Raw genomic sequence first — 144,179 nt, 5'->3', positions numbered from 1 at the left:
TTTGCTTTCGTGAGAGGCCTACATTAGTATCTGTTTTTGCTAACAGAAAGAAATGCCTAGAGGATTTCTGTTTTTTTCGAAAAGGTGAAAGGTGAAAATAGGCATTCAGGGTTTGTTTTGCAAGGCAGTTCACCCCAAGCAACGAGAGTGGTCCCAACAAGCCCCTTCCTAGGAGCTACACTCAGCATTTCATTCAAGCCTCATAGTTTTGAACTGTGTCTGTGAGCATCTGTGCTTTATATCCATTTGTGTGTGTGTGTGTGTGTGTGTGCACCCTCTAACAAAATGTGATCTAAGGTATTAGAAAAGGCCTAACAGAGGTTATTTTCTGGGTCTAAGAATGCTTAAAAATGCTCAAAAATGTTTCCACATAAATTAATGGTAATTGCTTCTTCACTTCACCCTATTTTGACTTACCAAAGTTTCCATAGGAAACTCCACTTTTGGATAGCAGAGAAAACTGTATGCCTTTAGGAACAGTTGGATGGGGACACAGGATTATAAAAATAACTTGAGAAAGGGACCCAGTTGGGTGTCTCAAAGGATCTGACAAGATCTTCATTGTTAGCGTGTTGAAGGCTGTGAATTATGCCTTGTGATTCAGGGCCAAAAAGGCTTGCTTATCTGAATGCGTGCTGTCCACATCCTGGTCTTTGGGAAAAAAGAGTTATTGTAGACTTTACTTGCATTTAGGGAAGTGGTTCCTTCTTGATGATGTCTTTCTGCCAGACTCTCTTGTGATAATTGCTAAGACACCAACACCGATGCTCTTTCCAATCAGTCTACTTCTCATTTAGGCCTGCTTGTGTGAGGGTATGCGAGTGTTAATTTACTTACTTAGGCACAAGCCAATTTCTACCTGACTTTCCCATTCTGAGATGACAGAATATATTGATTGAAGTAAATTGCCAACCAAAAGGTAGGTGTGTGCAATTCATAAATACTCTGAATGCAGGCAAATTATTCTTACCCTAATTATCATTAAATGATCATAATTATCAGCATCAACCACAGACATACACATTGAACTCTTTTTCTGAGTATGGCAGAGCAATTACATGTTCTTACTTTAAAATTAACATATAATCTCTGTTATGGGGGTCTACAATCAATTTGGGGAGATAGTACATACATAAAAATACATTAAACTCTAAAAATAATACTTGTAAGTCTAGCATAGACCCAAAGAAAGATCGGAGTTTAGGGGTGTATTATATTTTTCTAATATAAAGCATTGCCAATCATAAAGTCAGGTGGTCTGGATAGATTTCAGTTTTCTAAAAAAGTGTAAACCCGATGGTGTTTAATGAATTGTCAGAGATGTTAGCACAATTTCTCTCTTTAGCTCTAACATATGTGTTGAACAGTAGACAAAAGCAATTAATTTGGAAAAAATCAGTCTTATCCCTTTAAAATTTCAATTCTGACAGTTTTAAAGATAATAGTTCCCTTGGATCTAATGAATATTATCCCCATATGTTTTAGGCACTTATTTGCTAGCAAAATCTCATTAGGCAGTGTGAAAAAATTAGCCCCTTATAAAATTACACATCTAAGAGAATTGACAGCTCTTTTGATCCTGCCTGCATTTGCCAGAAACAAAGAAGCAGATCCTGAGTCACAAAACATTCTGTGTTTTGAATTACAACAGTGCCGATTTACTCAGGCAGTCTGTAAATTTGGAAAGTCCAGGACCTTAATATAACAGAATCTCCTCTTAGGGCTAACTAGATGAAAAAAACGGACATTCTTTTAAATTTGGGAATATTTTAGTCACCCAGTGGAACGCTCAGTAGCATGATTTCAGCTGAATGGGCTTGACAGGAATCTGACAAAATCTTGTTATTAAAGAAATGTTAATTTTAAGATTTTGACTCATAAAAAGTTCATAGTAAATTGACATGAAAATTATCAGCGCATCTTAGGTCTGTAGGTTAGGTCTAGTTTATTCCATATTATTTCATGATATATATTTTTGTGTATTTCTGTAGGCATGTTTACAATTTACATTCATCATGTATGTCCAATTAGACTTTAAAAACAGAGGAACTAGGGGGCACCTGAGGGGTTCAGTTGGTTAATCGTCTGACTCTGGATTTAGGCTCAGGTCATGATGTCACCATGCGTCATGAAATAGAACTCCTTGGGGGGGAATCTGTGCTGGGTGTGGAGCCTGCTTGAGACTCCCTCTCTCCCTCTCCTTCTGCCCCCTCCCTCCCCTGTGTGCACGCTCTCTCTCAAAACAAAACAGAAGAACTGGAACATGTTATATTTTTATCTCAAAAAAACACACAATGAAACTAACTAGTAATACACTCAGCAGTTAACCAGAAAAAAACTCATTGAACAAATGAGGATTAAATTTTCTCACCTAACCAGTAGTCTTAAGGGAGGTGTGGCACAACCAGCCACGCAGAGGCAAACAATGTCATCAGCAACCCAGTCCTCTGAAATTTCTCCTTCACTGACAGTTGTATTCCTTTATACTCATGCTTGTTTCCTCATGTATCAAAATTGTTCCTATAGCCCAGACATCATGTCCACGTTCAAAGCAGGACCAAGGGAAAGTTACGAAACTGCATCTGCCAAATACATACAGATTGTTTAAAAAAAAGGCAAGAAAAAAAAAAACCTATTTATTAAAGATGGAAAGTTCTTTCCATTCAAATCCAGAATAAAGCCTTATGGTTTTAATTTAAATAAAAAAATATTGTCAAGCTTCTTTTATATATTAAAATTACATATGTATTACATATTTTTTTAATTTTTTTTTTCAACGTTTATTTTATTTTTGGGACAGAGAGAGACAGAGCATGAATGGGGGAGGGGCAGAGAGAGAGGGAGACACAGAATCGGAAACAGGCTCCAGGCTCCGAGCCATCAGCCCAGAGCCCGACGCGGGGCTCGAACTCCCGGACCGCGAGATCGTGACCTGGCTGAAGTCAGACGCTTAACCGACTGCGCCACCAGGCGCCCCTACATATTTTTTTTAATGTTTATTTATTTTTGAGAGAGAGAGAGAGAGAGCTGGGGAGGGGTAGAGAGAGAGGGAGACACAGAATCTGAAGCAGGCTCCAGACTCTGAGCTGTCAGCACAGAGCCCAATGCGGGGCTCGAACCCATGAACTGTGAGATCATGACCTGAGCCGAAGTCAGACGCTTAACCGACTGAGCCACCCAGACACCCCATATATCTATCTATCTATCTATCTATCTATATATATATATTTTTTTTTTAAGAGAGAGAGAGAAAGAACAAGCATGAGTGGCCCAGAGCCTGACACAGGGCTTGATCCCATGACGTTGTGATCATGACCTGAACTGAAATCAAGAGTTGGACGCTCAATCAACTGAGTCAACCAGGTGCTTAATATTTTACATTTTTTTTTTATTTAAAAAAAAAAAATTTTTAACGTTTATTTATTTTTGAGACAGAGAGAGACACAGAGCGTGAACAGGGGAGGGGCAGAGAGAGAGGGAGACACAGAATCTGAAACAGGCTCCAGGCTCTGAGCTGTCAGCACAGAGCCTGACGCAGGGCTCGAACTCACAGACCGTGAGATCATCACCTGAGCCGAAGTCGGACGCTTAACCAACCGAGCCACCCAGGCGCCCCAATATTTTACATTTTTTATATATTTTTGCTCTTTGTTTTTTTGGTTGCTCTAGGGGCCACCACTACAATTTGTACTTGCTGGTTCTGAGCTTAGAGTTTCTCCAAGGCTCAGTAAGAGGAAGGACATATAGATGGGTACCAACTTTTTTCTATACCTGCTATTGGTTTGTGGTTTTTTTGGATACGTCTCCAACATCATTTTAAAACTGTTTTTTTAAATAGAAATGTCCCTTTTCCAAGATGACTTTGACTATTTGAGGTATTTTGTGGTTCCAAACAAATTTTAGGATAGTTCGTTCTAGTTCGGTGAAAAACGCTGTTGGTATTTTGATAGGGATTGCATTAAATCTATAGATTGCTTTAGGGAATATGGACGTTTTAACAATATTTGTTTTTCCAGTCCATAGGCCTGGACTATCTTTTCATTTGTTTGTGTCATCTTCAATTTTTTTCATCAGTGGCCTATAGTTTTCAGAGTACAAGTCTTTCATCTCTTTGGTTTAAGTTTATTCCTAAGTGTTTTGCTATTTTTGGCACACCCCATGTTTATTGCAGCATTTTTTACAATAGTCAACCTATAGAAGCAGCCTCAGTGTCCATCAATAAATGAATGGATAAAAGAGATGAGGTATATGTATACAATGAAATATTATTTGGCTATAAAAAAAGAATGAAATCTTGCCCTTCGCAACAACACGGATGGGGCTAAAGAGCATAACGCTATGCGATACGAGCCCCTCGGAGAAAGACAAATACCATATGATTTCACTCATATGTGGAATTTAAGAAACAAAACAAACAAAGGGAAAAAGAGATAAACCAAAAACCAGATTCTTAAGCAGAGGGGAGGGGGGCAGGCGATGCGGAAATAGGTGAAGGGGATTAAGAGTGCACTTACCTTGATGAGCCCTGAGTAACGTATGGAATTGTTGAATCACACTATTTTGTACACCTGACACTGATGTAACACTGTATGTTAACTGCACCGAATTAAAACTAAAAAAAGAAATATCCTCAGGTTTTTAATGTGCTAGAGGAATTCTTCCTTATTTTCCAGAGTTGCCATATATTAATTCTTTAACAAGTATCATTTTGTCACTTCACTGGTATGTGGGGAGGACAGGTGATAAATATATGCATTTATCATTGGAAATAGAAGTTCCTTCCATAATTTTCCACATCTCTTAATTCAGTTGAACTTCACAAGTTTATTGAGTACCTATCAAGACCAAAGCACCATATTGGCTTCTAAGGCAAACATACAGATGACTAAGACACGGTCTTTGACATAAGAGGAACTTTCAATCTAGAAAAGGTTAGAGGAAGGAATCAGTCTCATGCACTGTTTACAGTGTTATTAAGGCAACTATTTATGGAACACTAAGGTTGAGAGGAAAATCTTACGTGACCAAAAAGGTCACAATCAAAAAAAAGGGTACAATTTTGAGAGGCAGAATGCTCCAGAGGGACTGTGAGGCATATTTGCTGGGTATGAAAAGTAGGGCAGATGCCAAATACAAAAAACGATACTGGAGGATTAGACAGTAAAATGGCCTAATCTAATGGACTCTGGCAACAAAGTCAAATCTGTATAAAAATTTAGGGAGGTTTAACAAATTTTCTATGTGAGTGCAAAAGTCACTGACAAGGATACAGGAGGGAGGTGAAAATCAACATTTTAATCAGGAAGTAGAGGGGACTTCTGAGTTGCAGTAGGCTATAAAAAATAGTGGTTGAACAGAAATGAGCATTAGCTTCAAAACGTAAAGGCAGAAGACTGGGAGGAATAAAACTAGTCCAACGGGGCGGAGTCTGTTATCGAATCCACAGAAGGAAAGATGGTCCAGACTATTCTCCCAGGTAGCCAAGTGCCATTAACTGTGCACTAGGAAAACCCAAATCAATTTTCATCTATTTCAAGCATAAATCTCAATATGCAAATGTAGTTGAATAACTGAATCTGTAGCATTGATCTCAGGCAAAATATCTTAACTGCTTCCAAAATCTTCTAAAAGTCATGCATTAAAATTCTTTGCCTAAAGCTGTACATCATGTCAGCAACAGATCCAAGGTGAAAATTCACCAGTAGGTCTGCTATACAAGGTTATAAAGTATACATATGTGGTGGTGTTTGTGCATTTGTGTATATGTGCATGTAATTGGTATGTGTGTTTTTCTGCATTTGGTTTTACATATGTTACTTAATGTATATCATGCTGAAAAATATTATGCTAATGAATGGTAAATATGTGCAAACAAAATAGGAGCGATAGTAAAATGAGTCTGTCTCCATTGCTGAAAATGCATTTCATCACCTGAGACTCACTTTTAATTGATCCCTTAGGGAGAGTATAATAAGCAGTTATTTACCTGGCTGAAATGAATACTGTGGCAAATCATAGTTTCCACTATTTCCTCTACAGCTAACACTTCCTTTGTGTTCATTAATGTCTCCCAATTTCATTTACTTATTAGATTTGGTTGTTGACTCACTGCAAGCAATCATTTCTAAACAGATGAATACTGAATTGAAATTGCTCAATTACTAAAGTTTTATTTTTGCTATATTTATAAATGTTTGACTATGGCTGAAAGTAAAATGACTTGTGGATTTTGTACAGGTGAAGAGCTTTATTGGGTTATTGCTGCACAGAATATTTTGTGGTGTCGTGTGGAAAACACTGCAAGTCTATCTGCCAGCAGAGTAAAGACAGCGTAGAAAATAGCAATCTCGGGGAAGGCATACTGACCAGACCAACCTGTCGCCTGGTCATTTCTAGCTCACGGCTCTGGCTGGGAGATTTAGAGTGACAACGCTGTTAATTGTTTTGAATTCTGCAGAGAAAAATAAGCATAATTGCTAATGTTAGTCGTATATGATGCAAATTTATAGATATATCTAGTCACCTTGAATTTTGTATTTCTAGACATTCGTTTATCAATGCAATTTCAGAAGGTATGGGGCGCTCTCTATACAGAAGCTTCTTTGTCATTCTTTTGATGTTATACAAGGAGCTCAATCATCGCTACCATGTTTTCCCAACAGAGTGTGCATCTAAGCAAATAACTGACAAAGTCAGGAATTTCAGACACTTAGAGAAAGGAATTAAAAAAAATCCCCATTAATAAAAATAGTTCCTAATTTCTTAAATGATAGTTACTGTGAAAATTCAACTCAACACCTAAGTAGAAAAGGGGAAAAAAGCTGTTTACACGTCCAGAAAAAAAAAGTGTGGTTATTTTTCAATCAACATGTACAAAATGTCTGGAGAATACTGACATATACCTTATTGAGAACAACAGAAATATGTGCCAACTATAAAAAATACCAAGTACCTGCAAAAAATAGACTTCTTGGCAAATGTACTAGAAGTGCAAAGATGGACAGAATGAGGAGAAACGTGAAGTTCATAGATGTAAACTGCAAGCAAGTTGGGGAAAGAATACCTCATGAGAAAATCAAAAGCCAATAAAAAGTATTTCCGTGTTATCTAATGCAGAACTCCATGTAGGATACACCACTGGGATCTTTGGGTGACTTTGGATAAAAATGTGATACCTGATAGACTGAATTAGAGCTTTGCTTTAGACTTTAATTAGGAGGATATTAGGGAGATCCCCAAATCCAGATTGTTCCAGGAAATGAGCAGGTTGGATATACAAGATCAAATAGTGGTCAATACTCAGGATGTTTTCACAAAATTGACAAAGTAAATGTGGATTAATCACCAGGACCAGATGGTAATAACCAGAGGGTTTTAAGGAACTCTAGGGTAAAACTGAGGAAGAGCTGGCCACGCGCAGCCAATCATTTCAAAGAAACATTGTGCCAGAAGACTATTTGTTTGCAAATATAACTCTTTTAGGGGAAGGCTCAGGGAACTGTAGTTGGCGAGTTTATTTTAGGAAAAGGCAAACATAGTAGATCTATAACAAAGAACAATTGTCACATACTTTCAACCTGTTTATTCTTATTTTAAAAGATCCAAAGCTCACACATCTTTAAAATTACTGTCCCTGAACTTTACATTCCATTATGTAATATTTGTCTGTGTTTGAATATTGAATTACCATTATAAACACAGGTATGTATGCACACCTGTATTTATACTGTGCATAATCTGTTTAGGATCACCAGACATGCTATTGCAGTTGTTGTAACTCAACAAGACGGTCATTATTTCTCTGTGCTTTCACATCCATCAACCTGGGTAATTGGCATCAAGAATGAAACAGTGACTACGGGGACTAAATAAATAGAAAAATGTGTGAAAATTTAATCCATGGAGTCTAATACATTTTTATTGTCTTTTAATACTCTCATGCTCCTGTTCTCTCCTGTCTACTCCTTACCTGCAATGGAGCGGTTATAATGAGGGATGTACCAGAGAAACATACAATGTACGGAGGGTCCCACTTTCAATTTGTGATCACAAACCTCCAGCAGGGCCCTCAGCCATACCTGGAAACTCTACCTATTTCCTTTCTTAGCATATTTCCTAAATCTCCATAATCCCTTACACACCCTAACCCCAACTGATGGACTTGCCTCTTCTTTTTTTTTTTTTTTTAAAATTTTTTTTTTCAACATTTATTTATTTTTGGGACAGAGAGAGACAGAGCATGAACGGGGGAGGGGCAGAGAGAGAGGGAGACACAGTATCGGAAACAGGCTCCAGGCTCTGAGCCATCAGCCCAGAGCCCGACGCGGGGCTCGAACTCACGGACCGCGAGATCGTGACCTGGCTGAGGTCGGACGCTTAACCGACTGCGCCACCCAGGCGCCCCAACCCTCTTCTTTTACTGAACAAATAGAACAATGAAAAGAGAATGTATACATTTTTTTTCACTAAAAATCTACCAATTTATCTCTGTGTTTTTTATATACTCTTTCCCTCTGTTACAATGGATAAAATATCCCCGTTTCCATTTATGGTTATTCTCTCCACTGCTGTAGTGTACTCTCTCCTTTCTCTCCCATTCCTCGATTTTGCTCCCACAATTACACCTCCCTTGTCTTGCAGCATTCATATTTTCCTCTCTGTTGGATCAAATGCCTGTCTGGATAAAAATGTACTACAGTGCATCCCATAAAACAAAACAAAAAACTCTTGGGACCATAATGCCCCTTTCTGGAAAAATTCCTTAAAAGTATTGTTCTCTATCTGAACTCTCATTTTTCTTGAACTTACCTCAATTAGAATTCATCTTCCTTAGTCTCACTCAACTAAAAATTACTCTCGTCAAGAGATCCAGTGATCCCCATGTTGCTAAATCTACTTGTCATCTCCATTCTTTTCTAAAATTCAGTACCATTTTTAGAATACTGGATTACTCCCTCTGTCATGGAAACCTCTCTTCCTTGCATTTGGAGCACTTCATTATTCCGGTTGTCCTTTTGCCTCACTGGTCACTTCTCATCTTCTTTTTCCAAGACCTTCTTTTTCCCTATCTTTAAATAGTGGAGTGACCCAGGGCTCAGGACTCAGATTGATTTTATTTTCTATCTTTGGTTTTTTTCCTTCATGACACTCAGTTTTATCTTTTAATAAATGATGATTATGCTGGTATCTTCAAGATTTATAATTACAGCGTGAGATTTTCCTCTGAAGCCATACTCACTTGTCCAGTTGCCTATCTGACATTTCCAGATGGGACCACAACATGCATGTCCAGTGTGAAACTCAGGATTCGTCTCCACAAATCCACACTTCTTAGTCTCTCCTATCTCTGTAAAGGAGATGTCATTTGCTGACATGCTCAGAACTAAAATTCTGGAGGAAACTTTGGAGTCACCCTCAATTTTTCTTTTTCTCTCATATCCCATTTCTAACCCATCAGCAAGAGCTAGAAGCTCCATTTTCAGAATGCTAAACCCTATAGCCCTCACCAGCTACATCACTGCTAGTTGAGTCAAAGTCACTATGGGTTTTTTAGTCTTTTTTTTTTTTTTGCCTAAACTTCTCCTATAATTTAGTCTTCCTCTTCTATCTCTGCCCCCCACCTTTTCCAAACTATTCTTCACACAGCAGTCAGGGTGATCTTTAAAAATATATGAATTAAGTTGTGTATCTCTTCTGCTCAAAGCCCTCAAATAGCTTCCTACCACATTTAAAATGAAATCCAACATATAGCCTAACCCCCCCTCTATGACTACCTTTTTGGTTGACTTCTTATGCTTTTTCCCTTGCATATGCTGTTCCATTGGCACTGGATATCTTACTGTCTCTAACCTACATCAAGGATTTTGTCTTTGCTTTTCAATCTGTCATAATGTTCATCTCCCAATATCCACCTAGCAAACTGTTTCACTCCACTTCTATATCCGGCTTCCACTAATTCTGGTATTTCTGAGTTATCCAAGTGTCAAAATAAGTATCCCCTCTGTCCCCCCCCCCCAAAAAAAAACCCTTATAATCATTTTCATTTGTGATGGGGTGATTTTACTAAAGTATTGCTTCAAATCTAATTTGTAAAATTCCTTATAGAAGCAATAAATTTATGATAAATACATGCATATTAATAACAGCATTTGTGGGGGGGGATCCCTGGGTGGCTCAGGCGGTTGAGCATCTGACTCTTGATCTCAGGTCAAGTCATGATCTCATGGCTCATGAGATTGAGCCTTGCATCTGTGTTGTCAGCAGAAAGACAGCTTGGGATTCTGTCTGCATCTCTTTCTCTCTCTCTCAAAATAAATAAACTTTTAAAAAATTTAAAAAATGTTAAAAAAGTAAAACAGGATTTTTTTTAGTACCCAGAAGCTGGAAGCAACCATATGTTGGTCAGCAGATGGACAGATAAACAAAATGCATTATACATATAATGGAATATTATTTGGCCTTGAAAAAGAAGGAAATTCTGACACATGCAACAACATGGATGAATCTTTAGGACATTAAACTAAGTGAAATAAAATAGTCACCAAAAAGACAAATACTGTATGATTTCACTTAGATGAAGTACCTTGAGTAAGTTAGATGTCTATAAACAGAAAGTAGAATTGTGGTTGCTAGGGTTGGGCTTGGGGTGAGGAGTTATTTAAAAGATACAGAGTTCTGCCAGATAAAAAATGAATTAATGATGGGACAGTAACAAAACAACGAGTATATCTAATGCCACTGAATTGTACATTTAAACATGGTTAGATGGTAAATTTTATGTTAAGTGTATTTTGTCACAATTAAAACTAAAGAAAAGAAATTTCTGATAAAATAATGCATAATAATTTACATATAGGAGAACTTACAAGTAAACTGCAGCACATGTAAGAACAAACTAAGTAGAGGCTGGGAGTAATGGTGTAATATTTTTCAGCTACATACTATTAGAAAATAACATTACTCAGTCTCATGTGTCTTTCCAAAGATGCCATGAACTCCATATTGGTTAGTGGATGAAGGTGAGAAGGACAATTCCTTCAAGAAGTTCATCTGGCTGCTTCAAGTCTTTGATAAAGGATAGGTCTAAGGCAAACCTGAAGGCAGGAAACCTGGTTTCAGTGTGCTTCCTCCCAGTGCAATAATGCTGGGGAACATATATGTATTATTTTAATAAACTGATGCTTGAGATCACCCTTGCTTGATATTGATGTCTCTGAATCTGGAGGAAGGCTCATGTTCTGATGGTTACTGGGTCAGGAAATAAAACACAGGGTTCCAACAGTTAAAAAGAGACAGGCTGGACGAGATACATGGGAGACTCAAAGTTGATTCCAACTGCAGTAACTATTAACCAGGTAACAGTCATTTGTTCATAAGTCAATCATGGAGACAAAGAAATGTCAAAGGCAAAAGATGAAAGGTATGGAATCAGGACTCAGTTTTCAAAATGTGCAGAAGGTGAGTGAAATTTATATAATGAGTGTAAATGTAAAGGGAAACCTGGAAACTATTTTCTGTTGCAATTGTATTCTTTAGCAATATTTACCTTACATGAGGAGCACCTAAGACATGGTTTATACTTCAGGCTTTTCTTCCTGAGATCTAGAAATCAAAGTTGCAGGAACCTTCTCTATACATAGTTCCCTAACTGCAGAAATACTTAGTTTGCATACTTCTTGGCCCAGAAGGGGACACAATTAATTAGAAACATGATGAAGTTGTTAACAAAGGGTGATACATTAAGAAATGTTTCAGGGAACTTCAAAAAGAAAAATTGATAGCCCTAAGATAAGTTTGTTTATTCAGGTATTTAAATGCTGTTCATCATGACAGCATCTGGGTGTTTCACATCTCAGACAAACATCATTACTGGAAAAAAAAGGGTAGTTTCAACAACATAAAGCAAAATAATTGAACAGAATTGTTGCCTGCAGGACTGAATGACCCAAAAACAACAAAAACCTTGAATAATCACAGTGAGGAATAAAAGCAGAAGGTAAACATTTTAAGCAAAATAGAGAAACACTGGATTTAATGGACTTAACTGGTTCCCGATTTAGAGTTCTGACAGATGACTTCAAAATATGATTCCCAAATACTTGGTAAACTTGACTAAATAAGAAATACTACTGTCTCAGTTTATTTCAAATTTGCCATTATCCTGTTATTTATGAGTGCCTCATATCTGGATCACAGCATAAGATATTTAACATTTTTTTAATGTTCATTTACTTTTGAGAGACAGAGAGAGACAGAGTGTGAGTGGGTGAGGGGCAGAAAGAGAGGGAGACACAGAATCCGAAGCAGGCTCCAGGATCCAAGCTGTCAGCGCAGAGCCCGACGCGGGGCTCAAACTCACAAATTGTGAGATCATGACCTGAGCGAAGTCGGATACTTAACCAACTGAGCCACCCAGGTGCCCCCAGCACAAGATTATTTTAAAACAGAGTTTCTTTCCCCTTGAATCTGTCTTTTAAAACATTGCCATACTAATCTGCCAAGGAATACCTTTCCATTACTGGAATTAAATTTGGTCAACCTTCCTTAAAGAACCTGACCCAAATTTCCTTGTCCTATGTTTTAGAATTGTAATCCATGTTAACTAAGGCCCTCACTTTGTATAAAAACCATTCTGAGTCTAAAATTTTGTCCACTTTTGGAGCTCTAATCCATCTCTCTCTCTCTCTCTCTCTCTCTCTCTCCCCCCTTCTCTCACCCTCTCTCCCTCCCTTTCTCTCTCTCTCTCATCAATTTGTTTAAACTAAAAAAAACTTACAAAAAAAGTTCACCCCTTCTTTACCCTCTTCTCCAACCCATGTCTCTGGCAACCAGCAATCTGTTTTCTGAATTTGTGAGCTTGGTTTTTGTTTATCTATTTATTTTTAGATTCCACATATAATAGAGCTCAGGCAGTACTTATCTTATTTCTGTCTGACTTATTTCACTTCACATGATACCCTCAAGGCCCATCCATACTATTGCAAATGATAAGATTTTATTCTTTTTAAATGAATTTTTTAAATGTTTATTTATTTTTGAGAGAGAGAGAGAGAGCAATCAGGGGAGGGGCAGAGAGAGAGGGAGAGAGAGAGAGAGAGAGAGCAATCAGGGGAGGGGCAGAGAGAGAGGGAGACAACAGGATCTGAAGCAGGCTCCAGGATCTGAGGTGTCAGCACACATGCCTATGCTCAAATTCACAAACCGTGAGATCATGACCTGAGCTGAAGTTGGACACTTAAGCAATTGAGCCACCCAGGCGCCCCGATTTTATTCTTTTCTATGGTCAAACAATGTTCCACTGTACATATACCCCACAATTTCTTTATCCTTTCATCCAATGATGATACTTAGGTTGTTTTCATATCTTGACTACAATACATAATGTTACAATGAATATGAAATGCATATATCTTTTCAAGTTAGTGTTTTTATCATCTTCACATAAATACCCAGATGAGGAATTGCTAGATCGTATGGTGTTTCTGTTTTTAATTCTTTGAGGACCCTCCACACTGATTTCCAAAGTGGCTGTACCAATTTACATTCTCACATCAACAGGGTACAAGGATTTCCTTTTCCCTACATCCTTGCCAACAGTTATTATTTCTAGTCTTTTTGGTAATAACTATTCTAACAGGTGTGAGGTGATATCTCATTGTGATTTTGACTCATATTCCCTGATGATTAATGATACAGAGAATCTTTTCATATAATTGTTGGCCATCTGTATGTCTTATTTGAAAAAATGTCTATTCAGACCTTCTGCCCATTTTTTAGTAAGATTGTTTTGCTATTGAGCTGTTTGAATTTTTTAATATGTATTTTGGATTTAGCCCATTGTCAGGTATATTTGCAAATATTTTCTTCCAGTCAGTAGGTCACCATTTCATTTTGTTGATGGTTTCCTTTGCTGTGTAGAGCTTTTTGGTTTGATGCAGTCCCACTTGTTTATTTTTGCTTTTTTTTTTTTTTTTTTGCTTTTGGTGTCAGATTCAAAAGTCATGTCAAGGAGCTGACTGTTTATGTTTCCTTCTCAGAGCTTGATATCATGTTTGTGCTCAAGTCTTTAATCTATTTTGAGTTAATTTTTGTATATGGTGTAAGATGGTGGGCCAGTTCCATTCTTTTGTATGTCACTGTCCAATTTTCCCAACAGCATTTGTTGAAGAGACTGTCCTTTCCTTGTATGTTCTTGGCTCCTTTGTCATAAATTAGCTGTTGTATATGTGTGGGTTTATTTCTGGGCTCTCTATTCTGTTCCACTGATCTACATGTCTGTTTTTATGCCAACAGCATACTGTTTTAGTTACTACAGCTTTGTAACATAGTTTGAAATCTAGGTGCATGATGCCTCCAGCTTTGTTCTTCCTTCTCAAGAACAAAAGCCTAGATTATTCAGGGTTTTTTTAATGGTTCCATACAAATTTGAGGAGTGTTTGTTCTGTTTCTGTGAAAAATGTCATTGAGACTTTGATATGAATTGCACAGATTTTGTAGATTGTTTTGAGTAGTATGGACATTTTAACAATGTTGTTAACTTTTCCAATCCATGAGCATAGAATATCTGTCCATTGATTTGTGTCTTCTTCAATATCTTGCATTAATTTCTTGTGGTTTTCAATATACATCTTTTACATCCTTGGTTAAATTTATTCCTAGGTATTTTACTCTTTTTGATGCAATTGCAAATGGGATTATTTTCTTAATTTCTCTTTCTTATATTTCATAATTAGTGTATAGAAATGCCACAGATTTTTGTGTATTGATTTTGTATCCTGCAACTTTTTCGAGTTCATCTGTTAGTTCTAACATATTTTGATGGAGTCTTAAGATTTTTCTCTATATAACATGTCATCTGTAAATAGTTACAGTTTTACTTCTTCCTTTCCAATCAGAGGTCTTTTTTGTTTTCTTCTTGTCTAATTGCTCTGGCTAAGACTTCCAATACCTTGTTGAATAAAAGTGTTTAGAATGACCATTTTTTCCTGATCTTACAAAACAAAACAAAATAAAACAAAACAAACCTTCAGTTTTTCACCATTGAATATGATATTAGCTATGGGGTTGTCATAAATGGCCTTTATTATGTTGAGGTATACTCCCTCTGTACGTGTTTTGTTGAGAGTTTTTATCATGAATGGGATGTTGAATTTTGTCAATGCTTTTTCTGCATCTGTTGAGATGCTCATATGATTTTTATCCTTCATTTTGTTAATGGGGTTTATTAAATTGATTTGTAAATGTTGAAATATTCTTGAATCCTTGGAATAAATCCCACTTATTATAGTGTATGATCCCTTTAATGTATTGTTGAACTTGATTTCCTAATATTATTTTAGGTTTATTTTTTTATTTTAGGAGAGAGAGAAAGTGCCTGTGTGTGTGAGCAGAGTAGGGTCAGTGGGGACCGAGAGAGGGAGAATCCCAAGCAGGCTTGATGGGGCTCGAACTCACGAACCACAAGATCATGACCTGGGCTAAAATCAAGAGTCAATGCTTAACCAACAGCCACTTAGGTGCCCCTGATTTGCTATTATTTTGTAGAGAATTTTTGCATCTATTTTCATCAGGGATATTGGCCCGTAATTTCCTTTTCTCGTGGCATCCTTGTCTGGTGTTGGTGTCAGGGTAATGCTGGCCTCATGAATTGAGTTTGGAAGAGTCTCCTCATCTTCTATTTTTTGGAAGAAGAGTTTGAGAAGGAATGGTGTAAATGTTTGATAGAATTCACCAGTGAGGTTATCTGTTCATGGTCTTTTATGTGAGGTTTTTAGTTACTGATTCAAAGCCTTTAGTTTAAAAGCTGTTAGTTCACTACTTTGCAGAGACATTTTTCTCTTGATTGCTTTATAATAACACACTTCAATTGTTTAAATATTGTTGTCTCCACTTCTCCTTTTCTTGTCCTCCAATCCCTCCTTTGGCACACACACAAAGCTCTCTTGTAACTGTTCTGTTTAACACTTCTATAATTTTTTTCTTTTTCTTTTCTTAGTGTTTGTTTTGTTTTGTTTTGGTAATCACCTTAACCTGTGTTTCAGTTTTCCCGATACTGTTCTTATTTAAGACATACTTGGATGATAAACATTTTCCATAACATTTCCATGTCTTCATCTTTCTGAACACCTCCTCTTGGCTGATCCCAGCCTAACCTTTATTACAAAAACGAGTTTAAGGTGCAGTTGTTCATAATCCTCCAACAATTTTGACCCCCGCTAAATTTATGTTATATTTATTTGTGAAATGCTGCTTTTTTTATTATTATTATAAGTGTTTCCTTCTCATTGTCTACAGTGAAAAACTTCCATTTCAGGAAGGAAGGAAAAAAGAAAGAAAGAAGGAAAGAAAGAAAGAAAGAAAGAAAAGAAAAGAAAACATTTAGATCTTAAGGCCAAAATAGTATCTTTTATACTTTTTAACATGGCAAAGCACAACAAATGTGATGATATCATAGATTCTCAAATATTTGCTAAATTATGAATTAGTATAATCTCTGTATATAATATTAATTCTATTTTTTTATAAACAAATATGCTTATAATAAATTCCCTGGATCAGTGTTAGTATAAGACATTCTGTGAACTTCTCTCTACAGATACTATTTTCTTTTTTTTTTTTTTTTTTAATTTTTTTTTCAACGTTTATTTATTTTTGGGACAGAGAGAGACAGAGCATGAACGGGGGAGGAGCAGAGAGAGAGGGAGACACAGAATCGGAAACAGGCTCCAGGTTCCGAGCCATCAGCCCAGAGCCTGACGCGGGGCTCGAACTCACAGACCGCGAGATCGTGACCTGGCTGAAGTCGGACGCTTAACCGACTGCGCCACCCAGGCGCCCTACAGATACTATTTTCTATCTGTAATGTAAAACCTAAATGGAGTGAGGTGAAGTAGTGTTTGATTGTTACCTACTTATGTTTATGCTTATATTTTACTTCATATTTTTATTTATGCCTGCATAGACATGGAAATATCAAATAATATGGCACTAATATTAAGTAAACTGAAGAAGTAACTATTATCCAGCTATGAATATAAGAATATTCATTGAAAGTTCCTTAAAGACCAAAATACCTCAAAGTAGAAAAATCATTCAAATGACTTCCAAGAAGCAAGAATATGGTGTGTTTCAGAAAACAGCAACGAGGGCAACAACAAAAAATGTGTCTACACACACACACACACACACACACACACACACACGTGCACCTGCAACTTGTTTTTTGAGGCCAACAAAGTTTTACAGTTTACAGCATATGGATTACTATGTCATACCATTTCATTGTTTTTCCTCTACCATTGATCCAAAATACCAGTATTTCTCACAACACAGATGAGAAGATTCTGCCTTAAATATTTTTAGCATTTTGTTTTAAGAACTATATATATATATATATATACACTTATAGTATATATGTGTGTGTGTGTGTGTGTGTGCACGTATCACCATGAACTCAAGCAGCTGAAGTACCTTTATTTTCAGATGATTTTTTAATTTCAAAGAAGCATTAGGATCATATATAAAAGTATTTTCTTCACCAAGTTAATTGTAAGTGACTTATATCTGGAAAAGGGGTGGGGTGCACTCCCATTAGTTCAGTCTTAAAAAGCTGTTTTGTTGTTGTTGTTGTTTTTAATGTGGCAGATTAAAACCATTATGTGCCATCAAAGCAAATTGATCTCTTTTCCTTTTTATAGGATGTAATAGTAAGGCACATTTCTGAGTGTGAAAATAGAACAAACTTTCCTCACTCATGTTTCATAAACTCTGCTTGGAGCCATGTAATGCCTGCTGTTTTTTCATAACCATGGATTTGTAGATTCAAAAGTTCAAAATGGTTTATTCTTTTATCAGAAAAATCAATCATACAATTTATTTGCTGCCAGAAGTTTGCAATTAGATCTCATTCACTACCACATGGTTGAAGAAGTCGATAGATGGGTGTGTTAGAAACTGTGTTCAACAAACATTAAAAAGATATCAGTTCATCGCCAAGCAGTGAGACTTAAACTGAATTGAACAAATACTCTGAACAAAGAAGTTAAAAAAAATCTATTTCTCTTTTCGATTCTTAAAACAAACTGCTAAAAGTATTTAAGGTAGAATCCTCTCAGCTATGTGGTGAGAAATACTGATATTTTGGATCAGTGGTAGAGAAAAGAAAAAGTGGAATCATATGACACAGTACTCAATGTGCTATAGTCTTTAAAATTTTGTTGGCCTAGGAAAACAAGTTGCATATAAGACGGTGCATAATGAGATGATTTTGATTGCAAAGAGATTCAGAATCATAATAATAAGGTATATTTTACATATTTTCCCTGTAGGGTGTGCTTTACTTATAAACTCATCCAAACTATAACCTCAAGAGTTTTAAGTCCTTTTCCTTTTCTTTTCTGATTAGGAAAGTTACAGCAGCAACAACAACAAAACTCTGAAATGATGTTCACCAAGTTTCAACCATCTTAGTGGTACTTAGTATTCTTTTGGTGATGGAGTGTTGAATAATATTTATTTTTTTCCTTCTGCTCTTTTGTATTTGCCACATTGCCTCATATTTGTTTTAAGTCTATTTTAATGAAGTAAAACATTGTAGATAAAGCTAAAGTTACCAGTGTCCTTCCCTTGTACCCTGTTGTGCTAGAAACAATGCTGAACACACATTGTATAAATTTCCAGTACATCTCCTGGTTTTGTGTGTGTATATGTGTGTGTGCGTGTGTGCGTGTGTGCGTGTGCGTGTGTGTGAGAGAGTGCAATGTATAATATTACTTTATGTGAGTTTCATTCAAACATTGAGCATAATATTGCAATTTCCTTTTTTTATCATTTTGCCCTCTATGATAACAGTATATGCTATGTAGTTCATTCCTTTCCTTCTATATATAGTATTGCACCATAGAGTAGATAACACATCTTATCTATCTGTAAGTGTGTTGATGGACATATAAAATTATTTACAATTATTTCTTATTATAGAAAGAACTAAAACGGAAATCCTTGTACACATATTTTAGTGCACCTGTGCACCAATGTTTAAAATATTTTATATGTAGAATAGAATGGCTGGTTTGAAAGACATACAATTAATTCACAACTGGCTTTTGCCAAATTTTTCCCAAATTATTGTAACATTTTATACTCTCATAAATATGTATGACAATTTGCCCCAAACTCCTTCCAATATGTAATATCAAATTTAAAGGATTTGATCAATATAAGTAATATTATTTTTTTTGTAAACTGGCATTTCTCAGATTATTTAAAAAATGTTGGGGGGTTATTATAATATTTTTATTAGGCTCTTGGAATCCTCTTCAGTGAATTGCTTTACATTAAATCTTGTCATTTTTTTCCTATTGGGATTTATGCTTTTTTCTTATTGAACACAAAAATGCTAATGGATAAAAATCATTTATCTGTTACAGAGCAGCATTATTGTGTCTTAGTCTGCCTTAGCTTACTTTTTGACCTTTTTTTTTTCCAACGTTTATTTATTTTTGGGACAGAGAGAGACAGAGCATGAACGGGGGAGGGGCAGAGAGAGAGGGAGACACAGAATCAGAAACAGGCTCCAGGCTCTGAGCCATCAGCCCAGAGCCTGACGCGGGGCTCGAACTCGCAGAACGCGAGATCGTGACCTGGCTGAAGTCGGACGCTTAACCGACTGCGCCACCCAGGCGCCCCTTTTTCTTAAATTTTTTTTTCCACTTTTTGACTTTTTCTTATGGTGACTTTATTCATGCAGAAGTTCATAGTTTTGATATAATCAAATTAATCAAACTGTATTTTATAAGATTTATTTATGTATTGGATTTAAGAAATCTTTCACTACCATATATGGGGCATATTCTCCTACATTCTCTTGTAATATTAAAAAATTTTTCTATGTTTATTTATTTTTGAGAGAGAGAGACAGAGCGTGAGCGGGGAAGGGGCAGAGAGAGGAGACACAAAATCCAAAGCAGGCTCCCAGCTGTCAGCACAGAGCCTGACACGGGGTTTGAACTCACAAACTGCGAGATCATGACCGAGCTAAAGCCGGATGCTTAACCAACTGAGCCACCCAGGCACCTCATTCTCTTGTAATATTTTTAAGTTGTATTTTTCCCAAGTTATTTCCACCATCTGGAATTATTTTATATAATATAAGGACCAAATGTTTTGTGCATCTTTTATGACAAGACGATCATTCTAACATCATTTACTTAATAGTGTTACCTTAGCCACGGATTTGTAAAGTTCTCTCTACCAAAATCCTATATTTGCTTGGGCCTATTTCTAGGTTTCTATTCTATTCCACTTGTGTATTTTCTTTCTAATCCTGAATCACATTTATAACAAGCTGTGATATCTGACAAAAAGGAACCTTTTATTCTTCTGTTTTACTCTTTACTCCAGAATTATCTTGCTATTTTTGCTCATTCTCATAAAGTTGAAAATGTTTGTCCAAGTTCCACAAGTCACCCCTTTTGAGATTTTCATTGTAATTGCATTGCACTGATAAATTTGACTTCTGTGCCACATAAAGTCTGCCATTCGTGAACTTGTTATACACTTTCATCTATTCAGAGCATCTTTTGTTCTGCGACAGGTCATAATCTTTGATTCCATAAAGAACTTGTACATGTGTGCCAACTATCTCCCCTTAAATATTTTAGTTTATGTTGGAATTGCAAATAGATAATTTTTACTACCACATTTTTTTAGTTATTTGGTAATTGCTGATCTAATATACAACAAATTTGCTGAATATTCTAGTTAGCTCTAATAATTTATAGATTCTCTTTGGTTTTCCTGGAGACAGAGTCCACAAATAACTGTGTATTGTGTTCCTTTAAGATATTTTGCCTCGTGTTTCTGTCAAGTTCAATGTGAAACAATTGGGATTTAGAAGTCATCTTTGTCTTTGTTCAAATTTGTGACTCTTTTATGTGATTTTTTTTTAAGTTTGGTATATAACTTTCATCAGGTTAAGAGAACTCCCTGCTAGGGGCGCCTGGGTGGCTCAGTCGGTTAAGCGGCCGACTTCGGCTCAGGTCATGATCTCGCGGTCCGTGAGTTCGAGCCCCGCGTCGGGCTCTGTGCCGACTGCTCAGAGCCTGGAGCCTGTTTCAGATTCTGTGTCTCCCTCTCTCTCTGACCCTCCCCCGTTCATGCTCTGTCTCTCTCTGTCTCAAAAATAAATAAACTTTAAAAAAAAATTAAAAAAAAAAAAAAAAGAGAACTCCCTGCTATGTGTAATTTGATGAGAACTTAAAAGATGGATTAATTACTAATCCCATTAAACATTGTGATGGACCTCTCTGGTGGTCATCAGATCAACCAGAATTTGAAATTCAGTTTTTGATTAATATTCTGATTGGAACATCAACATTACATTATCATTAGAATTGTTTTAAAAATGCACTTCCCAGTTGAATAAAATATAAGTTTATTTTTACGAAGTTATGACAAATAGAAGAATTTAAATTCCTGTAGAGGAGCATAGTAAATATCTACTGGAGTCAGTTCCCCATGGTTGTGCATTATCTTGAATTTTCCCCAGAAATAGAAATTTTTTAAAAAAGCAGTTGCCAAATACATCAAAGAACACCAATCTTCTGCAACTAGCTGCATGACTTGAAGTCTTAATACTGTATTGGGCATAATTGATGCAATGGGGCTATTACTTTATTAGGATCTCTATAATTGTCTATCAATCACCAGTAGTCGTTAGCCTTTCTCACACATCAGACTACACTGTTAAAGAAGGAATTTGTGGGCCTAAATACCTCGATGTCTAACATATTCTTAATTAAACCTGAAATTTCTTGATGGCTCCAAGTATTCTACATTGTTTTAGATTAATTCTAATTAGTCTTTAATTCTAAAGTTTTCGATCTTAATGCCCATTTAAAACATGATGACAAATAGGTTTGTGTGAGGTTCTGTTCCCCAGCAGTTTGGCTTCTCATTCTTACGTAGTATCTCAATAAGCACCCTGGTAGGCTGAAGCAACAAATATTCGTAGCTTTTGAAAACAAATTCCTTGGGGCGCCTGGGGGTCTTAGTTGGTTAAGCGTCTGACTTTGGCTCCAGTCATGATCTCACAATTCGTGGGTTTGAGCCTCTCGTCAGGCTCTGTGCTGACAGCTCAGAGCCTGGAGCCTTCTTCAGATTCTGTGTGTCTCTCTCTGTCCCTCCCCCATTCATGCTGTCTGTCTCTTTCCCTCTCAAAAATAAATAAACATCAAAAATAATAATAAAAAATAAAATAAAATCCTTTTCTGAAACATACTTTCACTTGTAAACCTGAATAATCATGTCATAATCATAATCATATCTAATTTAGTTACAGTGACCTTTAACCTTTTTAAATTCTTTTGTGTTTTTATTTTATTTTTGGGAGAGAGCGACAGAGTACAAACAGGGAGGGGCAGAGAGAGGGAGACACAATCTGAAGCAGGTGCCAGGCTCTGAGCTGTCGGTGCAGAACCCGACTGGCTCGAACCCAGGGACTGTAAGGTCATGGCCTGAGCTGAAGTTGGACACTTAACCGACTGAGCCACCCAGGCTCCCGACCTTTAACTGTTTATCAGTATATTTAGATTATGACAACATGTTGTGCGCTGATGTCCAGCCATCCCTGTAGATGTATCTTCACCACCCTGGGCGACTTTTCTTAAACCTATACACATGACCATGATTTCCCTAGCGTTTGCACAGAAAACATAGCTATTGTATTTCTCCGAATCATAGTTCTCTCCTTAATCTCACGCATTTTTAATCAGCATGGGTCCCAGAGACTCTAGATTTCTCTTTGGGTCATTACTAGATTATTAATAGTCATAAAACCTAGGATAATTTGAAAGAATTTGATATGGTCCTTTTCTAGTTTGATTTGAGGGCTTGATGAAGTAGCCAGAAAATCTACTCACTTATATTGATCCATTAAAATGTTAGCGGATACCCCAGCTATCACCTTCTTTTTTGGGGTAATTTGTAAATGAATTATCTGAACATTTCCATCCAGTTTAATCATCCATAGGTTTTCTTCATCCTTCTTATTTTTTTTTTTAAACGTTTATTTATTTTTGAGACCGAGAGAGACAGAGCATGAATGGGGGAGGGGCAGAGAGAGAGGGAGACACAGAATCAGAAACAGGCTCCAGGCTCCGAGCCATCAGCCCAGAGCCCGACGCGGGGCTCGAACTCACGGACCTCGAGATCGTGACCTGGCTGAAGTCGGACGCTTAACCGACTGCGCCACCCAGGTGCCCCCATCCTTCTTATTTTTATTGTTTCTTTTTTTTTCGTGAATAATGCTAACCTTTTTTCCTTCACTTAACCTCATTTGTGGGAGCTGAGTTGGTAGATTCCCATAAACCTTCCTCATTTAATTGTGCTCACAGTACCAGCTGCTACGGTAACAGGGTGGGATCATTGACAGGACCTAGAAAACTTCAGTGAACATACTCACATAGGCTTTTATTAAAGGTACCATATAGCAGGTAAACAGAGAGAGGTCCAGAAACTCCAGGCACAGCTCCCAGCGTCCTTTCTCAGCTGTACAGGATGCTTTGTCTCCAGATTGTTAACCAACAAGATACACAGAAAGATACCTTAGCCTCAAGGAAGCTATGGTGCAAAGCCAAGGAGAGTCTTCTATACCTCCCTGGTCCTAAAACTAGACTGGGGAACTGGTTAAACTAGGTGCAAAGAATCAGTCATAGCCCTGTATCAGACACCAGCCACAAGTTCATCATGTCCTTATACAAGTTGTCTATGATTTATGTTATCTCTTCTTATTTCATTTGAAAAATAATTACAATAGAATAAAAGAACATGGTCTATACGATTGATTTTTCTTTCTTTTTTTTATATGATTGATTTTTTGAAAGATTTTCAGACTTGTTTTAAAGCCTGAAGATTGTTTTATTTTCTCATAAATGTGTGCTTGAGAAGGAAATGGATTCTATAATTGCTAGAAGTAGGTAGCATAGATATATGTCTTTTCAACCAATTTGTCAATTAAGTTTTTCAAGCCTTTTAAAACCCTATTAATTATTTTGTCCATGTCACCTATCAGTTAGTGAGGTAGGGATATTAGAGGGATTTTATCGTGTTGGATTTGTCGATACCTACATGCAATTATGTCAAATTTTCCTTATATATTTGGAGATGCATTATTATGTTCACCCATGTTATACAGTTTTTAATCACAATGGTGAATTTAGGTTTTTCTTAAAACTATACTGTTACTACTTTTCTCTAAAGTATATTTTATATGATATTAGCACCAGTACAATTTTTAAGTTGTTCTTATCTTGGTATATTTTTTCCAACATTTTATTTTCAATATTTCTGTGGTTTTTATATTTATTTTTTATAAAATTATATAACTATATTTTTAAAAAGTTAATATTAGAATATGTATTGTTGAACTGACAATATAGATTATTTATTTGAATTATTTCCTCTATCTTATCTTCTGCTTTTTATTTACCATGACTTTTTCTGTTTTCTTTAACTTTCTTTCACTGCATTCTTTCCCCCACCCCCTTACTGTTTTGAAAGTTACATACATAGAGCTTATTCTTTTTTCAAAAGCACAGTCCTGCAAAAAATAAAGCTAACCAAAGTTTCTACTTTCCTCAGATCACTTTAAATCTGACCACTTTCTCCTGTTATAAATGCTGTTTTGAGGAGCTACCTTCCAAAGGGATGTATGCGCCATTGTCTGGAAGGACCTTTTCTCTTAATGGTTATAGAATCCAATTCTATTCAGATTTAATTTTCAATGAATACTTCATGAGATCCCACCTGTGTAAACCTGAATATAAAATGGTCACATTAATGACCCGAGTGTTCGTTGTTATGTCAGTAGCTTTTGATGACGATTCACTGTGCCTCTATCTGCTCTGTACTCTAATATACACATCTCATATCACTCTATCTGTGTGTATATTTCTCATAAGAATGTCCCTTTCTTTTCTCCTCTATCAGCTCCTTTATAGTTTGTGAGACAGTGCAATAACTTCTTATGCAATATAAGTTTTTTTTTCAAATTTTTCACTTTTAAACATTGCTGTATATAGTAGGTAATAATACATTTAAAAAGTTGAAATAAAATTTGTATACCAAGATGCTAATATTACTTTCTAGTTAGTAGTCATATTGCCTTCATTTCATTGATTTGTTTATTCATGGTAACCTATCGAATTATGATACGTATAGTGATAAGCTCGCAACAGTGTTTTAACACTAAAATGTATTCAACATGAGCCATTTCAGGAAAAAATAAAAATGAAAACCTGTAAGCAGAAGTCTATGTTTTTAATAATTAAAATGTAAATGAAATATATTTGAAGGTATATTCTCATAAATCAATAAAAACACTATGCTAACAGCTATAGTTTTGAAATGAATATAGTTTTTCCCAGTTTTGAAACAAATGCTTTAAAAATGATATTTATCAGTAGTGTATCAAGAATCCTTTTTTTCAAAGATCAATTTTGTTTTGCACTATTTTGGTTTACTTGATAAACAATTAATATTCTTCACATGAATAGCATTCTTTCTCAAGAAAAGTCAGAATTGAATTTTTTAGCTCAAATGTAATTTGAAGTCTAAATTATTCTTTAAAAAACAAATGCATTAACTTATTGCTATACTTTATTTCAGGACTCATTAAACTTAATTTTGCCTTTGAGGATTACCTTGTTTTTGCTCAGGGGTCTGAAAATCTGAAATTTGGGGGGGCGCCTGGGTGGCACAGTCGGTTAAGCGTCCGACTTCAGCCAGGTCACGATCTCGTGGTCCGTGAGTTCGAGCCCCGTGTCAGGCTCTGGGCTGATGGCTCAGAGCCTGGAGCCTGCTTCCGATTCTGTCTCTCTCTGCCCCTCCCCCGTTCATGCTCTGTCTCTCTCTGTCCCAAAAATAAATAAAAAAGTTGAGAAAAAAAAAAGAAAAAAAGAAAATCTGAAATTTGGTAAAAACCCTCTCTAATTGTGGCTTTTAAATCAAAATTTATTTTTCACAATATTTGTGAAATTTTATGTCTTTTCCATTTCTAGATTTCTAGATTATAATATTGAGCCCTCAACTGTATTATTGAAGTACCTCACTGATAAGAACCATCCTATATTAACTTGAATTTTTGAAACAGGTTTACTCATAAGAGAGTCAAATGATTCTATCATTCCTAATTGGCAGTTTATGACCTAACTTATTGCCTCTATGGTCTAAAATCTGACTAATCATGTAGGATATGTTCTACTTAAGAAGTTGAAGATTGATACCTCAATTCATTATAAGTAAAAGCAAAATAAAGAATTTTCAAAAATATTAATTGTGTCATTGTGTACAATATTAAAATCAAGGAAATGTATATCTCTGCCTTTGCCTTCAATATATTTACAATTTTGCCAGCAAGGTAAGTACTAAGTATATAAAAAGTTAAATAATAATAGAAAGATAAAAAAAAAATAAAACACTTAACAGCAGTAAATGTCATTTGATTAGTCAACAAGGGAGTGATATAGACAAAACTGGCATTAGTTCAAAGGAAGAAAAAACTTAAAAACAAAATCCTTTGGGGCGCCTGGGTGGCGCAGTCGGTTAAGCGTCCGACTTCAGCCAGGTCACGATCTCGAGGTCCGTGAGTTCGAGCCCCGCGTCGGGCTCTGGGCTGATGGCTCAGAGCCTGGAGCCTGTTTCCGATTCTGTGTCTCCCTCTCTCTCTGCCCCTCCCCCATTCATGCTCTGTCTCTCTCTGTCCCAAAAATAAAATTTAAAAAAAAAAAAAAAAAAAAAAAAAAAAAAATCCTTTAAGGATGATTATGCCCTGAAACTAAAAGTTATTTGCATGTCTAGATACTTTGAGGATAATGAAAGGCAATTTAGTCTAGCTAAAAGATAATACTAGCCTTTGTCTGGTAACTGGTAATGAAACAACTTAGCTTGAAATGTACAACTCATCAATTATTGATGTATGAATATTCCCATCTTTCAACTTGTGAACTGAATTAGTTTTGGTTCATTAACACTACCCAAAAGTCGTCTATTTTAATATGCATTTGGGTGATCATATTTGAATTGTAAATACTTCCATTCATTTTTTTCCTTTCCTATCTTAGCTTTTGTGTAAATCAATTTACTAGCAAAATAAAGAGAAGTTTCTTCTGCACCACACAGCCATGAGAGAGGTAGGCTCAAATCATAACCACTTTATATGAGTGCTTTAAAAATATTACAACAGTTATATCTCCTGAAAAACATAAGGAATTAGTTAAACTCTTACACAGTTGTATATATGTAAACACAGTTAAAGAGGATGTTTTAATATACTTGAGCATAAGTGCAGTACTTGAGATTTAATCCAAAATATGAGATACTCCAGACAATCCTTTCTATACTACAATGCATAGATTAGATCTATTGTTTTGTTTTAGGAAAAGCTATATGAAAGAGAGGGGTACATGTAGAAATCAAGATCTACAAGGGTTAGGTAACTTGTCTACAGGTATGGAGCTATTGGATTACAAACTCAGCTCTCTATGACTCCAAATTGTATGGTCTGATTATTGTACAATACAACATTATTATAGTATGTTGGTCTCTCTTGGAAGTAAATTCCTAGGTGGAGTTAAGTTTTCAGGGAATATCTTTAAGATCAACATTTGTGAAAAGGAAGCAGGGTTGGATAGATAAAGAAATCAATCGGCAATGCAAACCCAACAATAATTTTTTTCCAAGATCCTGGGGAACTCTGGAGTTGAAATGCACTATCAGAATCATTCCATGTTGGGAAGAAACGGATGGGCCTTTATAACCACATCTATCAGCTCTGGGCCACTCAGCAAAGGTGTGATGTGACAGAAATTTGGGTACTTGCAGTGAGAGATGAAGTGGAGGAGAAAGCTGTTCTTTGCCACTGAGATGATGCCTGAAGTTATTGACAGCTGAAGACTCTCTGTCAGCACTTTATCCATCTGAAGCAATCTTTCCTGAAAGAGGATCCAGATTAAATATTTCTGTCTCCACTATAATCCCCGTCTTGCATGGCCCAGCTCCATATCTTTGTGGTCAGAATGCCCATCCTCTGCTGGTCTTGATGCCTTATCTAGTAGCATGACTTCAACACTTACTTCTGAGGAATCTGAGCCTCTGAGTATCTTTGCTGTTTTCAGGCACCTGCCAGCCAAAATTAAATGAGGAAGTACATCATTTAAGAGTCATTTAGGAGTCACCCAACTGGATTACCTGGCTCCATGTGTATTCTTTCCTGACCTCATTGTGGAAAAGTATCCTGATGATAAAGGTTTAGTGCTTCTGCCAAAATAGTGACTGCGTTCTTACTGGTCCATGGATTCAGGAAGCCTGAAGTACCCAGATGGTAGCATTAGCTTATAGTTCAAGGACTCATGCTGTGGGGTATGAGTGCCAAATTAGCTCCCCTCTTGCATAATAATATCTTTAACCCAGAGTTACAAGATTGGGAAACACAAATTCACCCAATTCACCCACTGAGAATAAATTGTTATTATTTTATTGTATTTTATTATTTTATTTTAATTTTTAAATTTTATTTAATAATCTTTATACCCAACGTGGGGATTAAACACATGACCCCAAGATCAAGAGTCGCATGCTCTTCTGACTGAGCCAGCCAGGTGTCTATGGATGATGGCGTTTTAAACTCGTGCTTCTCCTCTGAGCTAGGATTTTGATTATTTGTTTAACAGACTATTCCAAGCAGATTTTGGGTGGCATAGTGTGTGATATGACAGTAAACAGAAAGATCATCAGCCCACTCTCATGTCTCCTTTACTGCAAAATGAGGTCCTGCAGCCAGAAAAGGAAGGGGTTCCAATACAGGCAACCTTCCACCAAGTGAATAATTATTATCAAGGAATGGTACCTTATCAGGGTACAGCATTGATCTCAGTTGTTAGCAGGTTGAACCTTTGCCATCCTCGGGAGCTATGTCAGCTATGGGTAAGCAAGACCTTTTGCCTATGTGTCTGTACATAATCTCCATCTCTGCCAACATGGCCACTTTGTCCATAAACCCATTGTACCAGCAATAGAGTGGTCAATGAAAAAAGATGAATAATTTCAACTAATTGAGTGATTTTGTCTATATGGTTGATCAGTGCCTCTTCCATGAAAAATTATTTCTGATAGGCATTAACATATGGTACAAAGATCCCTATTCTCCCATTTTCACTTGTACCTCTATGATCCTCTACCCCAGAACTTTTTATCTCTTTTTATCTCAGGTTTCTGACCAAGCCATTCCCCACTGCCGATAAATCAGGCTACTTGTCATTCTACATAAAATGGCTAACAGTTGTACCTCCCAAAGATGTTTGGGAGCTTTAGGTAAGATTTTTCACAAGTTCGTTTTACAGCCACTAACGTGTGAGGTTATAGCACAGCTAGTGTTCATTTTCTGCTTGAACCCATATACCAGGTCAATCCCTCTACAAGCCAAGCTTGGATTTTTTTTTTCCTTTTTCATTATCTGTACCAAAAGATCATTGATATGGCTTTAAGATGAGCTGAGGTTGAAACACAGTCAAAGCAAGGACAGAAGGCATGGGCTTCCTGCTCGTGTTTGTGCCCTTTAAGAGGGAACAAACTGGCTTGTACCCTCTTAGAACCCTCTTGGAACCTACCTCATGAAAGGTAGTTCTATATCCATGGTCATGTGTCCTATCTCTATTAGGACACAATAGCATGTCAGGACTTGTATTAAACAATAAAGAATAAAATTCTCCACTGGAGGTGACATAGTTTTCATCCTAATACCAGAAGTTGACCTTTTGATTTTCCTACTGGGACTTGCCAGACTTGCCATAAACTCCACACAACAGTTTTTCTCAACACTGATATTTATTTTTTTAATTTTTTTAAAATTTATTTTTGAGAGAGAGACAGAGTCTGAGCAGGGGAAGGTTAGAGAGAGATGGAGATACAGAATCCAAAGCAGGCTCCAGGCTCTGAGCTGTCAGCACAGAACCCGACACAGGGCTTTAACTCAGGAACCATGAGATCATGACCTGAGTTGAAGTCGGATGCTCAACCGACTGAGTCGCCCAGGCGCCCCAACACTGATATTTCTAATTGCTCAGGATCTGTTGGGGTATATCACTTAAATGGCTGGACATGTTCTCTAATCCATTTCTGTTCTAAGACCTATCAAAGCTCGTAGCCTTTCATATCACACAGTGTATGGCAGGTGTGGTATTCTTAGGTATGGCAAACACCAGCTGTGGAACACAAAGAAACATAATGGGGGTTACGTTTCTTTTGTCATGGTGTGAGGTGCAAGATGAAATTATTTATATTTGGTTCTGAATGGGATATTCTGGCCTCCCCTTAACCACTAAAAACTTTGCTGTTATGGCAGACACATAAAAATTTGCAGTGGTTACACTCTACTTTTATTTTTCTTTTCTTTTCTTTCTTTTTTTTTTTTTGACAGGAAGCAGGATTTATTGGTAGGCATGAATGGGGAGACGCAGTGCTGAGGTTCTCATGAGGGCTGAGCCCACCATTTGTCCAAGGGGTCACTTATTAGGGATGTATTTGACCCCACAACCATCTGGGATGAGCTGTTTTTCAGCCACCATGCCTTCAAATTTGTCTGCATTAAACTTAGTAAAGCCCCATTTCATGGAAATGTGGATCTTCTGGCAGCCAGGGAACTTGAACTTGGCCTTCTGTAGGGCCTCAATCGCATGCTCCTTGTTCTGCAACTTGGTACAGATGGACATGATGACTTGGCCAGTGTGGACCCTGGCCATTGTGCACTGGGGCTTTCCAAAAGCACCCCACATATCTGTCTGGAGCCTGTCCGCTCCAGCACAGGACAATATCTTTTTGATACAGATGGCACGGAAGGGGTGGAGTTGCACTCGGATGTGAAACCATCTTTGCCACAGATTTTCACCATGTACTTTTTGGCGCAAATGTAGGCAGCATCCAGGGCTTCAGAGGAAAGCTACTCATTCATTTGACACCATGTGGCCACATAGTGGGAACTCATCCACTTTGGCCTTCTTCCACCCCAGGTCAAAAATGTGGGTCTTGGCATCAGGGAGGCCTCTGCCGAAGCAAGACGTTGGATAAAACTTGTTCTTACAATACCAGTAACACCGGGTAGGGCAGTGGCCCTTGGCAACACCAAAATCTTCAGTGGTGCATGGAAGGAAAAGAGCTTACTCTCCTTTCTAGGTATTTTTCCAAGGTCTCCAACATACTATATCTTTCTTGATCACTGACCTAGTTAACGTGATGTCATTATAATAGATACATATAATGTTCTGTGGAACATCCAAACTATATTATATTCTGACTATAGTATGACAAAGGTAAGGAGAATAAATGTATAATGTTGTTTGTTTATAAATGTAGTTTCTGATCCTTTATGAAAAAAATAACAAACAATACAATCACCAAACTCATAGCCACATACTAATTGAGCGATAGTGCTCCATGAATACTTTCATGTTTCAATACCTTTTGGGCTTCATAAAGCAGACATGTTTAGGAAGCTAGAGATTCTATTTTACTCCTGTGATTTAGAGACGTATCTCTCCCAAGCAGATTTATTTGTTTATATTCAAAGGGTTGTACAAATCTAGATATCTTTTACTTCTTTTTCCTCAATGTTCAATAATCTATATAATTGTCTATAGAACCCTTTTGGATAAGACTGGTGGTATCATTACCACATAGCTACTATTGTTTCAACCATTCCAATTCTTATCTGGGAATCCACTTATATAATCTCCTCTACCGTCAGCTGTGGCTTATAGAAAACAGCCAACACTGAATTTCTTAGTAAATGCCCCTTACAGTTCATTCTCTTTGACCTTAGGAAATGGTCCATTCCTTTATGTGGTGATTAATTATTTTTCTGGTTTTCTAGCCTTACATACTGAAAACCCTCTGTGAATCCATTAAAAAGACAACTTTCAAAAGAAACCAAACAGCTTTGGATCCCTTCTTCCACCCTTTGCCATGGTAATTATGGCATTTTTAAGTATTTTTAAAATTTATTTTATTTATTTTGGAAGAGACAGTAAGACTACAAGTGGGGGAGGGGCAGACAGAGAGGGAGAGAGAGCGAATCCCAAGCAGGCCCTACACTGTCAGCAGGGAGCCCAACGCAGGGCTTGAACCCACAAACCACGAGATCATGACCTGAGCTGAAACCTAAAGCTGGACGCTTAACTGACTGAGCCACCCAAGTGCCCCAATTATATATTTCTACCTTACTCTACATGGGTATTTTTTCTTCTGCTTCTAGCAGCCATCTTAATAGATCGTCCTCACCATCTCTTTGATTTCTTGCCAGGTAGTTAAATCCTGTATATCAGAAGAATGCTCCCAATAGTTTCACTTGTCCAATCTCTTGTTTTTGCCCCCTTAATCAATTAGAACATAATTACCTTCATGCTCCCTCATATCCTGCCAGGACCTGTTGGCTTGATCTTGCAGCTTCTTTGGAATAGTCCTTTTCCTGTGTTACAGAACCAACACATTTTGGATTGGGTCATGCTGCTCTGAATTAGTCTTAGTAAATACTAGATCTATATGTAGTAAACAGGAGGAGTGATGGCAGATCCCAAGGGAGGATTGTGTTACCTTTTGTTGTAGTGGTAGAGGTAGCAATCAGGGGAAGGAGAGAGAGTTCTGAATTAACTTCCCAGAAGTCTGGAGAGCAAACTGAAGGTTGATGGAGGGGAGGTGAGTGGGGGGGATGGGCTAAATGGGTGATGAGCATTAAAGAGGGTACTTGTTGGGATGAGCACTGGGCATTATATGTAAATGATGAACCACTAAATTCTCCTGAAACCAATACTACACTATATGTTAACTAAATTGAATCTAAATAAAAATAAACTAGTAAACAAACAAACAAAAAACTAAAGAAATTTAAAAAATAAGGAAGAGAGGACAGGTCACTTCCATAGGCTCAGAGAGTTAAAGAAAATCTAAGGATTCAACATTGTGGTAGAGATTGATCCAGATAATCCTATCCCACATATTTGCTGTCCATTCTTTCTCAACCAAGAGCATGGTTTTGGCATAACTCGTCTGCTTTACATTTCTTGGACCTTGGTAGTTCTTGCTGGTAAGCAGCTTTCTCTGCTTTTCTCTTGAAGATTATGCTACCAAGGAGACCCTCTGGATTCCATAGGTGGCTTTCAGTTGCCTACTAATCAGTTAGCTTTTTGTTATCTTTATTTAAATCTAGAATATCAATGGAATTTAATAAAAATCATGCAATTTCATTGTCTTTATAATTACTGTTTTATTCATACTTTCCAAACCTGATATATCACACCCATTATTTCAATCTTCCACTAGTATATGATGCCAATTCAGTGAAGAAAGTATTAAGCATTCTATTGCGATACCTAAGTCAATAAGGTAGCACACCTCCATCACCAACATAATAAAGAAATTCCCCTCTGTTGGCTTAAAATACATCAGTTTCCCCGTAAAGAGAAGGTTACAATAGAAACATTACTTTCCTAGTTGTGAAAAATCAAGTAATTGCTCTCTACTCCCACTTTAGTCTGTCATGGGCCTTTTGCTTTATAAGTGCCATGTGAAACTCTTAGCTAACAATTGTTAACATGGCCTATAATTCTTTTCTGAATTATCCAGATACTTGTCTTAATTCCCCTATCCCCTCCCAGAATGTGGAGATGCAAAGTAGAACATGGACAGTATCCCAGATATTTGCAAACAATATCCCATAGTTCATTTGCAAATTGGTTTGTATGGGAATTGCCTCAATAGTTTAAGCCTTTCTTTGTCCTACTTAGAAAGATTCCAAATAATAGGTTTATTGTATTTGCTTATTTGTTTTTAACTTGAATTATGCAAACAGTTGTTTCAATTTTTCTTCTCACCTATTGAAAAACCACAGGAGACCTTATTACAAATAATCATTTATTAACTATCTGTTTACTATGGGAATTGAAGTCTTGGGCTTTGAAAATATGTCATAAATTATAACTGCTAATATGAAAATGAACATAAAAGTACACTTAATTTTTTTTTTAATTTTGTTTTACATTTATTTCTTTTTGAGAGACAGAGAGACAGAATGTGAGTGGGGGAGGGGCAGAGAGAGAAGGAGACACAGAATCAGAAGCAGGTTCCAGGCTCTGAGCTGTCAGCACAGAGCCCGATGCAAGGCTAGAACCCATGAACTGTGAGATCATGACCTGAGCCGAAGTTGGATGCTTAACCAACTGAACCACCCAGGAACCCGTCACTTTTAAAAATATTTCAATAAAAATAAAAATGGTGCCCATATATTATTTCCATTAAGGTGTTTTGTTATAATAGCATGGATAAAAAATTGGCTAATTACAAAAAAGTCATCGTTTTCCATGGCACGGAGTCACTTTAAATACATGATACAGGGTCAATATAAGGAAAAGATTTATTTTGCTTTGTTCTTTTTTGAAGGATGACAAGTTAGGAAACAGAAAATTTCCTTAAATACAAAAATAAATTCCAAGAGCTTTTATTAAGTTTAAAACACAAAACAACATATGCACATGATATGTATAAGTTTTGCCTTCAATTGTATGTTTTTCAGATGACAATGCTACATCTTCTCAAATACATAGCTCAAATTGCCCTAATGTAAAAATTTTAAAGCGGCCTCACAAAGACTTCCAGTTCAATCCGAGATGGAGTAAGAGGAACCACATTGCATGAAACAACTAAAAATCATGGCACTTATGTATGTTACAATGACTTTCAAGATATTCTACGTCATACAAAATGGCTAGTGATCTCTAAAATGTGAGAAACGAGGTGAGCTCTGTGATTGTCACATCTTACTGCTGGAGGAATTTTTCAGGCTGTTGTTCTCGGAAGAGGAAGCCAGTCAGAGTCCAGGGTCTCCCTGGGTTGAGAGTCCAGGGAAATCAAGGTGGCTGCAGCTCAGGGTAACTGCCAACAAAGACCTACATAAAGAGGGAAAACCTAGAGACCTTCAGAGGATCCATCTGAAATATTGGGTTGAGAAGAGATCAACTAATGCATATGAGGAAAATACTAAAGACAAGAAAGAGAGAATTTAGTAAAAGGTACTTGGGACATCAAAATAACAGGGAATATTGCCTGTTCAAGCAGTCAGAGTAGAAAGATTTATAATTTGTGAAGCATTATTTAGCATACTAATAAGTGTTTAAATATTGGTTGATCTTACATAACAAAACTTATAGGAAAAACCTGAAGGGAACAAACTGATTTCAAATCACATGACTTTGTCAAAGAACACAGTTCAATAAAATTTTTAATAATATGAAAAGATTCAGCATCCAGCATACACAATGTTGAGCTGTCAAACAAAAAATTTCACATATGCAAAGAAATAAGTAAATGCTATCCATAATGAGAAAGGTTAATTAATCTCTCTAAACTGAATTAGACATGATGAAGATGATAAAATTAGTGAAAAAAGACATTAAAACAGTTATTATGCTTGTTTTCCATATGTTAAAGAAGATAGAGAAAAAATGGCACATGTAAAATCAATAAATAGAAGGTATAGAAAAAGGCGCAAACTGAACTTCTACAGATTCATATATGATATTTAAGATGAAAATGATCTGGATGTCATTAGTAGTAGATTAGACCATGCAGAAAAATGTTTAATGAACTTGAAGCAATGGCAATAAAGCCTATTCAAAATGAAGAGAGACAGAAAGAACAGAGTTTCAGTGAACTATGGGGCAAATCAAGAAGTTAAATTTATATTAAATTGAAATGCCTGAATCAGAAGTGGAAAAATTATTTGAAGAGGTAAAGACTGACATTTCCCCCCAAACTTGGTGACAACTATCAGCCCACAGATCCAAGAAATTAAATGAACCTAAGCACAAAGAATATACCAGTGCACATAATAAAATTATTTACCACCAGAGATAAAGAAATATTAAAATTCCAAGAGAAATGACACACATTACATACCAATGAACAAAGATAAAGATAAGAGTAGATTTTTTTTTTATTTTGTCAGAAACAATACAAGCTAGAAGAAAAATGGGAGAAAAAAAAAGCTTTAAAGTATTTAAAGAAAAGAATTTTCAATGTAGGTAACTTTACCAACCAAAAATATCTTTCAAAGTTAAAAGCTTTTTCAGATATACATAAGTGAAATTATTTGACATTTATAGACCTATACTATAAGAGATGTTAACAAAAGTTCTTCGGGGCACCTGGCTGGCTCAGTGTTAAGTATCTGACTCCTGGTTTCGGCTCAAGTCATGATCTCACAGCTTTGTGTGTTCAAGCCCCACACCAGGTTCTGTGCTGGCAGTAGGGAGCCTGCTTGGGGTTCTCTCTCTCTCCCCTTCTCACACTGCCCCTCCCCCCACTCATGCTGTCTCTGTCTCTCTCAAAACAAATAACTAAACTTGAAAAAAAAGTTCTTCAAGCAAAAGGGATGGATGGCAGATGAAAAGCTGGATGGACAAAACAGGATAAAGAGAACTAGAAATGGTAGGCATGAATTTTTCTTATTTTTTAAAATATCTAAAAACAGAATCATTTTTTTAAAGCAAACATAGCAACATATTGTGGTGTTTATAGGCTAGAGGGAAGTAAAATGTAAGAAAATAATAGCACAAATTTGAGGAGGATGAAATAGAAAAATACTATTATAAGACTCTATATACATTAAACAGTATAGTATAATGTAAAGGTGTATTGTGATATGGTAAAGATGTATACTATAAATCCTAAAGAAACCACTAATGTAACAAATAAAGATCAGTAGCTCACACATGAAAGAAAGAGATCAGATAAAAATAATAACTATATAATTAATTTGACAGAAAGCAGAAAAAGAAAAGAGAAACAAAGAAGACATAAGAGGAAAATAGCAAGATGGTAATTTTACACCAAGACATATCAACAATAACGTTAAAGATAAATGATCTAAACACATCAATTAAAAAGCAAAAATTCTCAGACTGTCCCCCCCCCCCCCCCCCCCCCCACTGTCCCTTCCTCTCTCCCTCTCTCTGGAGCCCGCTTCAGCTCCTCTGGCCTCCGTTCTGTCTGTCCCTCCCTCTCTCTTTCTCTCTCTCTTTCTCTCTCTCTTTGTCTCTCTCTCAAAGATAAAAAAAAAAAAAACATTTAAAAATCACTATCTCGTTGCAGCACAAAATCCACCAGTGTGTTTCACATTACGATTCTCAATCATCTACTAAAATTCTCATGTTTTAGAAATATTACTTAAGACCAAATGCTTAAAAGAACTCCCCCATTACTAAAAATATAAATAAGATTGATTACACGGCTATCCAAGCTCTGCATACACTTTGACCTATATTGCTAAAATCATAGAGGCCAAGAAGTGACAATGGTTTAACTTCTAACATTGGCCTCAGTGTTCCTCTTCAGTTCATTATAGAGTTGTCCAAGTATGGTCTGCTTAATTTCCTCCATACTTTGCCAGGCTGAATACATTTAATTAAAATCCTTTTACTTAATAAATGAAGACAGTATGGTGACTCATCTAAGAAATAAAGCCCTTGTACAAATTTGATCATTAGGAGCAAGCTCTGGGCTCTGAATTCATCTGGTTTCTGTCTCAACTTCATTTTGCCTGCCTTCCTTAAGTTTTAGTTTATTTTCACAGCAAGAATATGTCTACACAGAGAAATGTTAAGTATATTTCTGTGATGATTTTTCCTTTTCCCCCAATTCCAGTATCTATATGGGGGAAAAAATCACTAAATCAATAACAATCAAGTAAGACGATACATCTGAAAGTATACAAAGGCAGGCATTATCAATAGCATTAGTATTCGCTGCTACTGTTACTGTTACTATTATTTCTGAGAAATGGAGAATAGAAAAACAAGGGCAGAAGGGAAATAAGAAAAGAGAGAAAAGGAAGAAAAGGAAGAAAAAGTATCATTGGCTACCTTCACTATCCTAATTTTTGTGTCGAGGGATTTTAATCTTCTATTCTAGAAACCAAAGTAGCATTATGAGTACTCAAACAGCCTTCCCTCTTTCTGGAGTTGCCAGACTTAACAAAGAAAAATCCAGGACATCTAGGTAAATTTGAAATTAAGAGAAACAATAAGTGATTGTTTTCATAAAAGTGTTTCATGTCTCATGCAATATTTGAGACTTATAGTGAAAATTATTTGTTGTTTATCTAAAATTCAATTTAATTATGCATCCTGCATTTTATCTGGCAACTCTAGCCTTTACTCCTATATGTTTCACCTTCAAATGATATGTGCCCCTAGTAAAGCATGTAAGAGTAACTTTCGTGACACATATAATCCAGTTTCATAGGGGTGCAAACTTCCTCTCACCAGCTAAGTATGGAAGCAAAACTTCCTACATTTTTTTGTTTGGCAAATAGCCAACTTGAAGGGATAAAAGACTAAAGAGGAACAGAAGCTTAAGGAGCTGAGCAGGGGAGTGTCTTCGCAGAGATCATAAAAACAAAGTGAACTGGGTGAAAATTAAGAAAGTATATGGCTTGGGATATAAGAAGGCAGAACACGGAGCAAGGGGCTGTAGCAATGGCTCAAACTCGTCCCATTACACACAGGACTGTATGCGAGCAAGTGGGTGAAATCAATAAATTAATTGAAAAACTACCTCTGCTGAATCAAACATTCTATTGAGTCATAACATGTGTTTACTAACATCAGCATGGGTAAATGCACCCCTCTTTTAAAATAGCCAATTTGGACTCCAACATCTTTTTCAATCTTCTAATGTTACCAAATGTAAATATTTAAGAAATGAAAAGTGTACTGATAATTCTGCTTGTGCTACCAGATATAATTCATGCACCAAAGCCTGAATGGTTGAGAATTCTCTTTTCTTTGTTCTTTAAGTATAGCTTTTATCTCAGATCTGCACAAGTCCTACTCATTCAGCCAATTATTTCCAAATGTTATACGTGTTACTTGATCTTTAGTAGAAAGAGCAGCGAACTAAAAAATCAGGAATCAGGATATTCATCTTCTCTTCTACCTTAAACTTGGTCAACAGTGACTCATTTTCATACTCGGATAATGCAAATTAATAGGACCTCTGACTTACCGCATAAGATTCTTAAGGAACTTAATGATCTTTTAATGTGTTGGAGTATAGAATAAAAACTAGTATTCCAGACTCATCTCAGACAGCAAGAGGTTATAGGAAGTTAGTAGCCATTTTATGTCAGCTAGTGAAATAGTAGGTTTGCCAACAATTTAGTTGAAATGAAGACTAGGTAGGGTAACCCTGTAATTTATTGTTCAAACTGGAAGATTTGGGTAGTAAAAGGGCTATTCATAATAATCCTGGTCAGCAGAAATAAATGGGGATTATCACAAGCAATTGAGCTACATGGTCACTCTAGGTCTGGGGGGCTATTCTTACATTTACATTTACAAAGACTCTGCAGCATTTTTACTGAGATTGCATTTTTGTTTTGTGTGATGGAGAAGAGGTGGAGTGATAGAGATTTGGAGGTACACAGGGATTCCCAAAGAAAGGAAAACTGTTCAGGGATTGGCATGTAAATTTAATTACAGAAGAATGGATTTCAAAAACCTAGTAAAGATCTGAAGAATTACATACCTGTAACTCTAAAAGAGAAGAAATATTGTAAAAAACGTAATTATCATATTCCAGCAACATCTAAAACTAACGAAGAAGTAAAAAGAGTGAGTAATTTTGTAGTCATTTCAAAAATGATATTTAAGATGGAAATAAGTGATTTTATTTATTTATTTATTTATTTATTTGTTTATTTAATTTTTACTTCATTTTCAAGAGTGAGAGAGACAGAAGATGAGCAGGGGAGGGCAGAGAGGGAGACACAGAATATGAAGTAAGCTCCAGACTCTGAGCTTGTCCGCACAGAGCCTGATGCAGGGCTCGAACTGACAAACCACGAGATTGTGACCTGAGCTGAAGTCAGACATTCAACCCACTGAGTCACCTAGGCACCCCCTTGATGATTATATTCCAGACTGCCTTATGAACCAAACATCATAATATGGACATACATATTTTTAAAGTTAGATAAGGAGAAAAACTTGCAAAAATCTTCAAAAGATAATACACTTTGTAAGCTGGTAAAGGAAAATGCTACACTATAATAATGAAAAAGAAGATTATCTTACATTATGTTATCTTATTTAATCAGTCTGACTAATGAAATATATATTTTATGCAATAGCTTAGAAAAATCAAGTAACCAATTAAACTCAAAAAACTAGTAAGTGACGAAACTAAGAATCAGCTTAATTCTCCTTGACACAAAACAGATGCTATGAATAAACCCCCAAACCAAACCTCACATTGTGATATTTGAATGGATATATATATTGTGCAAAATCATACAATATAATCCTATATAGAATTGAGAATTAATGAAATACTGTGAAATACTCCAGCACCCAAAATATGGTTGAATCTCTCAAAACCAATATTGAACAAAAGAAGCCAGAGATAAACATAGTGTATGATCCTATTTATATAAAGTTCAAAAATAGGCATCACTAAGCTATAATGATGAACAATTCTTAATTAGGTGGTAAGAGTATATGGGGAAAAAATAAGTGATAATCACAAAATTTAGAGTAATAAACTTTTCGAGGAAGGAGGATTCATAGATGTAAGCCTCTGAGGTGCTGGAAATGTTCCTTATCTTCATGTAGGTTTTGAATATACAGTGTGTGCTTTGGTAAATTATTAAACTATATTTATGCTTTATGTCCTTTTCTGTATGTATAGTATATAATAATTCAAAGTTACATAGTTAAGAATTTATGGATATTTCTATGTCAATAAATTTCTTTAAGTTACTTGGAGAATTACATTTGTAGAAATATATAATGTCAGAGCTGACTCTAAAAGAAATAGAAAACCCAAAAAAATCATAACCATTTAAGCAAAATACATCTAAATTTTAGTTGTCCCTAAATGGCTATATAGGATGTTCGCCTAAGTATTTAACAGGCAGATAAATTAAATTTATACAAACTGCTTTAGAATAGAGAAAAATAGAAAATCACTTCCAAAGTACTTTATGAGAATAATAAAAACCTAATTTCAAAACCAAGTAAGGACCAATAAAGAGGGAGGGGATTACATGGTTACCCCACTCCTGAACATAGAATACCCCAAACAAAGAATTAGCAAATACAGATCTTTTTATATTATCTTTTAAAAAGATAATATACCATGATAAAGTTGTGTTTATTCCAGGAATGCAAGCTTAACCAAATATCAGAAAAAGACTGAATTAGCTTCATTTACATTTTTAAGAAGAAAAAACATATGATCATCTCCAGAGTTGCAGATATAAAATTTCACAAAATCCAACATTTTATAGCTGAAAGTATTTAACAAACTAGAAATAATATAGAACTTCTTAACAAAATTCAACAAGCAAGGCATACAAAATAATTTTAAAACTAAGAAATAGACAGGAATTCCTTATAGAAAGTCAACAATAACATTAGAAATAATAATAAAATGCCAAAACTATTAGTAAAAAAGCAATCAAGACGTGAATGCTTGCTATTATCAATTTTTTTAAACAATTTAACTGTATTGGTGCCTACACATTTTAGCTAGGTAGGAAAAAATAGAGAGGAATATAAAAATAGGAAAAGAATAAATAGTGTAAAAATTGGAAAGACAAAAAAACCTGTCAATATTTGCAGATGAACAGATTGTTTACACAGAAAATTCCCCCCCAATTATTTAAACATTATTTGAATTAGAAAATTTAGCAAGCTTGATTGATTAAACAATCAGTAGTCAAAATAAATTGCATTTATCTCTCTCTATATATAAGAAAATCAGATAAAATACTCAATTAAAGAAGAATGTTCACAAACCACAAAACACATGCAAGAATCAATTTTATATCTATATACTAACAATGAAAGTAAAAACACAGTACTACTTGCATTCACTTTAGAGAAAATGGAGAATTTATAATAGACAACAAAATGTGGAATCCAGATGCTGAAAATTACAAAATATTGATGACAGAAATCAAAGAAGACTTAAATAAATGGAGACAATTATCAAGTCCACAGAATGGAAGAGTCAGTATAGTAAAGATATTGAGTATCCTCAAATTGTTCTATAGATTGAATGCAATTCCATTACTATTTTTACAGAGGTATTTTGCAAATATAAACACTTACTCTAAAGTGCATGTGGCAAAGTATAAGTGCTAGAATAATTAAAATAATCTTGAAAAAGACGGGTAAAATGGAAGGATTACTCTACTTCACATGAAGCTCTACTATGTGCCTAAAGAGGAGAGGGGACTGTGACACTGGTGTCGAAATGAAAACATAAAGAAATGACACAAAATAGGAAATTCAATAATAAATCCGCACAGATGTGTCCAACTAGTTTTTGACTAAGATGCAAAAGTAGTAAAAGAATAGCCTTTTGAATAAATGGTGTGGGAGCAACGGAACACACATAGGTCAGAAAGTGAATCTCATGCTTAATACAAAATCTCATGCTTAATACAAAAATAACCCAAAATGAACCATAAGGCTAAATGTCAAGCTGTAAAATTTTGTTAAATTTCCTCATACGTAAACATAGGAACCTTTGTACCTTTGTAGTAGCCAGAGTTTTCCTGAGACATAGAACAAATAGAGGTGGGGACAGAGGAAGAGGAATGGAGAGAGAGAAAGACAGAGATGTATTTTAAGGAATTAGCTCACATGGTTGTGGAGGCTGGCCAAGTCCAAGATCTCTAGGACAAGTCCACAGGCTGCAGGCATGGGTTGTAGCTTGAGGTTGAAGGTAGTGTGCCATCTGAGTAGCCTCCTCCTTAGGGGAGATCAGTTTTTTACTGAAGTCCTTCAACTAATCGGTTGACGATGCCCACATGCACTGTGGATAGTAACCTTCTTTACTCAAAATCTATTGATTAAATTGGAATGTCATAGAAAAAAATAAACCACACATGCCTTCTCAGCAATATCCAGACACATTTGACCAAATATCTGGGTACTGTGACCTAGCCAGGTTGACACATAATATAAGCCACTACAATTTCCCTCCTTAAATGTAGTTTAGGGGCGCCTGGGTCGCTCAGTCGGTTAAGCGTCCGACTTCAGCTCAGGTCACGATCTCACTGTCCGTGAGTTCGAGCCCCGCGTCGGGCTCTGGGCTGATGATGGCCCAGAGCCTGGAGCCTGCTTCCGATTCTGTGTCTCCCTCTCTCTCTGACCCTCCCCCGTTCATGCTGTCTCTGTCTCAAAAATAAATAAACGTTAAAAAAAAAATTAAAAAAATGTAGTTTAGATGTCAAGACTAATGATGCTACCTACATGCATAAAGAAATTATAAAGTTTTATACTCACGTAATGAGGTTTTCTGTGCATTTCAGTCCTGCCTCCATGCAGGACTAAAATGGCTAGAAGTGGCAAGGAGGGACTACTCACTCGAGATGTATTATGTTAGCAAATTGTTCTGGGGTGCAGATTCTCACACATGGGCCAGGCAAGGTGATGTTTGATTTGAAATTTCAGTGCCAAAGGAGGGAACGTGTGGTCTTTTTAAATGGCTTATCCAGACGTGGGGCGTAGGGAGAAAGGGATGTTGTGGGCTCTCAAAATTGTCAGCATTCAAACATCAAAAATGGAGCCATCCTCTTTATTACAAATTTGTTAGGGGGAGAAAAAAAAACAGGAGAAACTCATCAAGATCAAGAGTTCAGACACAGAGTTCTTAGACTTGACACCAAAATCATGATCCATAACAAGAAAAATTGATAAATTGGGCTACATCAAAATTAAAAACTTTTGCTCTTCAAAGCCCTGTTATCAGAGTAAAAGGATAAGCTATAACTGGGAGAAAAAAATTGCAAACCACATATCTGACAGAGGACTAGTATTTAAAATATATACACTCTCTCAAAACTCAATAAAGACAAAAATCCAACTATAAAATAGATAGGAGATACGAAGAGACATTTCAGGGGAGAGACTGTGCAGATGATAATAAGTGCATGAAAAGATGTTCAACTCTTAGCCGTTCAGGGAATGAAAATTAAAACCACAACGAGACGTCACTATATTCCTATCAGAATGGCTAAAATAAAAAATGGTGCCAGCAGCAAATGTTGGTGAGGGTGTAGAGATACTGGAATCACTCATACTTTGCTACTGGGAATGTAAAATGGTACAGTAACTGGGCAAGTTTTGGCAGTTTCTTATAAAACTAAACATGCAACTATTATAACTCCAGAGATTTATATACTATATGATTCTATTTATATAATATTCTTGAAGTTACAAAATTATAAAAATGGAAGAACATGTTAGTGGTTGGCCAAAGTTATGAGTTAGATGTGGCTGCGAAATGCTGACATGGGGATCCTTTATGGTGAGGTATCTTGACTGCTCTGTATTTTGACTTTATCAATGTCAATATCCTGGTTATAATATCATATTATAGCTTTCTATAGGATGTTCCCATCAGGGATAATTTGGCAAAAACCACATGAAATCTTTATTATTTCATACAAGAGCATGTGAGTCCATAATCATCTCAATAGAAAATGTGTAATTAAAAACAAGTACATTTACAGTAGCTAAAAACAATAATAAGTCTTAGATGAAGTTCAAAATCTTGACAGGAAAAAAATAACATATTATTCAAAATTTCAAAGTAGAACAAGTGGACAGTTACGTCACATTTTAAACAGGAAGACTCAATATTATAAAGATTGGATACAAAATTACTTCCAAGATGACTTTAATAGACTTACTTTTATAAGATATGACAAGCTGATTCTCAAATATGTATGCAATGCAAAGGGTAAACCTTGTATTTCTCAAGATAATATATTTGGAAGGATTTAGCTCTGCCATTTACCAGTTAATAGATACAGATAATGTTTCTATTTTTAAGCTTAATGATAGGCATATAAGAATTTTTTCATTATTCTTCCTTAATCTATACTTACGTTATATCTTTTCATATATATGTACTACACAATAATTTTAAAGCATATAACAAAGTAAAAAATATATTGTACACAAATGTGTGTGCATACACGTAGCTGCATAGGTACACACATGAAAATAAATATCTCTGTATGTTAGGATTGCTTGTGAATTTATTTTTGTTTGGATTTTCAATTTTTCTGCAGAAAATGTGTATTAGTTGTGTCATAAATGAATACTTTGTATTGAAAGAAGAAGTTAAAATTAGAAATTTCTGTAATTGCTTCAAGAGAAAGAACCAAATTATTGGTTTGCCTAGGTCTTGAACTGCATTTGCATCTCTTTTTTAATGCGTTTATTTTTCTGCTAGTGAGCAGTTAGCCTACTCACAGTAGTGTCATTGAATGACAAGTTTGTTGAGGGACAAGATTGCTGGGGCTTGCCTTGCCTAAGGTCACATAGCAGATCGGTGTTCTAATGAGAATGAAACTCCAATTCTTTAGATCTGACATGCAGAACCCTCGCTTCAAGCATCTTTTAAGAATTTTCTGATGGTTATTACTAACATAGAGCAAAAATTTATTAGTGGAGTGAAGTCCTCATTGCCCTTCTGCATGTAACACTGGATTTATCCCCCATCTCCGCCTCCGGGAGTTGGTAACTCACCTCAACTCTTTTCCCTTTTCACCCATTCTGCCATTCCCCATACCCGTCTACCCAAGCAAATCGCTGAATTCATTGTTTCTTTTTAGTTGGGGGCAGGAGATAATTAAACTGCTTCTGTCTATTGACTTTAATTTGTTCTTCAGTCTATTCAGTTTGGTTTAAAATATAGTAAGACATAGTGTAGACTTACAATCTGAGTAATTATTGTGATATAGATGGTTATAATTTTCTATTGCAAATACTTAGCATTCTGTGAATACCTGGTTTTAAAGTATGCCAATTGATATTGATTTAAATAAAGTCATTTTTAAAAATTTCTCTATACATTTTCCCACACAACTATACATACATATTTTTAAATTTTTCATTATATAATACAGTAATTCATATTATTTTATTAGGAACACTGTTTTTAAGTACATTTTTTGTGTTATTATTTATTTTTTAATTTCCTTTATAAAAGTCATCAATATCTTTTCAGTTAGTGGTTATTTAGAAATGAATTTAGTTCTGAATTATGCTGAGAGATCTTCCATTGTTATTTCACTTTGTCTTTGAGTACGTTCCATCCTAGCTTGCTTGGGGGAAAATCAAACTGAGGCTCCAATCACCAGAGGCAGCCCTAAAATTATGAACAAACAATAAAATTGGCATTCCTGATTCCCATCAACATCATGCAGCTGTGTAGATAAATAAATCATATGGGGTAAATGTTTCCGTTCCATCTATTTGGAGTATACTCTTATAGACTAGCCTTACTATGCAAAAATAGTTATTGCTGTCTTATGTCTTCATTTTCATCAACATCATCATCATCATCATCACCATCATCATCATATCTTATTCAGATGAGTTGATTAGAAAAACTCTAATGAGTTACAGGATTTGATATCATGCAAATGTACTTTTTCACTAGTTGATGAGTTTATTCTCATCTTTCGCTTAAGAATACAAACTCATAACAAGGGTGAATCAAGCCAATGCATATGTAATGATGTAGAAATAGTTCCATTCTATGTATGTGTGTATGTGTGCCTGCAGTTGTCTTTTTTTTTCTATAACTCTCTTTTCAATAAAATATGCTGTGAGCTTTTTCTACTTATAGACCAAAAAACAAAAAACAAAAAACAAAAAAACCCCAAATCTGTAGCCTGATTATTGAAGAATCTTGACATTGTTTTAATTCTGGTTTAAAATGATACTTGGAATGGATTTTGGAGAAATAATTTAAGAAACATTTTATGCCTATGTAATCATCAAATTCGGTAAGAATTTCCATTTGGCAGGTTAAAGAACTAATATGACATCAATATAAACAGATTGTTGTATATCTCATACCTTGATGTCTTCAGAATAATCAAAATTCCTTTGAATACAAAAATCCTCTTATTAAAAGCATTAATATTACATATACTGCACACAGATAAAATTTACATCAAAGCACTTCACAATGGAGGTGGTAGAGAGTCTGAATTAAATATATGGAGGAAGTTATCTTAAATAATAATCATTTCAAAGTAATAACCTGTCTAAAAATGACAGCTTCGTGCTTTTGCATTTGGTATTCAGCAAGCAGTTTGCCTGTCAAAACTGCCAATGCTGACTGATAAATGTTCAAAATACTCTACTGGAATATTGACAAACCCTCAACTTGTGTGCATTATGGAGATAAGAAGACTGAATTTATATTTACTCTAACTCATAGCCCAGCCCTGAACTTCACAAAACAGAAAAGCTTTGTTAATAATTTCTCAGGATGATGAGCATTATGTTTGTGAATGAGGATACATGCACATACACACACGCGCATGCACACACCCAGACACCACTCCATCATTTTTATCACAAAAGCATGTGGCACTGTATGAGTCAGGGCTCTATCAGAGAAACAGAAGCTGTGAGATATTTACAGGAAGAGATTTATTGCGGGGGATAAATTTATGAGATTGTAGGGGCTGGAGAAGCAAGTCTGAAATCCATAGGGCAAGCCTCCAGGAAGGGCGGGCAGGAACACTTAGACCCAAGAATGGCTATCCACAGGTCAAATTTCTTAAGGAAAACTGCGGTTTTACTTGTAACTGATTGAATCAGGCCCATGCAGTTTATCTAGGATAATCTCCCTCACTTGAAGCCAACTAATTATTTAATCATGTCTACAAAATCTCTAGGTTAGCATTTGATTAAATAACTGGGTATTGAAACAAAAAACTAACCATTAGGTGCAGAGTTCAATGATACGGTATGTCTTACTGCCCTGAACGCTGTCAGAAATTCAAATATTTAAGGTAATTTCATTATAAATACATCCTCATGTTGGCTTCAAATGCTAAATGTGTGAGTGTGCTGGCCATTTAAAATTTGATTAGTGTCCAGTGAATACCACATTCTCTGCGTTAAAACCATTGCAGTCAAAACTCTTGAATTTTCTCAATTTCCTTGCTGAACGGTGAGAATCTGTAATGCTATTTACAATATTATTTGCATACTGTGTTCATAAAGCACTAAGTTTATACCATGATGTCGTTTCACTTTATCTCCCCTGGTCTGTATGCTTTACCATCATGCTTTCCATATTGCTCTACTCTGATGTGTTTAAAGCATTAAATATAATAATTAATTATTATCTAGCACATGAAGTAGCTTTTATCATTTTTAAAGTTTATTTATTTATTTTGGGAGAGTGTGAGCAGGGGAGGCAGGGGACAGGCAGAGAGAGAGGGAAAGGGAGAATCCCAAGCAGGCTCCATACTGTCAGTGAAGAGCCCAACACAGGACTTGGTCTCACGAACTGTGAGATCATGACCTGAGCCAAAATCAGGAGTCGGACGCTTAACCAACTGAGCCACCTAGGCTCTCCAGAACTAGTTTCTTTCTTATTTGTCTTAATATAATCAGATTATTGTGCATTCTTAGAGTGCCACATAGGTCTCCATATCTTCATTTCTTCATTTACTTTATAAAAACATTCATTAAACAAGGAAACATGAAGGATTTCAGTGAGAGAATGATTAAAGTAACGAGATCATGCTTAGATACAGAAGGAAATGTAGGTACAAGTGGATTTATTAAGTTTAGAAACAGAAGGTGGTAAGATGAGAGAAAAGTAATGTATCATAGTATTCAAGAGTGAAATATAGAATCAGAACTACTTTGCTTTGAATTACCAATTTGCCACCTACCAACTGGTTTTGAGCAAGTTATGTAACATATTTGTGCCTCTATTTCTTCATCTGTGAATGGGCTTAATAATACCTGCAACTCATTTATTCAAAAAATATTTAATAGAGCGTAATATGTGAGTAAGGTACTACCCTATTCATTGGATACACAATAGTGAATGAGTTGGATAATGGATACAAGGAGCTCATACTTTACTCCACAGGGTTAATACCTAAGGAAATAGTGTCTGTAAAGTATTTAGTATTATGCCTGACACACAGAAAATAACCAAAGAATGAAAATTTTTGTTATTGTAATTATATTTAATAGTGGTATCATGTATGCAATAGGGTACTCCAGAAAAACAGAACCAATAGGGGATTCTATATACTTATAATATACACAAAGAGATTTATTATTTATTATCACGTGGTTATGGAGACTGAGAAGTTCCATGATCCATCATCTGCAAGCTGGAGATCCAAGAGAGCTGATAGTATAGTTTGAAAGGCTGCAAGCCAGAGAGCCAATGGTACAGCCACTGGTCTGAATCTGAAGGCTGAAAACCAGAAGCTCCAAGGGCAGAAGATTGATGTTATAGCTCATGCAGTTAGGCAAAGAGTGAACTCAACCTTCCCTCACATTTTTGTTCTACTTCAATCCTGAATGGATTGTTTGATTCCCACCCACATGGGGGAGGACCTTCTGCTTTATTCAGTCCACTGATTCAAATGCTAATCTCTTCCAGAATCACTCTTAGAGACACATTAAGAAATATTGTTTAATCAACTACCTGGGCATCCCCTAGCTCAGGCAAGTTGATATATAAAATTAACCAACCCAATATATTTATGAAATTATCGCATGAGATAGCTGGAAAACGTGATCAGAGTGAAATACAGAAAATGGTAATACAGTCTTGAAATTTTATTGAGGTATCATTCAGTTAGAAGATTTCAAGGAATGTGAGACTACACTATTAGAAATGTACTATATTGGATCTTAATTTATCAACTAATCATGATAGACAATGGAGTCCATAGGAAGAGTTTAGGAAAGTGTCTAATTAAAAGAAATGGTAAATATACTCAGGAAATAAACACTAGAGACCTTCCAATCATAGGACCAATAAAAAAATTACTAATACTTGTAATAGTATGGAAATTCTAGGCTCTGGAAAAGAACAAGACAGAATCAATTTAAATATTGAAAAGTGGGAGACAACTTATCATTATGTATACGTCATTCACATATTCATTGAACAAGTATTTCCTAAGGACATGACATGTCTTTAGGAGCACCTAAAGAGTTTTCTGAGAAAGTGACATTCAGGAATAGAATTAAAAATGAATAAAAATTGTTTTGGGGAAGAGGAGGACAAAGTATGTTTCAACAAAGAGAAAAGGTAAAAGAAAGAGAGAAAATAAAATGTATAGGGTCATGAAAGTGTTTGTAATATAAGACTTTTTATGTTCATTATGTTTGGAAGATAATTCTCCCAGAGCACTTGTATTTTTGAACAGTTACTTATGTAAGTACTGAGAGCTTTTGTTTTGGACTATTTCTTCTAGGATGTTTGTATAGCAAAAAGTCTTGGAAGATGGAAATAGTATCCTCCTCCCGAACAGAAGACAGGTCTGTTTGCTATCATACATAATAAAGATAATATCTCCCTTTGGGACAAATTTTGGATGGGTTTACTTGCAGCTGACTACAAAATTAAAAAAAAAAAAAAGGGTTTCCTAAGATTCAGGTTCCTCAGCTGTTGTTTTAGCTTGTTCAGGCTGCCAAAACAAAATACCATAAACTAGGTGTATTAAACAACAAGGATTTATTTCTCACAGTTCTTTTAGTTGGGAATCCCAAGATCAAGGTGCCAGCAAAGAAGGTCATCCCCAAATCTCTTTTCTTTGCTTACAGGCACCTTCCACCTCTCTATGTGTTCGCATGACGTCTTTGTGTGCATGCAGGAGAGAGAGAGAGAGAAAGAGAGAGAGAGAGAGAGAGAGAGAGAGAGAGAATATGAACTTTGGTGTCTCTTATCATAAGAGCACTAAACCTTTTAGATTAGGGCCCCACCTTTAGAACTTCATTTAACCTTAATTACTTTCTTAGATGTCCTATATCCAATTATAGTAACACGGAGTGTTATGGCTTCAACATATGTATTGATAAGGGGTAGGGGGTACCCAAACATTCAGTGGATAACAGCTATGATGCAAACTGCGTGTTCAGCACCTACCTGGGCTGATTTGTGGGCTTGGGTTGGGCTGGGAGGGGAAACAACACACCCATTAAATTGATTCTACTTGCTGTGCTGTGAGTAATAAAAGTTCTGGTCTCTTACCCAAGAGTCTCATCTTCTGTCTACATCTGTTAAACTGTCACCAGCTAATTTACCTTGCAAGTAGGATGAAATCTCAGACCTTTCAGGGTTCTTGACTCCTGGCAGAAGCAACCTTCTCTGTAGCACTAAGACTCTAAACCAACAGAGCCCAGATTTATAAATACAGAGGCAACAAATTTACTAATACGTTTATTGAATTGTCCCTCCAAATTAATCCATTTTGTCATTCCCATGTAAACTGGCTATTAGGGTAGCAGCTGCACATGTTGTAGCTTTTTCAAAGCATGAACTACATCATTTTGAAAACATACTAACCTCACAAAATACTGGTGTCTGGATTCTACTGAATATAGGGCCAGCTGCATCTGAGTGATTGAGTCTATCCTAAGGCCAGTGAACATCACAAACATCAATCCATTGTCTTAGTTTTCTGCTCTGAAATATGTGCTTATTTGAATAAGAGATGTCAGGAAGGGAAGGCAAATCAAAACCTACAAAAAAGGAGGATTAATTCTTTCTCATAGTACCTGATAATAAGTACCTGATTATATACACACACACACACACAAATATAAAATATATCAGATGTCTATGGATATATCAGATGTCTATCTATTTATATATATATCTATGGATAAAGATATAGATATCAGATATATATTTAGATACATGTGTATCTGATACCTGTTTACATAGAGGCCCTCCAGAATATCAGGACTCAGAGTTAATCATGACTTTGGCATGTTGGGTAGTAGTTAAAAGCAGTCCAGCTTTGATGAGCACAGTCTAACCGAGGACCCATGAAAATGCTCCATCCCTGCAAATATGGCTACTTCATTCATGAACTAATTGAGCAAATAATGGCATGACGTAGAAAAAAACCTGATATCCGCAGGTGAGTTAATCTTTTTTATCTACTTATTGAAAACTTCCTTTCCAACAGGCTTGTGCTAAATAAATTACATGGGCTGAAAATTTATCACACTCCAGACCCATTCCAAGAAATCTGTCCATGTAACTCTTTCTTAGAACTCCTTGTTACCTATCCTCATGTATGTTTTTTTCCAAGCCCCTGAACATCTCCCAGTTAGTCACCACTCACAAATGAGATTATATCTCCTTCCAGGCATCTCCACCAGAAATCTCCTTTCTGGGAAGATATATGCTTCTTCCAGGAAAAATAAACCACAAAACCTACCTCCTGAAGTTCTCTCCCTTTGAAGAATTTCCTTCCCTGCTTTTCCTTCAAGGTCCCATGTGCCTGGAGCTATAATGCTACAGCAGTCTCCTAGCATATTATCTGTTAACCAGGCTTGTTCTTTTTCTCCTTATGAATTAGTCATAGGGAAATTCCTATGAGAATAAGATGGGGATTGTGAAAATGGGCAGAGGAGTGAGAGCAGGTGCAGTGAGAGTGTAGGCCACATTCGAGTACAATTTGCCAAGCCTTCGGTTCCTACAAGAAGCAAGTCCTCCAGATGCCACTTTTACCTGATGATAGTGGGCTGCTGGTCATTCTTGAGTTAACTAGGGCTAACAATTCCAATAACATCCAATTAATTATTGGCATCTTAGGTCACTTTGTCACCTGGTATTCAATCATGTGGTTTCTAGTAGAGACTAAAAGTAAACCAAAGCCTGTTTTCTGAAAGGATAGTGGTATTGACAAGTAAATTTCTCCAACTCTTAAAAGGATTCTCTATGATCTGTCTACCCTAGGTAAGATTTTTTTTTCCTTTTTCCTTAAAGGTCCATATGGTAGATATGTTAGGCATGTATTCCTTTTGGTCTTAGTCACAACAGCTCAATTTGGCCATTGTAGAACATGCAAAAGGAGTCAAAGACAATATGTAAGTAAATGGGCATAGTGATATTCCAATAAGACTTTATGAAATCGGACAGATGCCTCACAGGCTGTGGTTTATTGAGCCCTGCTCTTATCTGGGCTTGTCACTAATTCCATAGAGCATTCCACTCTTCCACGAAATCTTAAGCATCTTGGATCTTCTGGTTCATAGAGCCAAGTACACAGATGGTAGTATTGTGGCTTGGAGAAGATGGACAGCCTTCTCTTGCCTTAGATTTTATTCAAGGCTAGTAGCCACTGAGATTATTTAACGAATTGTTTAGAACCAAATGTTTTGTCCCAAAGCCAGAGGGATCTTGTAAAAGCGTTGTGTATCTTTCTTAGGTCTAATGAGTATATTTCACTTTAGAGTGGATTTTCCAAATGCCCTGGAACATCAGAAACACTGGAAGTTTACAGAGTTGCAGACCTATTTGCTCATGGGATTTATTTTTATATGCAATGGCATAAGATTGTATTGTAAGTCAACTGAAACTTCCTATTTATTAGATTCTATTAATATGGCATTATTGATATAGTAGACCATGGGTCGGCAATTTTTTTTCTATCTAAAGCACCGGAGAATAAATATCTTAGGGTTTGTGGGTCACATTTAGTTCCTGTCACATGGTAGTGTGTGTGTGTGTGTGTGTGTGTGTGTGTGTGTGTGTGTTTATAACTCTTTACAAATATGATTCTTAATTCACAGGCCCTACAAAAGCAGGTAGTAGCCTGAATTTGGCTAATAGACCAGAGCTTACCAATCCCTTCAGTAGCCCAATTTCATTTACTTTGAGATTTGGGGATGATCAGATCTCTGTAAAATTGAATTATTGCATGGATCACTACAGTTGATTTAGCTCTAAAGCATAAGAACAAAGATACAATGCTATCTCTGTTGACTGAATTCAAACCACTTTTGTGTTCTTTCCCTTGTGGTAATAGAAACAAATGTAACAGAGACAAAGGCCTTTGCTGATTTCCTACCATAAAGACACAACAGGAAGAATAGACAACACTATTGCATTTAGCTTTTGTTTACATTCTTAATAACCAACTGTCATTCTCCAGGATACATCTGTCTTCTGCACAAAAGGGAGTTAAGTGGGGAAAGTGATAGGAATCACGTCTTTGGCATCTTTCAAATCTTTGATGTCTGTGTTATACACTGCAACACCCCTCCCCCTCGCCAAGTATTAATTTTGATTTATTATTTTGGAAGGGAAGAAGAATTCCAGGGATTCCTAATTGACACTTCTTGTCCCAACATCTCTTAATTCTGTAGGGATTCTGATCACTGTTGACTCTATCCATTTATCCTCAGACATCTGTAAGACCACATTATCTTTGTCGTCCAGGATGATATTGTGGATCTTCCAAAGTTAGAGCATTAGTTCAGAATCAGTATTCAGTCATCTTCAAATAGTATGGCATTTTCCTTAGTACACAGTAAACCCAGATAATAGCCACAAAAGAAGGTTAGGAAAGAAATTTACAGTACCTTTTTATTATATTAACAGAGTTTCCTTACTCAAGTGTACCTAGAGTACTTCAACAGGCTTGGATTTTATGATCTAATACAAGTTTGGGAATTGGGTATCTGGGCATGGCTGTTGTGGTGGCTCACATCGGATCTCTGACGGGCACACATGAAATACTTCCAGGAACTTTCTGAGTAGCCATAAAATGTATTGCTAAGGGCACCATGATCATTAAGTAACCACCAAAGATTTATCTGTTTCAGACCATTCTGGTGCTGAGTAGGGTAAATAAATATATATTCATCCTATAAATTAGAGCTGCTGCTTGAATGCTTCCAGCATCACTATCAAAAATAAATATCCATTTCACTAGCAGTATCTCCCCTTACCCCCTTGGCCTACAGAAATTAGTCATACACTTCTCAACGACTCTCTTCTTATCCCATCTATATATTTCTGAAAATCATGGTGAAGCGTCTTTCTCATGGACTTTACCATAGGACCTAGACAGGGGGTGGGTGTGAAGGTAGATTGACCCACAGTATCTCTGAAGTTATTTTTCCCCTCCTTCATTCAGTATCATAAAAATAGCTCCCACACTTAGTCTCCAGATTTATGTTGATACAATTTAGCAAAATCTTGTAATACTTTTGATTAGTAACCCTGTCTTGTAGCTTTAACTCTGTAATTGATCTCTTGAAATATACTGACATCTAATTAACACTAGGTTGAAAGCTAATGAGCACCTAACTGGGAGGGACAAATGAGGTGAAATTACTTTGTTCTGCAAGGTAACTAACTGTCTCGTGGAAAGACATTATGGAATCTTTAAGCAAGGCAGGCATGGCCTCTGCAGGTTGAAGAGAAGGTTGCTGATTCTCATGGATGGAAGTGTCTGCAGGATTGCTACTTAGTATCCTGCTAGTCTGCAACTGAGCTGAGAATAACATTGCTGGAGTCATAATTATGTGAACACTGCATATTTATTTAGCCAAAATTATGGAATACATATTCCAGAAAGATGAGAGAAGAATGTACGAAAAGTCAATCTCCATCTTTTCTGGTATAAAGTTAATAATATCTACATCTGAAATGTGAAAAATAATATAATATTATATTTAGAAATGAGATTTAGAAATGAGAAAATACAAGAGGAAACCGCTAAAAGAGTTGAAATTGGTAGTCTCTGAGGAATAGAAATCCAGGGTAAGGCAGATGATCATGATCTGAGTTGTGAGGGATGTAATGCTATTTGACTATTTAAAACCAGGTATGTATGCTATGTTCACACAAATTAAAAATGTGTGTGTGTGCATGTGTGTGTGTGTAAATACATTAATTATCTAGGACTGCCTAACAAAATACCACTGATTAGGTTCTGCTAAACAACATAACTTTATTTCCCTACAGTTTTAAAGGTGGCAGTCCAAGATCAAGGTATTGGCAGATTTAAAGTCTCCTGATGTTTCTCTCCTTGGCTTGAATATGGCACCCTCTCCTTATATTCTCACATAGTCTTTTCTTTCCATGATGGTTTTTTGTATGTCCAATTTTCCTCCTCTTGTAAAGACAACAGTCAGATTGGATTAGGGATTACCCTAATGGGATCTTTTTAACTTAATTAACCTCTTTAAAGGTAAAGTATGATCTCTAAATACAGCCACATTCTGAAGTACTTGGAGGTCTGGGCTTCAGTATATGAATTTTGAGAGATGCTCCAGTCCATAATATAATATATATTATATTACCACATAATTATAATATATATATATTATGTATGAATATAAGTATATATATCTCCTCTCTCTACCTCTCTTTCTTCTTTTTCTGAGAGGGAGAAAGAGAGAGAGAGAGGCTTTAAACCACGGCAACCTTCAAGGCCAATCTATGGTTTTAAGAAAGTTATCTAATTTTCATATATATTTTCTTGTTTGGAAATACAGGTTTTGGTGGGTTGTATAATATGCCTTTTATGAAGCTGCTAGCCCCGATAACTGTGAGTAGTAAGTTCTCTGAGCATTCACTGAACTTTGCACAACCTGATAATATGCGTGTATTCATGCTGCCATGCATTCAACATTTATTGAATATTAGTTATATTTCAGGCACTTTTCCTAGAAAAAGCATATGAATATAAAGTATAGCTAAGGCTTCAGCAATTTATACTTAATGAAGGAAACACAAATGTAAACAAAAAGTGAGACAAATTTGTGATTGCTGTGAGGAAACCTCCACAGCACGCTAAGAAAGTGTAAAAGTGCAGAAGGTCGATTCTGCCTGTTGGGATGGGGAGGGGAGGCAGACTCAATGAAAGTTTTACGACAAGAATGATGTGTAACTTGGTGCTTCACTGTTAAGTAAGAGTTTACATGGGACGCCTGGGTGGCTCAGTGGGTTAAGCCTCTGACTTCAGCTCAGGTCATGATCTCAGAGTTTGTGGGTTCAAGCTGCGCTGACAGCTCAAAGCCTGGAGCCTGCTTCCGATTCTGTGTCTCCCTCCCTCTCTGCCCCTCGTGCACGTGTGCTCTCTCAAAAATAAATAAATGTTAAAAAAAAAATAACTCAAAATGAACAAAAGACCTAAAGGTAAGAACTAAAACTATTAAAGTCTTAGAAAACAAGATGAGGGGAAAAACTAACTAACTAAATAGCAGTTTACAATAAGAAAGAAATGCATTCTTGGTAGTGCAAAACAGCAAAGCAAAACAAATGAGGAATAATAAGAATGGTCCATTCAGAAAAATGAAAAGAATGGATTTAACTGGAATAGAGGGCAAAGGGGGGCTGTCAGGAGATTACACCCTACCAAGTACATTTTCCTGGTATTGTTTTATTTGGCACTGATAACATCACCATGAATAAGTACTCTTGTTTGCTCCATGTTATGAATGAGAAAAATAAGTTTCTAAACGTGAAATCCATTGTTCAGCATCACCCTTATCACAAGGGACAGAACCCACAACTGAATCCGAGCACCTTTTTTTTTTTTTTCTTCTTTAGGTCAAGATCATTGTGCTTACTAACTGATTTGGTAGTCATTAGAACTTAATGGGCCATTTTCCTAATACATTATAAGGCCAGGATGATATAAGTGAAACATCCTTCACATCTAATATTATTCATCTTTTCTGGAAACATTTGTTAATGTGGATAGCTGTCAAAATATTTAAAGTTTTCATCCACACAAGAAGCCAACCAAACTAGATCCATGAAACTTGGTTGCATTCATTAAGGACTATTTATTATGTTAAGAAGTTGTGCTGTTGACAACTGAAGTAACTATTAGTCTCTAAATGTTATGCCTATCCTATACCTTATAGGAACATCCCAATTCCCAGTTCTTTATGTCTCTTTCTGAGTTAAATAGACCAAATTTCTGACTGTCCTGAATTTTTATCTCTCCCCGAGACAAATAGACCCAATGCATGCTTATTTTATCTCTGCATGCCCTGAGATTCAGGACCTGTGTAGAGAGTGACAACTCCATAGCAGGACCACCAGAATTTCATCTCTCCAGAGGGCACTGTCCAATTTCAGTGGTGCAAAGGCAGTGGGGTGAGGGTTCCCACTGGGAAGGTAATAATATAAATTATAGGTTATATAGATTTTTGCACAAAAGTGCTAAAAATGTCAGTTTCAGTATGAAAGCAATTTATTTGTTTTTTTTTAATAGTGACCGTTTCCCAATCTTTTTGCAAAAGACAGTAATTTCACCACTTAAAAATAATTTGGAGGAACAAGAACAAAATCAGACAAAAGAAGACAATGGCATAAGCATTAAGGTCTAAAAGTTTGGAAATTAACCATTAGAATCTCTTTTTCCAATCTTTTAATTATATTTTTAACTTCTATTCCATTGTCATTGTAGAGTAGCTTTGAAGAAGTTCTAAGAGTTTTAGGTTTCAGATTAATAACATTTCAGATAATTAACAGAAGAACAAAGTAGCTTAATAGCTTTGGAGGCATGAGGCCTACAGAAAGAAAAAAAACTTTTTAGTTGAAATTGCTTTGGGGTCACATTAGTATTTAATCAATGGGTGAGGGTTCATGGTAATATGGTAAAGCTAACTCGTTCAACAGGCACATAGACTCTGCTTTAGAAGTACATATTTCAATAGCAGATAATGCTTTAAAATTTGAAAGCAATTTCCAGAAGCTTCCATTATTTCAAAACTAGAGACATGGATTAAAATGTAGTGAAAATCAGTCCTACTTTAATGAACCTACAGTAAGAGTCCATTAATTCGGAATCTTAGGCTCTGTAATTGATTTAAAAAAAAAAAAAACTTCAACCGCGTAGATATGTAATACCATAAACTTTAGTTTCACTCAAAAAATTAAATAATACTCTTATTTAAAGTAGCTGACCAACTGTACTATGCTGTCCCTAGGGGAAGGAAGTGGATTCCTTCTCAGGTCTCTGCTTCAGTACCTTTAATAGCTTCAGAAATGACAGAGAGGCAGGCATGCTGATATGCATATAACACATTCCCTTCTGCTCTGCAAGTGACTTGATGACATTGTGGATTGCTTTGAAACATTTAAAGACCTTTCTTTCCACTCACCCTTGAGGCCAGCCAGTGGGGGGTTTTACATCCTCTTCTGTCCTCTTCTCTCACATGAGCATTGTGGCCTCTTGTACCCGCGAGGAACGTCATTTTAAATGTAATTACTGTGTCCCAAAGCAGTTAGCAATAACGGATGTGTTATGTATTTACTTGTTCACTATACTTGTTCGCTGTTTATCTTCCCCACTGGAATGTAAGCTTCCAGAGAGAAGGAAGCTTTCTCTTTCATTGTTTGTTTGCCTTTTTGTTTCTGCACTGATGAATTGTCAGTACCTGAGAGAAATCCTAGTATATAGTAGGTACCCCATCCATTTTTATAGAACAAATAAATGTTTCAATAAATAAATGGATTTAGATCTTTGTTTTGTCCCAATATCTTTGACAAAAGTCATGGCCGTTGATTATGTCTGTCCCTTCTGGCATGAGAGTATATATTCTTGTGAAATCTGGGTCTGGAAATGTCCTTTTTGCACATGGAGCAAATTTTATGTTTTATAAACAGCATCTTAGATCTGATCAGAGCACCACATTATCTTATCCTCTATCCAATATCTTATTCTCTCTCCAATATTGAGGCCAGTGTTCCTCCCCGACTTTTCTAGTTAGTTTCTGTATGCCTAATGCTTCTTCATACCTCTAACTGCTTCCACTCACCCTAGTTCCTACCCCTTAGGCAAATGTGGGATAGGAATCTGGAAGTTCGCCTTAATCCCAGGCCGGTGTCTTGGGACATCTAACATTCTTGTCTGGTCCCTGAAGCTGTTGAACTCCCAAGAATTATCTTTATTTTGGCATTATGGTAAATCAGTGCTCTTGGCAATGATCTGGTCTTTCACCTGACATTAAATGTTACTGCTGCCCAGAATGCTCAACTTTAAGCTTTTTGGTCATTGATACCTTCCTTACTGGATTAGATCTAAATTCCCACATGCTGGTTTGTGTTTGGTTGATTGGCTTTCATTCTTACAGACTGGCTTAGATCCTCTGGAAACACAAGCAGTTTGACACAGGGGCATTTTGCTATTTATCGACCGTGATGCCATTAGAAAAAAAGTTGCATCTGAGGGTTAAGAACAGTCTGTCTTGGATAAATATAAAATAAGCAATATCCTATATGGTATGATTTAAAGGATGCAGTAGGAAACGAACTTGATCCTCAAATCTACCCCATTAAAAGCACACCTTGACTAAAATAGTAATTACTTATTTCTGTGATTAGCATGTGTATATGTATTCCTCTGTTACCACAAAATTATAAGTTAGCATATTAAAACTCATCTCTGACCATGTTATGTTCTTCGTTAGAAATCTTTCTTAAAAAAAAATCAACTGAGTAAATTTAAAGATCTAATTGGCTTTATTTAATGATTCATGATTGGGCAGCATACATCGAGCAAATAGAAAAACCTGTGGAAAATAGAACACTTTTGGGCAGAAGAAGGTGGGGCAAGAAAGTTATTCTAGCAAAGAATTGACTGTTTCAGGCAAGGTCAACTTTTATGGCCAGAACACCTTGTACCTTGTCTTCGCTTTTCTTCGGTGATAATGATAGTCACCCAATTAGACACAAATACCTACGTAAATCATAGTACATATAAACCTTCACAATTTTATGATTATCTAAATTAGATATGTCCCCCGTCACAAAAAGACCTCACTGCAGCACACATCTATGCAAGGAATTTAGAGCAACGTTTTATTTCAGTCTAGAAGATTTTCTTCCAGAATATGCACAAAAGCTAACTGCCCCGTGGCTTGAACGGGCTAATGCAACAACCCCTGCAAGTGAATCCTTGAGCTGTGCTACCTTAGTAGGAGTGGTTTGTGCCCAAAGGGCAGATCTGTTGGGACATCTCTAACAATCTCTGTCTGTGGTTATCATTGTCCTTGGGCCTCTGAAAGCCTAGATGGTTGGTGTATAATTAAGTAATGCCTGTTTAAAAAAAAAAAAGTTTATTTATTTTGAGAGAGAGAGGGAGCGTGAGCAGGTAAGGGGCAGAGAGAAAGGGGGAGAGAGAGAGAATCCCAGGCAGGCTCCACACCATCCCCAGTGTGGAGCCTGACATGGGTCTCAAAGCCACAAACTGAGAGATCATGATCTGAGCCAAAATAAAAAATCTGATGCTTAACCAACTTAAGCCACCCAGAAGCCCCAATTAGGTTATGCCTCTTAAGTTACTTAATTGTGCCCCTAACTATTTACAAACAAACTGAGACACCTCATTGGTCAACGCCCCCTGAATTTACATTGTTGAGTTAGAAATGTTCATAATTCAAGATTTCCTTTAGTGGATTGATTTAGGCAAGGTCACTTTCCTTTGGGGGAAAGTGGGAGTCTGTTAGGCAGATTTCCTTGCTCATGTTGACCAGGAAATTCCAGACTTACTGGTTAAGCTTACATTCCTGGGAGTAAATGTTGAACATTTGCAGGAAAGTTGAAATTGCAGTTAGTCTTGGTTTGGTGGTGTGGGCCTTAGCCAAGGACTCCATTTTGGTCCTGTTGTCTCTTTTTTAACACCTTCAATGATCTTCTGTTGCTGATTAATTAAAGTTCAATCTCTTTGGACTCAAGCAGAGCATTCTACCAATCTGTGCCATTCTCCTGCTCTTCATTTACCACGTACCCTAACCAACCTGCAACACTCCCTCTCCCCATATACATTCAGAGTGTGCCTGCTCTCATTTTTTGCCCCTACTCTCCACTTAGTCTGGCAAACTCTCCGTTCAGTCTCTATATAACCCCCCCCAAATTGGGTAAAATATCAGGTTTTGGGATGAAAGACCTGGGAGTAAAACGATCTTTGTCACTGGGCGCCTGGGTGCCTCAGTTAAGTGTCCAACTTCGACTCATGTCATGATCTCATGGTTCCTGGGTTCGAGCCCCAGGCTGGGCTCTGTGCTGACAGCTCAGAGCCTGGAGCCTGCTTCAGATCTTGTGTCTCCCTCTCTCTCTGCCCCAACCCCACTTGTGCTCTGTCTCTCTCTGTCTCTCCAAAATGAATAAATGTTAAAAACAAAAACAAAACAAAACAAAAAACAGACAAGAAAAACTATCTCTGTCACCAAATACCTGCGTGAGTGTGAGCAAGTGTCACTTCATCTGAATTTATTTTTAAATCTTTATTGATTTAATCGACTGAGCCACCTAGGCACCCACCCCCTTTTTAAATCTTTAAATGGAAGAAATAATATTTACTCTACAGGGTTGGTGCAAAATGAATAATATAGGTAAGGTAGGTAGCTCAATGCCTGATATAAATATCCACTACCCAACTTCCTAAATATAGCTTAAATGTCAAGCAGTCTTTGCTCTTCCTCATGAAAGTTATGTAGAGGAAAAAGCACAGCCTTTGGGTGCAGAAAGTAGTGCCATAATTCTTGGCTTTGGTATGTACCTGCTGTGTGCCTTGGACAAGTGCTTACATTGCAATATTTACATTATTTGCTTATGTGTGGAAAGTGGGAGTCAGTACTTTATCTAATTTAACACTGAATGCTCCTTTTCTCTCTTTCTTTGAACATGCAGTAGCACTTTGATCATACATTTCTTATGACATTTGAAAGGTTCTCCTTTGTGAATTGGTCTTATTATACTAAAAATATCTTACCTTTCTTTAGGGTAGGAACTGAGCCTTTATTATTTATCTTAATAGTTTTCTTTAATATTTATGTTATAGATATTTTTGTGTACATATAGATATGTGAGATGAGTAATACGTAACCATTATGAATAGCCTCTTTCTAGAGTTACTTCATCAGAGTAGGGGAGAGTGTCTAAAATTCTGTCCAGAAGAGTGAACAAATTAAGTCTTGACATCAGAAGAACAAGGAGGGCAATGAAGGATGGTATTCCCACAAGGGAACTCTAGGGGGAGTTAAGAGGCACAGTGTCTTGAAGAAGGACAAAAACAACACAGGAGAAAAGGGTGGTCAAGGTAAGATCCACGATAGAAAAGGATACCTTGCACTTCTGTTGTCCTTAGCTAGCTGACTAGCTGAAGCATTAGCCCTTTCTCCCCTTACTCTACTCTCCACCAAAATGCCTTTGCTCTTTTGCTCAATCTCAAGGGGCTAGTTTGTGTCATTGGTTGAGACTCCCCAAAGCAGACCCTGAGACAAGAATTGACAGGTGGGATATTTATTCAGAAAATGCTGACAGGGAGTAGGTAAAGCAGGACAGGGGAGGGTATGAAATGGAAAATCTAAATGAGGTCTCATCGCAGGCAAAGTCCTACGAAGGGTGGCTTCAGCCTGATCTTACAAGGGATTTCTGAAAAGTAAGTTACGCCTCACTGTTCTGGCCTGATTCCCAGGGGCTTCTTGATCTTTGTACAAGACAGGCAAAGGAGGTTCTGGTAGCCTAAGGGCAGTTCTCTGGAAAAGAATTGCACATGCTGAATTTTGGAAATAAAGGCACAAAATGTGACCACCACCCCACCCCCCCCTCAGCCCACCTCCATACACAAGGGGAAAAAGACATCCAAGGCTCTCTGAGCAGAGCACCGACCTTGTCCATATACCAGCTAAGGTGAGCAAGAGCTGGGGCACCATTACCACTTAGAGTCTGCGGTGGGAATGTAGAATTCTTAAATGCTTACCTTTTGCTCCTCCCTCATGACTACTCTGAGAGTTTGAACGGATAGCCTCCACAACCCGAAACACCAAAGAGAAGACTAGGGAACTCTTAGGAGGAACGCTTTAGAAACTGAAATAAAATAAGGTTTTATTAAGCTGAGAGAATTCAGATGGTCACTATTTTACTTAGCTTTGAAATCGGGCATTTTATAATCATAGTTCCTGGAATGCTGGGACACTTACTTTGGATTTATGCTTCAGAGCCGTAAGATTCTATTCAACATGTGACCCCCTCATGCATAGATAAGCCATAGTGTTTGGTCTGAAATATCAATGCAACTTCCAAAGTTGCTGCACTTATTTCAAGGAACAGACGGCTGAGTACGTGTCCATTCCATAGACCCCGTTCCTATATTCTTACTCCATTACTTACAAGAAAGGATGTACTGTGTGCAGAAGTGGGAGCAAACTGTGTTAGTGCCCTCAGCAGTAGAACAAGCCCTGGTGAGTTAACACAAACAGGGATGCTCCAGAGAAACCAAAGTTAGCTGTATTGCGGGTCTTTTCTCTGTGCCTTAATTTTGAAGCAGAGCATTAGACTTGACATTTTTCAGCTGATAGGTATTTTTCTAGATATTCTTTGGGGATTTCAAAGTAGGCTAAAAGACTTTTTGAAGGATGGGGAAATGAAGCTTTTGTATTTGTTATTTCCATTGCAGCTATTACTGAGAAAACTAGCTCCATGTCAAGAGAATAGAACAAACAACAAGAGATTACTTTCCTGGGTCTCAAACCAGACTTCTGGCAATGTGTTGTGCTGTGTATCACCCCGCACCCCCCAAAAGTTTCATTTTTTCTTAAATAGCAGTAGCCAAAATTAGCTATGGAAATCACTTAATAACATCGTTTTCACAAAAACATGTGGTGTCAAAGATCAGCTTTCATTTAGGCAAGCAGGTAGCTTGTAACTCTCTAAAGCTGGATCTTTTCATGAGAACAAAATGACAAACTCCTTAAAACAATCAGTGCCATGTATGCAAGATATGCAATATTCCTGGTACAGTTAGAATCAGCCTAAGTAGAGTGAATCCTCCTAACACCTGAAAGTGAGAGATAAGATCATGCATGAACCAAAAAACGACGTGTTTTAGGTGTTTTAGCCGTTGGCTAAAAATCCCACATGAATCATATAAATAGGTCCCCCTGTGGACCAATTGTTCCCAAATCAACTAAAAGAAAATGGTATCTCCCTTTATGCTTATGACTTAGGGACACAGTTTCAACACTCAGTTACTTCTGTATCCTTTTTTCTTAGCAAATTGTTTGGGAAATCACACTTGTCAGATACTAGCAAAGGAAAGTATTCTCCTTGACCGTAAAGAGCTCACAGCACAAAGCCACATAGGTAGAGAGATTGCACAAGCTATCTCATTTCCTCTCCAAGGGAGGAGTATAGAGGTGTGAAGACATTTATAATTCTTACATTATGAGACTTGCAAGTGCATATACATTTATAATGGTCATATTTTCCTGATATATTGACACTCTTATCTTTATGACATGTCCCTCTTTTTTCTCTAGGAGTATTTCTCCCAAGAAATCCAAGTCTATTTTCTGTGATATTAATGTAGTCGCTCCGTTATTTTATAGATTCTATATGTAGAATATTTTTTTTCTGTATTTTCAACCTATTTGTGTCTTTGAATATAAAGTGTATATTTGTAGATAGTATATAGGAAAGCTGTGCTTTTTATCCAATCTAATAATCTCTTCTTTGTGATTGAAATGACTAGTCTATTCACATTTAATGTAAATTGATATGGTTAGGTTTACATCTGTCATTCTAGTATTGATTTTCTATAGATCTCCTGTTTTTTAGCTCTCTGTTTTTTCATTACTGCCTTATTTGGTGTTACATAAATACTTCTAAGTGTGCTGTGTTAATTCCTCTGTAGATTTTTTAAACTATATTTTTGAGTTATTTACTTAATGGCTGTTTACAGATGATCATAAGCACACTCGATTTTTATGTTTCACTTTTTTGTTTCTCTCTCAGCTCCTTTTGTACTGTGTTCTTTTGTGTAAAACAAATATTTTTGACCACCACTATAATTTTTCTGTTGATTTAAAGTATTTTTGAATTATTTAACAATAAAGAAAAAATAGTTAAGAAAAGATTACATAGAAATTATAGAGTTTAAAATTTAAGTAGCCAAAACAAACAAACAAACAAACAAACAAACAAAAAACCAATCCATTCGAAGTCCTGAACAGCAGATATAAGATAGTAGGGGAGTAAATCAGTGACTTTGAAGTTTGATCAACAGATATTATCTAATCTGAAGAAAGATGACAAAGCAACATTAAACATAGGAAGGGGCATGTAATGTAAGTGTCATAAAGAAGGAAAGGGAAAGAAAAAATATTTGAAGACATAGTGGCTGTAAATTTCACAAATTTGATGAAAAAGGTTAATATATAGATAGATAGAATCTCAACAAATCCTAAGCAGTATAAATCCGAAGAGAATCATACCTAAGCTCATTATTACAGAAGTAGCTTTAGAGTATGAGTTTGCATATCTTTTTGTTAAATTTATTGCTAAATAATTTATCTGTTTTTGATGGTATTCTACATGGAATTATTTTCCTAATTTTGTCTCTGAATTGTTCATTGCTAGTGTATAGGAACAGAAATTTTATTTATTTATATTTTATCTATGACTTTACTGAACTTATTAATTCTAATAGTTGTATGTGTATGTGTGTGTGCGTGTCTGTGTATGTGTCTGTGAGTATTCCTTAGCATCTTTTGTATATAAGATTTTGCCATCTGCAAATAGAAATAGTTTCAGTTCTTCCATTCCAATCTGGAGACCTTTTATTTCTTTTTCTTGCCAAACTGCACACCATTTTACTTTCAGTTTTATATATTTCATGTTTTTTTTCCTTCTGTTTCTCCTTTACTCTTTTCTTGAGAGAAGAGAGAGAGAGAACAGGGAGGGAAGGTGCAGAGGGAGAGGGAGAGAGAGAGAGAGAGAGAGGGGGAGAGAGAGAATCTTAAGCAGGCTCCATGATCAACATGAAATCATGACCTGAGCCGAAATCAAGAGTCAGAAGTTTAACTGAGCCACCCAGGCACCCCATCTCCTTTACTGCTTTCTTTTGCATTTCATGCATATCTTCTAGTGTAAAATTTTAATTATTTAATGATTTTTATATGTTTTTTGAGTTATCTTCTTAGTGGTTATTCTATGGCTTACCATATACAACTTAACATCAGAATCTATTTCAGATTTATACTAACTCTGTACCCCTACCAATATTGTTATACATATTACATTCATAAATATTAAAAACCCGATGACAAATTGTCAGAATTATTACTTTATATAATTTTAATCTTTTAAAGAAGACGAGAGAAGAAATAGCAAGCACATATTTATAGAGTTTATTATATTAAACTTCTTAATTATCCTCTCTGCCTCTCCTCATTTCTTCCTATTTTTACTTCATTACAACTATTTTCTCTATTATATCTTTTGTTCTTTTATTTCACATTTTGGTTCAATTCCAACTTAAAAAATATTTACTGTACAAATGAATAGGTAAAATCATTTCACTTAGGAATAAAAAACAACTGTACAAGTGGAGATATTAAGTCATTTTACTTGGTAACATCTTTGAAATAATTATAGAATAATTATATATATATATGTGTAGCTATGAAATAATAATGCATTATTATATTCAGAGCCAACATCTAACATAATTTAGCTTGTACTCATGGGGCACAATCCCAGTGAAGGAGGGACCTGAGACAAGGAATAGGTATTAGACTCATTTTTGTCTGTATTCAATTGAGCACTTTATATAAACCATTATAGTCAGTTATGTACACTTCACTCTAAGAGTAGTAAGGTTAGTAAATATTTCAAAGGGATGGTAAAGATATAAATGATGTCCTAAATAAGGAGTTCTAGGGACATATATAGAACTAATATGGAAAAGATCATGAATTCAATAATTTGAAGAAGTGGCAACATGGAAGAAATTTTGGATCTCTTTTTATATCCCTAACGAGATAGAAGGGGAACTAAAGGAGGAAGCTGTGGGGTCCAAGTTTCAGTTCAGAAAGAGAGAGGGTGTCTTTAACATACAAAGATAAATATTAGATGAGATAATTGGTTTCTATCACTAGAGGTATTTAAGCATGGATTAATTGAAAAATTAATTAAAATTTGCAGAATAATTAAAGAACCTAAGCAAAAGCTAAACAACCTGTCTTTGAAAAATGCTAAAACTAGGGGAGCCTGGGAGACACAGCCAGTTAAGCTTCCAACTTCAGCTCAGTTCATGATGTCACAGTTCATGAGTTTGAGCCCCGCGTTAGGCTCTTTGCTGTCAACGCTGAGCCCACTTCAGATCCTCTGTCTCCTTTCTTGCCCCCGCCCCCCGCTTGCTCTCTCTCTCAAAGATAAATAAACTAAAAAAAATAAATAAATAAAAACAAAACAAAACAAACAAAAAAAAAACCACGCTAGAATTAGAACAGGTGATGGCATCTGGGAAGCAATCCCTTCACGGCTGCTTTCCACTTGTGGAACACTGCTCAAGATTCAAAAGCCCTTAAAAAGAGTCTCTTTGGTATTTGATTTACATATTTATTTGAGCATAGTTTGATCACTTTAACTGACAGTCCAGGCCATGAGGTGTTTTTCCCAAAGGAAAATTAAGGGTTTTATTACAAAATCTGGATGGTGGATACAAAAGAACACAAAATGAAATGAAACAGAATGAAACATTGCATGCCCTCTGCAATATATTATATGTCTATCAACCAACAGAGTGATACAGAGATTTTGTGTTAATTCAGTCATTCTCTATGATATTACTTCATCTGGTAATATTGCTATTGCAATTTGTTTTTGTCTTTTGTCTTAATTATTGGCAGCAAAACATTACTGATAAAATGTTTAGCATTTTGTTTGAGGTCTATTGGAAAGAAAGCATTTTTTTTCCTCCTAATGTTTCCTCTCATGTGGAAGCAACTCCATTATTGTATGACTTCTAGTCTTTCCAAACTTTTATCTGTATATTAAGCAGGAAAGAGAAATTAGCAGGTGTAAGTCAGTTATTTTTTCTTCCCTTTTTCTCCATGGAGTGAACTGCCTGTAGGAAGAAAGCATTCTTCTCTTCTTGCTGTAAGTTTTTCAAAGCCAAGCCCCCGTACTGCCCTGACCTTAACAAAACACAGGTCTTAGATGGTCTCAGCCACATACAAGTTCCAAGAGAAGCAAATGTCAGTTTGTGTCCCTTTATCAAACGCGTGGGGTCTTACAGTAAAATCTCTTTTAGCTTGATCTTGAACTACGCAAGCTCTACTTTCCCTAAGCAGAAGTGGCTGAGATAAATATTTGGCTTTGGGGAAAAGTTGTCCTATTAAACAGTAGAAGTATATCAGTATTTGTTGCTATTAAGTTACACTGCAGTTACATGGGAAGTAGACATTTTAAACTGGTAGTGGTGTTATGAATTGAATTTTGTGTTCCCCCTCTCAAATTCCTATGTGGAAGCCCTATCCCCCATTGTGGCTGTATTTGGAGATGACGTTTCTGAGGAAGTAGCTCAAGTAACGTTAAACAAGATCGTAAAGTTGAGGCCACGATCTGATAGGATTGGATAGGCTTGGTATCCTGATAAGAAGAGGCTCCTTCTCTGTTTCTGTCTCTGTCTCTGTCTCTCTTCCTCTCTGCACATGCACCAAGGAAAGGGAAAGTGAGGACATAAAGTGAAGGCATCATCTGCAAGCCAGGGAGAGAATCTTCACCAGAAACCAACTCAGCTAAACTGTGATTTGGGACTTCTAGCCTCCAGAACTGTGAGAGAATACATTTCTTTTGTTTAAGCCATCCAGTCCCTGCTATTTTATTACGGTAGCCCAAGGGGCCTAATGCAGTGGGCAAAAGCCTTAGGCCACTAGAGGAGGGCCAATAGATCTCATTCACAAGACTCGGTGGAGGTTGGTTATCAGAATCTTCAGAGATAGAGAGGGGGTGATTTACCTGATTAGTCATATCCTATGGCACCTTTTCCAATATGATGCCTTTAAAATTCTGTTATATTCCTAAAGTAATGTTGGGCATATATTCTCAAAAAAAAAAAAAAATCCCAAACCCCAAACCCTCAAAAATGAAAAAAATGAAAACTTCTATCCAATATCTTTCAGTGTCTAGGAAGTGTTTGAAATGTTTTCTTCCTCAACTCAGTCTCAGTGCTCGTTTAATGAAAGCCAGGATTTGAGGTAAAAGTTTTGTAACCGCCTAACACATTTTAGGAGTGAGAATGAAAATTTATAACAAAGAACTTCAGACAAACCAAAGTAAGAAACTCGGGACACATTTTTTTCATCATAGTTTTTTCTTTTTTCTTTAACTTAAAAAAAATTTTTTTAACGTTTATTCATTTTAGAGACAGAGAGAGACAGAGCATGAATGGGGGAAGGTCAGAGAGAGAGGGAGACACAGAATCTGAAAGAGGCTCCAGGTTCTGAGCTGTCAGCACAGAGCCCGATGTGGGGCTCGAACTCACGGACCGCGAGATCATGACCTGAGCCAAAGTCAGTCCCAACTGACTGAGCCACCCAAGTGACCCATTTTTTTCTTTGTTTTAAATTTTTTTCATCATAATTTTTTCTTAGGTGTGTGTGTGTGTGTGTGTGATGATGTGAAGTTGATATGTGAATTATAATTGGTTACAGTCACTTTTGACCAGGTAGCAGTTTTGATGTTTTCATTACTTGTACGTAGACAGGTGTAGCCACAGCTGCATATTCTTCTTTTAAACAAAATTATGTGCAATGTTGTTACAAAACATGTTAAGCTTCATTGCCATTTAAAATATCTTTAAAGAGGGGCGCCTGGGTGGCTCAGTCAGCTGAGTGTCCGACTTTAGCTCAGGTCATGATCCCACTGTTTGTGGGTTTGAGCCCTGCATTGAGCTTTGCGCTGACAGTGTGGAGCCTGCTTTGCATCCTCTGTCCCCCTCTCTATCTGCTCTTCCCCCACTCATGCTCTCTCTCAAAAATGAATAAACATTAAAAACATTAAAAAAATAAGTAAAATAAAATATCTTTAACGAATTACTCCATGATTTGGCATTAAACGAAGTTACTGTGTATTCAGTAAGGCATGAAAAGTGATCAATGGGGAGTAAGTTTGATACTCACAGAACATTTACCATCAGAGAAATGAGCAAAACTCCTCATTTTCTTGCAGTCAACAACCAAATGTTTATAGGATCTTAGAAAGATGAGCTCAAGTTATTTAACTTTCGTTGTTGAGTTTGGTAATAGAATACTGCTCACCAAAATGCAGCTGAGTGATGGTGAGTGTCATTGCCAAATGCCCGGAATAGACGAAAAGTTAAGGTGCCTGCTTTGTGCATCAACGAAGACTATTGTTAAAACACTGAGTCATTTTTTAATTGGTAGCTTTTTTTTTCCTGAATGATGGTATAAATGATACAATAATGGTCCATCCTACAATTAATGGTTTAAGAGAGATGAAATACAATGAAACGAACCCCACCAAAGTGGTTCAAATGTTACTCTCTTGGTGATGGTTTGCTGTAGTGTTATTTGTGACTAGACCTTTTTTTAAATCCTTTTGAAAGATAATATTCTTTTTGAGAAGAGCCATGGCATGGCTTTTGCTTATTAAATTTGACACCTGTTTTTGTGTCAAAAACACAAATATATGGTTTTTTAACCACATATATTCCTCACATATGAAAAAATAATCTATGAACAGTCAGTACACTTTTGCAAGGTTAAACCAAATCCTGAGGACATGTGCAGTTTATTCTTGTAATTTCTTCATTCAAAAAGATACCTTGAATAATTTCATGTTTGAATTGGCTCCATAAATATAATTGCCATAAAATAGGTCATATGTGCTATTGCTTCAGGCAGTTAAGCCTGCGATTTATTGTTGTGTGAGTCTCAGTATCTAATCTATCTTTGTTTCAGAGCTCATTCAGCCATATGTTCATTTAGGTGCATTTATAGTCGCAATCCAGTATACTTTTAGGGGGGTGTTGGGAAACAAAGTTTTACTTGGCAGTGAAAGGCAATCAAGAGATAGTCCAACTGTTGATTACACTGTTAGGTGGATATTGGATTATCTAGAGGGAACTTCTATTTTTACAAAGATGAAAAAACAGACCTGTTTCATTTCAAAATGTGGTTAGAGGAAAGACAGCCCCACTCCCACCAACACACATACAACCTAAGAAACACAAAAAAAGTTCTGCTGGGGGCACCTGGGTGGCTCAGTGGGTTAGGTGTCTGACTTTGCCTCAGGTCATGATCTCACGGCTCACGAGTTCAAGCCCCACATTGGTCTCTGTGCTGATAGCATGGAGCCTGCTTCAGATTCTATCTCCCTCTCTTTATGCACCCCCACCCCTCCTCTCTCTCTCTCTCTCTCTCTGTCTCTCAAAATAAATAAAATTAAAAAAAAAACATTAAAACAAAATAAAGAAAGCTCTGCTGGAAATATCTATGACCTCAGTTGTGGTGATGGTATCACAGGTATTGGCATATGTCCAATCTCATCAAATTATACACATTAAATATGTGAAGTTCTTTGTATATTGATTATATATCAATAAATCTATTGAAAAGGACCTATTATCCTCTTCTGTTTTAATATACAGGGAGCATAAGCTGATCATTTTTGTTAAATTAATGTCATTTTTGTTTTTAGTTTTATGGCATATTCTTTCTGCCCTCCACTTGAATAAATCTGTTAAAGTACAATCTTAGTTGAGATTTGAAACGTCAGTGACTGAGAGTGTACTAAGAAACAGAAGTCTATTTTTGGAGGCCTTTTTCCTTGTTAAACATGAAAAAAGGAACTTGGCAGTCGGCACAGGCCTTGATTAAATACAGCTCAGATTCAATAAGGAAAGAAAACCTTTACTTGATGAAATTCTTCTATAAAGGTATTTCCTTTCTTGGATTACTAAAGAATTGTGATTTTATTTTTCAGCCATATAGTTAGGATGTAATTTGATTCCTTTGGGAACTATTGTGATCTTCTCCCTGAATTCTGTAATATCTTCAGAAATTTTATTTATTTTTTTTAAAAACTGAAGGTGAAGCAAAGGAATTAATTAAGGTATTATAATTTATCGCCTGACTAAATTTTTAGGGATAACATTTCTTTTTTGTTTCTATTTTTCTTATGTTTTTATAAGCACACATTCATATAGTTCCACAAAACTTAGCATATAATTGTTCTCATGTACTTAATAATTTATTGAAAGACTGTGTGGGTTCATGTTTGGAACTACTATTACTATGAAGAAGTCAATATCACGCATATCGGTATCACCTTTGGCACATAACTAATTGTATGGGAATATAGTTCCTAACTGAGAGTTAACTGAAAATCTGCTTGAAGACTGTAGTACTTTGGAAATGGTGAGTCCAGAGTCAAAGAAACTTAAGTAACTACAAGCATGGACCTTCAAATCAGAGAAGACATCTCTCCCTAGAATATTAGCCTTACCAGACATATTCTTTTCTTGTTTGTTTTCACATCTCAGACTAGGAGGACAATTCCTTCACAACCATCCCCTCCCCACCGCATCTAGGATATTTTAACCTGTAGTGTGTTTCTGCAGCTTGCTATCCTCCACCTGTCATGATACATATCTTGCTTAATTATAAATACTTGTCTATTTTTGCATATCATATTCAGTTGGTAACCTCTGTTTGGACAGGGACTGTGCCCATATTGATTTTCACTTTCTAAGTACCATATTGTCTGGTAACTTGAAATTGGGTATGTATTTACTAAATGTGTGACTCAAACGAGTGAATTCATTATCTAAAATTTCTTGCTCTCCAAAGCAAAGAATCATGTCTCATATATCTTGGTAGCTGTTGCTCAGGTGTTTTTTTGTTTTGTTTTTTTGTCTTTTGTTTTTTGCTAAGTGAAAGGACAATAACAGGATCACGATGATAATCCTCTTACTGTTTTAAAACCCTATGAAACAACAGAATAAACTCATCCCTCAACAAAACAAGAAAGGATACCATGTTGAGGATTTCTAGAAAGCAGGTAATGTTAGATACATTGAGAAACAATTCTGGAAAAAAAAATCATAAGCAAGAGCAGAATGTGCTTAAGTAGAGAAAGTTTGGGAGAGCTCAAAGGCTAAAGGGAGAGTCACAGGAGCCACGTGGAGCCACTTTGTTTGAGCAGCCGCACAACCTGCCTTTTTGTGAGCTTAGCTGACCAGGGCATTTGGCCAAAGACTAAAGCAGTGAGTTAGACGCTTGGACTAAGTTGGAAGGCGGTGCTCCCAGGGACCACTAACGACCTTGAGGGGGGCCGGTCAACACCCAGAAGACCAGATAGCACCGTCATCATCCATAACTCTCAACTGCTGAACAGGTATTTTCAAAAACAAAAATAAACAGGCAGTAAATCTCTGAGTTAGAGCAAAACATCAAGGAAGTAAGATACCAAACAAGAAACAAACAAAGGAAGAATTAACAACTAAGGCAATGGAGTTCCTAAAGCCAATGGCACAAATACGGATAGCAAAGTCATAAAATGAAAAAAAAAAAAAAAAAATCTTACATTCAAGAGATCTTGAAAATTTTAAGTCTATTATAAAAGTAAAACAAATATTCCACGTGGTAGGCAGAATTTCAAAATGAGCCTTCTGCCCATGGTTTCTCTCTCTAATTTTAGGGACTGTGATTATGTTATATTGTATGGCAAAGAGAACTTTGTCAGTGCAATTAAGGTTACTAAGCAGTTAGTTTTGAGTTAATCAAAAAGAAGATTATCTAAGTGGTTACAGTTTGATCATATGAGCCCTTTAAAAACTTTTTTTTCTCTGACTGGAGGCAGCAGAGCAAGTCAGAGGAATTGCGTGAAACATGAAGAAGGCTCAATGCACCTTTGGTAGCTTGAATAGGTAGGAAGTTATGTGGAGAAGATTAGAAAGCTGACTCTGGGGGCTTATACAGGCCACAATTGATGCCGACAGGGAAACAGGGACCTCAGGCAGATAGCTACAAGGAACTGGATTTTGATGACACCTTGCATGAACTTTATTTAAAGGGGATTCTTCCTGAGAACTTCCAAATAAGAGCTTCCCTGCCTTGGTTTCAGCCCTGTCAGGTCCTAAGCAGAGAAACTAGTTAAGCCAACTTGCACTTTTGACCTTCAGAACTCTGGGAATAGTAAATAGATATTGTTCAAAGATGCTATATTTTGGTTAAAAGAACAAAACAAACCAACAAACAAACAAACAAAGCTAACGCATTCCACAAACATCTTGTCAGTGGTATTTTGTTAACAAGACTGGTTCTTTTATTATTACCTTACCTGTTGACATCATATCATCTATTCTTTATTAGATTTATGGAAAATGGGTCTGCATTTCTTCTAGAGGTGAATGGAAAAGGATTTGTTATTTTATTAGTTTTTAGTAATTATCACTAAGTAAACATACTTAGGTACCTCCTACTAAAATAAATCAACCTGGGGCGCCTGGGTGGCACAGTCGGTTAAGCGTCCGACATCAGCCAGGTCACGATCTCGCGGTCCGTGAGTTCGAGCCCCACGTCGGGCTCTGGGCTGACTGCTCAGAGCCTGGAGCCTGTTTCCGATTCTGTGTCTCCCTCTCTCTCTGCCCCTCCCCTGTTCATGCTCTGTCTCTCTCTGTCCCAAAAATAAATAAATGTTGAAAAAAAAAATTAAAAAAAAAATAAAATAAAATAAATCAACCAAAAATTTATAAGAATGTGAAAATCTATTGTGGTGAAAATCTACTGTCATCTTCCTTAACATCACTATATTTTCCTAAATAAATCACTTATGACTATGCCTTTTGACATAGTAATTTATTTACTTCAAATTAATTTTCTTATTTTTCAGATTATTTCTTCACCTCACCTTACCTCATTAACTGCTAAGAATACTTGTCTTTTTCTTTCTTCTTCTGGGGGTCATGACTTATGAACATTATGACTATGTATGAATTGATAGACAAGAATTTGGAAACAAAAACAAAAAAAAAAGCCTTTTGTTGATTATGAATACATAGACTCCTTTAGTAGCCTGGAGGGAAAAATGATCAGAGTTACAGTGTAATTTTCTTGATTATTTCTCTCTTTCCATCATATCATACTTTTTTCCCCCCAACAAATATGTCATAGTACTTTCTCATCTTCATATCTTCAGTACCAGTCATTTGAGTTCTAAATATACATTTCTCAAGAACATTTTATTTCTTGTGACTAACTCAGTCCTAATATGTTTAAATAATCTTCTCATTTCTTACCATTATTCACAAGTATGAAGTCTATGGCCTGGCAGTTTTAACACCTAAAGCCATACTTAAAAACCTACTCTTTATTTTATTTTCAGTAGACATTAATCATGATATCATTTGACTACTTTGAATTATTTTTAAATTTATTTCTTACAAATGTTACATTTAGGCCCTATCTCTTCATATGTGGAAATTGGAAATATTCTGGACAGTTGTGCCAAACTCTGTTTCCTTCTCCTATCAATTTATCCTGCGTAAATGTCACCAGTATAATATTAAAAAGCGTCTTTAATCATGTTGCCTCCTTGCTCACAAAACTACTTGGACTTCTTGTTGTCTAAACAATATTAAAATTCTTAGGTCTGCAATTCAAAAGCTTCTATAATCTAATCTCTACTGCCCTTCCAATTTTATCTAAATTTTCCCTTTGGAACACTCTAATACAATAAAATTATAATTTATTAAATACTGCCCACTGATTTCATCTTGTGTTTATTAGATATTGATTCAGTTTCTAAGATGATTTATGCACAATATGTGTCCTAGGAAATTTCCTTCCTTCCTCCAAAATCTATTTCAAATTTTATCTAATCCAATAAAGTCTTCCTGAATATCCCAGGTGAAAATGACATTGTTCTATTTTAATATTCAATTATTTCTTTAAAACGTTTATTTATTTATTTATTTTGACACACACACACACACACACACACACAGATAGCATGAATGGGGAAGGGGCAAAAAGAGAAGAAGACACAATCCCAAGCAGGCTCTGCATAGTGCTTGATCTCATCAACCATGAGATCATGACCTGAGCCAAGATCAAGGGTCGACCTAAACTGAGATCAAGTGGCTTAACTGACTGAGCCACCCAGGCACCCCTCAATGATTTTTGAATAAAGTTTTACAAATAAACTTGGTCCCCAATTTCCACATTAGATTTCAGAGTATGTAATTTTTCATTAGATAATTCAATATATTTCTTTTTTTTTAATTATGTTTCTTTATTTTTGAGAGGCAGAGAGAGAGAGAGAGAGAGACAGAGCATGAGCGGGGGAGGGGCAGAAAGAGAGACGGAGACACAGAACCCAAAGCAGGCTCCAGGCTATGAGCTGTCAGCCCAGAGCCTGACATGGGGCTTGAACCCACAAATCGTGAGATCATGACCTGAGCCAAAGTCAGACACTCAACCGACTGAGCCACTCAGGAGCCCCAAATAATTCAATATATTTCTTACACGATTGAATCAAAAAGTAACTAGAAACAGGGGAGGGATAGTAGGAACATTTCTCATGAATTTGGAAACTAAATTTTTTATTATTTATGAAGAATAGGTATTTCGGTGGACTGTAATTGACCAAGTGGCTACTGGTCTCTGTACAAGGGCCAATATCAGATGAGCATTCAGGCTGAACATCTCTCTTTTCTCCAAAGGGAGAGATTCTTCAAGTCAGCATTAAAGGTCAATGACAATGATGGCTAGTGTGACCTGCTCTTCATATCTTATCAATTAATTCTATGGCCAAAACCCAAGTATTTAGAATTCAGAATAAATTCATTAACAACATGTTAAATTAAATATCAGTGGCAGTAACAGTACACCTGAAATGATTTTGCCATGAATCATGAAAATCTAGAGAAAAATCAGCTGAAATATGTTTTAGATCAAATATTGCCAGGTCATTATACCAAAAATTATTGTGGCAAAACCGAAAGACATTCTATGTCCTCAATAGTTGAAAAGAAAATATATTAGGGCTCCTTAAGATGTTGCAATTTATATTTATACACACACATGCACCTGTATGCATTTGTTTGTTTACTTTTTATCCAAATGCGCACCAAAATTTATCTAAAGATATCCTACACTTTATATTTTGTTTCCTAAGTGACTGAAAATGTATCTTAAATTCAACCTGAGACTTAGTGGCTGTATGTGTGTTCAAGAAAATCTTTTCCAGGGCCTACTATCTTGGCTCATAGACTTTTCATGTTTTAAACTTCAATAATGTCATATAATGAGTTTTCTTGCTCTCAGTTTTGCCACTCTCTAACCTTTACCTTATACAGGTATAGAATTTTTCTAAAGGACAAGTCTTGTCATTTTACTCCCCATTAAGTGGTTTCTATGTGATTAGAGAAGAAATCAAATTCCCTACGTTGGCATATAAGGTATTTCAAGAACCAGCTTTTGCATCCCTGTTGAGAACAGTATCCCACACCATAAATATTGAGAGCTTCCCTGTGCTTTCCCTCACTGTTGCCTCCTTCTGTGGAATGTGCAAGCTCTGCTCTCACCCTCCCTCTCTCCTCCTCTTCCTGACCTATGTGTCTGGCAAGAACCTGCTGGTCTTCTAAGTTTCGGTTCATGCACCACGTTCCACAAAAATATATGATGAATTTTATTCCCAAAAGAAAATTTGCCATACCTTTCTCTATAAATCTCACATACACTGTATTTATAATGTCTTATAATTTATTATTTTATAATTTACTCCCTATCCTACATAACTGCGGTAAGGTCATGATATAGAATCCGTAACATATTTACAGTTACCACTACACGAAAATTAGTAAAAAATGAACAATGAATGAATATATTTATCCGTATAAGAAAATTTACATGTGGACATAACCATTACTCAGAGGAACATTGTGGATGTCTTGATGATTAGCAGTAGCCAATCAAATACCAACAAAATTATATAGATGTGACTATTCATTATGAGGAAAAAATATACTACTGAATAGTACTGAAAACAATACTGAAATACCAACACTCTTATAGCATTTCCAATATGCCAGGCATGATATATGCACTTTATGTGTATTGACTCATTGAGGTCTCTAAACTCTATTTAGTTCCTTGGAGATAAAATTCTGTGGCATTCACCATTTTAGACTCAGTACTTTGAATAGTGCATGACCATGGTGGATGCTAACCATGTAAATAAATTCTATTAGCATTTTTGGAGGAATATAAAAATATGTTGCTAATGAGTCTTCAATATGTTACTATAAATTAAATTCTGTCTTATTTAAAAATTTTTTTAATGTTATTTATTTTTGATAGACAGAGAGAACACAAAGTTGGGGGGAGGAGAAAAGAGAGAGGGAGACACAGAATCTGAAGCAGGCTCCAGGATCTGAGCTGTCAGCACAGAGCCCCCCATGGGGCTTGAACCCCCAAACCATGAGATCATGATGTGAACTGTAGTCGGCCACCCAACTGACTGAGCCACCAAGGTGCACCAAATCCTATCTTATTGAAGTTTTGTGCTTACGTTTTTAGTACAATGTAGCCCAATGTAAAATTTTTGAAATATTTTAGAGAACAAAGGTAATTCTTCATTCATTTTTAAAGTTATAATTAATATAGTCTTATCACAAAGATGTACTTGATTCAAAAGATACCTCATGTTTTGAACATCCTAACTTTCACAAATGGGAAAGCAATACTTTTTGTTTTAATATTTTATGGAATCACTTATTTTATTATGTTTCACTTTATCCTTATTTGCATACATGTTTTCTTATTAGATTCTTGGTTCCTGTGGGTTAGACTCTAGTTGCCAGACTATGTACCACCCATGTTTTTATCCACACAAGAAAATAGAGGTGTAATATGATAAGCAACAGGAGCTCGTGGAAAGGAGAGACTATAAAGTTGAGTACTGAGATGCAGTCCCAGTTCTGCCAGGAGGTAGTTCTGCTGTGTTAAATAACTCTCTGTTTTTTCTGGGATTCACTTTATTCTTATGCATAAGATGTAGGATTAAATCATATCAAATTTCTCTCTAGTTTTAACATTCTATTATCCAATAACATAATTATTATACTAAACCTAGTCATATCTGTGAATGAATCCTGGCAATATGGACAAGAACTTGGAATTCTTAAAAAAAAAAAAAACATTTCTATATCAAAATAAATTAAATACATAGGGAACCAGCTAAAGATATGTTACCCAGCCTCCCTTTCTGTTGCTAGTTCTGGCCTGGTGACCATGTTTTGGCCAATGAGATATTAATAGAAGCAATGTATTTATTTTCCAATATATCCCACTAAAAGGAATGGACATACCCTTCACTTTCTTTTTATTCCTTCCTGCTAAATAAGATACACACTTGGTGGTGAATTATGCAGAAAAAAACACTCGACATCCAAGAAGATTTCATTCACACATGGAAAGACCTGGGTTCCTGGCCCTATTTAACCACTGTATCAAGCCTGGACTGCTTATATAATCTATTACACAAAGGAAGATAAATAAATTCTGCCATACTGCTGTAGTTCCAGATAGATTGTCATTACTAAAGTAAATCAGCAGATGTGCAGCTAATAAAATGGCATATGAAAAAAATTCTTTTCTGTAGGCAAGCACAACAAGAAGCAATTTGGATTTATGTGTCAGAGACAGCAATATACATTCACTATGCTGTCACAGGCCTACGTCAGCTCTTCAGCTCTTTGGTATCCTATAGTCTAAAGGACCTTGATCTTCTTGATATATCGCAGAATACCTTTTGTGCTACTCACTTATATTGAAGATACTATGCCAGACAGATATGGTGTTCAGAGAGCAGTAAACATTCTAGAAGCCCCAGTAGGATTCATGTATGCCTGAGAATAAGAGAGAAATTCTATAAATGTTAGGGGCCTGCCACATTGGTAGAGTTGCTCAGAATCTATGGTTCTTTATCATAGCAGAATATCCTTTCTTCAGTGAGAGGTAAGTTGTCCCATCACCAGGAGAGTCACCATGCTTCATGGTGTCTTTGAATTTTAACGGCAACTCACACCACATTTTGGTATGATACTTCATTCAATACTTTTACAGGGTAACCCATAAAACTGTTAGTTTGAGAGTCCAGAGTAACGTATTCAGTAGGTCTAGCCTGCTGTTTAAGGCCTCACAACCCAGTAGACCGGAGATGCCATATCACAGCCTGCAGGCCAAATCTGGCCCATCTGCTTTTGTGTAGCCTATGAACTAAGATGAGTTTTTTTTATTATCAAATAGTTGAAAATACCAAAAGAAGAAGAAAATTTTATGACATGAAAATTACATGAAATACAAATTTCCATGTCCATAAAGCCACTTTTATTGGCATGCTACAACTAAGAGGGAGAGTTGAGGCAGAGATTGGATATCCCATGAAGCCTAAATATTCACTCTCTGTACCTTTATAGAGAAAGTTGCCACGCCCTGAAGAAGAAAAACAACAACGAAAACAAAGAAAAAACAAAACAAAACAGGGACTTGCCATGGAGACTCTGGCAGACCTCAAGACAAAAACCATGGCTCAGATTCTGAGTTTTATACCAAGGCCATGCTCTCTTTTTCCAGGAATAAAAGTTGTCATGGGTTCAACATCAGGGAGTCCCCTCACTCAAGTAATCTACATATTTCTACTATAAAATGTCTCACCTGCCAACCTCAGAGGCCATTTGAAAAACTGCTCCTGGAGTGTTTCTTAGAATCCAAACTCCTAATAATAAAGTGCCATGTAAAAGTGTGACCTAAAATGCCCAGGATGATTTGGGCACTATCTAAGTCACCAAATCATAAAATTGGGGATATTTTTCCAACATCTGCTGAAAACTGGAGATGAAGTGTGTAAGAACATAACAAAGCCAGACCAGAAGGAGAAAGTACACTACACAAGTGGATACCTCAGACAGGCACAGTAACTGTTCCTTCTGCTTTACTGCCTCACCTTCCTATCACTACTGAAGCTGCACAAGGATTTCCCTGTGATCACCTTATGTCAGAGGAAAAGCATACACCTGCACAGTGTGTTGACATTACCTGGAAGTGGATGGCTGCTGCATTATAGCTCCACTCAAGGAAGACCTGAAAGTTACAATAAAGGGAAATCCTCCCAGTGGACAGAACTTGGGGCTGAGGATCAGTTTGTCCCCTTCATGTGGAAGGAGAGACTGTCTGAGAAAAATACCTAAGCTAGCTGATGGGTTGGAAGGTGGATCAAAGCTTTGCCACGAACATAATTTGTCAGATTGGTGATGAGTCTGGGCAATAAGTAACTGAATGGACTTCTGCGTATAGGCACCTATGTTGAAGATAATTGGGTTCAATGTAGATGACCATCAGAAAAGATCCATTCATCATGTAGCATATGTCAGAAACCGAAAGCCACTATATGATGTTATCATCACTAAAAAACTAGATATGTAGGATGTAGAAACTAAGGGGTTAGAGGTGAGACTGTTCTTACTATTATGCAAAGTAGCTCACGGGAAAAATGTTTGCTTCTTTTCTCTGTGACTTTGATTTTAGTGGCTTTAGAAGTCTTAATGTCCAAGGAAGAAATGCTTGTGCCAGGAAACACAGTAACACTCCTTTAAATAAGAAACTGAAATTGCTCTCTGTGCTTTTCATGCCATGCAGAAAAAGGGTCACTCTCCTGGTGAAGTGATTGATCTTCATTATCAAGGAGAAAATTGATGGCTGCTACACAATGGGATAAGGAAGACAATTTCTGGAACCAGAAGATTCACTGGCTTTTAGTACCTTTTCGTGCCCCCGTACTCAGTAATAGTCAATGGAACACTTTAGTGGTCTAATAAAGACAGAGCCAGAAAAGATTCTGATCCCAGGGATAGGGGTTTTGGCCACCCCATTTGGTAAATAATCTTATCTATTTTAGGTAACTGCAGAGGGTAAGAGGGGCCTTAAAAGGATAATTGTGAGAAATGAGCTCACCGACCCAATCAGAGGAGGGGTGCAGAACACAGTGAAGGGAGGCTTTAATCAACATTCTTGCAAGAGCGGGTGTCTGACTGATGGACACACTCTGGGCAGTTACAGCAGACAATTTATCTCCTAGAGTGCAAGTCCCTCCCTTGGTTCCTCATTGGCTGAATGCTACAGAGGTTACAGCCTTACCCGGACATTGTCTATGCCCATGTAATGCAAAAAGTAGTCTGATTGGAACAAATGTACATCCCCTGAGGTGACACGGAGGCTTTCAGTCCCTCCTCCCTGTGTTCTTTGATGCATGCTCATTGCAAAGTCCATGAAAATAAGCCTGCAAAACTTAGAGGCAAAGAAGAACCAGGAAGTGGAGGTCTAAGGGTTTGGGACTCCACTGGGGGGTGGGGGAGGCTGTGGTTCCTACATATTTCGAATAGGTTGTAAACTTACAATTAAGTAGACAGCACAGCTTTTATTTGGTATCTCAAAAGGAATCATCTCCCTTACTTCTCACATATTGAAAGATGGAGGTTTCAGAAATATGACTGTTAAAGGCAAGTTTTATATTAATTGTTTCTTTCCCTCCTCCTTTTATTAAGAAATGGTGGTGGCTGGGGTGCCTGGAGTGTCTAGATGGCTCAGTCTGTTAAGCTTCTGATTCTTGATTTTGGCTCAGGTCATGATCTCAAGGTTCATGTGTCAAGTCCAACATAGGGCTCTGCACTGTCAGAGATTAAGATTCTCTCTCTCCTCCTCTCTCTACCCCTTCCCCTCTCTAAAAATAAATAAACTTAAAAAATGATTTTACAAAAGGCAATGGCAGTGGCCAAAATTTTATATTTTATGTGGGAGTATATCTGTAGTGCTATCATCTGTGATTAAATATGATAAAATGAAATAAATATATTGTATGGGTACACAAATTTTTCATCCAGAAAAAGAACAATAGATATTGCAAAGCAAAAGAGGTGGGTGGTGCTGGATATTTGTGTTTGCTTATCCAGATCTCTTCCTCACCCTTCCCACTCTATTCTGCTTCCTGAGAAGTTAACTATATAGACTGCATCAAAGAGCTCCTTTACCCCAGGGCTGGGTGTGACCAATGGGAAGCATCTGCAAAAGATGTGATGGAAAGAGGAAGTTGAGATTGGGGTGTGTATTCCTCGGACTCCTGCAAAGCCCATTAAACACTGTAGCTGCTCGCTCAGAGCCCCTTCTTACTACTGTAATTACATTTTCCGGGTTCTAGTAATTGCTTTATCCTCTTGCCTCTTCTGATCTGAGTCTTAGCAGCTCGCATCTCTTGCTAGCTCTGATGTGCTTCAGTCAACCTTCCTGGTTTTCCTTAACTGCCCACATTTGGTAAATAGTTCTTTCCTCAATATTTCCTCAGACATATTTCAAATACATGTCTTGAAATCTATTTCCTGTGGAAGTGATAAAAGCACAGGTAGGCAAAATATTAAATGTTAGATATTATTTTTTCTTCTACCTCTTAAGTCTGAGACTTTAAAAGGTCCAGGTAAAAATAGATAACATTGTCTTAGAAAATGTCACCAATATCATATTCCCTTATGAAGGTTCAGTCCTGGTTTTGATGAGAAGGTAATATATGAATAAACGGATCTTCTTTGTCTTTTTCTTTAGAAAAAAACGACCTTTAGAAGCAGTGCACTGGAATATAAATGCAAACTGCCTTTAAACATTTCTGACAAGCTTAGTGTACTTGAAACCTCTATTGCTGTGTAAAAACAAGTTTATGTTTTGTTAATGCCTACTTGACAGTTACTAATAATTATAGTCACTTCCATATAGCTTTGGTTTTTATTATTTTGTGTATTTTTATGTTAGTTGTGAAAAAATTTAAATACTTTACCCAAATGATGAAATTTTATATGAATGAGAAATGCATTATGACATTGGAAAATGAAAAATGAATAATCTAAGCTTAATTATAGATGCAAATCACCCTTCTCAGCTGTCCTCAGTGAAATGGACTAAGTGATAAACACAATCAATGAATATATCCAATGAATAGATAACTAGCAAATAATACTGCATGTCATAGTAATCTGTGTCAACGCTTGAATCATTTCAACAAGGTATCACTATAAACTTACAATTTTGTAAAATTACTTCTGTGTTTCCTTATTGCCTCGTGTTGGTCTTACATCTTCAAGCAATGTCAGTAAACACTTTTTAACCCGAAATCTCTACGTAACACACCGTTATGGTTCTACCATATGGTTTCAAAGACAGAAGAGTTTGCTCACAAATGTCATTAAGTCATGTTACTCTATGTGTATAACTTCAACATGGTTTTATACATCTATATTTATTTATATTTGAAAATATCAATTGGTAAATATATGGGATGTTGTCTCAAATATGCCATGTAATTAAAATATATCATAATTAAATTCTAAAAGAGTCACCATAATGATCAACGGTCCTTATTAAAACTGTTCTATTTAGAATCTTTCGGAGATCAGGTAGGTAGGTGGCATTCAAGAGTGATTTGTCATGCTCATATTGCACTTCTGTGTGAATTTGCCTCTACGAAATACAAAAATAGAGCTGAAAGAATCTTCTGAAGTATTTATGAAAAGAGATTAAGACAAGAGAGAGATAATAAAGCTCAATCAATTAATTAAACTTAGGAAACTCAATCAACATACTGCTTTCAGGGGAAGGAATGTTATTATAATTTTTTTTTTACATAAAAATACTTCAAATTTCAAGTGAAATTTCCTGCCCCCATACCCAATAGCTAGATTTGATTGTCTCCATCCCCTCCTCCCCAAGCCTCCAATATCCCATCTACTACTTTTGGGCATTCAAAACTCTTGAAGCCACAGAAAGTAGGAAGATGGCCCGTTTCATGGGACTCTACTTTCCTTCTGACTCTAAGTTCTCTTTGTGCTAAATTGGTTCCGTTTCTGGGTCATCTTATGAGTTGTTTTTACTGCTAGGGTTGTTATATTCAACCAATAGACATCCAGAATTTTAAGTTTGAAATTCAGATAAAAACAAATACTTTTTTAGCCTAAGTGTGTCCCATGCAATATTTGGGACTGATTTGTTGTTCATCTCATTGTTTATTTGCTACGTCTAACTGGGTGTTCTGTATTTGATCTGACTACTCTCCTTATTGCTCTTCAATGGAATTCAGCTTCTTGCATTAGTTCTGCTCTCTCTTGCTCTCCACAGCAATGAGATTCTTTCCATGTAAAACACTTTACAAGAGTTTAAAACAACAACAACAACAACAGCAACAAAACTTTCCAAAAATGTTTTGGGAGAGATAGAGGACAAACATATAAACAATAGGAGATGTTTTAAAAGACAGTTTATAAGGGTACCTGGGTGGCTCAACGGGTTAAATGTCCATCTCCTGATTTACGCTCAGGTCATGATCTCGCAGTTTGTGAGTTTGAGCCCTGTGTTGGGATCTGCACTGACTGTGCATAGCTTGCTTGGTATTTTCTTTCTCTCTCTCTCTCTCTCTCCAAATAAATAAATAATAACTTTAAAAAAAACACACAATTTATATTTCCTCTGATAATAGAATAAAATGGAAAAAGCTTTTCCAAAGGGGTTATAGAAAATGAAGCCATGAGGACATTGAGGAAGCAGGGGTAATGCATGTCTTCTGTCTCAAATTCTCAGAATTTTTACTGAACACGGCTAAAAACCAAGGCGCCCACTATACGTTAAAATGGACATAAATGGACTTTGTTCCTAACACTAGCCCTAGCAACCAGTCACATATAGATTAGTATTAACTGTAGCTATACCAACACCAATCACATTTCATTCAAAACAACACCCACAAATTTCCTCCTTTCTTTTCAAAATTTCTAACCTCCTGTGTCTCTCTGGAGCTCACTTTCAAGATTGATGGAATCTGTGTCTCCCGATTGCAATCCCTAAGACCTCAAATAAACACACATATTTTATTATGCAGCTTGCAGTTTGGCCTTTCATTGGTTGACATTTCCCTACATAAAAGCAAAGTTCACTGGTTTTTGTCATCAAAGTATGAATTTTTTAAAATGTTTTTTTGTTTATTTTTGACAGAGAGACAGAGACAGAGCATGAGCAGGGGAGGGGCAGAGAGAGAGGCTCCAGGCTCTGAGCTGTCAGCACAGAGCCCGATGCAGGGCTCAAACTTAGACCGTGAAATCTCAGACCGTGAGATCATGACCTGAGCCGAAGTCGGACACTCAACCGACTGAGCCACCCTGGCGCCCCATCAAAATATGCATTTTTAACGTTTTTATTTATTTTTGGGACAGAGAGAGACAGAGCATGAACGGGGGAGGGGCAGAGAGAGAGGGAGACACAGAATCGGAAACAGGCTCCAGGCTCCGAGCCATCAGCCCAGAGCCTGACGCGGGGCTCGAACTCATGGACCGCGAGATCGTGACCTGGCTAAAGTCGGCCGCTTAACCAACTGCGCCACCCAGGCGCCCCAAAATTTGCATTTTTAATTGGTATTGATCAACTCTGATTACAAGAAAACAGAGAGATTTTTAAGTGACTTTTGACTAAATTAAAATTTTCTTAATGTTTATTTATTTTTGAGAAAGAGAGTGAGAGAGACAGAGCATGAGCAGGGGAAGGAGCAGAGAAAGAGGGAGACACAGAATCTGAAGCAGACTCCAGGGTCCACACTGTCAGGACAGAGTCCGACACAGGGCTTGAACTCAGGAACCCTGAGATCATAACCGAAGCTGAAGTCAGATGCTTAACTGACTCAGCCACCCAGGCGTCCTGACTAAATCTAAAAGGTCTGTATCCTTATTTCTTCATGTAGAACGTGAAAAGATTGACTATATGAATAAGCAGGTAGATGTATCTATTTATCTGTTTAAGTTTAGAATTGCATTAAGATTTTTGGGACATCTTATGTATATTGATTTTGAGAAATAATAATTTTCCTTGTTATTAAGCAAGGAAGCAGAATAGATGAGATAAGGAAACTAGACTGATGGGTTTAGAAAATATTAATATGGAAAAGGCTAAAATTAGCTCCTGGCCTGATTTCCGACCCCCTCCCCGCCCCAGGATATCCCACCTCTAGTCTTCCTACCTCTATGGACCAGTGAAATAAGCCTAGACTTTGTAATTGAGGAGACCAATTCAGCATTTTGTTAGTTTTACAGATTTTTGTAATTTTTAACTTTTTCTGAGCTTTTTTTGATTTTTCAAGCTTGATATTTTCTTCAGGAATATAAATTTTTTTGATGTTTATTTATTTATTGAGAGAGAGAGAGAGAGTAGGGGAGGGGCAGAGAGAGAGGGAGAGAAAGAATCCCAAGCAGGCTCCAAACTGTCAGCACAGAGCCCATGGTGGGGCTCAATCTGAAGAACCTTGAGATCATGACCTGAGCCGAGATCAAGTTGGACACTTAACCGACTGAGCCGCCCAGGCAACCCTTGCTTCAGGAATTCGATCAAAGTTTTGTCTCTGATGTGATGTCACAATCCTATATAAAATAGCAAACCAAATGTATACTTTTTTTTTTCCATAGCACTTACCATGATTTCTCACATCATATACTATTCATGCATATACTGACATATACATTCATATACCAACTTGTTTCTTATTATTGCCTATCTCCTGAGGCCAGAAGGTAGCTTCCAGACTGACCAGGATTTTGCCTGTTTACTTCTTTGCTAGATCCCCAGCACGTCACACAGTTCCTAGCACATAAAAGGACACACTATATACATGACGACTGAAAGGGGAATTTTCCTTATTTCCATGTATACATAAGGGGCTAAACCAAATTCCAGGTGTTTCTAAAGCTTTAAAAATGTACTGGATATAGAGAGTTTGGATAGTATCTGGCTTATGGTATGCAGGAAATGAATGATTAATTTTATTGTCACTAACACAGTACACAATCCCTGACATGTAGTAGTAAATCAATGGGTTTTAATACTCTTTCCTTCCTTCTCAATTTCTTTGATTTATCTCCTGTGTTGAATTCCTAGCTTTTCTCTCTTACCCTGAACAGAATCATGGAAATGTAAGAAAATACCAAGAAGAATAAAAAACCTAAATATACAAAATACTAATAATAATGTTTGTTGTTTGAATTATATGTATAATTAAATTAAAATGTTTGGCAACAATAGAATTAAAGGTAGGAGGGAGTCTATGATGCCACATTATTTAAAAATTTTAGCATCTTGAGGGTAGTAGTGAAAGTGCTCATTTTATAGCAAATCTTACTAAGACAAAGATTCATGTTCTGTCTCTTGAGTAATAAAGGAGTAAAAAGAAGTCTGCCACTAAAAGTCTCACAGGGAAGAAACATAAATTTAAAATAACTTGATCAATCCAAAATAAGCAAGAAAGAAGAGAAAAAATTCTAGTTCAATAAATATACATAAATCCAAATATATAAATAACCCTAGTAATTCTAAGGAAAATAAATAATCAAATAAAATATGATCACTCTGGATTAAAAAATAGAATCTCAATATAGACATATCTGAAAGACATATCTGAAATTAAAAAGCACACAGTACTGGGGTGCCTGGATGACCCAGTCAGTTAAGAGTATGACTGTTGATTTTGGCTCAGGTCATGATCTCACAGTTCGTGAGTTTGAGCCCCGCATCAGGCTCTGTGCAGCCTGTGTGGGATTCTCTCCCTCTCCCTCTCTCTCTGTTTCTCCCCCACTTGTGTTCTCTCTCTCAAAGTAAATAAACGAACTTTAAATTAAAAAAAAAAAGTATATGTTGTTCTATATCATTAAGTCTGTTTTTTGGTTTGCTTCTCTCTTTTTTCTCCTCTACTTGTTTGTTTTGATTCTTAAATTACAGATGAGCAGATTAATATGGGATTTATCTTTCTCTGACTGACTTATTTCACTTAGCACAGTACTCTCTAGGCCCACCCACATCATTGCAAAATGCACTGGGTGTTGTTGTATGGAAGCACTGAATCACTGTATAGTATACCTAAAACTAATATTACATTGTGTGTTAACTGACTGGAATTTAAATTTAAAAAATCTTAAAAAAGCACACAGTGTATTGCAAAAGTATGGGAACTATACTGAATTAAACAAAACAGCAGTAAACCAGTTGGTATAGCTATGCTAACATCAAAGATGACTTTAAGGCAGATAGAATTACCAGAGCTGAAGAAAGATACTCCACCATGATGATAGGGCCAATCAGTCAGAATCATCAATTCAAAATTTGCATGCATATACTAACATATGTTCATACTATGTCAAGAAAAAAGTTGATAGAACTAAAAGGGAAATAGAAACTACTACAAATCTGTGGAAACTGTTCACATATTTCTCTTGGTAATAGAGCAAAAATATAAAAACAAAACAGTAAAGATACAGAAGATGAGATGACATATTTAAAAAAAAAAATTGAACCTAATTGACAAAGAATGCCACCAATAACAACTGAAGAATATCTATTCTTTCCCAGTGTGCTTGAAACACCAAAATTTTGGCGCAGGTCATGATCTCTACACTAACATTCTCTCTCTAGATAGAAGAAGAAGGGGAAGGAGAAGAGAGTAATTTGGCCACAGTAGAACTACACTAGGAACCAATAATAAAAGGATCACTAGAAAATCCTCAAATGCCTAAAAAACATCAAACCCTTCTAAATAACCTGGGTCTAAAAGAAATCACAATGGAAATTATAAATATTTTGAACTATATAATGAAAGTGAGACTTGGTGAACTTTCTGGATGCAATGAACATATAATTTGAGAAAAAAATGTCATGTGTCAAAGAGCATGTTAGAAACAATCTAAGTAGCCATCTCTCAAAGTTATAAAAAGACATCTAGCAATTCCATGTTTCTAGCAAAGATCAGAAAGTCTAAGACACTTCGAAATGTACTTAAATGTATGTGTATGCGTTTTAAAATATTAAAGGACGAATTCGAAGCAGCCCTAGACTTAAGGGAGCAAAGTTCCCAAGAAGGCAAACCTTTTGGAGATGTGTGGCAACACTGTGCAGTTTCTTTTTTCCTCCTGTCTGAGTAGGGTATAAGTCACACGCAAAGAAAGACATAGCACCCAAGAGTCTGGAAAACATCAGAGTGTTAGCAAGTCTCCTAGGGACAGAATAACAAAAAAGGAACACAAATTAGGGTACTGGGGATCAGGTTCTACCGAAAAAAAGAGAGACAAAGAACAGAGTCAGACACTTCAGTTTTCCCATGTTTGATAATTGAGTTATTCTGAAGTCAGAGACCGGTCTAGAAAGCCAAGATGGCATCCTATACAAACTAAGGACTTCCAGTTTCTGGTTCTGCATGGAAGGAGGGTGGAAGTCACGACTGCCCATCATGACAAGTAAAAAGCTGCACAGACTGAACTGGCCACGATGCCTCTTGGATCCATGAGAGAGGGGAAGACCCAGGCAAGCCAGTGCCCCCAAGTTTGGAGAGAGACAGGCAAATGTCAGGAGTCAGGACTTCCTGGAGCACAGATTCAGGGCCTGAGAGTGGGAGCCAATGCAGCAGATTGGAAAACCTGAGCTGTAACTGACAAACTGCTGGAAGCTTTGAGCAGACAGTTTTGAGAGTTAAAGACTCCAGGGGGATCCTGTCATAGGAGGGTTCCCACAAGAATTTCCTCCAAGAGCCTGAGTATCAGAGAAAATCCCCTTGGGCTTCAGGCAGGGGGACAGTAAAAAAGGAACCGTTTTCAAATATGCCAGAGCACTCTTCTTAACAAGGCCTGCCCACAAGGAAACTAGTTAAGGGTAGCCTAACCTGCTGGGGAATTATCAGAGTCTCACTGATCTGGGGAAGAGAACTACTAAGCCCCACCCACTCTAGCCATGCTTTCCTACCTAATCAGGGAGTAAAAAACCCGAGAAACACTTGTGAAGTTCATAGTCCAGAGTCACAGATTGGCTAAAAGACTGAGCCCTAAAGATAGGACTGTAGAACCTGCCCCTCCCCCACACCTCACCACCATATTATTAAAGGTCCACTTATAGCATTTCCTTTTCTGAAGTACATCATATCGAGCTTTCAAGAAAAAATTTACAAGGTATACCAAAAGGCAACAAGCAAACAAGCAAACAAACCACAATTTGAAGAGACAGAGGAGCATCAGAACCAGATCAGACAGGGATGCTGCAATTATCAGACCAAGAATTTAAAAACAATTATGGTTCATATGCTAAGGGCTCTAATGGCTACAGAAGACAGCATGCAGGAACAGATGGGCAATGTAAACAGAGAGATGGAAATCATAAGAAGGAATCAAAAAGAAATGCTAGAGATAAAAGCAAACAAACAAAAAACATTGTAACAGAAATGAAGGATAACTTTGATGGGCTTATTAGCTGACGAAACCTGGTTGAGCAATGTGGATGGAGTTTTCAGCAGTTGATTAGCTATGAAGAGTTAAGAGGTAATAGTTCAGAGATCAATGGAGAAAGATGACACTTTAAAGACCAAGCATCTAAGGTAGAACGTCTCAAAGACTGTGACCTAGTAGCAGGTGGAGGAGACCAGGACTGGAAGTCTTACCAAAGTAACAACTTACATTCAAGCCGAGTCAGTGCTTAATTGGAGTAAGGTGGCCAGCTTCCTTGTTATTTGTCTAGCAAAGCAGAGAGTAAACCTCCTAGAGAAAAGGTAATCTGATCTAGATGCTTTAAAAATGCTTTTAGTTTAATGTCTGGTATTGCTCAAAACATTAACAAAACATGCCAAGAGAAAGACTAAATGATTGAAAGTCAATAGAAAAGAATGAAAACAGACCCATTGGTAATAAAACAGCTTTTAGAAATATCAGGCAAGGATATTAAAGAGAAAAATGGAGGCATAGATAGGGAAGAGAGATAAAATATGGAGAATTTCTCAAAAAATTGGAATTTATATAAACTCATCAAATTAAAATACTAGTATTGAAAAATTCAATAAGTGAGTATTGAGAACTCTGATCAACAGAAAATATACAGATTTTAATACAGAAAGGAAAATTGAATATACCAAGAAGTATGTGTGTGTATGTGTGTGGGTGCACACACGTATATCAATGAAATAACTAATGTATCTATAACAGTGTTCCTAGAAGGACACAGAAAATTAAGCTGTAGCAATTTTTCAAGATATAATAGCAACCTGGGATTTTCCAAGACCAATGACAAATTTCAACTCAGATATCCAAGAAATCTACAATTCCAACCATTAAGGAATAAAAGCAAATTGTGACTAGGCATACCCTGGGCCAGCTTCTGAGAGCCAAAGACAGATAATATTTTGAAACCAGAAAGAGAAAGAGAAAAAAGATATATTAACCTTAAAATATCAACATACAACACCATCAACTATCTTTTAAACAAAAATTATCACAACCAGAGGAAAATATAATGCAGTCATTAGAGTGCTAAATAAAAATAGTTGCCAAACTATAATTCTATGCTCAGAAAAAAATTCTTAAAAAAAAAGAAAAGCAAAAAAGCAGAACTATGCTTAAAAATTAAAAAAAAAAAACCAAAGGAAATTCTCAGATAGAAAAAAACATGATCTCAGTCAGGAACAGAGAAATAAGAAGCAAAAAAAGTTAATTTGCCAAAATAAAAACAGGATTAAAAAAAACCCATAAGTGTCCTGTATCTATTAAAGAAATTGAATTTGTATTTTTAAATATTCTTATAAAACATTACCAGCCCTATACAGTTTTAGTGATGATTTAGTCAAACCTTTAAGGTACAAGTAACACTAATATTTTAAAATGTTATTTTGGAGAATGGAGAAATGGAGAATACTTCTTACCTCGTTGTATGAGGCCAGCATAATTTTGAAAACAAAATCTGATGAGGACATTAAAAGGTATAAAATTAGAGGCCAAGCTCTCTTATGAACATAAATGCAAAATCCTGAGTACAGTGTAAGCAAATAGAATCCAATAATATATAAAACTTGATTATATACCATAACTACTTTGCATTTCTTACATCAAATTCTGGATTAGGTGTCAACAATCTCCCAACATAATTAACCACAGTGACAAGCATATTGAAGGAAAAAGAAATATAATCATCTTAATATGTATAAAAATATTTACTAAAATTTCATGCCATTTATATTTTTAAAAATAAACTTAGCATTCAAGAAGTATGAAAAACTTCCTTAACCTGATTATTGCATCTACAAAAATTAACTAATATATAATTTCTAGTGAAATTTCTCAAAGGCTGGACCAAAAAGACACAGGCACTCACTACCATTAATCAACATTCCACTGGAGGATCAATCTACCATTTACAATAGTATTTACTATTTACAATAGTATTAAAAAGTCACAAAGACTTAACAATATATCTAATGAAAGATGGGCAAAGCCTCTTTCTACGAATCTGCCCATTTTTATTAGAGAAATTTTGCAAGGCCTAAATAAGTGAAAGCATGGACTGCAATCATAATTTGAAAGATTCAGTGTTGTAAAGATATCAATCTCCCTAAAATGATCAGTAAATTCCACAGTCTCAAACTTAATTTTATATCTAGAACATATAAGAACTACAAATCAGTTACTACATGGCCAAAAACAAAATAGGAAAATAGGTTAAAGATTTGGACAGGTACTTTGCAAAAGAGTATGTTCAGAGTCAATAAACATAAGAAAGGGTGTCAGGAAATGCAAAGTAAAAGCCTAATTAAACATATTATCTCATTTCCATTAAGGTGGGTAAGTTTTGTTTTTGTTTTATTTTTCGTGGTATCTATAACCAGTTGCTGTTGGAAGTACAAACTGATATAACCACTTTGAAAATCTGTTTAAATTTTAAGTTTAAATATTAACTTTATAACACGTATATCCTGACTCAGTAATCTATTACTAGGAATACACTCCCAAAATTGTGCATATATGTTCACCAAAAGGCATGCATAAGGATATTTATAGCAATACTATTTGAAAGGACCCCAAAATGGAAATAACCCTAATGCCTATTAATAATAGGATAATGACATTATGTGTTCATTTAATGGAATATTAGAAATCAATGAGCATGAATAACCCACTGAATGGATTCTTCTCAAAATATAACATTGAATGTAGCAAGATCATCACAAAAAATCATACCTTATATAATTCCATTTTCATGACGTTGAAAACTAGCAAAACTAAGTGATAACAAAAGTCAGAAAAGTGTTTTTTTGAAGGGAGATAGTGACTTTAAAAGGGATAATGGAGGATATCTGATAATGTTCTATTTCTTGATCTGACTGTTGATTATAGGAGTCTGTTCAGTCATGAAAATAGTTGATCTGTACAGGTATTTTTGCACTTGTCTATATATATGTATATATACATATATATAATTATTATATGTCATGCTATACATTATATGTATTACGCTTTGATAAAAGCCTTACTTAAAAAATAGCACAACCTCTTCCGTCTTTGGCTGTCTTACATCTCTTAATATCCAAATGATGAGACTGTCAAGTCCTCGTCTAATGAAACCATAGTCATTGCCATCTTTTACTAATGTTTCTTGCTTCCAATATTATTGAAATGTACATTAGTTCCTTAAATTAGCACTCCTTCTAAGGAGAAACTCATTATAATCATTGTTTTGCTCTTAAATCAGACACAGTACACAGTGACATCTCTCTCCAGATCTGCAGTGGAAAATTTTTCTGTGACAGCTTTTCCATTAATAAATTCTGAAAAAGAAAGTTTCCACTCTCGAATTTTCTTGGCATCAGTGTATTACAGGATCTGAGATGGTTGTAAACTGCTGGCACTATGGGAAAACAGCACCATAACTATTTGTAAAAATGGATTTTCTAGTTATACCTGCTAGCCCACAGTAAGTAGGAGGCATTCTCACAGATATCTGGCCATCCAATTCGGCAGTTTATTTTTCCCCATGTAAGAAAGATAGAAGTATAGCTACCCCAGAGGAATTGTTATGGCCTCTGCTTTTGGAAATGGCCTATTTCTTTGTCCATAGCTATGAGAATGTGTCCAATTCCTTTGTGTCCAATTCCTTTGTGAGATTTTAGCAACTTTGAGAAAATTTTGCAAGTGAGTGATGAAGTCTCTTGTCATTTCTCCTCAAAATATACCCTCACCTTCCTCACCTATGTGGTCTGAAATTGAACTCAAATTCAGGTTCTATCTCACAAAGCAAAAATCTACAGAGGTATGAAAAGATCATGAAATGTGACTATGAATTCCAATAATCACTTGGTCTTTCCCATAGGAAGTGAAAGAAATTAGAGAAAATTAGATTTTACTGAGCTAATGAGGCACACAGGAAAAGGTCTGGTTTTGCTTTCACTTTTTTCATTGAAGCAAGCAATGTGAGATTGCAGCTAATTTTGCATTCACTTTCATCTATTTAAGTCATAAATCAGATAAATGTAAAAGTTCAACTGAAAATCCGGTATGTCAAAAAGGATGGGGAGGAAGATTTAGCATTTACTGGGCAACTATTATTAACATATTACGCGTAATCTTCACAATAATCTTATGAAATAAATATTATTGTGATTTTATAGATCAGTAAACTAGCGTCAGTGGCCCACCATCTCCAAGTTCACAAAGCTATTATATCACAGGAAAAAAAGTCCATATTCTTATCATGCTAACCATGTGGCCTTTACCACCATGGGGACTTCAACTCTAATTTATGGTAGAAATCATTTTAATTCATGCCAAATCTTATTCTATTTGGGAGCACATGGCAGCTTATTTTTTGGAAAATGTGTGGACTATTTTCAGATTATATCATGGGCTTTGGATTTTCTAAATAGCAGAAAATACATGTAAAAAATTAATTTGCACCTACACACCTGGAATGCAATTAGAAAAGATGTCTACAATAATGTTTATATTTTCTAGGGGATTTGCTGAACAGGAAGGAAAAAACACTCTGAAGTAAAAATCTAGTAACAAAGCATTGTATCATGAACCAGATAGCTATCTTATGCAATGTAGTCCATCACTTAAGGAGATATATAATGTAGGTAATGATTAAGATCATGGATTTCAATATCAAGAAAACCTGTGAATTACCATATGTCATGAAATCTAAGACATTATTGACTATGAGAACTAACAATACATTATAATGAAGGAAAGAATGCTATCAAATAATTTTAAGACACTTTTGATTGTCTGATGCATCCTTACTTCAGAGGTGTTAAATTTGAAAAATATATATACATGTAGATTTAATGACATGAGGAAGCTATGTTATATAAACTATAAATGTTATGGTGGCTGAAACAAAATACAAATGTATTCCTCACTAATGTATGTAATGGGTGTTCCTCACTGTGGCTGCTTCCCTCTGAGAATTGACTCAGGGATCCAGAATTTTTCCATGTTGAGTCTGGTCCATCTTTAATACGATTTCTAGGGTCCTTGTGCTTATATACATAAAGATGGTGGAAGAGAATAAAGAACCTGGGGGACTATGCCTGAAAACTGTGTATGAAACAGGCTGGGAATGAAATTTATCACCAGTACTCCCATTTCATGGCTAGAACTCAGTCACAATGCCACAAAGTAAGCATCCAAAGTAAAAGAAAAGTGAAAGAAAAGGAATCAAGTTTGGTGCAGAGTCAAGCTCTACTGAGACCTGCGAAGTTAGACTCCTCATGCTCACCAGTGTCCGTGGCTCTCCCCACTCACAGACACACGCATTCCTCTTTCCCATCCCCCTTTTGTTTGAATGGATCACTGAATGAAAACATCAAGGGCAGCTGTCCTAAAGAGATACCCAGATCCACAGTGGCCTTGTTATGTACAAGATTCTAGTGTTAATTGTTTTAATGCATCTAAGAACTGAATACAGTGCCTGGCATATAGCAGTTAATCCATAAATAAAATTTATTATCCTTATTTTTATAAAATCATTACCAACTTTTGAATGTGGAATCTTTATTCCGATTATACTTACATCATGTGTAAATATGTAAATAATTATCTTCACATTAGACTTGCAAACTAGTGTTTGCCTCAATTACTTCATCTTTTAAAGTCACTGAAAAAAATAAATCCATTGTCATAGTTTTCAGATAGAATTAAGGTGCTTACCCTACAATCTAGCACTTGCACTACTGGGTATTTACCCACCATATAAAAAAAAAAAGCTGATCAAAGGGATACATGAACCTGGATTTTTATAGCAACATTAATAGCCAACTTATGGAAAGAGCCCAAATGTCCATTGGCTGATGAATGGATAAAGAGGTGTGTGTGTTTGTATACAGACACACACGCACACACACACACATACAATGGAATATTGCTCAGCCATTAAAGAATGAAACCTTGCCATTTGCCATGACATGGATGAGCTAGAAAGTATTATGCTGAGCAAAATAAGTCAGTCAGAGAAAGACAGATACCATATGTGGAATTTAGGGATAAAAACAGATGAACATAGCAGGGAAAAAAGAGAGAAAGAGAGAGAGGCAAACCACGGAATGGACTCTTGACTATGGAGAATAAGCTAGGGTGGAGAGGAGGTGGCCAGGGCACAATGGGTTGAATAGGTGATGGGAAACTGGGGATGGTGCTTACTGTGGTGAGCACTGGGTGTTGTGTGTAGGTGATGAATCACGGGATCCTGCACCTGAAACTAATATTATGCTGTATGTGAACTAACTGGAATTTAAATAAAAACTTGGAAGAAAAAAATAAAGAATTAAGGTGCTTAGAACCCTTCATAGGGTAGTACACAAAGATGATCTGTTTATAGAAGCCAGGAAGAATGCTAGCAGTTGTGACCTCTCTACCTGGGGTTATGTGAGAGTTCTGGTGTTTGAATTAGGATGGGCACAAATTGACAAAAGTTCAGTCTTCAGTGACTCCAGAAAGCTTGTCCTAATCTCAAATCTTTCTAAAGTTTTTGGGATCCATGGAAAAACAATGAATTTGCACCAGGAAGATGGCAATAGTTTTGGGCTCGAATATGCCTTATCTCCATGCTAATAAGCACTCCACTTCCATTGTGAGACCACCACTCTGCATTTTTAGGAGCCTAAAAGGAACCACAGGCCCCTCATTTTATATATAAAGCCAAGAGGCATTTGGATTTATGCCAAATTGTGCTAAGGGGGTGAAATGAGATTAATATTTATCTTACCTCACGTGAAACTGAAGGGATGTCATATTCTAGAATGAGTTAAAATAAACGTACAATTTAAGGGAAAAATATGAAGAAAGGACACATTTTGATGTCATTCTGGGCAAAACTGAATGCATGTATGGGGAAATAGAATGAGTGGGACAAAATGAGAATTTAAGGCCAAAGCATAATTCTGTCTGCCTATGGTCCATTCTTTTTGTTTTGCTTTGTTTCCTGGCCATTCTTCTTCTTCTTCTTTTTTTCTTAAGATATAATTGATATTGTGTAAGGGATCCATTCTTAGAGCAAAAGTACAAGTTAAGTTTTCAACTTCCCAAAGTGCAGAATAGATGTTATCCAAAGCTAAATTATTATTCAAAAATAATTTCAGTTGATAAAATTCATTGTATAGCCAGGCATATTTTTGGGTGAATGACTATAAATACAGATTACCCATCTGCTGTTGTCTTTGAAAAATTCACCGCTTCTTATTCTCATTTTATCTCTTCTTTGCTCTCATGCTGTCATTAGCTTCAAAGTGAGGACCATACACAGTACAGACATGCAGGGGATACAGAAGCTGATGTAAATCAGGGCCACTGTGGACTGATTTTGGATGCAGCTGTTACTCAATTTTACAACATACACTCACTGTACTTTTGTGTTTTTCTAAATTATCAAAGTCAGTAATTTAACTGATTCCTGTAAGACAGTTCAAAATATCTTCTCTTTCAATTATTTGAACATTTTACTGGAGTAATTTTGACTCCAGTGAAATTATTCTCACTTTTCAAAGTAAATAAGGGGTGCCTCGGTGGCTCAGTCGGTTGAGTGTTAGACTTCAACCCAGGTCGTAATCTGCGTTTCATGGGTTTGAGCCCTGCGTCGGGCTCTGTGCTGACAGCTCGGAGCCTGGAGTCTGCTTTGGATTTTGTGTGTGTGTCTCTTTCTCTGCCCCTCCCCTGCTTGCACTCTGTCACTCTGTCTCCCAAAAATGAATAAATATTAAAAAATTTTAAAAATAAAAATAAAAGTAATCAATGTTTTAAGTAACGTTAAATATGAATGTTATTGAGATTGATTAGAATAAAAATATTTTATTCTTTATTGTTTATAATTCTTTCCTATAAAACATTATTTTAAATTTTCTAAAAGACGTCTATACTCTGAAGATGAAATAATTACTTTATAATTTTTATAAGGATGCTAGTTTCCATAACTACCAAATATAAGATATTCAGATGTGGAAAAATGGCCCATATCATATATGTGATAAGTTTTACTATTGTATATTTAAAACTTATTCTTGAGGCTTATCATCTCAGACATGTAAAGCATGAAATTGTTAACTATAGAGATAGGTTTTTAGCACGCAAATGTTAAGTTCTGTCTTGAAACTAATTCTTTTTCTTTATATGTTTATGACAAAATATATGATAAAAGTATAAAGCTTAATATTTGAAGCCCTTCCTAAAGCAAATAATTAAAATCACATTGAAATGATTACCTGAAAAGGTATTCATTCTTTCTTCACATACTGTCGGAGTTATCTGTGTAAAAAAAAATTAAACTGAGTAAATTTTAAAGATCTTATTGACTTTATATATAAGGATTTATGAATCTGGCAACATCCCATCTTAGCAGTTAGAAAAGTCTTTGAACTGTACAAAATAAAAGACTTTTATAGGCAGAAGAGAACCAGACTAGGAGGTTATACTTAACAAAAAGTGGATTGGTCCTGGTAAGATCACTTTCTTTTAGGGCATTCAGGGTGTATCAGACATATTACCTCACTAGGTTTGATTAGGTATCTCCTAACTCAGTGGTTTAAGGTTCCATTTCTGAAACTGTAAATTAAATTAAGTCTCTTAGTTTGGAGACCATGGGGCTTAGCATAAGTGACTCCACTGCAGTCCTGTTGACATTTTTTACATCTGCAAGGTACTGTTTGCTCAAATATTCCTGTTTTGGCTTACATTTATTATGCTCTCTATGTCAAATACTTAGCTTGGGTTTTTTGTTAACTGAGGATGTTGTGTTAAAATTTCAAATCTAGATCTATCCTGAGTAGTTTGCAAACCATTAAAAATTGTTTAGTAAACTAATGAAAGCTCATTTCCTGAGGTATCTCTAGTAAAAACAAACAAACAAACACTTCTCTTAACCCATTGTAGGACAAACTGACTCCAAATATTTTATTGAGTATTTATAAATTTTTATTTTAATTTCTGTACAAGGGTCAATGAAGGTAACTTGCTTGTAATCCTCTTAAATTTTTCTTTTTTTTCTTTGCTTTTCTTTTCTTTTTTTCTTTCTCTTTCTTTTCTTTTCTTTTCTTTCTTTGTCTTTGCCTTTTCATTCTTTTTCCCTATCATTCTCTATGGCAAATTTTGAGTCTATGGCAAGAAAAAAAATATGAATCCAGAGGCAAATTTTTGTCCATGAATTTCAAAAGCTATCTAAAAGCAAAGATGTCCTACTTAAAAACTTAAAGTGAAACCAAATTAAAATACAAAATTAAATTAAATTACAAATTAAAATACAAAAACTGACATTAAAATCTTTATTGCAAAAGTAAGGATTTTGTTTTTTCATTTTCACTGAATATCCTTCATGTATCTTTGGAATGATGACCTTAAAAACAATTACACATTTTTGTTTTTATTCCCAAGGGCTACTTGCCAACCATATTATACTTTCCGAGTTGGATCTCAATTTGTGGCTGCCCTTTAATCACTGAAGGTCCCTTTTTATCATGTCTGTACTAATTGGTGTTAAAACACTTGACAATCTATTGTGATTTGTTTCCTTAGCTTGCATCTCTTTCCCCACTCAATGATTAATAGAGATGTTAAATAAGATTACAACCTAATAACAATGCCCTTCCTTCACTGCCTTAATCTCTCCTCAACTAGATAGCAATATGTTGTTGTTTTTTTAAAGTTTATTCATTTATTTGAGAGAGAGAGAGCAAGAGAGCCCATGTCTAGTCATCTGCACACGTGCACAGCAGGAGACGAGGGGAGAGGCAGAGATAGAGGGAGAGAGAGAGAGACAGAGAGAGAATCCCAGGGACTGACAGTGCAGATCCCAACGCAGGGCTTAAACTCAAGAACTGTGAGGTCATGACCTGAGCCAAAGTCAAGTTAGAGGCAATATGCTTTTTGCCCCAGCAATATGCTTTTTCAGTGGAAGCAAAATATGGTTTCAGTCCAGTGTCCTGTGAAGAATTAGACTGGATAATTTGCAAATTTATGGTCTCCCTTCAGTCTAAGATATCTATAACTTGAGGTTGTCATTTTAATTAATTGACAACAGTTTATGTTAGTATTTTAATGAAATCAAATGTGAGCCTTATTTCTAAAAAGGAATTTCACACACACACACACACACACACAACATATGCACATGCACACACACACATGCACCCCTTAGGTTATAGATATTTAAAAAACGAATTTACAAATTTCAATTTATACTTTTCAGTTTCTTTTTTTTTTTTAATTTTTTTTTTCAACGTTTATTTATTTTTGGGACAGAGAGAGACAGAGCATGAACGGGGGAAGGGCAGAGAGAGAGGGAGACACAGAATCGGAAACAGGCTCCAGGCTCTGAGCCATCAGCCCAGAGCCCGACGCGGGGCTCGAACTCACGGACCGCAAGATCGTGACCTGGCTGAAGTCGGACGCTTAAGATCGTGACCTGGCTGAAGTCGGACGCTTAACCGACTGCGCCACCCAGGCGCCCCAATACTTTTCAGTTTCTTGAAGACATCTTAAAGTGGATTTACTCCAAAAAGTGGGCTTCAATTAACCTCATCTCAGAATGATTCTTGTACCATTTTGGGGAACAGTTTCATTGAGATGAGATTCATGCATCATAAAATTCACCCTTTTAAAATACATAATTCAGAGGTTTTTCGTATTTGCCATTGTGCAACCATCATTCACTACCCTGAGCTGTATATTTTCATATGCTGTTGTTACAACATTTTTGATGTTACTTGACTGTGTTATTTATTGTAGCTTAAATATTTACTTCCTAGTTATTTTATATAGACCCTTTTTTCTTGACATGATTGCAAGTTCATTTTGGCTGGACATACATGCTTATAACACAATATTTAATTGGATGTTTTGAGTGTAGCAACGAGGTAAAATGGATTGCAACTTCAAAATGAATATGCGTCAGATCACATCAGGCTGATTTTATTTTATTGTATTATTATTTTTTTAATGTTTTATTTATTTTTGAGAGACAGCAGAGGAAGGAGGGGCAGAGAGAGAACCCAAGCAGGCCCTGCATTGACAGCACTGTCAGTGCAAAGCCTGATGTGGGGCTCAATCCCAGGAACCCTGAGATCATGACCTGAGCTGAAATCAAGAGCTAGATGCTTAACTGACTGAGCCACCCAGGTGCCCCCATTGGGCTGATCTTATAAAGGAAATACTTAAAATTCCTTTTACAACTCATTTTCTCATGTCCCTTTGCTGTCCTTAGATCCTGGCAGATTGGGTCTTTATCTAGGTCTCTGTGCCTTAGAGATTGCACTGGTTTGAATAGTGTCCTCACCCCTAAATTCATCTATCCAGAACCTCAGGATGCAATCTTATTCATAAATAAGGTCTTTGCTAATGTAATCAAGTTAAAGATGAGTTCATACTGAAATAGGGTGGCTCCCAAATGCAATATATCTGGTGTTCTCATAACAAGAAGCAGATTGGGGCACAGAGACAGAGAAGGCCATGTGAAGACACAGGCAGAGACTTGTGTAAGGTATCTACCAGACAGGGAACATCAAGGATTACCAGCAATGACTGTAAGCTAGAAGAAGCAAAATGTCCATGCTAGAGCCTTCACAGGGAGCATGCCCCTGCTGACACATTGATTTCAGGCTTCTAGGTGTAGAACTGGTAGAATACATTTCTGATATTTAAAAAACTTTTTTAATGTTTATTTTATTTTTCGAGACAGAGAGAGACACAGCATGAGTGGGGGAGGGGCAGAGAGTGGGAGACAGAATCCGAAGCAGGCTCCAGGCTCTGAGCTGTCAGCACAGAGCTGGGTGCGGGGCTTGCATGGGTCAACTGTGAGATCGTGACCTGAGCCGAAGCCCGACACTCAACTGACTGAGGCACCCAGGCACCCCACGTTTCTGATATTTTAAATGACACATTTTGTGGTACTTTGTTTATAGAAGCCCCAGGGAACAATACAGGGTCTCAACACTTGGGAACGCCATCCTCAAACTCTTTAAGGTTCCTCTCTGTTGTCCAGGTCTAGTGTCCATGGGCAGCAGGATGGATAATACATCGTGATGTATAAATGATAAAACTAGGATTAAATACATGGTATTAGGGAAATTTTGAGGTAAGAAGATAGTGATTTTAAATGAACATTTTTCAAAGATCAGAGCATTTTGTTAAATAACGGTATTGCTACCTTTTTCTTTGGATGGAAGATATGAAATTAACCAGGAATGGTGTGTTTGACAAAAAGAATGATGCGAAAAGATAATGTCTGAACTGGAAGATCTGAAGAAGAAAAAATGGGGCCTGAATACTATATTTAGTATTCACATGCTGTGATCGGACAATTAACAAAAATATAAGTTCTCTTTCTTATATTTCTTAAATACAGAAAGAGATATTCTAAATCTTCATTCATGAATGATTATATATCACATGGACACATGTGAGAGAGAGATATATATCCATATATATCCATATATATTTATAATCAAATGGTTTTATAGACAAAATCCCCACAGAAACTATTGACTCAAGGACCCACACAGCCTAGGAATGGCCCAGCCACACCTATATAAAATACTAGAAACGAGGAAGAAGCACAATTCGTAAAGAGGATTGTCTGAAGAAATTTGTTCTCTAACACTTGCCTGCCCTTTCAAACTTCTAACAAAAACAAGGGGAATAAGTAAGATGTTCTTTTTCTCTTCAAGATAAGAGGTCCAGCTTCCATGGGATAAATAAGAGCTTAATATATATCCTTTGGATTTTGGAGAGCATACTCATATCTGACATGTAGCTGAGGAGTCTGAAGACAAGAGGCTGTTTCCATTGGCCTGAGGCAGCAGGAAAGATATAGACATAGAGATAGAGAGAAAGGGGGGGCGGGGACAAGGCTTTTTTGGGAAGTAACTGAACTTCCACTGAATATAAGAGCTACATGGGAATCATTTAAGTCTTTCAGGTCTTAACAGAAGAGAAGCTGGAGGCTGACTGTTGATCATCCGATCCCGAGTATGAAGGGCAATCACAAACAAATAAGCATCAAAAACCACATACATCCTGTTCTGGAATAATAGCCATGAACGACCAACAGCATTGTTAAATTCTCTGAAGACCATAGGAATAAATGCCCCAGGGCAGAAAGTGGGATTTAAGTTTTGGTCAGACCTTGAGGTCACAAATGCGATTTAAAAACAGCAATCAATAAAGAACTTTCTTGCACCCTTACCACCGCTCCCTCCCCAGGCTCTTACCAAGAATGTGAAAATGGCATTTTGTAGAAAAGGCAAATAAGCATGGAAAAAAAAATCAACAATCACTTCGCACATATTAAACCACATCTTGGTGGGGGGGGGGGGAATCTTCATACTGTTAAGCATTTGCAACTTAAAATGAGAGTTAAAAAAGCTTAAAATAAGAAAAATCTCATAGTGATCCACAATCTTGAGGCACTGCCTGGTGTCATCGTGTGGCAATAGGCAGACTACTCTTCATGAAAAGATTTAAAAAGTATGTGTGCGATGGGGAAATGAACTCCTTCTGGTTGCCTTCCATGAGTTTTGTTAATTAAGGATGTCAGTCAAAATGTTTTATCTAATAGAGCAGAGGCTGTGCTATGATGATATATAGCATGATACAAGCCATGATATGTAGGGGTACATGGAAGGAGGAAACTAGAATTTTCTCTAAAGCTTTTATAATGCATTTTCTTACTTTCTAGCTTCAGTTTCATAGCTGAATACTTTAAGTTCTTCCTGAAGAATCTCTAAACAACCTTGACCTGATGTCTTTTCATCCACTTGCCCTACAAGCATCCAGCCTTGGGGAAATCTTGCTGCCTGTGTTCGCTTTGTCTGTACATAGACTTTTGAGACTGTGGAGAAAATCACACACCTGAGCCAACTGGTGACACTACGCATTCATGGTTGCCTGTTTGATCAGTGTTCTAACAGTGATTTCAACTGAATTATGTTTCACCAGGCAATGTTCTTTCTCATTCTGACAAGAAATATTTTATCTTCTGTACTTCCTTTCTTTTCTTCCATGATTCCCTTTATTCTCAATAGATGATCAAGCCCCCTATTTCACAAAGGAAATAAACCTCTCTGAGAAGTAACGTCCAATTCCGGCTCTCCACAAGCCAGCAAACTTATCTGCATCTACACATACCTGTTTCTTTCTTTTTTTTTTTTTTTTTTCATTTTTTTTTCAACGTTTTTATTTTTGGGACAGAGAGAGACAGAGCATGAACGGGGGAGGGGCAGAGAGAGAGGGAGACACAGAATCAGAAACAGGCTCCAGGCTCTGAGCCATCAGCCCAGAGCCTGACGCGGGGCTCGAACTCGCAGAACGCGAGATCGTGACCTGGCTGAAGTCGGACGCTTAACCGACTGCGCCACGCAGGCGCCCCACCTGTTTCTTTCATTAACATGAAGTTCTTTCACCAAAGGCAAACCTATATCTGTTCCTATGTTTTAAGCCTTGTCTTATCCAAACTCTTTGGGACCTAACACTATTTATTAACTCTCATTCTTCTAGAATATCAAACTGTACCTTTTATCCAGGAAACTTCCCCATTTTCTCATGAGTTTTTTCAAATACCAACAAACACAGAAAATAGAAAAAGCAAAAAGTAAGCTGTTTCATGTTTAAAAAAAAAGTAATGATAACACACATACATGAATACCAGCAAAAGGGAACAGAGATAAATATAAAGTAGAAACAGATACTCATTTATTGCTGGGGGCAGTAGGCAATGATTCAACCTCCATTGGGTGACATTTTGGGCAATATCTTTCATATTTGTAAAAGTGTATATCTTTTTTCCTATAATCCTAATCTGGAAATTATCCCATGAAGACATTTGTGCATACGTAAGTGGAATATGCACAAGTTTATTTATTGCAATATTGCCAGTGATAAAAAATGTGAGTCAAATCAACTCACTGCTCAAAACGTAAAATGGATCTGCATTTCACTCAAAGAATATACCCAACTACTGTCAGTGGCTGCTCTTTGATCTTTATTTCATCATCTACTGTTGTCCTTTGACCTACTATGCTCCAGGCACATGGACTTTCTTGCTGTTCTGCCAACATGTCAGGCATGTGCTGGAATAATTCTTTCCTTTTGATTGGAACACTGTTTCCATATTATCTGCCTCTTGCATCTAGAATGTAAAGTCCGTGAAGGTTTTAATCTTTACCAGTTTTGTACACGGATAAAGGTCTGAAATAATCCTAGTACATAGTAGGCACTTAATAAATGTGTGCTGCATTAATGAATAAATCTGGATCTCCATTAAAGCTGGGTGTGAGGGTATAATATAGTAAATCCATAAAATATAATACCATGCATTACAAAAGAGACAAATAATGATTATGTTTTCTTTGTTCTGTAGAATACGTGTAAGGCATATGTTAAATCACGCACGCACACACACATACACACACACACACACACACACAAGATGCAAAGGGATACAGTATGCCATATTTGTATAAAATGTAGCAAAAAGAAAATACTGGTTCATAGTGGTTTACACTTTGTAAAGAAACTTCAGAAATGTGTTAAGATAACTAAAAATTTTAGAATTGTTCTCACACCCATTGTTTTGAACTCCATCACAGGGCCACACCTGATTGCCCCGGGAGCTGGTAAATGTAGACCAGCTGAACAGTCTTGAATCCAGATCTTCACTAAGATGGAAGAAGAGAATGAGCTTTTAGAGACTGAAAGTGTCCTCTGTGGTGTTTAAGAAAATATCATATATATCCATGTTGACCACAGAATACAGATATTCTGATTTCTCCCAGAATTTCTAAACTCAGGTCTTTTTTTTTTTTTCAGTCCTATACTTGAAAGGCAACTGCTACTTAAATGCTTAAGTTATGCCAAGTGTTAAAAGTTTCCCCTTGTCTTATCTCTTCCTTTGAATTATTCATAGAAATCTGCAATGGTGTTACTGTTAGTATCTCCAAAATGCCTGCCCCAGCCTTTATGTAATCCTTTCCACAAACGTGCCTTTCCTCAGTTTTCGAACTTCACAACCTTTGAATATCTTTGTCTATTTCAATAACAGCCAAATATTCCTTCCTGCCTCTTCCTGAATCCTAGGAACCTTATATATAAAGTAGGATATATGTTTCTGGTGTCTCATTTTCTCCAATTGCTTTTCTAGTCACTTCCAGCCCTAACATAAATCTGGCTGTTTCTTGAGCAAACTTCCTTGTCTGCATGCTTCTTAAGTAACAGAGGGTCAGGAAATGGAATAGATGCTCTCCGCGTTCCATTGTCACTTTCAAGTTGTTTCTCCTCGTTTCTCTTTCCAAAAATCTTAGATCCTTTGACATCTGACAAAATCCCCATCATCAGCCTACATCCTGGTCCCACAACTTTATTCATGGAAGATCTTAGCTCCTGCCCCACTGTTTCTCTCTGTGACTCTGCCCCATGTGGGTGTTCCTTTTGACATCTTGACATCTCAGGGTTTTGATCAGTCTATCAATCAGAGTCCTTATAAGAAACATTATCACCCCTTATGGTTCACAGGGAGAGATTTTGATGAGAGGACAACTTATATAAAGGAAGACAGTTACAGGAAAAATGGTGAAAGAACCTGAGAACAATCAAATAAAAACAAAACGAAAATAGAAAAAGCAGCAAACAAACATCAAGAATCCAATACGAAAGAATGAATGGAAGAGAAAAATAAAGAGAGATTATCTAGGCAAAGATTGGGATTTCAATCCTGCCGTTTATCAGTTACCCATTGTGATCATTTCATGAATAAGTCTCCGTGATGCAATTCTGGTCTTCACTTGACCGATGCAGGATTTCCTTCTAAATATGATGCGTCCTAAACTCTCCTGGCAGTGGGCTCTTCGCATGTACTACTGGAGGGCAGAAGGGGGTCTGGCAAATAGGCAGGTGTACCATAGCTGTTTGTGAAATGACTTATTGAATAAACGAGTGAATGGATCATGAATAACACACCCTGATTCACTTGTGTGTTTAAATCTGTAGTTCATAAAACTGTTTCAAAGACAGCACCTTTTAAAGGAAATTACCCCACATATCTCAGTGCTGGACTGCTATTACACTGTCCCAAACTAAATAAATGTGTTCACCCACATATCCTGTATAACCCAGATGTCACAGACCACAAATCTGTGATTATAAAATAAGGCAGTATGCCCCTTTAATCACTAAGCTTTGAGAGATCAAGAATATTCAAGCCTCTTTGCTAGAAATTACATCTCAAAGAGCACTAAAAAAAAAAAAAGACTCACTAATCTTTTAACCAAGTCAGTTCTGTTTTTCTTCATTTATAGCTCCCACTTACCCATTTCAGCTACCTCAGTATCTTTGCACTTGCTCACACCTCCCCCTGGAGTGTTTTTATGCAGGATCTTTGAAACAGTGACCCTATTCACTATTTAGGTTAAGGCTCAAATAATACCTTTCAGAGAAGACTCACCACACGTCTTTAACTCCTTTCCATCCTGTTACTGTATTATAGAAGATCAGAGTATTGTGTTTTTTTTTTAATAAAACATTATATTTGAAAGAACTGATTTTCTGTTTACCTATTTAAAGTTTTCAATATTTAAAGTTTTACTTACTTAAGGTGTTCCTTCCCTTACTAAATTATAAACTCCCCATAAGGAAGAATGCCGTTTGTCTTTACTACTGAATTTCCACAGTGTAAAGAGTCTGTGTGTTCCCTTTAAACATCATCTATAGGTTGTTTCTATCATATATATGACCTGAGATCACAATTATAAAATTCATTAATAATCTGTACTCACTATATATTTCATAGCATATGATAAATATGTATATAGACAATGGTATTGCCAAAAAAGTTGTATTGAAATAATACTACTTTTCTTTACATGCAGGTAAAGACTATTTATTGACAGGCAACAGTTACAAGGGTTATTTAGGTAACTATGTTCTTTATTTGAAAAAAAGATTTTAGAATAGCCTTTTAAAAACATTGACTTGTCTTTAGATTTGCTAGTATGGAAGTATTAGATGCTTTCTAACTTTTACTTGTTATTATTGCCAAAGTTTGAGCTCTCATTCAAACACATAACTCCACTGGGTATGGAATGAAGACATCTTGTGCATTCACACTCAGGACATGAAGAGTGGAGATTTAGTCATTTGATTGATATTTATTAAAATGACAAAGAGGCAAGTTCTATGTACCTTCTTAAAAACTACGTGCTTTTTTTTTTAATGCTTATTTTTGAGAGAGAGAGAGAGTACAAGCAGGGGAAGGGCAGAGAGAGGGAGACACAGAATTCGAAGCAGGCTCCAGGCCGTGAGCTATCAGCACGGAGCCCCATGCGGTGCTGGAACACACAGACAGCGAGATCATGATCTGAGCCGAAGTTGGCTGCTTAACCAACTGAGCCACCCAGACGCCCCAAACTATGAGTTTTTAATAGGGAAGCATAACTGTCCAACAGTAGAATGCACATTTGGACCTACTGATTTTCTGGCATCCAACATAGTTGCATTTTGTTTGATATAATGATATTTTCTCATGTTTGATATAATGATATTTGTTTACTCATTTACCCTATTAATGACAAGTTCCAGGGAATAATACCATGTCTTTTTTTTTTTTTTTTGGCTAAGCACTTCAAGTTGTTGTGGCTGATAAAATATGATATCCTCAGATGCTGTAATGAACTCCACTCATGACTCTGTCTCTGAAGGACTGGCCCCTAATACTCTGTAATCCATAAAGGACTCCTGTATAGCATTATGGGGCACTTAGGTCCAGAATATCAATAAAATCTGAAAAGGGGAATGTATGTTTGCTTTATGTCTCAGATTTTTGAGATGTCCCATCAGAACCATTTTTTATTTTCTCTTCATGGTACTATATAACATTTTACCTTCAGGGCTGCTTGCATTTTCATGCCAAACCTCTCCTTAAAAATTTTACTAACCTAGAGATTTAAGAAGGGAAATAAAATGGACTAGTAAAGATTGGCTTTGTGGTCCATATCCATTTCTTAGTGATAAGATTTAGACAAAGGAATTTCTATGATGTCAGAATAGAGATTGTCAACTACTCACAAAGTAATACAAATAACCATAAAAGAGAATAAATCTCTGTATAACACTATTACATGAGTCCTTTCAGCATAGATATGGAGGTTTCTTTATATTTAATATCTTGCAAGTTCTTCTGGTACTTATTTCAAAAACTATGGGAAAATGAATTATCGATATTCTGGCTGTGCTGTAGTTATTCTAGAATCTGCCAGACGCCCTCTAGTAGGAATCAAAATTTTACTTGACTGATGAGCTTGGTTGAGACTTTGCTGAAACCTGATCTGGTAAAAATGATGTAAGCAACTTCTCTTTGAGATAGTTGAGGCAGTAACATAGTCACTGAAGCAGTTCAATTCTGGAATTAAATTGGTGGTTTGAACTAGACCATCAAGTTCAATTCCAGCTCTGGTAACACATGGGTCTGTCCATAATATTACACATAACCCATGGCACTTCATGATACACACTGCTAATAGAGGCCAAAGCTAATGCAATTTGAGAGTTGAACAGAGAACATATCAGCAGCTTGCTGTTACTTCAGGCTTATAAATACTTGGAACTCTCAGTAAACTTTTAATAAAATTTCCAAATCACTAAAAGCTTGAATGTATGTAGTAATTTTATAGTCTTTTGTTCTCTCTCTCTTCTTAGATAAGTACTTACAGGAATTTTGCTGATTAGCCAGGATACTATAAGTCTGAGGAGAAGTCTAAAAAAAAAAAAATGCTAAATCAGGAAGGACTTTAAAAAAAAAAAACAAGTTGAAATGTTTTTATTTAGAAGAATAGGAAAAGCTATTGAACATTTTACCCTGAAAATGGTTTTACTAAGTGTCCATTTTGGTTCAAATATAAAGCTTATTGAAATGCCTAGGCAACATACCCAAAATCAATTTATCAAGTGGCTATCTTATCCTTCTGGGCAACATACATCTCAGTACCTCTGAATAAAGTTATCAAGCAATCTTGGTTAAATCACTGCCAACAAAAGTTTTATATTTTTCTAACAAATTTTCATTGTACATATATGAAAATCATTTTGTTTGTGTTTAATAGACAAAAATAATTTAAACAAATAGAAAGGTTTTTTTTGCTTCAAGTTAAACTTGGTACATAAATTTAATTTAATTTTTAATGTTTACTTATATTTGAGAGAGAAAGAAAGAGAGAGAAAGAAAGCATGAGCAAGGGATGGGCAGAGAAAGAGGGAGGCACAGAATCCGAAGCAGGCTCCAGGCTCTAAGCTGTCAGCACAGAGCCCAACGTGGGGATCAAACTCATGAACCATGAGATCGTTACAAATTCACAAACCTGCGAGATCATGACCTGAGCCGAAGTTGGACACCCACCAACTGAGCCACCCAGGTGCCCCAGTACATAAATTTTAAAAGTAAAAGTAGTTTATAAGTTGGAACATTGATTTGCATACAAAAATTTCTGACACTTGCTAGAGGGTCTGACTCTGTGAACATCTTATAGTTAGAGAGTTATGCTGGAAATTTGTGAAGTATTTTCTTCTTTCATTATTGGGATAAGATTGTTTATACAGTTACAGTACCTGAACATTCCAGGTAACAATCACCTGTGTTAAACCACAACCTTTCTACCGTGCTCAGAGAACTGTGGGTCAGGAGTCTGAATATGTATGGTAGGGATGATTTATCTCCAGGTCTGGGGCCTCTGCTTAAAAATCTCAGCTCCGGAGGGGTGGCTCAAAGCACCAGGAACTGGAATCATATGGAGGCTATGTTATGTGCATGTTTCTTTGGCACATGGATCAAGTGCCTCAAAGCTTGGGTTCAGATGAGTCTGCTGACCCGGGCTCCCACCTGAGTCTTTTCCGCATGGCTCAGGCTTCCTCAAAGCATGACAATCACACGTCTTACGTCTTGTCCCTGGAGCCCAAGAGCAAGTGTTCCACAGAACAAAGCGAAGGACACGTGAACTTAGCCTTGAAATCTCAGAGTCAGTTCTGCCATATTCTTTTTGTCAAAGCAATTACAAACCCACTGTAAGATATAAGGAGAAGGGGCCCTACCCGCATTAAGATGATTGTCAGCAAATGTGTAGTCATGTTTTAAAAGCAACACCCTCTGGTATCTAAGAAATTATGCTTTCAATTAGTCCCCTAGTCTATTTATTGATTTCTAATAAATATTCATAAACTTTTATTTAACTGAAGTTAAACATATACATAACATTTAAACTTATCAGAAGGTTTTGAAATCATGATCTGATCTCATTACTAACTTAATTGAAGTGTGCAGCACAACATGGGGAGAAGTTCACTCTCATTACTAAGTCTCATAGGTGGAACACTCTGGAATTATGAAAGAAGCCTCTTGGTATCTTGCCAGAATCTTCTCTTTCAGAAAGCTTTTTAAGCTTAATTTGTCTTTCAATTCTAGCCTTTCAAATTTAATAGTCCCATCAAAAGTTTGAGAGATAGTGAAACCTTTCAAATAAGCCAACTCATAATTTGTAATGGCAACAAAGACAATTGAGATCTCCAAAGTTAAAGTTTTATCTTATATTGCCCCCCTCCTTTGGAAATAAATACGTTTTCGAGAACTAAGATGGTAAGCTATGTCGTATATCATATCGCTTGTTTTTAGGTTTACGTTATTATTACCTGTGTCACATGTATGGGTCTATGCGTTAATAGAAATGGCGAAGGACAAAAAGGGAGGTAAAGTAGAAGTAATGTAACAGGAATCATTTTGGGTGGAAAAGTGCACTGGAAAGAAAAATAAACTCGCTCTATGGAAGGAATTCTGGGTGAAGGAAAGAGAAACACTTTCATAATCACCACCAGGAGATGTCTGGCCAGAGGTAGCAGTGTACTGGGTACCTAAAGAAGTGAAAGGACAAGACTGAAGTAACCAGAACTAAATGGCCTTTATACTTAAATTCTATGACACTAAATGTTAGGAACTGTCTTATGTTGTATTTGGTGAAGGGGAATGAAATTACATTACAAATGCATGCCCAACACTATCCTGGACTAAGAAGCTACAAGTAGTACATGAAGTTATGCTTTCATCCTTACGATTGGGGAAGATGGAAGCTCGTGCTAGGATGTTGGTAAAGTTCTTTATTACCCAGATCAATTACAAGCAATACACCGACTCCTCCCATAGTTTGTTAAGTTAGGCTACAATGACTACAAAAGACATTTTCAAATGCTTCACATATAATTTGGAATGCAAATACTGAGAGTGCCTGGCTGTATTAATTATAATACATATTTATCTCTGTTTCTTCAGTTAAGTCCCTAATACTTAATTCTCTAAAATATATCCCCCAAATTTATACCATGAAAAATGCATAACTTTCTAGACCACGGATTCTACATGATTTAAGTACATTGCCAGCTAAAAATATGTGGAATCCGTAGCAGACACAGCAATGTGCTGCCCAAATCCTGCTTCATGGAAGGATCAATGGCCAATTGCTGGGAATGATAGCGTCAGTGACTGATCCATTCTGAGAAGACATGCCCTTTCAAGGATGTCTATAGTCGCTGTCTGATGACAGTGAAGTATGATATCTTGGCCACTTGGGACAAACCTGGTGGGTCACTTAGCATCCAGCAGCTCTCACTGGGTTCAAGCAAAGCTGATCCTAGGCCTCCACCACAGCTGAACTTATTCTTTTGCCCACTCCTGCTTCCTTTCTCTCCCTTCCCCCAGGGTTGATTTCAACCAAGGTCACTCGCTAATAAATGTCTTGCATGTTAAGTTTTACCACAGAGCTGTTCTAGAAAACTTAACCTTCAGTAGAATCTTAAAAATTAAGGCTAATCAAACCTGAATATAAACTATCAGAATACACTTAAACTTCTAAGATATGCAAAAACACACTCTACTAGAAAAAGAGTAACTTATTTTCTCTGGGAAAGAGTTTCTCCTCCAATTGATTATGTCATTTTGAATTAAAATAACCCGCTTGCTGATAATAGAAAATGTCAGTGTCAATGTCAGTACACATTTCAAAAGCATGCTTGGAATAATGTATTGAGTAGAGGCTTGATAAATGTACATTGACTTGCCAGATAATGCTGCTGCCATATAATATAATGGTAAATAAAGTTGTCCGAAATGCCATAAAATATATGATAGTTTTCCTTTAAAAAAGTGAAGCAGCGTAGACAAGCTTTAACGACAACAAAAACACTCTCAGAAAACTTTCTTTAATGTAAACAAACTTCAACTCTCATAAAGACAACTAGTAGGTTATAGATTCTTTTCAATGGCCTAAGATGAAAAAGAGCAGACTAATCTGGAAACTATAATGGGAATAATTGGCCAAGACAAATAAAAGGCAGCCATTTCTCTTTGTGAAGTAGAAAATGGCAGTTTTATCATTTACCTGCTTTTCATGTTTCTTCTTAGTTCAGTATTTTGTGTATTTTTGAGTATATGTGGTTTTAAGATAGGTTTTTCATTTGTCCAGCCTTTATTCTTATACTGACATACTACACAAATCATTTCCTTGTACTTATCTTTGTGTTTTATTCATGATTTTTTATTCCTTACCAAAATGTAAACACATTCCTGAACACATGAAGACTTTTATCATAAGAACATTATTCTTGAAAATGGGAAATACTTTTTGGAAGTCACTAGATAAAAAATGAAAGCTTGTTTTCCTTGCTATAGTAAGCAATTACTATATGCATTTTAACCTATAAAATATGGTTGCCTGGGCATCTTTATTATATTGCTAAAAAATACACATTTATGTGCTCCTTTATTGAAGTATAGACTTTTATTTAAAACCTTGTATTGTTTATTTATACATTATATGTCTATGCATATATATATAGAATGAATTTTATGCTAATGTAATAAATAATTTTACTAAAACGAATATAAATTTTAATTATATATAACAGAGAAGAATCAAGTCAGTTAAAATATATTGGATCAGGGGCGCCTGGGTGGCTCAGTCGGTTAAGCGTCCAACTTTGGCTTAGGTCATGATTTCACCAGTTGTGGGTTCGAGCCTTGCGTTCAGCTCTGTGTTGACAGCTTGGAGCCTGGAGGCTGCTTCAGATTCTGTCTCCCTCTTCTCTCTGCCCCTCCCCAGCTCTCTCTCTCTCTCTCTCTCTCTCTTTCTATATATTGAAAATAAATAAACATTTAAAAATTTTTTAAAAAGATGTGTGATCAAATAGCACATGCCTGCAACAGAAAACATTTTGAAAGAGGGAGTCCATTCACTCTAACTGGTTCTCAAGTTAGACCATGGTAAGAACTCCTGAAAAAAAAATCATGAACCAATTCACTACTAGTATATGCAACACATGGATAAAGAAGAAAATGTAACCATATGTCTTAAAGGAAAATCTCCTACAACATGAATGAACAGGCTCGATTTCACTATGTTATAAAAAAAATGGACCATGTTATCATAAGTTAGTATTCTTTTTGTTTTTCATAAGACATCTGTTGAGTAATTTCTAACTACCAGACAGTCTGCTAGCAAAAAACTCTGCTTTCAAAACACTCAAAGTCTATGGGTGAGAAATGAACGATTCTTAATTTTAAAATGGGCACATTTAAAAAATTTAATGTATTATTGGAGTTATTCATGGTTGGTATAACAAATAAAAGCAAAAATGGAGTATTTAAAGTAAAAATTGAAGTCGTACCTTAATCAAAGATAAAATCTATAAATATTTATGGGCTATTGGGCATATTTTCTTGGGACCATTATACTCCCTTTCCACTTGAATAGCATTGACTTTTCATGTTTTTATCTAAAATGATTCATTGTTGCACTGTATTCCATTTCTTCTAGCCTATTCAGGAAACTTGACTCATACAACTTCCCCAGTTGAACACTTGCCCGCACGTTATTTATAACTCTGTATTGGTGTCCAATTCCCATCCACATTAGCACCCAAAGAATCTGTTACTACTTCTTATTAATGTAATGGCACTCTAGCCAGGCAAGGGTTAACTTGCCTCCAGTTAACACACGTCTTACTTGCTGACCTAAGGCCCTTGATTTGTAGCAGAACTAATTTACTTTCTTTGAGATTTGCAGACCACTGGCTTTGAGGAGTAGAGAATCAGAACCACCTCAGCTTTCTGACTGTTTAGCAATTTTTTTAGCAAAATGTTTTTCTGTCTTTTAGGTTACATAAGTGATTTTACGGACCCCCCTTTGTGTATCTGTAGAAAGAACTTGCTCTCCTTTGCAGAAAGAACAGAGTACTTCTGCACGTCTCAGAACAAGAACTTGCCCCCCTTGCACAAGCACCGAGCACTGAGATAACTATTGTAGCTGGCATTATTGCCAGAAATGGTGCAGACAGCTGCACTCACTTTCCCGATTAACTAGCCTCAAACCCTTTAAAAATCCCTGGTTCATGCCCACAAAAACAGACACATAGATCAGTGGAACACAGTAGAAAACCCAGAAATGGTCCCACAACTATATGGTCAACTCATCTTCAACAAAACAGGAAAAAATATCCAATGGAAAAAAGACAGTCTCTTCAACAAATGGTGTTGGGAAAACTGGGCAGTGACATGCAGAAAAATGAACATGGGCCACTGACTTGCACCATGCACAAAAATAAATTCAAAATGGATAAATACTGATTGGAAAGGACACATATACCCAATGTTTATGGCAGCATTATCACTACTAGCCAAATTATGGAATAAATTCAAAATGGATACCTAAATGTGAGACAGGAAAGCATCAAAATCCTACAGGAGAACACAGGCAACAACCTGTTTGACCTCGGTTGTACCAACTTCTTACTAGACATGTCACCAGAGGCAAGGGAAACAAAAGCAAAAGTGAACTACTGGGACTTCAGCAAGATAAAAACTCATGCACTGCAAAGGAAAAAATAAACAAAATAAAAACTAAAAAGGCAACCTACAGAATGGGAGAACACATTTGCAAATGACATATCTGATAAAGAGTTAGTATCCAAAATGTAAGAAGTTGTCAAACTGAATACCCCCAAAAAACAAATAATTCAGTTAAGAAATGGGAAGAAGATGGAGCCTGCATGGTTCATTCTATCGAGCATCTGACTCTTGAATTCCAAGGTTGTGAGATTGAGCCCCTTGTCAGACTCTGTGCTGGGGGCGGAGCCTGCTTATGATTCTCCTCTTTCTCCTTCTGCTCCTCTTCCCCACTAGTGCTCTCTTTTTCTCTCTCTCTCTAATATATCTATCTATCTATCTATCTATCTATACACACACACACACACACACACACACACACACACGCATATGTGAAACAAAAAGAAGTGGGAAGAAGACATGAATAGACATTCCAAAAAAGATATCCAGATGGCTAACAGACACATGAAAAGATGCTCAACAACACTCATCATCAGGGAAATACAAATCAAAACCACAATGAGATACCACCTCATACCTGACAGAATGGCTAAAATTAACAACTCAGGCAACAACACATTTTGGTTAGGATGTGGAGAAGGGGAACACTTTTGCTCTTTGGTGGGAGTGCAAACTGTGCAGCCACTCTGGAAAACAGTATGTAGGTTCCTCAAAAAGTTAAAAATACAACTACTAGGATCCAGCAATTGCACTACTAGATATGTACCCAAAGGATACAATAATACTGATTGGAAAGGACACATATACCCAATGTTTATGGCAGCATTATCACTACTAGCCAAATTATGGAAAGAGCCCAAATGTCCATTGACTAATAGATAAAGAAGGTATTGTATATATACACAATGGAATACTACTCAGCCATCAAAAAGAATGAAATCTTGTCATTTGCAATGATGTGGATGGAGCTAGAGTACATTATGCTAAGCAAAACAAGTCAGTCAAAGACAAATACCATATGATTTCACTCATGTAGAATTTAAGAAACAAAACAGATGGACACAGGGGGAGGGGGAAGAAAGAAAGAGAGGGAGGCAAACCATAAGAAACTCTTAATAATAGAGAACAAACTAAGGGCTGATGGGGGGGAGGTTGGTAGGGGATGGGTTATATGGATGATAAGTATTAAGGAGAACACTCGTTGTGATGAGCACTGGATGTCATACATACGTAAGAGATGAATCACTAAATTCTACTCCTGAAACCAATATGTTAACCAATTAAAATTTAAATAAAAAGTTGAAACAAAAACCAAACAAAAACATTTTAAAAAGTACCAATTAGATAGATAGATAGATAGATAGATAGATAATAAGAGTGAAAAACAAATTCCTGAGTCAGGCAGGAACCTTGAAGTTGGTTTTTGTACCAGAGCCTGCCTTCTCCCCAGGTTGCTGGCCTCCTGAAAAAAGTTCATGTTCCTTCCCAATTAAAACTCATCTCTTCAGTAATGAACTTTTAGGTGATGGGCAGCTGAACTTGAGTTCAATAACATTAATAAACAGCAACAGTCTCTAGATGCCACTGCCTCCGCTGAACATTACTCTTTATTTGCTTTATTTTTAAACTTGGAACTGCCAGAAAGCTGTCTATAGGCACTGTATCCAATTTGTCTTTTCCTTTTCTCATTTAATCCAATCAGAATCTCACTCCACCACCCACCAAAAGTGCTCTTGTCAAGATTATCGATTACTTCTATGCTTTTAATTCAACGAGTAATTCTCAGTCCTCAGACTTTCTTAATAGCAATCGACAAAGGTTGATCACTCCCTTTTCCCTGGCATACTTTCTTCCCATGGCTCAAGGACACCATCCTTTCTTGGATTTCCTCCTACCCCATTGTGTATTTTTTGCTCTGTTTCACTGGATGGTTTCTTTTTTCTCTTCAGTCACTTAAAGTAGGTATGACCCAGGGCTAAGTCTTTGCTTTCCTTTCATTTTTTATCTAAAATGTTATTCAATGATATCATCATAGAGCCTCACACAAATCTCATTTCTATCCCAACTATTCCCAAATTCATGCATTTAGTGCAGATCTCTTTCCTGAACTTCAGACTCCTACATCCATCTGTGAACCTCATGTATATACATCATATATATATATATATATATATATATAATATTAAAGACGACAAGTTAGGGGATATAACCAAACTTTATTGAACATTTCATTAAGCAGGTAGTCTTTACTCTCAAGAGTATGGAGAACAACAAAGTAGGGAAAAGGACTGCAAGCTTTTATAGAAAGAGGCAAGCATGAAACAAGGAGGAAGTACTCAGCCTGAGTTAATTGGCTGGGATTGCATATCTGACTATATTTAGAAAGATCAAGAAACAAGGAAATGAATATAAAGCTCAGAGGCGGCTGCCATTGGCTAACTTTATGTACTGCATTTCTGGTCAAGTAGAACTTTTACAAGGACACAAAAGTTACCTAAGATTTTGCTATCATGGTGCCCTTGGCAGGAGAGTTTCCATTTTAGGCCTGGAAATTTATTTCAACAACATATAAATATCCTTAGGGTTAACCCTTCACGTTTCTATTTCTCCTCCCTCCTACCTCTGATCTGTTATAAGATTCTGTTGGATCTACCCTCACATTCATACAAAACATAATTACTTATCTTTATCTCCACTTATACTAAGCCACCATCATTTTTCCCAGTCACCACTGCCAAGCCCCTGTCATTTTTTTTTTTTTAACGTTTTTAATTTATTTTTGGGACAGAGAGAGACAGAGCATGAACGGGGTAGGGGCACAGAGAGAGGGAGACACAGAATCGGAAACAGGCTCCAGGCTCCGAGCCATCAGCCCAGAGCCTGACGTGGGGCTCGAACTCACGGACCGCGAGATCGTGACCTGGCTGAAGTCGGACGCTTAACCGACTGCGCCACCCAGGCGCCCCCCCCCCCCCCGTCATCTTTTTAAAGACTCCAGCATCTCTTTCCTAAATTATTAAACTTGTCTCTTAACAGATCTCTTTGTTTCTTCCTTTTCCACCCACAGTCTATTTTCATCATTGCACGTCTTCTCTGAACTGTTAAAAATTGCAATTGACTTGTTCCAGCCCTTTCCATCCCCATTTCCTGCTTCAATTTTCTTTATAACACTTGCATGTTGTGAAACACTGTATCTTTATTTATTTGGCTATCTTTATATTCATCATAAAATACAGGCTTCAGGGTGAGGGAAATTTTTGTTTGTGTCCCATAGTGTATTCCAAAGTTCACATGGTGCGTGGTTAATAATAGTTGGTTAATACATACCTGTTAAATTAGTGAAGGTGACTATTGTCTAGTGGATGAAACATGAACTCTGTGTGCAGAGGCATATGCAGCAAGAAATCAAACAACTCATCCCAGGGTCCTTCAGTTTCTTAGGAATTTGAGGTATGTGATACCATAGAAGATGCGGAAGACGCAGGATGTGGAAAGGACAGTCGTTGGAATCTTGTTTTGGGATTAGTTAATGGCTCTATCCTCACTCCTGCAGAGAAAAACAATTCAATCAAGACTCCCTTACCACCTCAAGTTGAAAGTTTCATTCTTTGAACTAAAAACACTCCATGTGTTGGAAAAGTTGAAGGAAGGACTGAGGCCATGGACTAAAATAAAGAAACTTAAATGAAAGTCTATATAGTAAATATAGACACTTCAAACGCTTTCTTCCCTCTCTTAGTTTCTAGACTGCTGGAAGCCAATCTAAAACGCCCAGGCAGTACATTAGAGATTTCTTCTCTGGAAAAATGGTGGCCAGAGAAAAAAGACGTATACATTCTAAGGCCAAGGAAAAAAAGTCCCCTCCCTAGTCAACAAAACCTAACCAAACATATGGAGACAAAAATGGTATTTTACAGGCTCCCTCTTAAAAATTAATGGACCCTCAAGGATATTTGAGGAAATCAGAGAAATTAAAAAAACAAAATAAGCAAATAAAAACAGAAACATAGAGGAAATAGAAATGAACGGAAGCAGAATAGGGTAGGGAAAGAAAGTTAAGCAGAGAGATCAGCTTCAGCCTGACCCCAGGGAAGATCCAGAACAAGAGCTGTAGCAGAACATAGCTTCCTTGAGACAAGGGTTTGCACTGCTTGGCTAACCCATCATTCCGTGGGGACATAACTCCTCGGATGAGGCTGCTTTCATTGGTGAAAAGCAATCCGCCTACCAGCAGCTAGAAAATTGTGCACAATCCCAGAGAAAAAAACCTAGGCAGGGCAACAGGTGTATTTGTTTTGTTTTGTTTTGATAAATATTTTAGTAAATTTTGCCATTTTTAGACATGTGGTTAAAATGGTAAAATAAGTAATTTTAGCACAGAGGAATTTTAAAAGGTTTGAGAACACTTCATTAAAAAGTTATTCGAGCTAGCTTCATATAGTTATAAATACGAAATAACTCATGTATAATGAGGTGTTCTGTAAATGATAATAGCTCCACTTTGTTATAAAGAAATAATTTGGGATGGCGTGAGAAAAAGCATACTGTTATTGATAAGAATTATGGCTTATATTAGCCAAGAACATTGCTTTCTAAATTTTCAGATTTTGAGAGAATTCTAAACCAAAGATCTTGGGCTTATTATTATTGTTTTAATTTAAACTCTTTTATCTCTGTACTGGGATAAAGACAGATGTCTAGCAATATACGTTGACAGAAACTTCAAATTGCTGAGAAAAAGATTGTATTGACTTCAAAGAATATTTTATTCTTAATTATATAATAATGTTGCAAATCTTTGAAAGACTTAGCTCAGAATAAGCCTCTTTTTTCAGTGTAAAATGAGCTATAATATTTTAGATAAAATAAGGCCACTTAAGTATAATTAAGGGAAGTAATATTTTTAAAAAGTGCTGGCATCATTTTTTTCTTAAAAAATAGTGGAAAAAAAGGTTTATTTGAGAAAACACTTTTGTGAATAATATATTCCTTCTTATCTAGAATAAAAACTCTCCTTAGTCTGGACCTTTCAGAATTTGAATTGTTTTTCTCAAGACTTGTCTTCAAAAATCATTTCAATTCCTTCCCATCACTGAAGTCAATGACAGTGCACTTGCTCTCACAGTTTAGAAATGTCCTATCATTTGTTAAAAATTCCCCAAACTGTGAATATTTTGTAAACATTTGAGGTGAAAAAAAATACATCGCAAAATGCACATTTTTCATTTTTCCTGACAACTATTGTTCAATTTTAATGATTTACGATCACATTTTAAAGCACATTGCTAAATGAGCTGTTGCATTTATGTTTTGAAAAACATAAGCTCTACATGATATCTGATCTCATTACTGCTTGCTGTCACTAAAATCATAGACAGTAAAATTTTTTAAAGACTGTCATTCTTTTCAGATAAATATAAAGATATTTAGCAAAAACTGTTGGTGTGGACTACATGAGAGGCTGGTATAAAAAGTGAGCTATTGCCCAGGAAAGTTGGTGTGTTTAGGCTCATTCAAATCTAGAAGAAAACTTTCCATGAGTTGGAAAGCACAAAGTAAATAATTGATTTAACTTCTTCCCACACCAACGTGGTACAGTTCATATTCCAATGCTTCCAATGGCGATGAGCATCTTAAAAAAACTAAAACATTTTATCTACGTAACTGGTAAGTATGGAATAGACTGTAAAAAGCATGGTTTTATATATATATATATATATACACACACATATATATACACATATATATGTATATATATATATATTTGCTTTTTATAAAATAAAATTTTTATAAAATAAAATAATTACCAGGTGCAACCAAGGAGAGAATTAAAACCTGAAGAGACATATGGCAAGCAGTTTAACTGGAAATATAGCCACACCCGGAGGGATTGCGAGTCTCATCCACTGGTTGGTGTTGGTTGGTGTTGGCTGGTAAAACTAATTCATGGTAGAGATAAGGTTTGAGACCCTGTGTGTCAAAACGTGGTATTTAGATGTGAGAAAACACTAAAATATTTGATCACTAAAGTGATAAACCGCCAATAAAAATGAGAGAATCAAAACATTCTTCCTTTGGCTCAATGTATGAAAATGATAGTTAAGATGTTTAATGTGATTTCTTAATGGGGGGGAAAGACTCCTTGATAGCTCACAGCCAGCAGCTTTTCCCTCACATTAATTTGAAGGTCAAATTTAGATTGCTCATTTCATCTAGCAATCCACATACTGAAACGTGTTCACAGAACTTTTAGCTCACAGTTGTTATGACTCTGGGTGCCCCATAGGAAAAAAACAAAACAAAACAAGATCTCTTTGGACCAATCCATGCTGAACTGAAGCCCTGCAGCGTTTCAATGAATTAATGCTCTGCTGTGGGTTCCCTACCCTAACTAAAATTCCTTAAGATATAAGGAAGCAATCCTCAATGACTAAGAACTAATAGACACTACAAGCATAAGATTATATGCCAGGAAACTTTAGATTATAAAACCCTTTCTCTGATACTGAGTCTAAAATTAAAAACCATTAAAAACATGAGAAAATAGCAAGGCATAATGAAACCAGATGTGCAGTTTTGCAAAATCACAAAATGGATGTTCTAGGAATAAAAAAAAATGGCATTATTGAAATGAAAACTCAGTGGGAAAAAGGGTTAAACAGCAGATCTGAGACAACCGCAAAAAGAATTGATAAACTGGGAAAAATAAAAGGATGTTTACCAAAAGTCCATGTGGAAAGATAGTGACATGGAAGGACATAAAAAATAGACTAAGAACATAAGGACTAGGATGAAGAAGTTCAACATATACTAATAAGAAAATTCCAGAAATGTAGAATAGAGGAAATGAGGGGGAGAGACTATTAAGAGATTACAAATGAGGATTTTTCAGATTCATATGTTCCAAGAATCATATTTTTAGTATATGTGCTGCTGAAGCGAGCACGGTAAGTTCTGAAAATTATAATAAAGTCATACCCAGGCTGGGTATTATAACTCTAGAACCACCGAGACAATGTTTCTTAAAGATTGTTCTCAAATAGAGGAAAATTACACCGACTGCAGCCTCTGAAACAGGAAAAAAAAAAGAAGACACTACAATAATATCTTCAAAACACTGAGAAAAATAATTCTCGATGTAGATAATTTATTTATTTATTTAAATTATTATTCAAAACTAAAGGTGGGGGAAAAACCCACATTTTCAGGGAAACAAATACAACTGCTACTGAAAGAACCACCAAAGAATGTATTTGAGATAGAAGGGGATTTACCCCAGAAGAAATGAGAAGCCAGAAGCAGTGGGTAGGAGTAGAGACACTGGCAAACGAACGGGCATCTGTAAATAAGGTTTCCTCACTTAAAAGCGAATCATAAAATTATTCCTAGGAGAATCACGGTTTAATTTACAATTTGTTAACAGGTAATAAGAATGACTCTGTGGTGAAGTTAAGTATAATTTAGAATGAATAAGATCAAGGTAAAACTAAAATGCTAAATGGCAGTTGTATGTTAAGAGAGGAGAAGAGTATTTGGCATTAGAATGCAAGACACTTCTTAGTTACGAGAAGATAAAAAGAGACATGCTGATTAAGTGTGGACTTATTCAGTCAAATATGCATGTACTCATTAAAATCCTGGAAAAATTATGTGTAAATGATAGAACAGAAAAAGAATAACGACTGCTTCCTGATTTGAGTGAACTCTATTAAGAAGAAAAAACAAACCCCCCACCAAAGGAAGCACAAAAAAAATGGTATCCAAATAACAACAGAAATGTGAAAGCTAATGCATTTCTGATTGATCAAAATTAAATTTCTTAAATTTTTTTTACAGAACACATGACTACAATTTAAGAGCAAAGAAAAATTGACATTAAAGGGATAGAAAACATGTTTTATATATGTATTTATTGATTTGAGAGAGTGAACATGCTCACATGAGAAAGCAGGGGACAGAGTGAGACAGAGAGAGAGAGAGAGAGAGAGAGAGAGAGAGAGAGAATCCCAACCAGGTTCCACACTCACTGCAGAGTCCACCACAGGGCTCGACATCGGGTTCCTTCCAATGACCCCGAGATCAAAAGCTGAATGGAAATCAAGATTTGGAGGCTTAACCGACTGAGCCACCCAGGCACCCTTAGAAAACACATTTTAAATGCCAGGACTAAGCTAATATAGCCCATGAATTCTACTGGGACCCATGGCTTCTGACATATTAATTATCTATCCAGGTAGTGGATGACTGTGAATGTGGGAGAGTCAAAGTCATGCTGAGTTGGTCAAGAATGGGCACAATAATGCTGCAGTCTCTGTTCAAACTTTGATGCATAGCTCTTCAGCTGCTTTCAAAACTGTGAGGCATTTGACAACAGCCAAAACTACAAAGACTCTTGTTTCCTTACACATAGAATGTACTCAATAAATGCTTATTGGATGAATAGATGATTTTTTATCTACCACAATGAAGCATCTGCCTCTTTTTCTTTGGTTAGCTCTTTGCCATCATTGACACAAGAAAAAAAAATGTGGAATAACAAGGCTTCAGGTTGTGCTTGAACATGAATCCATTAAGGACACTTTTTCCTTGAGCTGCATTTTACAAATTCACAAAATGGAGCACTGGGCCAAAGGTTGGAGAATTTTCTGAGTAGTGGGTAAACATTATTTATACATGTATACACAGCAAACAAAAACTGGGCCCATGTTATCACTTTTCAGCTTAAAAGCATGTTTAATATACTACAAAATGTGTAACTTTAATAAATAGATGAATACATTTCCTAAAAACAACATGGCTTACATATTTAAATGATTACATAACTGTTACATTTGCCAGTCTCATCTCTTCCCATTAATGAGTAAAATTTGGAAGAAAATTTTGTATCCATGATAGAAAAAAATGCAGTGTAAACTTAGAAGCAGTCCACTCTGTTTATTAGAGTTTTTTCCTAAGGTAACTGAAATAGACAATTACTCCAATATTTCTCTTCTCATGTTTTTGAGGTAGCCTAGCATGCTGGATTTCAGAAGACTTATTTATAACTAGAGCTTGTAATTCTATACCTCTGCATATTATTTTAAAAGTAAACATGATTTTTGATATTTTCAAAACAAACATACAAACAACTACTTTCTCTCTTGCCCCTCAATACCTCCTACCTCCCAAACTGATTTTCATGCAAAAGAAGTTTCAAATGGACAATTTTTAAAAAGTCTTTGTCTTACTATTTCAATGTTCTGGTCAATTAAGTCAATCTAGAAATTTGAAAGAAAGTGTTAGGAAAGTATCCTTTCAATAGTGAGTCACTATCAATATCAAACAACTGTCAGCATTCCTAATCATAATTGTAAATGTCAGACAGGGGAACACTCATACTATTAAAAACAAAATTAAAAAAATTAAAATAACTGATAGCACGTCTAACATGATGCAATGTGCTGGGGCGCCTGGATGGCTCAGTCAGTGGAGTGTTCGACTTCAGCTTAGTTCATGATCTCACGGCCTCGTGGGTTTGAACCCCTCATCAGGCTCTGCGCTGACAGCTCAGAGCCTGGAGCCTGCTTCAGAGTCTGTGTCTCCCTCTTTTTCTACCCCTCCCCTGCTGGTGCTCTGTCTCTCTCTCTCTTAAAAACAAACAAACAAACAAACAAACAAACAAACAAAAAACATGACAAAATGTGTTAAATCTTCACTCACTATTGGACAACTTTCACATCCTGTCAAGTTCATATACAGATACTGTGTACCTGACTCTGATGACATTTTATGGCACATGGCCTTGAATGCTGTGATCATCTACTGGCTTGAACAATTTTATAATAACTGCAATACAAAGTCCAAAATGAAAAAAAAATGTAGCTAAATTTCTAATTAACAAGAAATTTACAAGATTTTTTTTTTTTACCTTAGAGGAAAGAGAGTGTGCCCACGAGTGGCAAGGGAGAGGGGGAAGAAGGAGGGGGGGGGGAATGACAGAATCTTAAGCAGGCTCCATGCTCAACCCAGAGCCTCCACCCTCTACCAGAGCCTTGATCCCAAGACCCTGAGATCATTAGCCGAGGGGAAATCAAGACTCTGATGCTCAACTGACTGAGCCACCCAGGCATCCCTACAAGGTATGTCTTGAAAGAAGAAAACATATTTCAATATCCTCAAACAAAAATAATTGGCTTAGAAGTTCTGTAGCCTATTGGTATTGTGTTTTTAAGGGGAAGAGTGCTGTGGAGCTGTGGGGGAAGTTCTGACAATTAATAGTTGTCAGATTTATAAGCCAAGTCAATTAAAGGATTTATAAGTCAAGTCCTGCAACTTCCTGCATGGGGGGGGGGGGGTTGTGAGTGCTGTAAGTGAAGATGCAGCCATGAAGAGAACCTGAGAGCATTGGAAGAGAAAAGGATCTGATACTCTTAACTTGGTATATTATCCAGCCTGAAGCAAGCCCAATTTCAGACTTGTTCTGTGATATAATAAATATTTACACTGTGTAGGCTAACTGTAGTTGCATTTTATGTAATTTGCAATTAAAAGCATCCTGACAGATACACTGCCATTACTAAAAGAAATAAGCATGTGATTTTTTTTAAAAACCAAACATCTACCACTTTGCATGAAAGAAAGCCAAAAGGTGCTGCCTAGCTGTTTGAAACTTTATATATGTGTTTATGAAGAAGCTACATATCTTCTCTGAGGTTTGATTTCCTAATTCTTCAAAACATAGGTAAATAATAAGTGATAAAAAATAGTACCTCTTCTGAATTTCTGTCCCTGATGGTGTGAAATCAAGTGAGGACATCATATGTAAATTTTTTTTTTTAATTTTTTTTTCAACGTTTTTATTTATTTTTGGGACAGAGAGAGACAGAGCATGAACGGGGGAGGGGCAGAGAGAGAGGGAGACACAGAATCAGAAACAGGCTCCAGGCTCTGAGCCATCAGCCCAGAGCCCGATGCGGGGCTCGAACTCACGGACCGCGAGATCGTGACCTGGCTGAAGTCGGACGCTTAACCGACTGCGCCACCCAGGCGCCCCAATTTTTTTATGAATTTAGTAAGCTCTGAAATGCTATGAGAGTAAGGGAAATGAGTGATTAAATATGAACACATGAGGAGAAAAGATAATAGCAGGACTTTTTTTTTCTATTATCCTTGTTATAGTAGAAATTTATCATTTTTTTAGAGTTTTAAACATTTTTTTAATGTTTATTATTTATTTTTGAGAAAGAGAAAGACAGAGCATGATTGGGGAGGGGGCAGAGAGAGAGGGAGACACAGAATCCAAAGCAGGCCTCAGGCTCTGAGCTGTTAGCACAGAGCCCAACACAGGGCTTGAACCCATGAACCGTGAGATCATGACCTGAGCTTAAGCTCAACTAACTGAGCCATCCAGGCACCCCCAAAATTTATCATTTTGACTATAAGGCATCCAACACTTTTTGGTTTCAAAGGAATCACATAAATGAGAGGTATGATGGGCTCTTTCCAGTAGCCCAAGAAGGTCAGATGCTCCCTCTGTTTCATTGGCCTCTAGTCTGTTCAGGTATGACAAGGGAGTGGCCAACTGAATCCTTTCACAAGGACTTGGATTCTTCTAGAGTGAAGCAAACCCATTGTGGGTAGTCAGTACCCAACAGGGCTATGGAGCGGTCTGAGTCTGGCCGCCCAGGGCTAGTATGTGGGGGACGGTGGCAGAAGCTCTGTCTGGAGCCCACTGGTCAGGAGCTCCCATCTTGCCTACACTTTGTAGACTCAGAACTCTCGGATATCCTTCCTCTATGTTGCTTTTTGCTTAAGTTAGCCACAGGAGGTTCTGTTACTTGCAATCAGAAGCCAGCTCCAGGACATCTACAGAATAAATATTTTTAATGCGTAATTAATTAAAAATTTAAGGTCAATTAGAATTTCATTTGCAAAAATCTTGTCCTAGACTCTATTTACTGTGTTACATCTCTCCAAATCTGTTGTTCTCTTAACTCCTTATAATTATCTGAAAAACTGACAATGTGATTTAGGAGAAAGATTAAAAATATGTATACAAGCCTGATTTTATTGAATTTACTTTTGTTTCCACTTTCATTTAAATCAAGAAAATTCTCTATTTTGCTAAGAAAATTCTCTATTTTACTAATGTTGATGTTATTATCATAGGAGCTGATTAAAACTTGTTAGATTAAAATGCAGATTCAAGTTTTTATGTATTAATTTGAATGGAGTTCCCTCCACTTTTGTGTAAATCACAAGAAGGAAGGCAGGGAAATTGGAATAGCTTTCCAGTAACTATCCTAGCTGGTGTTAAAATGTAATGTTCCAGAACAATGTATAAATGTTCTTTACAAATGAAAGAATAGAAGGAGAAGTAAGAGAGAAAAAAAAAAGAAAGAATCTTTAAGGCTATTTTATAGATCAGCTGAGTGTGGTTATATTATATAGCATAGATTGTATTATAAATTGGGAATGGTTGGGTTAAAGACTCAAAAACTAGTTCACAAAGTATGATCCCAGATTAGTACCTAAAGCATCATCTAGAAACATGTAACAAATATGCAGTCTCAGACCTCACCCTAGGCCTACAGGATCAAAAACTCTGAAGGTAATCCCCAACAACTTGTGCTATAACAAACACTCCAGGTTTTTCCATGGCATGTTAGATTTTGAAAACCACTAAACTACACAATTCGGTCAAAGAAAACCAAAATAATGGAAACAGGTCATTCCACTCTGCTTCTATTGCTATACTTCATACTCTTGTCATTTATTTGATAACAGGTCCATCTCCCCTAATTGATTATATTTATATCAGCAGCTGTGTCTTACTCACTTCTGGGAATCTCTGTCACAGGCTTAATACATCCATCAATAACAGATATCAACCAAACTAAACACTTCAGATGAATTCCAAAAAAGAAATTAGACATTGACAATTGAATAAAAATTCTAAATGAGTTGTACAGTATCTATTGTCATATTTTCCTTCTCACTTTTCTTATATCAATGGAAAAATAGCAAAAGTTATCCTTCATCATTTGTCTTTGGATGAGTTGTATGTCTATACTACCAGTCTGACTTTATTTAGTACTGTATAAAATAAAACCTGCCATTATTCACCAATTCATATTATATGATGAAGACATTTAAAAAAAAAGTTTATTTATTTATTTATTTTGGGAGAGAGAGCAGAGGAGGGTCAGAGAAAGAAGGAGAGAGAGAAAATCCCAAGGGGGATCCACGCTGTCGGTGCAGAGCCTGATGCAAGGCGTGAACCCATGAACTGTGAGATCATAACCTGAGCAGAAACCAAGAGTCAGATGCTTAACCAACTGAGCCACCCAGGCACCACTGGTGAAGATATTCTTATTTTTAGTTTTTTGTTGTTGTTGTTAAAGTAAAAATATTAAAGCAGTATCTCAACCAGCTCTAAATGGTAGTGATACACTTTAACCATAATTATTATGAAAAACATTGTTCTATTTTCTTGAAAGAATTTGAATTTATGCAGAAAACTTCTATCTGATGGGTAGGAGTAGCTGTTTATTGTTCTACTCAATTCTGTTTTGGTTTGCTTCTGTGCTCATACTGAAACAAGAGATGATTATAACACTCTTAATAACAAAATGTTTCTATTCCAAAACCATAATTTTTTTCCCAGTGATAATTAAAGGAAAACAACAAAACATTGGTTGTTTCAAGTAATATATTATTTAGTGAATATATTGTTTCAAACCTCAACTATACCATTTCATATACGCATTTAAATAATTGTGAATGATCTTTGAAATAAAATTTAACTATGGAAAATTTTTCAGGATTAATAGTTATGTATGATGGAAGTTAGGCACCTCTATACTCCCAGAAAATAATATGACATTGATAAAAGAGGGTTATATGTGGTTTTGTGTTTTGTATTGTATAAACATTTAATAAAAAGTAATATATTTCCCTATCACTTTATCAATAAAATGTTAAAATAAAATATCAAGGCCAATGAATCTGATTTCAATTATGACATCCAAATTGATTAACATAAATATAATAAATAGCCTTGGGAGTCTCAGATATGAGATGAAAATACATTATTAACATTTACCAAAAGCAATTTTAAAAAGTTAGTTTTGCCACATATGATTCTTATGTTCACTTTTTAAAAAATTATACTTGGGGTGCCTTAGTCAGTTAAGCATCTGACTCTTAATTTTGGCACAGGTTATGATCTCACAATTGTGAGATCAAGCCCCATGTAGGGCTCCATGCTGGGCATAGAGCCTGCTTAAGATTCTCTCTCTCCCTCTTCCTCGCCCTCCCCCACTCTCACTTTCACTTGCTCTCTCAAAAAACAAAAAACAAACCACTTTTACTTAATTATACAAAATATATTTGTTCTTTGAAGGATAAATGGAAAAAACTATTATGCACCCAAATTAAAATGCAAAATAAATCTGTAATCCCATTTCTTGCTGTATAACCTTCTCAGTGTTGTCTCTATGTATCAGCTATTCTTTGAAAAAATAACATTAACATCACTTTATGTATTACAAATATACACATGTATATTATTATCTTTAATGACTGGATAGTATTTCATGGAAATATTGCATTATAATTTGTTTAATAAATCTTAGGTTAACATTAACTGGGTTTTTTTTTCTAATTTTGTGATTTTAAGTTATGCCTTTCTATATTTTTATACACACAGCTATGCAAATGCATTTCCTTATGAGACAATTTTAGAAATTTTCCCACATCTTAAGTATATTTTTCCTTAAGACTTTATTATTTTAAAAGCAGTATTAGGGGGGTGCCTGGGTGGCTCAGTCAGTTAAGCATCCGACTTCTGCTCAGGTCACGATCTCGCTGTCCGTGAGTTCGAGCCCCGCGTCGGGCTCTGGGCTGATGGCTCAGAGCCTGGAGCCTGCTTCCGATTCTGTGTCTCCCTCTCTCTCTGCCCCTCCGCCATTCATGCTCTGTCTTTCTCTGTCTCAAAAATAAATAAACATTAAAAAAATAAATAAATAAAAGCAGTATTAGGTTCACCGCAAAATTGAGGGGAAGGTACAGAGATTTTCCATATACCTTCTGCCCCCACACAAGCATAGCCTCCTCCATTACCAACCCCAACCAGAGTGGCACATTTATTACAATTGATGAAAGTACATTAAGACATCGTAATCACTCAAAGTCCATAGTTTACTTTAGAGTTCCCTGTTGTGGTTGTACATTCAATGTATACCGACATGCATCCATCATTATGGTTTCATACAGGGTGTGTTCACTGTCCCCCAAATCCTGTAGGTGCTGCTTATTCACTCCTCCCCACCATACCTCCTGGCAACCACTCATCTGTTTATTCTTTCCACGGTTTAGCCTTTCCCAGAATGTCATATATTTAGAATTATACAATATGTAGTCTTTTCAGATTTGCGTCTTTCACTTAGTAATATGCACTTAAATTTCTTCATGTCTTTTCATGGCTTGAGAGCTCCATTTTGTAGCATTGAATAATAATATTCCATTGTCTGGATCAACCCTAGTACATCTATTCACCTACTGAAGGCATGATTGCTTGCTTCTAAGTTTTGGCAATTACGAATAAAGCTTCTACAAACATCTGTGTATAAGTTTTCGTGTGGATGTAGTTTTTAGTCCCTTGAGTAAATAAAAAAGAGTGAGATTGCTGGAAAAATATGTGCAGTTTTGTGAGAAACCTCCAAACTGCCTTCCAGTGTAGCTGTACCATTTTGCATTCCGCCCCCAGCAACATGTGAGAGTTGCTCTACATCCTACCATGTTTGGTAGTGTCACTGTTTTGGATTTTGCCATTCTAATAGATGTATAGTGGTATTTCATTATTGTAACTTTCATTTCCCTCATGAGACATGATATAGAGTATCTTTTTCATATATTTATTTGCCACCTATATATCTTCTTTGATGAGCTTCTGTTGAGTCCTTTGGCCCATTTTTTTTTAAATTGGGCTTTGTTTCCTTATTATTGAGCTGTAAGAAATCTTGGATAACAATTCTTTATCAGATGTGTCTTTCGCAAAAATAGTTCTCCCAGACTGTGGCTTGTCTTCTCACACTTTTGACATTGTCTTTTGAAGAGCAGACGTTTTTAATTTTAATGAAGTCTAGATGAAATGTTGTCTCCTATACCTATAGTATGTTTAAGTCTTCTTATTTGGGTAGTAGACAGCAACACATCGTTTTCAAATCTCCTGTTTTGTTATATTGTTGTTGCATGCTCTAATTTTCTTTCAGGACAATGTTTGTTTGTTTGTTTTTTAGCTAAAAATCTATACTTTGATACACTAAATTTAATGTACAAATTGTAGATGATTCAAAAAATGAATTGCAAGGGCGCCTGGGTGGCTCAGTCGGTTGAGCGTCCGACTTCGGCTCAGGTCACGATCTCGCGGTCCGTGAGTTCGAGCCCCGCGTCGGGCTCTGGGCTGATGGCTCAGAGCCTGGAGCCTGTTTCCGATTCTGTGTCTCCCTCTCTCTCTGCCCCTCCCCCGTTCATGCTCTGTCTCAAAAATAAATAAACATTAAAAAAAATTTTTTTAAAAATGAATTGCAGTTTAAAGTGGTTCATATAATTATATTGAAAATGATTATAACTGAATAGTTATAAACTTTTAAATCATTTATTAAGAGAAATTTCTATATCATTTTATCTTATTTGAATATATTTATATTTTCCAGTTTAAGTTAGAGATTTTGAAGGCAGAGAGCTGAGTTTTCTCAAGCAATGATCAAATTGAAAAGAAAGCCTAATATCTGGGGGGAGCTAGTAATTTGGGTAAGATTTCCAATGAGTAAAATAGTGTCTCTTTATTTGGTCACTATCACAATGTGAGACAGGATGTTGTGATAAGTTAAGAAAATACATTCTACATGTACAAAATTTAAATAGAACATTTAGATTGTTTTGTGACTGTGCTTGCTTTTCCATGATTAAGCAATCCTTTGCCATTATCTATAAGATCAAGAGTTATTCTGAACCAGTGATAGTGTAAAACTTTTTACTATTCAGGAAAATTATATGCAAAACTATCAAGAGTTACTAACTTCACAGATTCAGTTTACCTCTGCTTTTTAAGAGAAAAAAAGTGTTTACTTCCAGAAATATATACTTTTATGATCCTCTTGTACCAAGGATGGATAGAGTTTCAAGGGATGAGGGAGGGAGTGCCGGGTAGGTGAGGATTGTGTATGGAGAACACAGACATTGCAGATGTTGGGAAAAGTTTCAGCTTTGTTTGGGAGTATAATACTAGGTGTCATGATCTGGAGACTATCTAGGAAAGCAATAATCTGTGATTTCAGGAGAACAATTTACTAAAAACCCCAAATATATAAGGTAAACATGCCTTGACATTCCATAGAAAGAGGCAAAATGAGGGGCGCCTGGGTGGCGCAGTCGGTTAAGCGTCCGACTTCAGCCAGGTCACGATCTTGCGGTCCGTGTTTGAGCCCCGCGTCAGGCTCTGGGCTGATGGCTCAGAGCCTGGAGCCTGTTTCCGATTCTGTGTCTCCCTCTCTCTCTGCCCCTCCCCCATTCATGCTCTGTCTCTCTCTGTCCCAAAAATAAATAAACGTTGAAAAAAAAAATTAAAAAAAAAAAAAAAAAGAAAGAGGCAAAACGAGCTTGGTAAAGGATTCTGGCTACATCCCCTATCTGTGGAAGAGCCTGTGATAGCTTTTCCGTATATTCCATGAAAAGTTTATGATGATTAAACAAGTGCATTTAAAAGAGTCAGCATGTAATAAAGCTGTATGATATATATTTCCATTTCAAAAATATGTATTTTTGGTAGGTATCTTAGAATCTCCTTATCACCTGGCTTTGTATGGATCTATTGACAATTTATAACAGACAAATAGCAACAATGAAAATACATAAACAGTTGTGCAAAGTTATTTAAGTATTCAGGCTCTGATGTATGGACTCTATAATTATGGACTCAGTTCAAATATGGACTTTAAAATTAGCCAGTTATGTGAGCTTGGATAACATATTGTTTTTGTTAAGGCTCACTTTTCTCATTTGTGAAATGAGAATTATAATAGCTATTATCATTGTATATATCACTGTGATGACGATTATATGAGATAATGTGTCATGAAAGAGGTTCTGAATAAACACCAGCATTGGAGCAGGAACTCATCGAACAAAACAAGTTCTGTTGGTCTTGGCATCCTTTGGAGAGATGTGCTAGGTCTAAGGCAGAGCTGACCACATAGTAAGTCTGGGATTTGGTTGAATGACTCCAGCAGAGAAATGCCTCTCCTCTGTTGTTGTTTTGTGATGTTTTCTTATGTTTTGGTTTTAATGGAAAGAGCAGGTGAGCGGACTTGTAGGACTCACTGACAACTGTTATGGTAGATTGTTATGGTAACAAAAGCTTGGAAAGGAACTCTTTGGGGAAGGTTAGGAGAGCTGGCTGTAGTCCCTGGAGACTGAAAACTGGGCTCCTTCTCCTTCAAAGCTGAGATCAGGAATTGCCTCTCCTCTGGGAAGCCGAGACCCATTTTCCAACCACTCATCACCAGGCAATCCAGAAAGTGATTTCTAGGTCATCTAATGGGCTATGCTGCTTGTGTATAACATTCATAGTGCACTGTTTGTAATGTGATAAGGACTTAGGAGTAATAACTATTTTAACTATTGTTATGCATAAGTATTAGAAGTGGTAGGTTGATGTGAGACTCCCCTGTGTAACAAAATGTGATAAATCTCTACTAGGGGCTCATTTCCAGGTTTGTGGCTCATTCACAGATGGTTGAAGTAGCTACAAATCTGATCATTAACTTAATTATAACAATTCTATTTGCCATTAGGAGAATAAAAGGGTGGTTTATAGATTTGAATATGAACTGTGCTAAACCTAACTGGCTTGAAAAATGTGATATTCTTTTCAGGGCTCAACAAATCTCTCAGGGCTTCAAATTACTACTGTCATATTTATTATCATTATTTTTATTATTCACATACATAAGAATGTTAATACTCCAAAATCAAATTTTCAAGTACAAATAGAAATGTGGAACCAAGGTCAATAGTATGTAATACACCAGCACAGTAATAACACAGTCAGATTTTGGAAATCTAATAAATATTTACCATTAGCATAAATGTGTGGTATTTATCCATAGAGGTATTATGCTATTTTAAATCAGCACAATTATGTTAATCACTGTTTTACAGTATAATGGCTTGACATTAATATTTGTTTCTGAAGAATAATGTCATTCTATTTCCCATATCTTTCTTACTTTCCTGAATGAATAAAGCATGGATGGGAGAAATTAATGGAAATGACTCTAATCAGATAAGTGACCCTGTGAGAACACTAGAAGTATCGTCAATCTATGGATATTATCAATGTGAAATATTTGTATTTATTTATGAACATAGTATGAAAGGTAGACAGTGAAATATCTCTTGTCTCCAATCCAACCGCTTACTCTGCCCACAAGGAGAGTATCAGGTTTCTTTGTATATAATTTAAGTGATATTCTATACAAATACACTTTTTTTTTACGTTTTTATTTTATTTTTGAAAGAGAGAGTGCGAGCGGGAGAGTGAGCCGTCAACACAGAGCCCCACGCGGGGCTTGAATTCACGGACCACGAGATCATGACTGAGCCAGTTGGACGCCCAACCGACTGAGCCACCCAGGTGCCCCTATACAAATTCAAATTTTTAATGTGGTTTTATTTATTTATTTTTGAGTACTCTCTACACCTAATGTGTGGCTCGAACTCATGACTCCAAGGTCAAGAGTTGCATGCTTCACCAATGGAGCCAGTCAGGCATCCCAAATGTATTTCCTTTTTTTTTTTTTTAATGAAATTTATTGTCAAATTGGTTTCCATACAGCACCCAGTTCATCCAAACAGGTGCCCTCCTCAGTGCCCATCACCCACTTTCCCCTCCCTCCCACCTCCCATCAACCCTCAGTTTATTCTCAGTTTTTAAGAGTCTCTTATGATTTGCCTCCCTCCCTAACATTTTTTTCCTTCCCCTCCCCCATGGTCTTCTGTTAAGTTTCTCAGGATCCACATAAGAGCGAAAACATATGGTATCTGTCTTTCTCTGTATGACCTATTTCACTTAGCATAACATTTTTCTTAACAATAATGAATATTTTCCTTAACAGTCATTAAAACATTTTCTTTTTCTGATAAGATAAATCACTTTTAAATATGACATGTGTAGGTTTGATTTTTCTCTATAGATATGCTCCTGGAAGACAAAATTGTCAAATGGCTTGAATATTTATTATTTTTAGAAAGAACACAATTATGCTCCCACCAGGAATATATAATTGCTATTTCTCTATATCTTTATTCAACCTAGTATTTGGTCAAACTTTAACAGTCTGATAAAATTGTAATGTGGTTTTAAATTTCATTGAACTTCCATCTTAAATGAAATTGGAATTGTGCATATATTTAAGAAAAATATGTATATTCTTTTTTGTGAACAGCAAGTTCAAATAATTTGCCCATGTTTTCCTATTGGATCATTGGTCTTTTTCAAATTGATAAAAGCAGCCATTTATATTTTAGGAAAATTAGGCCTTGGAGATATTAATGGCAAGGTTTGTATTTGATCTTTAGTTTATCACATAAAGTTTAGTCTTGCTTATTTTGATTATAACACCATAACTTATTAGTGTATGATGTAGGAGTTCTTTATTTTCTGTCTTCTGAGTTTTCTTATCTGAATTAAAATTATGGACATAATATAATTTTTTTATTATTTGTCCTAACACTGGTATAGTGCCTTTTTTTTTTCTTTCTTGGGGGAGGATGATTTTTATTGTAGTATTATATTTTGGCAGTTATTAAGCTATTGCTTCTCTGCTTTAAACTCAATATCCTGTACCCCAGTTAGTGATGCTGGGCTTTTGCAACACTTAGAAAACCAGCTGCATCATGACCCCTAGAGACTCCAGCAACAAGTACATTTGTTGTCAAGTCACCTCCACATCTGTTGTTGAGTCACCACTCCCCAGCCCCCTCTACCAAATGCAGAGATTCTGTGATGTGATTCCTCATTTTGCATTTTTTAGGTTACTAATAAGTAGTGAACAAGGGGTTATAGCGAAGTATTTCTGTTAAAATAATTGATGTACTGTTTGTTTCCTGCCAAGACTCTCCCATGTGTGTAATACAAACACACATTGAGGAAAGTGCCAAGATCTAAAAAGAGTGCAGGAGCGCCTGGGTGGCTTGGTCGATTCACCATCTAACTCTTGATTTTGGCTCAGGTCGTGATCTCATGGTTCATGAGTTCAAGCCCTGCGCTGGGCCCTGAGCTGACAGTGTGGAGCCTGCTTGGGATTCTCTCTCTTCCCTCTCTCTGCCCCTACCCGGTGTGCTCTTTCTTTCAAAATAAATAAATAAACTTAATAAAAATATTTTTCAAAGAGTGCAAAAGAATGTCCACAATGTGAACATACCTATGTAAGATTCACCTACAGCAAGAAGCAGACATGTCTCATGTCCCAATCCAGTGTCTCGATTCTCCACCACAGAGATAACCAGTCTTTGGGCTCCTAATGCCCTTGATGCATTTTGTCTGTTCTTTAACTTTACAGAATCACAAAGTGTATACTCCTTTTTAGTAACTTTTCTTACTGAATATTATTTTTGAGATTCATTCATGTTGCTGACTACCATTTTGTTTTTTTATCCACATTAATATATTGTACTCCACCATTTGAATGTATCAAAAATTTACTTTTTCATGGATGGAATTTGGGGTAATTTTAGGAATAGTTATTAAATATTATTTTTCTTTTTTTCCTTTTTTAAGTTTATTTATTTTTGAAAGAGAGAGAGAGAGAAAGAGTAAGCAGAGGATGGGCAGAGAGAGAGAGGGAATGAGAGAGAATCCCAAGTAGGCTCTGCACAGTGAGTGCAGAGCCTGATGCAGGGCTTGAACCCACGAACCGTGAGATCATGACCTGATCTGAAACCAAGAGTCGGTGCTTAATCGACTGAGCCACCCAGACGCCCCAGGAATAGTTCTATGAAGATTCTTGTATATGACTTATGGTGAAAATATGCACAGATATTTGGGGGGTTATATCTAGAAGTAGAGTTGCTGATGGTCACAGATGGCTTTATTCTATATCAGCAAACAGTTTTCTATTAAAATATTTGCAGACAATTCCAGAAACTCCACAGCTATGTTAATGCTTCATTTTTCTGTCTTTTCACCTTAGAAAATTTGGTGGTATATAGTTGTACTATATTTGAATGTATTTCTCTGCTGATCAGTGAATTCAAGCCTCTTTCTAATTGGTAGTGGGCATTTGGAGACTCTTGTTTTTAAGAGCTCAAGCCCTTTTTTTCCCAATTTTCCATTTAATTTTCCCCTTTTCTGATTGATCCAAAAGAATTTATGTACATACTCCGACTCTGCAGCTTATCTTCTCATTGTCTTAATTTTGCCTCTCTAGAAAAATAGCTCATATGTTGGGGTGTCTGAGTGTCTCTGTCAGTTAAGCCCCTGACTTTTGTTTTCAGCTCAGGTCATGATCTCACATCTTCGTGAGTTCAAACCCCAGGTCGGGCTCTGTGCTGGCAGCCCAGAGCCGGCATGGGATTCTCTTTCTCCCTCTCTCTATGCCCCTTCCCCACTCTGCTGTCTCTGTCTCTCTCAAAGTAAATAAATAAATTTAAAGAAATAGTTCATATGCTTATAAACTATAAATTTTCTTTTTTTGTTATGACTCATACTATTGTGTCTTATTTAATACATATTGTCTTACCACATGTTCATGGAAATGTTTTTTTATTTTCCCCAAATCTTATTAGGAATAGATTATTGTGTATCATATAAAACAAAAATCAATATTATTTTTATTTTACCCAATATTGGCCCTGCAGAATTTATTGAAAATATTAGCCTTTTAACTTCACTTCAATGTATTATTTGTCATAAATCAGGAGACCATATTATATCTGTCTGTCTGTCTGTCTGTCTCTGTTCTGTTTCATTGGTTTATTTAATATTCCCCTTACCCTAAAACTGCACTATCTTAATTAGAATCTACCTCTAACTTTGTTCTTCTTCTTTGAAAAATGTGCCTTTGCTTTCCTTGTTATTTTTCTATATTACATATAAATTTTAGAATCACTTTACGACATTTCTGCCCAAAAGCTGGTTATTTGATAAATACTGCTTTCAATTTTTATGCTAATTTCATTAGAGTTAACATCTTTTAATGTTAAATCTTTCAATTCGTGAATACTGAGAGTTACTAGTACTTACTCATGATGGAAAAAATTAATATCCTTAAAGTATCATTATTTTGATTCATAAATTCAATATAATCTTTACCCAATTTCAATAGGAATTTTTGATGTTGAAAATTTTTTAAAAATTGGAATAAAATTCCCCAAATTTGCAAAAACAAACTAAAAACCTAAAAAAACAAAAATCGTTCAGTGAACATCGCAATCAGAAAATTTATGATGCAAATAATAACACATCTGCAAAGCCAGCATGGTTGATATGGATATAGAAAGAAACAGATTAGGGGTGCATGGGTGTCTCGGTTAAGTGTCAGACTTTGGCTCAGGTCATGATCTCACGATGCATGGGTTCAAGCCCCGTGTCGGGCTCTGTGCTGACAGCTCAGAGCCTGGAGCCTGCTTCAGATTCTGTGTCTCCCTCTCTCTCTGCCCCTCCTCTGCTTGTACTCTGTCTGTCTCTCTCTCTCTCTGTGGAAGAAAGAAAGAAAGAAAAAGAAAGAAGGAAGAAAGAAAAAGAAAGAAAGATTAATATATAAACCAGGGCTCCAAGAAACAGATGAATGCCTTAAGGATACAATGAAAACCCAAGGACAAAAATAAGAATCAATGGGCTCAAACTTATAAGACAAATAAGAATATAAATAAATGAATTACTTAATTAATAGAAAATATAGGAAAGCTCTTTCCTAAAGTGGAATGACAATCTCTAAATGTAGGAAGAATGAAATAGTGATAAATATCTTCTGAGGGCGCTTGGGTGGCTCAGTCTGTTAAGCATCTGGCTCTTGATTTCAGCTCAGGTAATGATCTAATGGTTCCTGAGATGGATCCCTGCATAGGACTCTGGCTGACAGTGTGGAGCCTGCTTGGGATTCTCTCCCTCTCTCTCTGCCCCTCTCCCCCACCCTGTTTATCAAAATAAATAAATAAACTTTAAAAAGTATATTTTGAAAATATTATACTTACGATTAACTTAGCTAAGAAACGTCAATAGATGCTAAACATATTGGGTGAAAATTTGGTGGAGAATCCAACATTTACTAAGCCATTTTTCTCCCATATTGTCAATGGAAGGTGGTAACTTTAAGATTTAGAAACCTGGCAGTCATCAACTTCACAAGTTAGCAAAATTAACATCACCAATATTGAAAAAACTGACAAAATGTGGCTGCTAATGTGATACTCTGAGAATGTAACACCTCTCATGTCAAACTTCTGCCAAAAAGGCATATGTAACCTGAATGTAATCATGAATAAACACCAGACAGCCCGGGTCTCCAAAAGAACAAATCAGTATCTTCAAAAACAGAAATGTCGTGAGAGACAAAAGACTGTTTCCTGTTTAAAGAAAACAAAAGAGATGACAATTAAATGCAATGGATGATCCTGTTTTGGATTCTAGTTTGCACAAAGATAATACATAGAGACATTATTAGATAATCTGCCAAATTTAATATGAGCTAGGTACTAGATAATAATGTGTATACATTGAAATTCATGAATTTGATAATCATACTGATGGTAGATGAGTGGATGTTTTCATAATTATGAGGTACATATTCTGGTTACTCCCAAATCGTTCAGTAAAAATAACGGACTAATAATAATAATTTAGAGGATACAGAAAAACAAAATATGACAAAACTCTCACAATTGGTGAATCTAGATGAAGGGTAAAAGGCAGTACTTTCTACTATGCTAAGAACTTCTCTATAACTTTGAAATTGAAATCAAAAATTAAAATTAAAACAATCTCTACTATAAATCTTTAGGACTTTGCCAGCAGACAGATCTTTAGGAACGTTAGGAATTATGTCAGACTCTTCAGCAATGTTTACACATTACTGCTTTTGCACTTTCCCCTTCAACTTACTAAATTATTGGTTAAGTATTTTCAGGTAGTTGTTATTGATATATAACACAACATACCATCTGGGTAATTTCATCATTTTTGTTGTTTCTCCAGAACCAATGATATTTTGTCTTAAATTATGGGTAGTCATCTAGGACAATGTTCTCCCAATGGGGCCAAGAGTGATCATTGGAAAAAAAACTATCAATATTGTATTATCTTCCCTAGGGTGCTTTAACATCTAGTTAGGAATACTAACGTATAAACAGATATGTTTAATACAATTTGTGAAAACATAAGAAGCTGTTATATAGAGCAAACTCTGAGGACACCAGAGGAGTGTCTAACTTAACTGAATAAACTTGGAAAGGAGTGGGTTAGGACAGGGAAGGAATAAACAGGAAAGGAATAAAAGGAATAAACAGGAGGAGGTGACTGTAGAACTGAATCTGAAGGAGGTAAATGAATTAAGTAGATGAAAGTGTGGGTCTCCCGGAGAAATATGAGTAAAATTGAAAGCAACAGTGTGGTGTGTTTGAGAAAATACCAGGGAAGACAGAACCTATGGAAGGAGAGGAGTTGAAGGCTAGTGATAGGAGTTGGGGTTGGTGGTGAAAGAGTACCCATCTCAGCATTCAAATGTTTTCTTTTTTAAGTTTATTTATTTTGAGAGAGAGAGAGAGAGAGAGAGAGAGCATGTGTGCACACATGCGCATGAACAGGGAAGGGGCAAAGAGAGAGGGAGAGAGAGAGAATTTGAACGGGCTCTGTGCTGTCAGTGAGGAGCTCCATGTGGGTCTTGAACTCACAGACCAAACCATGAGATCATGACTTGAACCAAAATCAAGAGTTGGATGCTTAACCCACTGAGTCACCCAGGTACCCCAGGTACACTCAATGTGCAAATGTTTTAATGGCCTTTAAATTATACACAAAAGACATATATTAGTTTCCATTGTCTCCTAAGCATTTAGAAAGAAGAATGCTACTTCTATTTCTGTCTATATACTCCACAGCAATTTTTCTACCCAGGAGAATTATAATGAATTATTTAAGGTCTACCTCCTTGCTAGATCTTAAGC

The 144,179-nt window shown here is 36.3% G+C and overlaps 1 pseudogene; it reads right to left on the bottom strand.

The window, feature by feature from the left end:
• Nucleotides 1-30,523: 30,523 nt before the first annotated feature.
• Nucleotides 30,524-108,433, bottom strand: LOC125148654 (60S ribosomal protein L10-like; annotated as a pseudogene).
• Between the last annotated feature and the right edge of the window lie 35,746 nt (nt 108,434-144,179).

This window comes from Prionailurus viverrinus, chromosome D3, assembly GCF_022837055.1.
Source record: "Prionailurus viverrinus isolate Anna chromosome D3, UM_Priviv_1.0, whole genome shotgun sequence".
NCBI lineage: Eukaryota > Metazoa > Chordata > Mammalia > Carnivora > Felidae > Prionailurus > Prionailurus viverrinus.
Note: the sequence above shows the minus strand (reverse complement) of the source record. Positions and strands in the feature narration are given on the sequence as shown.